This window comes from Cucumis melo, chromosome 9 (genome assembly GCF_025177605.1).
Source record: "Cucumis melo cultivar AY chromosome 9, USDA_Cmelo_AY_1.0, whole genome shotgun sequence".
Lineage (NCBI taxonomy): Eukaryota > Viridiplantae > Streptophyta > Magnoliopsida > Cucurbitales > Cucurbitaceae > Cucumis > Cucumis melo.
Window position 1 is genome coordinate 16,158,721 of NC_066865.1, and position 144,179 is coordinate 16,302,899.

Below are 144,179 nucleotides of genomic sequence, written 5' to 3' on the forward strand. Positions count from 1 at the left end.
ACGGCTATCCTTTGAGCGGATATGATGACGAGTAAAATTAAACGGAAGAATTTGAAGTTTCTAGTTTAGTTAGGTATTACAAATTAAATTAAGATTTTCTGCAAATGAATGCATCCTTTCTTAGCCTCGTATATGATCAAATGATGAGTGCGTCTGAGATATCATTTCTTCTAATTATATGCAGAGCGATGGGAAAGCGGTTAATGGTGGCTTTTCTAACTCACTTACTTCACCGATAAGATGCTTGTTGAAGGACCTTATTGTCAAACCAGATTGGAATCCTAAAGGTGAGAATTAGTTTGTATGTTTCTAATTATATGTTTCTACTGCATTTCTAACAGGTTTTCATTTACTGTTCATAGACCCATAGTTTGCACTTGTATAGGACCGTTATTGGTAGGTATATCCTGCTAGGATGGTTGCAAGGCGGTCTGACAGACTTCAAAATGTCTTTTTTTGTTGCTAGTGGAATTTAGATTTCACCTTGTGCTATGTGAAAAGATGAGGAAGATGCATTCTTGAGTTATTAGTTTATGCTCATAAGATGTTTGATGAAATGTCTCGTAAAAGTCTCTTTTTCTTATGCCTTGAGTGAGCGTTTTGTTTGGTTTTTTAGTATTATTTTTGTGAATGTAGGTTGTTCGAAAGATGCATTGGGCTTTTGTTTGGTTTTGTTTGGTTTTTGAGTATTATTCTTATGCATTGGGCTCTAGCAATCAAGTTCTGCCATATATAATTGGCATTGTGTTTTACTATTATACATTTCATTTGGCAATTCATCCTAGTATCACTTTGTTTTCAATCATCAATGATGGGGAAAGTGTTTCTTGTTTATGAAAAATGGAACCAAGTACATTTGAGGAGACTTCTAGAATTACCGTAGCTCTTCGGAATTTCCTCATTTGTTTTTTGTTCCTTCAATAAAGTGGTATCTCTTATAATATGTATATATACATAAATTTATGTGAACGTCATTGTGTGACCTCTAGGCTTGAAATTTTCTTTTTGAGAGGTAATTTTCATGTGAGTAGACTCATATCTCTATAAAATGTTATGAAGCCTACGAATTGTCAGTGCTAGGATGTGTACTATTCATGGGATCTTGAATTTTTTAAGCTGTGGACAAATTATATTCACAAGTCTTGTTGTAATATGGTGCTGTTCATAGATGGGTATAAGCTCAAGAATTTTTTTTGATTATGTTATTCTAATTAAGTCACCAAAATGAATTTGTAAGTTGAAGCTTTATGGTGATTGTATTCTGTTTCGATTTGTAAGTTTAAGCTCAGGACATTTATTCATTCTTTGTTATATTAATCATCTTGGCAATTTTCTACCCATTAGTTTTGACGTGGGAGTGAGTTTGAGTGTTATTTGACATTTGTTGGATGTAAGAGCTGACATATTTAGTAATTTTGTAAACTGTTTGGTTTATAACGCCCCGTCTGGTTCAAGGTTCCTTATAGTGATCCGTACCTTCTTTGCATCTGTATTTTTAATCTGTATACATGGGTTAGTTCTATAATATCGAGGAAACTCTTCCATGATTATGATGCCTTGCCTTTGGGTAGTGCTAAACTGCTAGTAATGAACTTAAGAACTAAAGTCGTAATCATGCAGGGATCTATGGTGGAACCTACCGATATACCATCAGCAAGTGTGCCCCAGAATTTGTTACATCCTAGTCATTCCCTTCCTATCAAGGTATCTTCAATTTCCCTGGTAAGTTAGGCAACAGAGATACTTCGATCCATGTTAGCTATTTTCCCCGCACTTTGATGTTGGTTTTACATATACAACGAATGCAAGAATCTATTTCAATATTGCACAAAAAGGTGAATAACCTAGTTTTAGAGTAATTAATGTTTTGGCTTCATTAATTATTCATACAGGTCTATAATTTTTTATTTTCCATGGTGTAAAATTTGGTTCATAAAATGATTGTAGGAAAAGGCATTGCAAGAGGCAGCTAGCAAATAAGGTATAAAATTAATTATGTCCTATATATTTTTAGTGCTGCATATAAATTAATTAAAGTAATTTAATATTGTTGAATAGCCTTTAAGAATGTAATATGTTCATATAATTTGAAAATTTTGGGTAAAGGAAAATGAGAAGGCTTTGGTTGAACGTGGATAGGAAAATTTTAGGTAAAGGAATTGTTTATAATTAATATTGACGACAAAAAAAGAAGTTAAGTTTGGGGGCTGTAATTCCATGGCATAAAATGCATGAATGTGAGCTTGTGTTGTGTGTTGATGTTTTGTTTGAAAATTAAAGATAAGTTTCTAAGCATGTTACCCCTTTTTACGTTTTAAGTTAAAGATATTCATATAATTAATTATGAGATAAGGGTTGCTGTTTCAAGAACTAAGTTAGTAGGATCATGTGGTTTCTTGACTATTTTGGAGACTAATGCACCTATAGGATATATGATTATATGATCTACCGCACTACTGAGCGCTAAATTTCCATAATTTCTAATAGTCAATGTTGGTTATGCTTTCCACTTTTTATCTTCTCTGCAATTTTAGTGCTTCAAACAACTTTGCTATTCTAAATAAACGGTTTATTTGGATATTGTTTGTAGATGATTAAAGTCATATCGGGTTGAAAGCTAAGCAAGTGTGCAGATGGCAAGGCGACCGTTGAAAATTGAAGACTGAGAAGGCGTTTAGGATTTCTAATTATTTAATTCTTGTATTAGGATCTTTTTTCATGTACTTTTGTAGAATGTATATATAAACACAATATTAAGATTTTATTTTGTGTATTAAAATGTAAAAGACAAATATTATAGTTTCTAAAATAATATGAATTTCATTGATTTGTTGGCGTGAAAAAAATATTTATCTACATGGACCCAATGTCGATCTATAAAAAATGGACAATAATGCAATAATTAAATAAAAGTAAATTTGTAAAAATGAACCCAAAAACTATGCTTTAATGTCGGTTTTAAACCGACATCAGAGCTCAACCGACATTAAAGGGCTTCAATAACACTATCAAAGATGTCGGTTGAAAACTGACATTAAAGCCAAACCGACATTAAAGGGTTTCAATAATAGTATCAAAGATGTCGGTTGAAAACTGACATTAAAGACTTTTAATGTCGTTTTTAAACCGACATTAAAGAGGCCTTTAATGTCGTTTCTAAACCGACATTAAAGCCCAACCGACATTAAAGGCCTTTAATAACGCTCACAAAGATGTCGGTTGCCAAGTGATATTAAAGCCCTTTAATGTCGATTTTAAACTGACATTAAAGGTCAGATTTCTTCTAGTGCCACGACCTCTAACTGAAACCTCCCTCTGTTTATGAGTCACTAGGGTAAAATCATCACGTTTTCACACAACTCTCTCCACCTGAGTAATAGGCTTATCCAGAGAGCCCTTAATTATTTCACCTTCCTCTGACTGTTTAAGGGATATACAACACCTTTACTGGTTACAAGCTCATTCACAACCTCCTCCTGTTGCACCTAACTCTCCACAATCTTAAGAAACTTTCCAACATAATGCCTAAAAGCATAACAAGAATTACATTTACAAGGCTTCCACTCATAGGTAACAAGTACAATAAAGTCCACTTGCTAAGATTAAATGTAATCTCAGCTGATATATTGGAATTCACATCTAATTAAACACAAGCATGCAGATACAACAACCTACGTCATTCCTTAGAGGCCAAATCCAACGTCAGCGGCTTACCAATAGCACTATCCACCACATCAAGACTCGCTTCAGTCCACAACTTCATAGGGATCTTATCCATTTTAATCTATACAGGCGCAAAATTAAAATAAAACAAAGGTTTTATGGACAATACCGAGGTTCCATTTACGAAGAAGCATGAGCTTGTCTCCAAGATGCCAAAGGTCTCGAGATAGAATTAAGTCCACACATTTCGGACATCTGAATTGAAAACAAATGAGATCATTTTCGAGGATCGTAATTGTAGGCATTTTAATTTTGCCTCAAATTTTTTTAATTAGCCTTTGAATGACTACATAGGACATTTTTGCTTCGACAATATGTCTCACTAGAGAATTCTCCCAAACCTTAACTCCTAGAGCAACAAAGTCCTCGAGCAGAACAACCACAATCTTTGAACCCCCAATAGTAGGGGAGTAAAAGAAAGAGAAGTCCCAAAAACTAAACCAAATATAGAGGCCCATGATGAACAGAAATGAGGAATTATCGTCAACTTCGCACAAGCACCAAGACCCACATGTCCATTTGGATAATTAAGAAAGGGAAAACTGTGGAAATAACAAATTTATGGATAGAAAAAAGAAAAATAACAAATTGCTAAATTATTTTGATTTATGGCAAAACTAACTGCCAAAATAATTTTTTTCCATTTTTTTTTTTTTTTGCTCGAATTTACCCTCCACTGATGACAATTGTCCATAAACAAATACAGTGTATTTGTTGAGATCAAAAAATCAAACAAAATATTACATATCATGAATACAATGTATTTATAAACACTCACTTATAATAATTTTTAACTAAATCAAAAAATATTATATTGTTCCAACGATCCCTAAAAATATGTCATTAGTTTCAATATCCCCTAATTATTAGGATACAAAATCAAGTAATTAACAAATTTGTATATTTCATATTATTTATAAAAGAATGTATTAAATAATACATATTACAAATTAATAATAACAATTTCAATCTACACCATCCCCTAAGATATTCAACTTGAATTCAAATTCCCTTAAATAACTTCAAAGATTGCATTTTTTATTTTTTGAATTATTGATGAAAAATATACATAAAAATACATAATACATATTTGATATTCTAACAATATTTTTAACATTATTTTCCACCCTTAGTTTTAATTCAAAATTATAACACTATTTTAAAATCCAAATTATACACATTAATTTTAGATTATTAAATTGAATTCCTAAAATTATGTCAAGAAAAAACATACATAAATACATTAATTTTAGATTCTTAAATTGAATTTTTAAAATTATGCCAAAGATAATGCACAATCCATTAATTTTACCATTTTTTATTTTTCAAATTATTTACGGAAAAACGACATAAATTAATTGATTTTAGATTCAAAATTGAATACCTAAAATCATGCCAAGATAATGGATAATTTATTAATTTCACCATTTTTTATTTTTTAAATTATTTAAGAAAAAAAACACATATAATACATTAAGTTTAGATTCTTAATTTGAATTCCTAAAATCATGTCAAACATAATGGATAATCCATTAATTCTACCATTTTTTATTTTTAAAATTATTTACGAAAAAACATACATAAATACATTAATTTTAGATTCTTAGTTTAAATTCATAAAATTATGCCAAATATAATGGATAATCTCTTAATTTTAACATTTTTTATTTTCCAAATTATTTATGAAAAAACATACATTAACTTTGTATTCCTAAAAAACATCTTAATTTCCAAATGCATTCCTAAGACAAATACAATGAATAATCTCTAAGACCATGCTAAGAATATGCTAAATACATACATTACTTATTTTGTATCCTAATAATTAGGGGATGTTAAAACGAATGGCATATCTTTAGGGATTATTCAAACAATATAATTTTTTTTATTTAGTTAAGAATTATTGTTTACAAATATACTGTATTCGTGATATATGATATTTTGTTTAATTTTTTTATCTCAACAAATACACCGATATGGCATAATCTTAGGAATTTAATGTTAGGAATGCAAAATTAATTATTTTTCATAAATAATTTAGAAAATAAAAATGTTAAAATTAAGAGAATGTAAACTTATTATGTGTGTGTTTTTGATAAATAATTTAGAAAATAAAAAATGATGTTGTTCTTTCCTCAAATCAATATCCTTTTCTCCATTCTTTTCTCAAATTTCGATTCTTTCCTCAATTCAATATCCTTCAAATTTTTGTTCGTGCGGCCATCTCGGCTTTCTCCGTTTCAGTTGATTCTTAAAATCATTTTCCATCGTTGCTTTAAATTGAATTTTTTTAATTTATTTTTCTTTAATTTTTTAATTTTTATCCTAATAATTAATTATTGCATTGTATATGGCATGATTGTAGGGAGGGGTTGAATTTTGAATTTAAACTTAACTAATTTACCAAAGAAAATTATTTGCATTATATTTGCCATGATTTTAGGAATTTTTTTTTAAATAATGTGATTTTAAAAAATATTGTCCAAAATAGGGTCATCCGGAAACAATTGACAAAAATGGGGTAGTGAAGTCGTGTACTGGGTACACAACTTCCATAAAATCGTGGAACTGGTGTACAATTTCGGACCAGCGTCGTGTACCCAGTCCATGACAAATGAATGGATTTGTAGACCCGGTCCACGACTTCTGCCTGTAGTCGTGTACCAGGTACACGATTTCCTTACAACTGGCAGTCAATAGTAACGTTGACTGCCATTTGTCGGGTAGTGGGGAAATCGTGTACCACGTACATGATTTTCGTACATGACGTCAGAACTGACATATGGCAGTTAACAGTAACGTTGACTGCCATTTTGTCTGTGCGGAAGTCGTGTATCGGGTACACGACTTCCGTCACGTGAACTGCCACCTGTCCTTCATGCAGGAAGTCGTGTAGGTGGTACATGACTTCCCCGCCTATTTAAACCCCCCCTCCCACCCACCCGTTTGCATTTCCTCACCCTACCTTCATTCCTCCAAAGTTTTCCTCTCCCTTATTTTCCCTTATTTCCCTCTCTTCCGGATTTGCTCTTCATATTCCTTTATTTTCCACTTCTCCTTTACTCTTCCACCTATTTCCTCTACCTTTCTCCTCCATCCAACTCCACTTATCAAATTTAGGTAAGTTTATTTTAAGTTTTATTATGTTTTATATATTTATTTATTAGTTATATATTATTTGTAGATATATATTTTGAAAACATTATTGGAATAGTTATTATTAATGATGTATTGTTTTTAGGTTGTTATATATTTGTATTTATTAGTTATATATTGGTTTTAGGTTGTTGTATATTTTTAAAATATTATTGGAATAATTATTATTAGTTATATATTGTTCTTAGGTTGTTATATATATATATATATATTTATTTATTAGTTGTATATTATTTTTAGGTTGTTATATATTTTAGGAATATTATTGAAATAGTTATGTATTGTTTTTAGGTTGTTATATATTTAATAGTTATTATTAGGTTGTTTTTATGTTGTTATAATGACGGTAATGATGATAATAATAATAGTAATATATTAATAATAATAATAATAACAACAATAATTAAAATGATAATAATAATAATAATTCAAATTTGATAATAATAATAACGACAACAACCACATTATTTCCATTTTTTGTCGATTATAATTAAAATAATAATAATAATAATAATAACACAATAATAAATTAAAACCGGTAAAGAAGTTGCACGACTTCTTTACAATCCGTCCACGTTGGACGGTCAACAAGTCCAACCTGACGTGGAAGTCGTGTATCCCGTACACAACTTTCATGCGAGTCGTGTACGAGGTACACGACTTCAATAAAAATTGTGTACCTCGTACACGACTTCCTTCGAAATTTCCAGAATCACGCTATTTTTTACAATAGTTTGCCCCACCACTCTACTTTTGTAATTTCTTTTCAACTCACCCTATTTTTTTCAATAATTTCAAAAATAACTATATTTCCTAAAATAACCCTGATTTTAGGGAAGGATTGGTATGTGATGCGTAAAAAATTGAATCTTTTAAATTCTTTTTCGTTAATTCTTAATGTTTATCCTAATAATTAATTATTGCATTGTATTTGGCATGATTTTAGGGAGGGGTTGAATTTACAAAAAGAAATAATTATTTGCATTATATTTGACATGATTTTAGAGAAGGATTGGTATGTGGTGCGTAAAAAATTGAATCTTTTAAATTCTTTTTCATTAATCTCTTAATGTTTATCCTAATAATTAATTATTGCATTATCTCTTACATGATTTTAGGTAGGGATTCAATTTTGAATCTATAATTTGAAAAATAAAAAATAAAAATTGAACTTTTAAAGTTATTTTTCATTAATTTGTTGATTTTTATCGTGATAATTAGGGGATGTTGAAACTAATTGAATATGTTTAGGGATTTTTGAAAAAATATAATAATTTTTTGATTTAGTTAATAATTATCATAAGTGGGTATGTTTACAGATACATTATATTCGTGATATATGTATTTTGTTTGATTTTTTTATCTCAACAAATACTCTGTATTTATATATGGATAATTGTCATCCATAAAAAGATAATTTCGGGCCAAAAAAATTAAAAAATATTTATGACAATTAGTTTTACAAGAATCATTTTTCTATTATTCTATTTTCTATTCTCGCTATTTCCACGGATTCCCCATTTATCTTCTTTTTGTCAGCCCATTAAGAATTGCATTCACCGGCCCACCATTTTCAAGATTACCAATTGGACTAAACCCATTTAAATTTGTAGGCTTCTCACCACACCCAGAAATTTCCTCAAGCCCAGATGTCTGCCCAACACGCCTAAACCCATTTTAATCTTCTCACAATCAAAGTCACTCTCATACACGAAATGACGGAAATGACGCATTGATTCACTGTATCGTTAATCACTTTCTTTGGATTAAGGGTCCATTTGATTGGTATTAAAGAAAACGTTTATTTAACAATATATTTTTTAAAATACTTTTTTTTTAAAATGAGTTGTCTAAAGAATTATATGTTTGGTTTGACTTTTTTATAAATATTTATATAAAAAATTGTGTTTAATTTATCTTATACTAATAATGTTTATGCTTAGATCAAATTACCATAAAAGACTAATAAACATCATTAATTAATTTTATAAACAAATACACACATTTTGAATCCTTTTTTCAGAAATATATTTTAAAATTAATCACACGTTATCTTGAAATTATTAATCTTTTAGTTAATTGAAACTAAACATTAATTTCATCTTTTTTGTATTAATTTTTTTGGACAATTCAATTTTAAAACACATAAATATCTTGAAAGATAAATACATAACCATAAAGAACAATAATTGATGTCCAACAACAAAATATAAATAAGATAAACAATTTTTCCTAGACAATATAATATCAACTAGACAAGAAGATGTGCAATTCGATCACATTCTTCATTCATCTTCGTTTCATGATCGAACGATCATGTTTTTCATTGACATTCTCATGATTTCTTTCACAAATAATAAGGTGAAGTAGATTTGGCCGAGAGAGAAACATTTGCAAATCTCTATATTTGTATGTATACGAACACACATTAAAAAATATTCAAAATATTAAAAAAAGAAAAACAAAAAGAACGACGAAGTGAAAAATAGATAGTAAAAAGAATAAAAAAATAGAAGAAACACATAGATATTTGGGAGAGATTCATTTATTAAACACCAAATAAACATTTATTCTAAATTTAGGTTAAATGTGTTTTCCCTAAAATGATTTATTTCATAATCTCATTTTTTTCTAAATATTATTTTAAATTAATATCAAACATTAAACACTTCATGAATCAATCCAAACTCATCCTAGATGTCCTAAATCTTTCCCTAAATGCCCCGAAACTTTTGTACTTCTCTCTAAATGTCGATTGCATGAAATTTTATTTTTTTAAGAATATAAAAACTATCATTTTATTTTTCTTTTACACCTACACTCACACATACAAGTGATTTTTTAATGAATATGATTAATAATGATTGGAGTCGAAAATAATAAACCAATCTTATCATAACTTGGCTGGTTTTAGCATATGTCAACTACTAAGAGGATAGGAGTTCAAGTCCCACTAAAAGAAATGTTGCTTAACTATGTAATAATAACAAAACAAGATCATTCTTCATTTCCAATTTTATAACTTCCATTCAAGAATATATAACGTCCCCATCTAAAAATAACACAAAACTGCTTCTGACTTCATTATAAGTTTACAACATCATCAAGTCTGAACTCAGATGGCTAAATTTACAGCAAAAACTTTCTAAAGCTCTATTGACTTCTAACAACTAAGACGAACATCAGAGAGACTAGAGGCTATTTTTAAAATTTAAACAACTTGGGTTTACTGCACAACATCACATGATAGACATGGACAAAGTAATTATAGAAGGAGAAAGGCTGAATAGTGTTCACATGGATTGCTTAGTTTCAAATCTAGACAGATACCATAATATTATTGTCATAAACCGTCGTTATCTTTCTGATTATCTGCTGCGTTCGCCATCAAAGGCAAGGATGGGTGTGATTCCATGCGTGGAAATAACAATTTTAGACGAAATGCATCTACTCCATTCAAGTAATAATGGAAGAGCCGTTTTGCTCTGATAAACCCCAGACGACCATATAGAGCAAGCGCTCCTTTATTAGTAACTTCAGCTTCTAATGTGACCTAAAGACAAAACAACATCAGGTGGTAAGTTAGTATATGTCAACTTTCTCTGAAACAGAACATTCCATTACTAAAAACACAGATCACAAAGGAGAGCACACAAGTAATCCTCTCTCGCAAGGTCAAAGAGATTATAGAAAACAATTCCAAATGGCGAAGCTAATACAAGAAGAGTGATTGCAGACTTGAATAAAATGAGAAAAGTAACATAAAAAGAGTGAGAACATCACTAAATGAGGTTTAAGTTTTAACCGTGTTTGTCCAAAAGATCTTTGATTATCTTTTGGATAGGTGACAGCATAATCATTGTAGTTAGCATCTACTTGAACAACTCAAAACATGATAAGAAAACGATGGCCAAACTATTTTACAGAAATAAACCGAACAAGATACCACTTGGTTCAAATTGTCACGTAAACAAAAAAGAAATGTGCAGCCAAAGAAAGCATTACTGCAGGTAAATATTCAACGGAAGCCGTTAACCGCTCAAAGTCAGATCAAGTTCCACTATTTCCATACCATCAATTCAGCATAAAGATAACTCCCAAAGAAGTTGAGCTACATTGCAAACAATTTAATATTCTGAATTGAGTGCCTTTTCTCCTTTAAACCAAGAGTGTTGAGAACAAGTTATGCACATCTCATCAAATCAACAAATTCTACGTGCTTGTAACCTAGCTCTAATCTACATCATTGTAATGGAGAGACTCATAAACAGGTGAACTTCATTCTTCCACACCTTAAACCTTTTCGTTAAGATTAGAAGTGGAAACAGATTCTCTGCTAGTTTGATCAATTGTGTGTGCACATTAACACCCAAAACGTTTTAACTTCTTTAATTCACCTGTAGGATTTTTTTCATACCTTTGTAATATTATCAATGCTTTAGCTGTTTAAATGTATGCTTAGTATTCATGTCAATATTATTCGTAGCATTTTTTTCCAACTCTTGATATGGTCCCTTTGCAGAAGATTTTATATTTGATTCAATACATAGAAATCTAGATCATAGCAGTTTAACCAAAAATATTTGATAGTTAGGACATTCAAAGAAATGCTCAATAACTCAAAGTAGGCAGCTCCAAGGAGTTTCAAAGGTCTTAATTTAAAGGTCTTTTACCCATAGACTACCCGACCTTTGGGTTTTGTTTAAGTAAATTCATCACTAGTTTAAAGTTTATATAATTACCTTTAAATCCTTTTCATATATTACATTTTCTCCATTGTAAGCAAACGAAGGCCAAATTAATTCTGAAATATACAAGGTTCAATTACTAAATATGTTAACAATTAAAATTTCCATATTAAATGGTACTTGTGGTTGTAGTTATCTTCTATGAATCAATGACTTAATATCATGGTAGGAATAAAGGCAATTTTTTTCCAACTGTCATATGAAAGGTATTTGCTGAGATTGAAACAAGGCTTGATAAAAGTGAGGTCTCCAAATCCAACTTACTAAGCATTGCCAAATACGCACAGTGGATAGAAAGACATCTTATTTTGAAGAGAGCGCTTAGGATTTAAAGGAGATGACATAACAAGTATAATAATGCAGATGATGCAAAGCAAGTGCATGCTCAAGTTTTCTTTTTCTCTAAAACGTGAAATTAGTTGATTATGCAGGCTATACACCCATCCATTACTAACTTACAGTTGAGTGATTTGACTAATAAAGTAAGAAACCAATCACAATAATATAGAGAAGGGAACTCACAAGTTATTTGTTTTGACTCCTTCAACGTAGGAAAATAAATATTGGCTCACACATAAGACAGGAAATACTATAGTTGATGCCAACGTACCTCATCACAGCCTGATTCCATCATGACTTTTATAGACCTCGTGACTAGCTCTGAAGCTACAATACAGGGAAAATAGTTATGAGAATGAAGATCTATGAACTCTAATAGGTTTATAACAAAAAAAAGTGTATAAAAACTAATTTAAAATGGAAAAACATTATGAAGTAATATCAGTGTTTGCGCATACAAATAAATGATGTTCTAGTCAAAACTAAAGAAATATAAATTTGGGATTATCCCCAAGAGTAAATCAGGCATTCTTGACAAAGAGCATTGAATAGAAGTTATTCTAATAATGTAATCCCATTCTAATAACATTGAGATCTAAATATGTAATACAAATGAATCTTCCAAAAAGAAATTACAGCAACAAATAAATGGGGCCATTGATAAATCCATGTTACAAAGAAAAACTAAACCATAAACTTCAATGATAACACATCACAAACAATGAGCCACTCTCAAACACAGGTGAGAAACAATCTCTTCACAGAAATCAGAGAACAAAAAGATTACCAATGCCTTCTCCTCTATAGGGCTTGATGACAACCAACATTGCAATGTACCCTCTGAAAGTCCCCCGATGCTCCCCCATCTTACAAACCACCGTCCCAACACATTTTCCTTTATGAAATGCCTGAGGAAACAGCAAAAACGAAAAAGAATGGAATAAAAATTAAAAGGAATGGCGACGATCATGATCTAATTGGTCAGAGATTTGAGACGAAAGCGAGATTAATACCAGGAATGAAAGTTGAGGCCAGAGGTATACAAAGTAACGATAAGTGAATATGGAGTAGGGTTCGCTGAGTTCTTGATCGACAAGATTCATGATAAGAGGTAAGTGATGCTCACCGCCGTAGCTTACGTACTCTATCTCCGATACATCAAATTCAGCTTTCTTCGTTTCTTCTTCTTCTACCACGCCATCCAATTTCGATTCCATTCTCTGTTCCTTCACGCCGGACGAGTTCGCCGGAGACTGCCGCGTCGCCTGAAGGAGTCCGGCGGAATTTTGGGCTATTAAACTTGAATGGCCTGCGAAATATTGGAGCCTACAATCCCTTAAGATATTTGATTAATTTATTTAAGTTATTCTAATTACAAAATTATTTTACTTTTTAAATATAACAAAATCTATGTCTACTTACTAAATTAAGTTTTCAATTTAATTTCTTTGTTTGATTGTGTTCACGGTTCACTATATCATTTCTATTTAGCTTTAGACTTTTTCTAACAAGTAATCTTAATTATATTTTTACTCTTTAAATAATTTTAAAATATTTATAAATATAATAAAATATTACAATTTGTATTTATGTAGTAGACTGTAATGGATTATAATTTATGTCTACCGTGATATAAATAAATGTATATTATCGTTTAACATTATAATGGAAAATTTCAAGTCTGTCATTCCGTCTTTCTTCTCTAGCTATATCTTTCTATCGGTCTTTCTTTTTTGTTCAAGTCTACTTTTGGAAAAAAATAAACGATCCTCTAAACAAATATAAAGGATTCTGTACCAAAACAATTTAAAAAAAAAAAATCATTTATCCAAATATAAACTACTAAATTTTGAAAAAAAAATATTTAAAATCAAGCCAAATCTAAACGATCAACTGTGTAACCAAATTTAAATAACCAAATTAAATTAAACTATAGAATTAAAAAATAAATCGTTTAGATTTGAAGTCAAATTTAAACATCAAATCTAAACCATGTACCTAACAATAGTCAAATTAAATATTTTTGATAATTTTCATCGTGGGCCGTGGGCTTTTTCCATTTTCGAAATTGTAAATATTTTAACTTTATATTTTTTAAAAGACACCTTATATTATTGACATTTTCTTTTAATTATGTCTGAACTCATTAATATTGTATAAGCAAAGCTTTAAACTACTTAATCATTCATCTATAAGACAAATGGTTCGATCTAGGTCTTTCTAATTATTGAATTAATAAGGTTACTAATTACTATCAAAATGACATATTTAGGTAGACGGAAAAAAAAAACAAAGATATTATTTTTTATTATATTTAAGTTTTATGTAGACATTTGATATCTTCCCTTAGTTCAAGTATGATTAAATAAACTTTGACAATAAATTGTTATAAAAGCATGTATGTAAATCAATATCATCGTCATTTTATATCAGTAATTGAGAAAGCTTGTACTCGTATTTGAGAAAAAAATAGACCTTGCTTTTCTTAGCACGGCCATAACATTTAAGTAATTCAAGCTTTCTATTAGTTAATCTACCTTTTAACTTGCATGGTGATCATTTTATCTCTCAATTTTGAATCTCATAGGCTCTACTCAACTAGAATACATTTTTAAAAGCCACCCAAAACTAACAAATATATGTTTTTATACTTAAGCCTTGCCCATAAAAATGTACTTAAAAGTGATTGTATGAAATATCTACTAATCGAAAACACACGTTTAGTGAGAATATTGAGTTTAGATGAGAAACACACCGATAAAAGAAAACAAAATAAACATTCTTAAAACATAATTTGCAAATTTTTAATATAATTTTAACAATTTTAAAGCTTTTGATATGGTCATCTATTTGATTTTAAAAAGGTTAAAATCGAAATATTTCAGGTTGTGAAGCATGACACAAACACAAATTAATTCATTTAAGGTTTAATTTAATACATTTTTAAAAGAAAATAATGTACTTTTTATTTGACAATGAAGAATTGGTTATTTAATTTATTTATTTTTATAGTTGAAGAGAAGAGATCTGAATTCCAGAAGGATATCCAATAAAATCACACTTCTCAACCTAAAATTTTGTTCCTCTCCACACTTCAAAAACTCACATGATCCATAATTTCATAAACTTCTAACACAATCAACCCCCACTTAAACTTCAAATACATAATAATTTTAAATCTCAAATTTATAAGTTTGTTAGTTTTTTTTTTTTTTCAACGAAACTTTTGTTTTATTTTAATTAATCAATATCTATAATATTGTGAATCAAAAAATATCTTATCTCATACTTTGATTGTTCAATTTGAAAGTCTCTAAATTTTTATAATATATATTTTAGATTGAAAATATTTTTAAAACAATAATTTTAATATTTATTAAGCAAAATTTGAAAATATTGATCTCAATATAAATATCGATGTCTTCCTTTTTAGAAAAACCTAGATGAAAATGTCAATATCTAAAAAATTTATTGAAATAAAAATTAAAAAAGTAGATTTAGATGATTATACAAACATTTTATTGTTGTTTATTTTTAGGCTTATATAATGAAAATTTCAATATACTCATCGTGTCTGCGAATTTATGGAAATCTATAAATGTTGATGGAAATGCTGCAAAAATTTAAAGTCTATGTTATCAAGCTATTTGATATATGCAAGTTTAAGAGAGGTTTTGAAAATTGTTATATAAAATAATTTTGTTGTAGTTAAAATTTTTTCAAAATATGTTGATATGAAATCTCTAGCAATAATTGAAATTACGAAATTTTGAATATGTGAATCTCTAATTCTTAATCACTAACCCACCGATTATCGTAAGCTAAAGTAGCCTTACTTAAATATGATAAAATTGGAAAATAATAATATTACATCAAAATTATTAAATAAAATATAAAATTTCATATACATATCTTTAATCACTTGAAATTAATTTAATATTTAGTTTTACACTCTTAAATTTAGATTTTATGCCATATTTAAAATTAAATTTAAATGAATTAAAAAGCATGTTTTGCAATTATTTTAAAAATGACTAAAAAGTCTTTTTAACTATTTCAAAATCCGTTGTAACTAAGTCGAAGGTAGTCTGAAATATAGCAAAAAATTGAAATTATTTAGATAATGTAACAAACTCCATCCAAATTTTTTTCTACCACTTTTGTAAATGGTTTCCTGCTTTTTTTTTTTTTTTTACCATAATAAATTTTCCTTTTAATTTCAATTTAACAACTTTTACAATATTTTCCAACGCTCTTCTTTTAAGTTATTTTGTTTGAAAATATGCTCATATTTATTAAGGTAAACAGTTCACATATTCAAAGCTACTTCACTAATGTGTTGGAACCATAATAACCAATAGTCAAAATAAATAAGTATTTTAAAATTTTGTGATATATATAAAAAAAAAACATTTTCAAAATATAGCAAACCAATCAAAATATTTATATAATATAACAAATTTTTATAGTCAATTAGTGATAGACACTATTATATCATTTATAGACATTTATAGAAATCTAAATTTTTTTTTGTATATTTTACTGATATTTTCAAGAAATATTTTTTAAAATAGCAAATATTGAAACTATCAACAAAATATAACAAAACTCATTCAATTCTATTTAAATCATTTTTGAGCTTTTTGATGTATTTTATAAATAGTTTTATTTTTTACTATATATTTTTGGGTTATGTCACTTCCGATTATTAATGATATATATGAAAAATAAAATAAAATATAAAAAATTCAAACTCAAAAGATGGAACAGAATATAAAACATCATTAAATAGGGTTTAAACGGCCTATGTATTTGTACCGGAAAGAAAACGGCCGATGTACTTTTGGTAAGAAAGAGAGAAGATTACGTAAAAATTGGGAAATAAAAAGATTATAATATTTAAAAATATAAAATAGGCCAATTTTTTTAATTCTCCAAAATATAAAATACATACAGTTTTGTATTAATAGTTAATTATATTGAGATTTTGTAATTTAGAGTTTGGTAGCTTATCATTTAACTTCTAATATTGCCACTAGTTGAACCATTGAACGGAGTTAATAAATTTGAGGTTAATATACGTGAGAGTTAATAACTTTGTGTTTAGACTAGTAAAATTAATTTCTCGATAATTGTAAAAAAAAATTTAAGAAAGTAAGATAAAGTTACCTGATAAATATAGTAAGCAAAGATAAAAATCCTCAATAAATATGAAAGATGTAAAATAAATGGAGAAGTAGAATTACTCCATAAAGGTACAAATTCAATAGCGTTTACTCAAGTTATTTACAACTTACTTCAGAAATCAGTGGGCCAAAAAGTTTATAAGTGTGCAATTAAAAAAAAAATGGTCCAAAAAGGTCATTCATACAGTATAACAATTGAGAAACTAGTAATCAATTTGCATTTTATTCATTAATAAATATTAAAACATTACTTTTGTCAAATACTTTTAATGTCCTATTTTTTTCTTAAAAGATGATGCTCAATTTAATATTTTTACCTTTAACAAATCTTTGGTATTGTTAGCTCTCTTCTAACAAATTTTAGAAACATATTCACATTATGTTATTGCTTTAACAAAAATTATCATACATCATCATTATTCAACTAATTTTGATAAAAAACTTACATAAAAAAAACTAATCAAAAGATTATTTTATGAGTAGAGACTAAAATAATATTCTAAACTCTAACCGAGTGGGACATTGTTCTTCTACCTTTGTCCACCCTTGTTTGAGTTTTAAAACAAACGTATATGTAAACAAATAATAAAAATTAAATTACAACTTTTTCTACTAACTTTAAAAAACAAAAGTAAAAATTTAAATGTTTACAAACATGCGAAATGAATAGTTTACGGTTTCTATTAAATATAAAACTCAGATTTATATATATAAATGGATCCATTATTATTTTTAAAATAATATTTTGAAGAAAACCTATAATTAGACACAAAATTGAAATATAATAATTAGATCTTTTAAATCAAATTAAGTTGTTGATTTTATATTTTAATATTATTTTCTTTTATTTTGTTATCTATTTTTCTAAGTGTTTTAAAAAAGCAAAGTTAATTTTGAAAAAAAAGTTTTGTTTTTTAAATTTGGTGGATAATTCAAATGTTGTAATTAAGAAAGATAGAAAATTATAGTTATAAAAAGTTCTAACAAAACAAATACAACTTTTTGAGGCGAGAACTTAATTTAGCAGTAAGTGTTTGGTTTTTTGTTTGACTTTTATATTTTAAAAATATATAGTCTACAAATATTACTTCCATCAATTAGTTTTTATGTTTGGTAGTTTACTATAAATTTTTTTCAAAAGAAAATCAAAGCCAAAATTTGAAAACTAATAAATCAAAAGTTTTTATAAATTTAAACGTGTACCCAAGACGGTAAATCATACGAAAGATATAAATAAATAAAACATAATTCTTATGTGTGCATCCCGTCAAATCATCTAAATTTGCTTTAAAAATATTTTATGTGCGTGTGATGAAAGTGAAAGGACACGCCCAAGTAATTCATACTACTTTTATTTTAGAGAAATATCTTTAGTTTCTAAAATTTTGGTATAGTTTATAATAGTCCTTAGATTTCAAAATGTTATATATTATATTTGTTTGATTTTAAATTTAATTCATAAATTTCAAAATATTAAAAATTTTGACATTCACGTTTGAATTTTGTTTCAATTTGATCCTAAATATCAATATTCACATTTTTAACTTTAAACTTTCACTTATTTTCTATCAACCAGGTTAATAAATTTAAAACAACTAAAAATATATAATTAAATTAGTGAATTTAATCTAAAACTTAAACTAAAAAAACTAAATCAAAATATTTAAAGTTAAAAACCAAATAGAAATTAGATGGAAATCAAAATATTTGAGTGTATAGAGGATGACGGAGAGTCCAAAGCGAAAGGCGCCAAAAGGGCATTGATGAAGGGAAGAAGCGAGTAGTAGTAGTAGCAGCAGCAGTAGTGGTATGTTAAGAAGAAAGAAAAATGTAGAGAGTATTATAGTAACTAATAAAGCGTATTAATAAATAAAAAGAAAATAAAAGAAAAGGTGGTGTAAGTGGTAAGTGGTATTTGCATGCAAAGTCAGAAGTTTAGTTCCACATGTAACACTCCTCTTCTTCCCAACTTTCATCCCTCTTCACCGTCCATCCGTCTCTCATTTTCTGGACTAAAACTCTCCCCCTTTTCTCCCTTCTTCCTTCTTCTTCCTTCCCTTCCCTTCCCTTCTCCAAATTCACTTAACCAAACCAAACCAAACCAAACCAAACCATGGTTAACTAAACTACATTCTAAATTTTTTAATTTTAATTCAAATCTCCATCTTTTTCCTTTTTTTCCTCTTCTTCATCCATCAACACTTCCCTTCACATTTGTCACTCGTTATATATATCATCTCTCTTTTTAACCATTCCCCAACTCTCTATATTTCTTCACCCACATCTCCTCTCCTCTCCTCATCATCCTTCACTTCCAAAAATAGCACATTTTATCCTCTCTCTCTCTCATCATGATGCCCATTTTGGATCAACAACCTCTCCTCTTCCCCGTCGTCGATGATCTCTCCTCCGCCGTCCCCGCCTTCGCTTCCACTCCCCTCCTCCGCAAGAAGCGTATGCCCAGAAACCGTCGCCCTTCTTCTTCCTCTTCTTCTTCCTCCTCCTCCAATCTTCCTTCTTTCTCCTTTCCTTCTTCTTCCTCCTCCACTCCCCACCTCCCTACTCCTCGGGTACTTTCTCTCTTCTCGATCTCTTTTTTTTTTTTTTTTTTTCTGTTTTCTAATTTTATTTATAATAACTCTACAAAAAAAAAAAGTTTTTCATACGATTTCACAATTCACTTAGCTCTATACATTTACAACATACCTAACATCGTCGTAGTCGTCATTTAACCTTACAAATTTTAACTCAATATTATTTTTATTAGTACGTACACTAAATTATTTTACTAAAAAATATTGCAAAATTTACGTTGTGTAAAAATTGTTTTACTGATGTCAACTAGGAATTAGTTGGAATACTTCATCCATCAACTTGAGTATAGGAAAAGTAATTAATTAGAAGCAAAAATCAAAGTTTCTCGTTTTATTTATTTATTATTTTCAAGGTGCAAAAAAAAAAAAAAAAAGGTCGTGGCTTAGGTAAGTTGGTAATTTAAGTAGAATATGGAGGTGAATTAATTAAGCCTTGAGATTTTGTATGGCAACCTAAATAAAGTAGTTTTTGAAGACGACGACACCCAACAAACAAAAAGAGACATACCATATATATATATATATATATAAATAATTGTTTGAATTACAATAATCCAAACATCTTTTTTTTTTCCTCACTATTTCTTCCTTTCTTATTACTTTTAAAAATGTTGTTTTTATTTACATTATGTCCCAGACAATCTAGTTTCGAAGAAAGTGAATTTGTTTCCTTAATTAATTAATAATTTAATTCTCTCTTCTTTCTTTTAATTTTTTCTCCTACTTTTTCCTTCTTTTGGTTATGTTTTCGATCCTAATGTTGGATTTTTTGAGATGGTCATGTTGGGGGCAGTGTCATTGCTATTTCAAAACACCATGTTTTTTTTTTAAAAAAAAAAAGGTAATAAATTTGATTTTGATATAGTTTTGAAGTTTTATACTTCATTATTTGATTCGAATTTGTAATTTGTTTTACTTTAAGATCAATCAATCTTCAAATAATTAATTTGAGAAATTTAAAGAAAAAGAATATATAGAAGAATATGTAGAAAAATATGTTTTTGTTTTAAACAGCTACCTATGATGTACATAAATTAAATAATTTGATTGTAATTTTTTTTTAAAAAAAATTGGTGTTTGTAATTTAAATGAACAGGTAATTGATCCAAGGAAGCTGAAGTTTCTTTTTCAAAAGGAGCTTAAGAACAGTGATGTTAGCTCTCTCAGGAGAATGATACTCCCAAAGGTTTTTATTTATTTTTATATTCATTTGATTTAATTTAGATAAGTAAATACATACATAATTAATTAAGACATAAATTATTAATTAGAGTTTTGATTAGTTAATTTAAATTTTCAGAAAGCAGCTGAAACTCACCTTCCAGCTTTGGAGTCCAAAGAAGGAATGATGATCACCATGGATGACTTGGATGGGGTGCATGTTTGGAACTTCAAATACAGGTTTTGTAGTTATTAATAAGATTTTATTTTCAATATTTTGAAATATATTCATCTTCTTAGCTTATAATTTTACTTTTTTCATAACGATAACGATGATTTAATTTATAATGCAATTATTTGGTGATGAATTTTGCAGGTTTTGGCCAAATAACAATAGTAGAATGTACGTACTTGAAAATACTGGTAAGCTTTCTTCAATTTATTACTTTTAATTAACTCTACGCACATTTTGAAAGAAAAAAAAAGATGATTATTGTTTTCTAGTCTTTTTTTTTCATTATTTTTCTCGGAAAAAATAAATTATAAGGCAGTTGACAAAATCCTTATCAAACAAGACTAGCTATTATGTATTTTCTTTTGTTGTGGTATTGGGTTTTCATAGGAGACTTTGTCAATGCTCATGCCTTGCATCTTGGAGATTTCATCATGATTTACCAAGATTGTGAAGAACATAACTATGTAAGTTAATGTCATATTCTTTCTAATAAGTGGTATTGGGTTGGGGAATAGAGAATATTAGGTGACACGGTTATAAATTTTCAGATAATATTGTTCCTTTTTTTCTCTCTTGGCAATGCATTTCCATAGGTGATTCAAGCAAAGAAGGCTTCGGAGCAAGAAATATATTCCGACATAACAACAAATGATGTTGTGATCAACGAAGACATTGTGTTTCAAGACTACGATGCTAGCAAAGCGGCTAGCTCCATCTACGTGCCTAGTCCAACCATGGAACATCCTGTGTCGTCATTCATCTACGACACTAGTTGTGCCTTCGACAATGATTCACCTTTCGACTTTATGACTGGATCAATGACCAACTACTCAAGAATGGGAGGTCTCGAAGGCTTTGGATCGGTCGAGAACTTGTCTCTCGACGATTTCTACTGAGAGAGTACTGCACAGCTACATAGTAAAAGAAGCTTTAAGCATGGGTTTCACAACATAATATATGATCAAATATTTAGCTAGAAAAAAAAAATCCTTTGGAGGTGAAGAAGGGCTTAAACTACTTGATGTTCGTACTGTCTATTTTGGTACAATACACTGTTTTATTTTGGTGCTAAAATGCGGCCCATGCAAGTTTGTATAATAAAAGAATGTCAAGCTCTATGTTGTTGCCTTTGTGTGTTACATATACTTTTATTTTAACTTTCTTTATAATAAAAGCTTCTTTTAGTGTTCAACAATAATATACTGTGTGAGATATTTGAATTTTTAACTTAAATTTGGTCAATGATGTATGTATATTTCAGTTGAGTTATTGATCTATCAACCTCTTCGATTAGACAGAAGGTTATAGAGTATTGATGTTGAGAAGGTGATATTGATCATATATACATCAATGGGCAATTTTGTTCATAGTTTTTATGACACCTTAAATGACTATTTTTATTCCCAAGATTTCAATTCTATTTAAAAAAATGCAATTGAAAAGTCAAAATCAAATTACAAAATGTATCACTTCAAACTTTTGTGTGTTACATCAAGATTAGGACATTAAAGTATAGAGATGAGTGTATCTTGAGATTTTGAGAGGTTTTTGAACTTAATATCGAATGACATTACAAATAATATATTAGATTTTTTTAATAACTTTTGGATTTCATCCAAAACATCATTCATCTTTGTGTGCGTCACTTCTTTCATCACTCAACTTTTTAAATTTTTTTTTTTACAACATGATAAATTATAATTTGGTAATTTGACGGAATGAACAAAAATAAATAATGTTTAGAATACGTTTAAGTATTTAGAATGGATGCCAATCAATTTTGTTTCCTCACAAATAAATTAAATTAGGTTTGAATTAAAAAAGTAAAAAAAAATGGTTAAGATTAATTTGTTATGTGTGAACCACGTGAATGTAGAACACATGAATTTTCATCGGAAAAGAATATTAAATCACAAAACTTCTACCCTAAAATTCATGCTTATATAGATCCCTAAAATTCTTATCCAAACAATTTCAAGAATACTTTTCAAAAGGATTCACAAATCACTAATTTACAAATTTCTTTTTTTTTTCCTTTGTTTTTCTTTTTTATAATTTTTTAAAGTTTAAGGTATTAACCCAATCAAAATTAATTGAAATGAAATACAAATAATTTACAAATACTCTAATTTAATATTTTTTTAATTGAAATATTTGAAATTTAGGAGTTAAAAGAGGGAAAGATGATGTTTTTCTTAATATATATATATATATATTTCAGCCCAACAAAAATCCTTAATTTTCAAAACAAGATGAATTTAAAAGTCAACATTTATCCCAATCATATAATCCTTTTGATTGCCAACAATGAATTTTCAATTTTAACTAAAATAAGTTTATGGAAAACGATAACACTATCAAATCCAATTTCAAAATATAAATTGTTTATCTTTAAACAAATAACAATTTTATCCAAAAGAAAATATTTATCTTTGAAATTTTGTATATATAATATAATTTTTTCGAAGAACAAATCTCATAAAAAAATATAAATTCTTTTTTGGTATTCATGATCACACAACAAGAGTAAATTAAAAAATAATAAAAAAAAATAAATAGGAAAAACAAAAATATTTGTTTTGAAATAACAAAATAGGAAAATTCATACAATTCTTATTTCAAATACCATTTTAATTTATTTTAATAATATGAACTAGGAAGAGAGAAGAAATTGAACCTATAATTTTAAGAATATTTTTGCATTTTGACTGTGTTTGATTTGTGTTATAGGTTACTTTTTACGAACTTACACAACCCTTAAAAATATGTTTAATTAATTGAGATAAAAAAGGATAGCTTATTTTCAAGTATAGTATAATCAACCAAAATATTTACAAATGATTTATCAATGTACCTATCATTAATTAAAGATAGAATATAAAATTAATGATATATTTTGTAAATATTTTCAACATTTTTATTTAAAATAACTTTTCTATTTACATTATTGATTTTTTTTACATAGTTCGATGGGTAAAATATCTTATACTTTCTTTAAGTCATAGGTTCATAAATCTTATATCTTTATATAGCTACATAGTTTTATAAGATACTAATTACTTACCCAACTATCAAAATGAACAAAGTTGATATCAAACATGTCTTAGAAAAAAGTGTAAATTTCAAATTATAATATTAAAATTAAAAAAAATCAAAGAAATTATACTATTACTTAACGATTTTCCATTTTGATATTTATAAAACAAAAAGTAGACTCAAATTTTTAGGTTAAAAATTATTTTACCATTTAAAAAAACATTAAAAAAATATTACAATTGAAAGGTAGAGTTAAGATATTATTTATGTTCACACCTAATTCCACAATCTAAGGCTATGGAAGTTGGACGCTTTGTTATATTAATTAAAAGGAAAAACAAACTTCGAAGAACCTTAGTTTAAGAATTCCATTCAAATCATAAACCAATAAGAAACTTAAAATCGCATTAACATTAGAGCATTAAAAAACTGGGATAGAAATTTGCTCATAAACTAAACAATATATCCATAACTCAACATTCAACTAAAACTTAATTTCTCTTTAACATAATCACATCTTTAGAAGTGAATAATAGACTTTTGCAACAACAAAGTACCACAAATTATGTGGCATTATTCCCTTGTAATTTGAAACCTCTAACAAAATCACAGTTAAAGGTGAATCTCACCAAAATATCAGGATTTTCTCCTGATAGATTCAGATTATCTGACACACCTTCACACACTCTGATTTTTCTCATAAATACAACTTTCACCTTGATTTTAACCGTATCACGTTTTATCTGACAGCACGCTGACACATCACACTAATCTCACCGACGCATCACACATCACACTAATCTCACCTGACGCACTGAAGAACTGTTGCTCCCATTATAGTCTTGGCAGCATGGCTTCCAGGTGGAGATCATTCCCTGTTATTTTGTTTTTTTTTCTTTTGGGGAATCGATTCTTACTATGGATTCTTTCTAAGACTGTAAATTTGATTATGGTCCATTATCATATACCAATAATATCGGTTCGCAAGATCCCAAATTGAGTCGAGAAAACCCTATTCTGCCATTCTATTTTGCTGTTGTTATACACGTCAGTCTAGTTCTTACTTTAACCTGTCATTCTTAGATTATTGTTTCACTCCTAACTCTAATATTTTATGTTGAACTTTTTATACGCCGTAGGAGTTGCATTCATTGAATTCAAGTGGTTTTCGTTTAGTTAGAGGAAGCCAATATGTTTTTTCACATAGTTCTGGAGAGGAATATGCAGCTACACCCTCGCCACTTTGGCCGTAACGAACCCTACGTGAGAACCTGGTGTCCAAACTGATGAAAGATGTTGAGGGCACCTGCAGGTTTGTTAACTGTTTTTCCTACCTTATTGTACACTAGAAAATTCATGTTGCTATTATTTTCTTTTTGTTAATTTTGGAGAAAATATCTTGTGATAAGATGAATTACTAGATTTGATCTTGGATTATGAGTTGTTGGGTGGCATCCCATTAGCTTTATTTCACGGCTGTCCATTATAGGATTTCTTTCATTCTAGTTAACTTTTCTTCGTAGTACTTCTAATTGATGATTCAATAATGTTGAAACATATTGCTAATATGTTTATGGAGAGGCTTTGGACATCTGAGAAACACGTGAGAAAAGATAGTTGTTTTAATAGACATCTCAGGTTTTTACATTAGTTGTTTAAATAGACATTCAGCTCCCACTGAATCAATGAAAGATCCAAGCTTCAATGGGGTGATGAACAGAGTCTGGAGAAGTTAATATTACTAATTGGGCCATTGATGTAATTGGTGGTAAAATATTAGCTGAGGGAAGTTTAAACCTTGTTTCGCTGGATTTTTCTTGTGTTGTATGATACACATAATTCTATTATGATGCATATGCATGTCCCTTCTTCATTATATATTAAAATAGCATGTCAGTTCATGAACATATGAAAGTAGATAAAAATAGTTTGACCGATGATATTTCTTTTGAATGTTTGATACTTTGTTCAGCTAGTGAGTGGTTAGGGGGGTTTCGTTATTGAAAAATGTTTATATGTTGTCGCAGCGGCCGGCATGGGTTTGTAGTTGCAATCACAGGAATTGAGAATATTGGGAAAGGATTGATTCGCGATGGGACTGGCTTTGTCACTTTTCCCGTGAAATACCAATGTGTGGTGTTTCGACCATTCAAGGGAGAAATTTTGGAAGCGGTTGTTACTATGGTAAACAAGGTAAGTATATGTCACTTTTTTGCTATCTAGAAAGTAAAAAAATATTTTAAAAAAATTAAAACATTAATAATGTGCAACTATTGTAGATGGGCTTCTTTGCTGAAGCTGGACCTGTTCAGATTTTTGTTTCAAACCATGTAAGTACATACTTTTAGCTCATTTCAGTTATCGTTTTTCTCCTTTTTGGCTCACTTTGATGTTACAAGCCACCAAGTGTCTTGAAGCTTCATTTATGAAACAATTCCTTACCAAATATAAGTGGGGTGGGACAACATGGTAGTGATGGTTAGCGAGGTTCCTTATGCCAATGAAACTTTTGTCATGTTGTCCACAAAATTGTGCAATGCATATTTAGTGAGAACTAGAGAAGTAATATGAAAAAGTGGATTGTAAAAGTATTAAGAGAGATTCAGAAATTTGTTATGAATGTGTATCTGGTTCATTGTGCGGTTAAATATTTAAGCAAACGAACACTTTCTTAAGTTTCTAGTTTGTTGTTTGATACTTTTCAGCGTTGTTGTGCTATGTTAAATCCGATCAACATGCTGGCCTATCCATGAGATACAATTTTTTTCTTAGCACTACAAACACATGTATATTATGCTCAGCAACCCTATAACAAAATTTTCATTTCCAAGCTTTTCATATGGCAAATTCTATACCTGTCTTGGCTTCAAGCAACCATTATTTTATTTGTAATGAATTTATTTCCTAGCTTTCCAAGATGTTAGGTTGGCGATCAATACCAAAGTACCAAATCTAAATGGTTCAAACACCTACTTGAATTTACTCCCGCCAAACTGAATTTGCAGCACCAACATCTTGGCTTTTATTCCTTTTATATATTATTCTCCCATGAGTGTGCTTAACCTTCACTAAACTCAACTCACATCTTGTGTTTCAGTTGATACCAGATGATATGGAGTTTCAGTCTGGAGATGTGCCAAACTATACCACGTCAGATGGATCGGTATATTTCTATTTTACATGCATTTTCTAGTATAGACTGATAATGCTCTCTTGACGTGTTAAATTTACTGAATTATCTTTGATCTCTTGTAGGTTAAGATTCAGAAGGATAGTGAAGTTCGATTAAAGATAATTGGCACTCGAGTAGATGCAACTGAAATTGTATTTCCTTCTCTTCCTTATTTAGTATTGTTTTTCTAAAATTTATTTGCTCTGTCCTTTGATGGTGCAAGTTAAATTTTCTTTTCTATGAAAATATAATGCTTTGCCTTCATTCTTACCATTTTAAAATCAAAGGATGCCTTTGGTAGCAAAGGGTCTAAAGGCTCCTAAGTTTTTAAGAGTAATTTAAAATGTTTTCCCTTTTATCCCAGTTGTGGAGTAGTAGGGTGTATATGTTGATATTTTAATGACAGAAAAGATATACTATATACATCTATATAAGCCTGACCTGAATGATAGTTATGAGATTCTTTTTAACTTTTTAGGAGAAAGTCGAAAAGTTATAGTCGATTTATTTAGCATATATTCTCCCAAGTGGTGAGAATACTCAAAACTTAGCAACTCCACGTTAGTTGTTTTTGTGACTTTGATAGAATCTTTGTGCCATTATCAAATTCTGGAATCTGGCGTGTCTCATTTAACTATTATTTTGCTTGCAGTTTTGTATTGGAACCATAAAAGATGACTTCTTGGGTGTGATCAATGACCCTTCAGCGGCTTAGGTCTTCATCTTTGATGCAAGTTTGTAGATTGTTATGTATTAACCTTGACATTGATAAAAGAAAATTCTAATTTTGCTGTATAGGCTCTGTTTTTTTCAACCGTTTATCCATTTATTTCTAGGGGGGGTTAAAATGAGAAGTATATTCCTAGGGTTAAATTATAAATTTCGAACCTTACAGTTTCGGGAAAGGCTATAATGTAATCTATTATGTTGTTTTAAAGGTTTTAACCTTCATGGTTAGATATAAACTCTAAATAGTCATTGTTGTTGGATACAACTTTCATGAATAATCTCTACAAATCTATATTTTTAATATATTTAATGAGTTTATTATTTTTTTTCTTTCTTTCTTGTAATGGATTTAGTTCATAGATTTAGAAGTCAAAATGAGGATGTTGCTTAATCTCACTTCTCTAGCCTCTTCGACCTTTAGCACCATCTCATCCAATGCCACTGCAACACCTTTGCCTCCAAGCTCGTTGATGCGTCTTCCTCTATACCATCTCTACAAATCGGGTCTCTCGTGTTGCCAGCCTCGTCCTTCCTTGCACCTTCCCACCCATGGTACCATCAACCAAATTACAAACAAATGATGTTGCTATCTCAACCCTAAATCTTAATTTGTTTTGTGTGGGTTTGATCAATTGTGAATATGCTTAGTTACTCACTCCATTTCAATAGTCTTTTTTATCAAATGACAAACAAGAAAAAGGGAGTAATCTCTTAGCATATATGTAATGTGTATATATATAAGAATCGAAAAGGGGATGTTCATATACTAATGTATTTCATTAACTTCCTATACTATGCTTGTGAATGAAAATAATATTTAAATATTTTATTAGAACAATAATTTCAATAATTTTGACTTTGGTTTTCTAAGATTAGTTAAGTTGATTGGCCTTGATTGTAATAATCATAACTAAATAATTTTTCTCCATTTTAAATTATCTTTCATCCTTCAAACTTAAATCTTCGTTCAATATTTTTCATCAAACATGTATTTGAAGGACAAAAAAAATGATATATTAAGCCAAAGCTAGTATAACTCATCTTTTCACCCATATGTAATAGTGATTAAAAGTTTGTGGTTCAAATCCTCTAACATTATCATACTTAATAAAAAGTTTTAATGTTAATTTATATTGCTTCATTCTTTTGTTAATAAATTTTAATGTTACGACTTTTTCAGGTATAGTTAATAAAGATAAAATAAAACTTTATATTTATGAAAGATCTACCTATATAACTTAAGAGGAATAACTCTAACAAAATATCCATTTGTATACCTATACTTGGTAATGTATTAAATTTATAACTTAAATTTTTATTTTTCTTTGAAATGCATCCTAAACTTAGATGAGTATTCAATTTTTGTTAGTTGCCTGACTAATTTAAATAAAAAGTGTCGTAAAAATCAAATAAAAGGATACTCGTTCATTTTAAACCATGGGCCCATAATTTTGTGAGTTGTGAAATGAAATGAGAGATATTCAGGGTTTGAAGATGAATCGAGGTCTAAACTAATTACTATGCAGTTCAACTGGTTATCAAAGACCTCCAGACATCTCATTCCCTCTAACATTGCTAACTTGTTGGATAACTTTTCAAATAGTGTTAGACAGAACAAATATCAACAAATGACTCCTTCGCCATCCATGACATATTTGTGTATCTTGAGCATGAGAGCACATTGAGGAAAGTAACACTTTGCTGTGAGATCTTTATTTTGGGTCATTTAAGTCGTTTAAAATTAATTAAAACACAACTTATTCATCATGTTCTTATGTATATTTAAGTGTCAGTTCCCTCACGTTGACCATGCCAACAAACTTAAATGAATTCAATATATTCATAAATTTAAGTTCTATCTATATAAAGTCAATTCTCAAACAATTTTTTCAAAACAAATTGTGAAATTGCATGAAAAACTTTTTTTTTTTTGTAGAGTTATTATAAATAAAATTAGAAAAAAGAAAAAAAAAAAGAGATCGAGAAGAGAGAAAGTACCCGAGGAGAAGGGAGGTGGGGAGTGGAGGAGGAAGAAGAAGGAAAGGAGAAAGAAGGAAGATTGGAGGAGGAGGAAGAAGAAGGGCGACCGTTTCTGGGCATACGTTTCTTGCAGAGGAGGGGAGTGGAAGCGAAGGCGGGGACGGCGGAGGAGAGATCATCGACGACGGGTTGCCGGGTTGACCCAACCCAACCCGGTTTAAGGGTATATATATATATACACATATAAAAACCCTAAATTAACATTTTTCATTCTCATTTTGCCCCAAACCTTGCACGCAACTCAACCCCTCAGGCCTTCAGCGCTCGCAATCCCTTCGGCATTCAGACCTTCACATTCCGGCAACGTTCAGAACCACTCGCACGTTTCGGCCTTCACATTCCGGCGAACGTTTCGGCCTTTGCTTTCAATCTCACTCTCTCCTTTGCCCTCTCCCTGCTTGACGCTTTTGCCGCTCCGCCATCTCTCTCCGTTCAGCGCCACCGCCGCCTCCTACCGGTATTCTCTCGTTCTCCATCTATGTCGTTATTCACTACTACTCATGTTAGAACTTGTGTAACGAAAGAAACAGGATGCTTTTGCTTTACCTATCGGAACAATCTCAGCATATAGTTAGGTTTGATGTTAATATCGAATGCTACTCTGATTTTCTTGGTTTCGTCGATTGATTGATTCTCGTACAGTTTCTTCTTCAAAACCCTAATTTTTTGTTTCTTCCATTGATTCAAACAATTAGGTTTCGAAGCTTCTTCAATTGTGTACCGGTTTTGTACCAAATTAAATGGCGGAAATTACCAATAGAGAGGAGGAGGTCGCATTTGATTAAATGGCAGAAATTACCAATAGGAAGGAGGAGGTCGCATTTGATGCGAAGCGGAAACCTGCTGATTCTTGCTTCCAACCGAAAGAGGAGAGTTCGAACAAAATTCAGAAGCTCGAAGTGGTTGAGGGTGAAGAATCCTGTAATTATGTGAAGAACAATGCCGAGAATGGTGACCATAAGGGAAGTGATGAACAGATTGATAATGTTTCTTCTACGGTTCTGGAAGGGAAGGATGACGATGGAGTTGATGGAGCTAGTTTAGATGCGGGAGATGAGGAGGAGGATTATGAGGATGAAGACGATAGTGAGGATGACGAAAAATCGAGTGGGAAAGTGGCTGCGGATCGGAAGGGGAAGGGGATTATGAAGGATGACAAAGGAAAAGGGAAATTGATAGAGGAAGATGACGACGACGACGATGAGGATTCCAGTGATGATGGAAGCGACTTGGATTCTGAAGAGAGCGATTTGTCGGATGATCCACTTGCGGAGGTCGATTTGGACAACATCCTTCCTTCAAGGACGAGGAGGCGAATGGTTCACCCTGGAGTTTATTTCGCTACGGATCTGGCAAACGACGACGATGATAGCAGTGATAGCGATGCTTGAAACGTTCAAGAAGGTCAGTAAAATTCGCAATCGAACCTTGGAGTTAGTACAATTGATATGAGTTGATGTTTCTCAGTTTTATCTTCTTTAGGGATAATGCAGCAATGTAATGAGTTACTCCAACAATTTGATTTTTAAGGTTACATGTTTTCTTGTTTTCCCACTTTGATATCGGTAGCATTGAGGATTGCTTGCATCTATGGCTTTCGTTAATATGCCTTTTTCTTAGAAGTTCTTATTTGTAGGGGGATTGTACTCATCAATCTTAATTGTAAGCCAAAATTAATAGATAGCAATGGAGTTTGTAACATTTGATTCTTCACTTAACGGATATGTTAGTGATGCCAATACTCTTGCACATTGAAAAGCAGTTTCTTGAGATTTAGAACATCACTTCCAAGCACCAACCATTATTGCAGTAAAAATACTTTGAGAACAATAAAATGTGTGTTTGAAGTTCAACGTTTGCCACCATGGAGTGAAAAAATTACTGGAAAAAACCTAACCTGATGACAATAACTTGATAATATGTGAGGGAAAAATCGTGTTCAATGAAAGCATTGAGTTTTACATATACATTTTCACATTCTTCATCTTCAGTTTGACCCTGTTTACATTTTTCTGTTTAGCGAAGAATATGTGTTTATCTGATGGAGAAGGAAGTGTCAGTTATGGAGTTTATGTTGGATGTCGTTATATTCTGCTTATCAGTGCGTTAGACTATATGTTTGTGAACTATGTGAGTCAATCAGTTTAAATGTGATCACCGTTCTTGGTTCTATCGGTTGAGTTTGTTTATTTGAGACAACTTTATCTGTGGTATGTTATGGAGATGTCGGTATGCTAGCATGGTATGCTAACATAGTATGTTTTTTCGTTAACTTATCCTTATGTAATTGCATTTTTTTTTCATTGTTCTAGAGTATATATGCAATTCGGGGAGTAGGGGAGTAGGGGAGTAGGGGAGTAGGGGAATAGGGGAGTAGGGGAGTAGGGGAGTAGGGGAGTAGGGAGTAGGGGAGTAGGGGAGTAGGGAGTAGGGAGTAGGGAGTAGGGAGTAGGGAGTAGGGGAGAGGGGAGATTGCTAAAAGATTCCTACAGTTGGTATGATCAGAAAAGACACAAAATCCTCGACCATATTAAACCACTCCAAAGTTGAATAAAATGTCTTTTCTCTACGAGAGACACTCGTTTCTCTCACAGAAAAAACTTATGCTACCCCCACCCCAAGGAGCGGTGGGGTAAATAAATTTAAAAGAATGCAAGTATAAAACTTCATTTAGGTGTTGGATAATTAGTGATACAAAACTTTTCAAAGTTTCTAAGGTGTCCATTATTCAATGGCCACTCACTCTCCTATGTTTTTCTGCTATTCCTTCCCAAGTAGCGGTGGGTAATTTCAAATAAATATATGCGCAAAACTCCAATTAAATGTTGGGATTCATTAGAGATATGTAACTTTATCATAATGTTAAATGGTTCTCTTTTGACAATTTCTTTAAACGTATCTTTGCTAAATAAACAATACTTCTCAAATACCCAGATTCGTGGATTTTTAGTTTTCATAATTTTCATAGATAAGAAGTTATCTTTCTTAAATGGATTTTACCTGGACACTTGTAAAAATCCCTCAATAACACAAGAAGAAGTTGTCTGAAGATGATGTTCTAGGAAAGTCACAAAGAATAGAACCATGCAGTTGCATTCCATTTTCTTTTTAATAAGCATATGACCTCTTTGATAATTGGTTATTTCATTGCTATAATAAAAAATTTAGATCCTAAGTGCTCTTTTGATTAATATTTGCAAGTTTTGTAGAGATCTTGGAAAAAACAAAAAGCACAGTGCATCTATGATTTTGTGATCAAGAAACTTCTTTGAATCATATGGATCTAGCACTGCCTACATTTTTTTTTTTAAAGAATTTAACATAACTTAGGTGAGAAAATGTTAAGGATATCATAATGGCTTACAAATATTGAATTTAACTAATAGTTTTCTTTTCTTTTTTAGGGATAAACTCTATAATCGATAGACTTCTATTAAAGATATCGTCTATCATTTTAAGAATGAATATATATATATATATATATATATATTTATTGGTGATTCATTGTAAAAATATTTGTCTACAATTTCTTGGAGTTCATTTTATATATGAGTTGTACTTTTTAGTTTATCATACCTTGTCATGATATTATCAGCTCAATTTTATTTTATTCTACTCAATGTTCTTCTGATATGTTTGAAGAATTCAATTTAAAAAAGAAAACGGAAGTAGTAAAAGGTGGGGGAGTCGGGATGTGACAAATTTGAGTTTTGGGGAAAAAAAAAATAAATTTTAGGTTTATTTGATAAATGTGTTGGTTATGTTTTTACGTCGGCGTAGAAGGTTTATAGAATAAATTAGGAAATTTGTTTTTGGATATTTATCAATGTAAGTAATATCATAAATCTAATAATCCAAATAAAGAAGTTACGATTTCTTTTTTAGTTTGGAGACTAAAACAACGTTTCTAAAAGTTTATAAACCAAAATAAAACAAGATATAGGGTAGGATTTAAGTCATTTGTTTTTATGTCCGTAAAAGCATAGCAATGATAGAATTTAAAAATTTGTTGTATTTTATAAATATTTTGGTTCATTGTACTATAGTTAAAAATGTCCCATTTGAGAAAGGTAGATTATTTTTCCATCATTTTATTATATCAACAGAATATATTTAAATTTAATAATATTCTCTAAATTCAAATGTTAATCATAATCTTAAAATTTAATAGTTCCTTGTGTATTTTGTTTATCACCAAATAACATTCAAAATCCTAACGACAATCCCTATAGTAAATAAATTGTAGTGAAATTTGAAAATTTTCATTTTTTTTCCTTATTTAAGGGTAAAACTTCATTTAGTATTGAACTATATAAAACTGATTTTAGAATAAGTTAAAAGTTATATGTTCAATAAAACTTCTATTTATTAATTAATTTAAGGAAGTCACTTTTTCAATTATTTTTTGGTGCTAAAGACTCAACTTCTAAAATTATAAATTTTAAAAAGATATTTCTTAAAAGTAACAATCCCACCAAAATTCACTTCTATCTTCCAAAAAAAAACCCATGGCCCCAATAGCGAGCAATTTGAAATTGAACCCATGGCCCACAAAAGTCCTCTTTGTTGGATACGGTTTCAAATATAATAGATTTATCTCTCAAGCTAAGCTATTTACAATCATGGTTTTAGTATACCTTCTCTTTTCTTCTCTCATGGGCGTTTTTGAATGAATTTTGATTTGGTATACTCATTTGTTCAAATGTTTGGTTTACAAGTGATATGTATTAATTTTTCCATCATAAATCTTTTAGTAAATTTGTTATGATTAAGTGACTTCGTTCTTTTTTTAGGTAGCGAAAAACTCAATCTAGATGTTAGTTAATAAATGATATCTAATTTTGTCATTATTGTAGAAGAATTGTTACATTTCTTATGATAAAGTGACTTTGTTTTTCGAGACACTTGCTCCTTTGTTAGAAATGACTTATGTTATTCAAATCCAAGTAATGGTACAACGGGTAATTTTGAAAGAATTCAAACATATAACTTGATTTGGATGCTAATTAATAAGTGATATCTAGCTTTTTCATCATTATGAAATAACTATATACATTTTCTATACGATGATACATGACTTTATTCTTTAAGAGATACATGCTAATTAGTTAAAAATGATCTATGTTATCCCACACAAGAGGGGAGAGTGAGTGGATAATTTTGAAAGAATTCTACCATCAGACAAGTTCAGTTTTTTTTTTCTAAAACTATTTTTAAATTAATTTAAACAAATCACTTTTTCAACTACTTTTTCTACAAAATTTGGTGAATAAAGTGCTTCTGAAAATATAGTTTTCAAAAATATTTCTTACCCACCCAAAAAAAGTCACAGGGTTGATTATTACAGAGGCCCCTAGCCTAACGGTGTGGAGGTCATGATTCAATTTGGAGATGAAGCCATGACCCACAATTGAGTCCACAAAAAGATTAAAATTCATAACATTAGAACTGTCAAACTCTTAGGATTGTGCTTCTTTGCTATTCCTTATCAAGTGGGGATAATTTTGAAATAGTTTCCCTTCAACATAAAACTCAACTTGGATGCTAAATCATATTATATTTGAATTTCTTCTTACACGATAAATTCTAAATCAGTATTTAAGGTGTGCCACTCTTCAATAGTTACTCACTTTTTCTCTTGAAAGTATATTTTCAAGTAGTTGGAGAGGTAGTTTTGAAAAAATTCGGACACAACTTTTGTATATATTGGTTATCAAGTAATATTTAACTTTTTCTTGTTGGTGTTGTCATCAAACAACCATAGTTTCTTATAACAAAAAGAATAAAAAAAAAAAATAACAAAGCAAACGAACTAGCTTTAAAGGTGGCTTTGCTCTTATCTTTCCTTACTTGTGTTATCCTTTATCAAGTAGTTGTATGTAATTTTGGTTGAATTAGAGCACAATATTGAATATATATATATAAATGCTATAAATGCTACTTAATTAATAAGCGATAACCTTATCATTCTCATTGTAAAACAAGTTTGTAAATTTATTATGACAATTTTAATCTAAGCCCTTAATGTCACTTGACTTTACAATAGTTATTATCTCTTTCTCTCAAACGTTAGGTGTTAAATTTTATTTTATTTTTACTTTTTCTCCTTATTTTCTTAATTTCAATTACTAATATTTGTAGTAGATTTATTGTTTTTTTTTTTAAAAAATAATTTGAAAAAAAGTTATATTAAAATATAATTTCCATAAGAATTGAAAAAGTCTTAATAAAAAATAAAAATCTTTCTATTAGACTTATTTAATAATATGTATAATTAAGGTGTGGGTTATGTATATGGAATAATATTTTATCATGTTGAGTTATTCTATTAGATTTAGCCTCTATTTAATTAAGATTCTAGATTCTTAATTGTGTATAACTAAGTGGGTAGAAATATATTCCTATATTGATTAGAACTTAATGATAACCTAATTAAATTAGTATAGGTCATGGACCCCAATATACAAAAATAATAAGATTTCTTCAATCCCATCACGAAAAAAATTGCACTTAAGGATACAAATTTTGGTTGAGGAAAACAATAGAATTAGGTACATTATTTTTTACAATTTAACATGAATATGATCCTATAATTAATCTATTATATATAGATTTAAAATCTATAATTATGATAACACTTTCATCCATATGAATTAAAAAATTAGTGAAAAAAGTCATTGGATTCCCATTTTTACACAAACCTATCAAAAGTGAGTTAAAAACAAAAACTTATTATAAATTTGTTAATAGATGTCCATTATAGGTCATATGTCACTCCCTCCACATCCATCTACCTTGTCAAATGTCTCGAATATACCCACTCTTAATGGTCATGTAATCTACCTACCAATTTCCAAATTGCCTATAAATAATGAAACTTGATAGATTTGTAAGACACACAATATTAGTTGAAATTTAAGCACATTTTAGATATTGAAAATTTTTAAAGTTTTAATAATATTATTTAGTTATTTTATTTTGTTTTTTATTATTGTATTATTATATTATATTATATTATATTTTCTCCATATCCATACTTCAGTTATATGTCGTTGTGCTCAATTTTATAGCAAAACTAACATAGCTCAGAGAAAGGAAATAATTTAAATTTGGCAATTAAAATTTTTACTTGTAAAAAACAATTAAATCCAATATGCTGAATTTTTTAGACCAATTCAATATTTAAAAAGAATTGAAAGAAAATTTGTTGATTTTAAAAAAAGAAAATGGGGTTTTTAAAAATATAACAAATCGGCAAGATATTTACGTTGTATAAAACAGTTTTAAAAACGACAAAAGCCCACAATGGGAAATATAAAAAATGCTCAAGTTAACACACGATTAATTGACCACATGCGTACATGTAATTCTTTTTTTTAAATGATTATGATATGTGATTGTGTAAATAGTGTTATAAAAATTATCAATACAACAAAACAGGAAAACATATATGTATATAGATCTGAGCCCAACGAATTCACGTTGTTTTCTTAAGACAAATTTACTCACCCTATTGCTTGAGTTTTCAGAGTAATTGTCTCCTAGGATAGAACAGATTACCTTTCTTCTAAGAGTAGCACCCCGTCTAGAAGATCAGCGAACAAAACTTTGTGGATCTACCGAACGTGAAGATTGTGGATAATGGAGAAAATAGTTTTTGGAAGAAGACAAATGATAATGAAAATTTTCTTCTTCTTCAACCAAATAGAAAAGAACCTATTTATAGACTTATTCGTGGCCATTCGAAAAGTTGTGTCTTTTTTCGATAACACTTTTCATGAAGCGATGCATCCACTCATGAAGTGATGCATCCACTCATGATGCATCCATTCATGAAGAAACACGAACAATAACCATTTATTTCAACAATCCCCCATAAATGGTAAGTTGACAAATAGAAGAAAATAAGCGTTCGGTATTTTCTAATAGAGAACTTGCATGAGGATAAGTAGTATAAACTTTAAACTTTCCCTAGTGAACATCAATCGAGTTTACTTGGTTAATCAGTGGACATGATGCCTTGAACTGTCAACCGTTCTAGAGTAAACTAAAGCAATAGATATCACACAACTTCTCATTATAACAAAGTTTGTTCTCATGATTGTGTTCGTTTTGGCCTTGAACACCGTTTGGTCTCATGAGTGTTTTAGAGAATTCGCCTTAAAATTCTCATAGAAGCGGCCCCTTCACACTCACATAGGTGATTCCTGTACAGAACATCGTATATGCTCTTTTTTTTTTATTATTATTATTAATAAATATCACTCGCAGAAATCATTAAAAGCACGATGCTTACCCTAAACTCATACTAGCACTACTTCATCATTCGTAGAATGAGTGAAAGATGTTAATACAATGCTCATTATGTTATCTACAGATCGGTTTTCCCATTGAACCTAGATCTTGGGATCTCTAGTCAACTAGGTTGGGTTGCCTCTCTAGGTAACTTCATATCATAGGCTTTAAACCCATTCTTTTTTATGAACTCTCAACCAACTCCCTAGTTAGGCCTTTAGTAAGTGGATCCGCAATATTATCTTTTGACCTCACAAAGTCAATTGTGATAATTCCACTAGAGAGTAATTGCCTGATTGTATTATGTCTTCGTCGTATATGTCGAGACATACCATTATACATAATATTTCGTGCCCTTCCAATAGCTGCCTGGCTATCACTATGTATACATATTACAGGCACCAGTTTAGACCAATTGGGAATATCTTCTAAAAAATTAAGAAGTCATTCTGCTTCTTCCCCAGCTTTGTCTAGAGCTATAAATTCAGATTCCATTGTAGATCATGTCATACATGTTTGTTTGGAAGATTTCCAAGATACAGCCCCACCGCCAAGGGTAAAAATGTAACCACTTGTGGATTTGGAGTCTTTAGTGCTTGATATCCAGTTGGCATCACTATAACCTTCAAGTACAGCAGGATAGCAAAAGTAGTGTAATCCATAATTTTTAGTATGCTTTAAGTATCCTAAAATTCTCAAGATAGCTTTCCAATGATCTTGACCTGGATTACTTGTATAGCGACTTAACTTGCTCACAACATACGCTATATCAGGACGTGTACAACTCATAATGTACATTAAACTACCAATGATGCGGGAGTATTCTAATTGTGCTATATTATCCCTATTATTTTTACCTAAATAGAGACTAGCATCAATTGGGGTCTTTGCAATCACAATGTCATGTTTTTTATATTACTTCGATATTGTATCAACATAATGTGATTGAGACAGCATTAACCCTTGTGGGATTTTAGAAATTTTAATACCTAGAATAACATCTGCGACACCCATGTCTTTCATCTCAAATTTATTGGCCAACATTTGTTTGGTAGTCTTAATAATGTTGATATTGCTACCTATAATTAGCATATCATCAACATACAGGCACACAATGACATGGTCATTCTGATTGCTTTTGACATATACACATTTGTCACATTCATTGATTTTAAATCCATTGGCCATCATTACACTGTCAAATTTTTCATGCCATTGTTTTGGTGCTTGTTTTAATCCATAAAGAGACCTAATTAATTTACAAACTTTCTTTTCTTGACCGGGGGAAACAAACCCTTTAGGTTGTTGCATGTAGATCTTTTCATCTAACTCACCATTTAAAAATGTCGTTTTGACATTCATATGATGTATCTCAAATCCATGCAAAGCTGATATTGCTATGAGCATGCGAATGGAAGTAATTCTAGTAACTGGTGAGTATGTATCAAAATAGTCATGTCCTTCTTGTTACTTATATCCTTTGGCAACAAGTCTTGCCTTATATTTATCTATTGACCCATCGGTCTTCATCTTTCGTTTGAAAATCCATTTGCAACCAAGTGGTGTACTTCCTAATGGAAGATCAACAAGCTCCCAAGTATGGTTATGCATAATGGACTCAATTTCACTATTCACAGCTTCTTTCCAATATGGAGCTTCAGGAGAGGACATGGCCTCTTTAAATGTTTGAGGTTCGTTTTCTAACAAATATGTTACAAAATCAGACCCAAATGATTTTGAAATCCTCATCCTTTTACTTCGTCTAAGTTCCTCATCCTTGTTTAACTCATCATTTGGTCTATTTTGAGATTCACTCGTTATAGCATCAAAAGAACGTTTTTGTAACCTTGCTTTACGAGTCATTTTGTGTAGAAAAATATTCTCAAAGAATGTTACATTACTTGATTCCATGGTAGTATTAACATATATATCTGAGACATCTGATTGATGAACTAGGAATCGATATGCACAACTGTTGCTAGCATAACCAATAAATATGCAATCAACCGTTTTTGGTCCTATTTTAACCATTTTGGGTTTACGCACTGCAATCTTTGCTAGGCATCCCACACTTTTAAGAATTTGTATGAAGGTTTTCTTCCTTTCCATTTTTCATAAGGAATATTTTGTGACTTCTTATGAGGTATCATGTTTAATAAGTAATTTGCTGTCAACAAAGCTTCTCCCCATAAATTTTGGGGTAAACCTGAATTTATAAGCATAGCGTTCATCATTTCCTTAAGTGTTCGATTTTTTCGTTCAGCAATTCCATTGGATTGAGGTGAGTATGGACTAGTAGTTTGGTGAATAATGCCATGTTCTAAACAAAATTGTTCAAAAGGAGGACTATATTACCATATCGATCACTTCTTATTACCTTAATTTTTATGCTTAGTTGATTTTCAACCTATTTTTTATAAAGCTTAAACACTTCAGCCTTATCTTTTCTTTTCAGCAGATAAACATAACAATATCTTGTGCAATCATCTATAAAAATAATAAAATACTTTTTTCCACCTCTAGTTTGCACAAATTTCAAGTCACAAATATCACTGTGAATTAACTCTAAAGGTTTAGTCATTCTCTCAGTGGAATGAAAAGGTGCTTTGGTCATTTTTGATTCCACACATACTTCACATCTAGGATTTGTATCAAAAGTGAATTTTGGAATCAAGTTCATATTAATCCGCCTACGCAAAGAATTGAAGTTGACATGTTCTAGTCTGCCATGCCAAAAAAAAGACTCAACAATATAAGCAAAAGTGATACTTTATTATTATTAATACTTTTGAGTACAGCTGTGAATACATTTAATTTAAACAGGCCATCACTCAGATAACCTTTTCCAATGTACATCTCATTCTTGGAAAGTACAAATTTATCAGATACAAAGACAACTTAAAGCCATTCTTACTAAGTAATGAACCAGAAATTAAGTTCATGCGAATGTTAGGAACATGAAGCACATTGTTGAGAGTGACTTCCTTTCCAGAGGTCATCTTAAGAATTACTTTCCTTGTCCCTCGACCTTTGACGTAGAGGAGTTACCCATATATAATTATTCTCCATTAGAGACTGACATATATGAAGTGAACATATTCTTGTTGGCACAAATATGACGAGTAGCACCAGTGTCTACCCACCATTCCTTGGAATCGTCCACCATGTTGCACTCTGAAATGACTGCACAAAGGTCAATATCTGCAACATCATCTGATATTCATCAACTTCTGTGATATGAGCTTGAACATGTTTTTTTTTAAAGTTCTTTGGCTTACGACAATCCTTAGATTGATGTCCCATTTTGTTGCAATTTGTCCTTTTTTCGATAACACTTTTCATGATATCTTGGAAAGATATCAATTCTTTAATTGTACATAACTTCATTTGGATGCTAATACAAAATCAAAATGCAGGTATAAAACTTCATTTGAATGTTAGATAAGAGTGATAAAAAATATGTGGATTTCTTCGAACAACACTTTTCAGAGTAGTCTTTAAGGTGTCTTTCACTTTTCAATAGTCATTCACCCCTTATGTGAAAACGACTTCTGCTATCACTTCCTAAGTAACAGTGGGGTACATTCAAATAAATACACGCACAAAACTCTAACATAATGTTAGGTTCATTATATCATAATAGCAAAAGAGTTAATGGTTCCCTTCTGATAATTTCTTTAAATGTGTAACTGCATCTTTGCCACTTAAACAATATTTCTCAAATATTTAGATTTCTCTCTTGAATATCACGAATTCTAATTGCTATAATTGATATAATTTTAAAATTATTACATAAACTAATACTTCTAATTGTTATAATTAAAACTCTCATAAAATTTTAAGAATTTATAAAAATACGCTAGAGTTTACACTGATAATAAAATCATAAAAATCAAAATAAAATTTTAGAAAATAAATTGTTTGGATTAATTGTTATTTATTTAATATAAAATTTTAAAATTATTTATATAAAAACAATAAATATTCAAAAATGTTCAAATACAAAATCTTTGAAAAATATCAATTCGTTAAATCAAAATCTAATATAAAAAACCAAAATTACGTTATATACAGTTTTTGTTTAGATACTATATTAATATTTAATATATAAACGATAATTTAAGATTTACTTAAATGAAAATAAAAATCATTCAACTAATTTTGAGAAAATGATAATCATTCAACCAATTTTAATACATTTTTGTTTGCAAAATCAATTTATAGAAGATTCCAATAAATTTTAGATTAAAAGTAAAAACTAACCTTTTCAAAATTTTAAAATAAATTTATATTTTAAATTTAATACTATTTTATAATTTTAATTGAATACTACTACATAAAATAAGCTAAGGACCGGGTAATTTTAAGTTTCATTTTTTGCTTTAACTTTTATGATAAAGATATTTTTACTAATACATTCACATCCTTCCATACTTTTTAGGTACCTTTCATTTTAATTTAATTAAGACACATCATTTATAAAATAAATAAATTCTAACTAAATCTTTCATTTACAATAAGCAGAAACTAATATGAATAAATATAGATATATAGATTTAATAGAAGATGCATAAACAAATTATAACTTATTTGTTATTTTTATTGTTTTATATTTTTTAATATCGTATTTTGTTTGTTTGTTTTTAGATTTTTGAAGCATTTGATTTCCATTTTTATTTTATGTAGACAAACTCTGACTTGAAAAGTGAAAAACAAAATTCTCAACTACAGTGAATAATCTGTAGTATATATAAAATCTATAGTGTATATAAAAGTATGAAGGGGGACAAACTTTCTCTTCCATATATGCTCCTTTTGTTATAAGGGTTTGCAATATTATTTTAATAGGCAATTTAATCATTTGTTCAAATTTATTCATTCACTTTAAATTAAATCATATTAAAAGCCACAACTTCTAAATATTAAATTCCACTAAAAACCATTAAATTCACGCACTCATAAATATTGTCCGTATAATGCTTTTTTCAAACTTTTGATATTGTTCAAATTCATTATTATATGTCTGACTTTTCATTTTCTATAAACTTTTGATCTTGGTCAAGTTTATAACTAATAGACTTTTTATTTACTCACTCTATATCAGTATAAATATGAATATTTTTAGGTTAGACATTTATCATTTTTTTATTCTTTATTCAAAATACAAATTTTTCTCTCTTATTGTCTTAGCATGGTTATTAGGGGTGTAAGAATAACCCAAGTAATCCGACAACCTAAACTACCTAACATATATTATATGTTTAGTATTAAGTGTTTAGTTTAGTACCCAACTCTTCCTCCATGTTTAGTGTGTCATGGTTAGTCGAAAAAAAGTCAAATGTTGGTGTTGGCATCATAGGAGTATTGGTCAAATGATCAGCCTCGAATGTTGCGTACTGATTTTGAAAATTATGTTGAAATGTAACATTCTCATGTTTAGTCGAATCCCTTTGTTCTTCATAAGGAACATCACTTTCAAAATTTCTTACTCTGTATATGGATGTCAAGTTATGCAGAACAAGTTTTGCCGTTTTAACCACCACATTTGATGGTGTACTAGATATTCCTAACTATGCAAACTTTTCCTACAATTCACATGTTTACCATTAGACTATGCAACTAAAATATAATTAACTGATTCAATTAAATAATAAACCCTTACCAAAAAATGGTATGATGTTCTTGTCTTTGTGATGTATCGCCAGTTAATATTGGCGTACAATTGCATATACCTAGACACAATATTTATGTCATCTCTAATTAGAGACGAACTAACAATAGAGTTATTTCGATCTACCAAAAGTGAAATTTAAGGAGCCAAATATCTAACCCAATCACACTCGTGTCGACCGCGTAAATCATGTGAATGTAATCGAGCTTTTGTGTCACAAGGTTCAAAGATTTGTTGCATCATTCCAAATTGACGCATTACACAATCTGGATAATGCTACTCCACCACGAAAAAGCATATGAACGGACATCTTAATGTTCATAACTCATAACCCGGAATGCAATAAAGTTGTAAGCTTTGTTAGTGGTTATATGGCTTTCAGCAAATCTGCATATGATTTAAATTATTAATAAAACAAAGAAGATAAATATTACATGGATAAAGAAACAAAATAATATCATAAATTAAATCGTACTTGATTATATGCAAGTGTGTCCAATATATACCGATATTGGAGTAGAACATGTTTAGTTGTTCTAATAACGGAGAGAAGTCATCATTCCATTTGTAGTAACAATCATAAGTTCAATTGTCTGTGTTTGTTAATAAACATATTAAATATTATTAACAAATGAAAGGTACTTACCATACTGCTAATCATTTGTCACTAGGTAATCCTTATACCAGTGTTGTCGTCGAGGTACCAAAAGAGGATATCGATCCCATGCCCATATTTGCAGCAATAAAAGAGGACTTGCAATGTCTTTTCCATTAATAATTACTGACTTGCATTCTTGTCTATACAACCATGCAAGACAACCAACTCCCCAACTATATGTCCCAGCTATATTAAAATCTTCCAATGGAGGAAGGTACATCAAGTGCACCCGACTATTTGATTTATTACGAAAAACCAAATTGTCGATAAATCTGAGGATATAGGCTCAAGTATATTGTAGTAATTGGTTTTCAGTAGCATCGTTGGGTAGATGGTTAAAATCGTCAAACTGATGTGCTAACCATGACAAGCTGAGATGACCTCCCTTAAGAATATTGTCGTTTGTTTCTACTCCTAGTAGATCGTAACACAACTAGGCCAAATTATAGTTAAGTGATTCAGTAAGTGCTCGTCCAATAATGGGATGTCCGAACTGGATAGCTATGTCATATAAGGTGATCGTACACTTTCATGCAACATGTGGAAGGTGTGTGTCTCCTAACGCCATCGCTATACTAATGCGATGATGAGGTGCCAATCAAATTACACAAATTTAATACATACAACTCCGTAAAAGTTAGATTCACTTAGATAGTAAAAAATATATGGATATGGATCTTTCTATCATCGAAGAACCGCCTCCCAATGCCTACAGTGCATAGCATCAACGTGCTCATCCTCCAATACAACCTATGATCGATGACTCCCCTAAAGGTGTAGAATAGAATGGTCATATGGTCTTGTACTAGTATCGCCATCCATTTAGTGTCATTGAAATAAAATCAAGAGTAGTTAAATATTACAACAAATAATTATACTTAGAACTCCAAGGGAACAAACCACTAGAGATTAGGAATAAAATTAATTTTTTGCATATGTGGTCATTCAAATAACAATAGAAATTATGTTGAGGTTACATTGAAGGGAAATGCAAAAACACTACAAATAACAATAGAAACTATGCCCTTTGTTTGGGACATTTTTGTTGATTATGTCCCTCTTGTCTACAAACAGTGCAATGCGAGGGAACTCTTGTGTCCCTTCTATCCATCTTATTATGTATCCCCGAAGTGCGTGGTCTGCTTGCACTCTGTATTCTTGCACTTTGTATTTATTGTTTTTATGTAAATGATTTTAAAAAATTGATATTAAATAGATAACAAAATAATCCAAACAATTTAGAGATAAATTAACTTTTGAAACAAATCAAATTGAGAGCATTTTTTATTTTATTTTGACTTTTATGATTTTATTATTGGTGTAGACTCTAGCATATTTCTATAAATTCATAAAATTTGATTAGAGATGTAATTATAGAAATTAGAAGTATTAGCTTATGTAATAATTTTTTTCATAAAAATTATATCAATGATATAAACCTAATCTATTATATTTATGAATTTTTTAAAAAATGTAACTACACACTCTATTATTATTCCTAAAATTGTTAGGCATCATAATTATTCAAATTTTATTGTATCTTAGTTTTTTTTTTATTAATTTTCATAAATGTAACAAAACACTAAAATATTCCTGACCCGTGTAACAAAAACAAAAAACTCATGAAGTCATTAAAGTATTTTCATAAATTTCAGGTTTGGACGATTCGTCACTTCATTTGCGATTTATTCATCTTCTCTTTTAGGTTTCTTCGGGTCTTCTTCCATATTTTATTTCTTATATTTTTATTATTTCTATCTTCTTTTTCTTTCTTTCTTCATCTTCTCTTTCTTTTTTCCAACTCCTCTTCCAAAATATCAAGATCGTATAAATATCACTTTGATATGATCAAAACGATTGCTTATCTAGTCAACACGATCATTTAAATTTGAAATCCTTTTCCCAATGGTTTACAAAGAATTACATGATCGTGTGCATATGATCCAAACGATGGCTTATCATAGTCAACATAGTCGTTTAGCATGGTCAACACGATCGTTCAGATGTGAAGCTTTTTCCTATCGTTTAAAAAGAGCTACATGATCGTGTGGATATGATCGAAATAATTGCTTACCATAGTCAACACGATCGTTGAGATTTGAAGCATTTTTCTATCGTTAAAAAAGAAACTACACGATCGTGTCGATACTACCTACACGATCGCATATCACAATCGTTAGAAAAAGAATTACACGTCGCGTATGGTCGATTAATTGTGTGTTGACTGAGACATTTTTTGTATTTCCCATTGTGGGCTTGTGGGTTTTTTCCGTTTTCAAAATTGTTTTATACAGCGTAAATATTTTGCCAGTTTATTATATTTTTAAAAACCCCATTTTATTTTTTTAAAATCAACAATTTTCCTTTTAATTCTTTTTAAATACTGAATTGGTTCCGAAAAATTCAACTGATTGGGTTTAATTATTTTCTAAAAGTAAAAATTTTAATTGTCAAATTCAAATTATTTAGTTTCACTGAGCTATGTTAGTTTTGCTGTAAAATTGAGAAGCACAACGACATGATACGGAGAAAATATAATATAATATCATAATAAAAAAACAAAACAAAACAACTAAATAATATTTCTTTTTTTTTTTCAAAAACTCAAATCTCCCACATCCTAACTCCCCCACCTTTTACTACTTCCATTTTTTTTTCAAATTGGATTCTCCAAACATAAACATTGAGTATAATAAAATAAAATGGAACTAACAATATCATGACAAAGTAAAATAAACTAAAAAATAAAATAGTTACAACTCATATATAAAATGATCTCTAAGAAATTGCAAACAAATATTTTTACAATGAATCGCCCAAAAAAAAAAAAAAGAATTGAAAGGAAGAGGGAAAAACCGACAAAGTATCACAAAATATTCAAAACTTGAGGCATTAAAAAAATTGTATGTGGATAAAATTGCATTTAACATGAGTTGTCGATGCGTCAAAATGGTAACGATCAAAATCTTGAAAACAAAATGATTTTTCTGAGTTCTATAGAAAATCAATGTAGCATCGAACCTCTAATTAAAAATTAAAACCTTATATAAGAGTGATTCTAATATTTGACAAACTAATTAAAAATTAAAATCTTATGACCTGTTTGGGGGAAGAGTTATCATAGCACTAGTTTTACCCTCTCAACCCTTCTCAACTCTTTCTTAACCATTCCTCAACTCTTCCTTAATTCATTTTTTTCTCATTTATAATTTCTATACTTATGAGTTTTGTTAATTTAAACATTTTTATTTTAAAAACAACTTATTTTTTAAGTTGTGAATTTGGTACAGTTACATTATTAAAATTTCAATTTCTTTCTTTACTCTTGAGTTAGATAGTTTATTGTGATTATATGACAATAAAATTTTTAATTTAATTACTTTGAATCAACTTTATGTTCGAATTCATATAAATATATTTGTGAAATTAAAATTTTGATGTCAATCTCAACCTCATTGTATTTTGTTAATTAGCTTAAATATCTAAAGAATGTCAACTCAATAAAAAAAATAATAAAATTTTAATAAACTACAATAAATTGATTATAACAGTTGTCAAACTATAAGGATTATTTTACTAAATTAAAAATTAGTAGGGCTGTAGTTTCAACAAACCTATTATTTAGGGGTGGTTTATTTATATTTTCCCACTTTCATAATGTTATTTTGATTATTAAATTAAGCTTGATTAAATTAACATAACAAATCTTTTGTTATATATATGGTAGGTTCATGAATTTTTCACTCAATAATTATTGCAGAATGACTAAAATAAATATTTTGAAAGTATATAAATCATTGTTAAAAAATAATAAAAATTAAAGTTAATATTTTAAAAGTAGGCTAAAATAAATTGATGAAAAACCTAAAACTAGATTGATAATTTTCCACTAAAAACAAAACTAGAGTTTGTAAAAGCCTTGATTGCTATTTTTTGCTTTTGATACTTCTCATATTTCTAATTGTTATTTGCACTTATTTACATGTTTATGAGTTGTGTGTCACAATTATAAAAACAAATTTATTGAGACATAACGAATCATTAACAATTGTTGAAAATGAATGTCGTAGTTAAATAAATTAAAACAAATTGTTTTGCAAAAACTAAGACAATTTAGTAAATTAAATATATGAAATTCGTGTATTCAATTTAGAATATGTATTTTTTTTTAAATTATTCGTATGTAACGATTACTTAAAAAATGTTGAAAATAAACATCGTATTTAAAGAAATTAAGGCAAATTATTTTACGAGAACTTTGCCGATCTGATAAATTAAATATATGTGTATTGGATTTATAAAATGAATTAAAAAATATATAAAAATAAATAAATTTCATAACACTACCTATATAACTCTCCCCCAAACACATCTTATCATAACATTTCTTCCATAACAATAAATAAATTTCATAACACTACCTATATAACACTTCTTCCATATTTTATCATAATCGTAGGTTTATAATAATACTAGATTTATCATAACCCTAACCCCTCCCCCAAACGACCCTTTATATTTATAAGAGTGATCCTATTATTTGGCAAGCTAGTCATCCACATATAAATGCTACCTCATTATTTTGTTAGAGAGTTAACGAAATCTCAAATCTCACCAACAAAGACTAAAACAATATATTTTCAAAAAATTAGGGACAAAAACAGAACAAGATTCAAAATCTAAAGACCAAAATAAGATTTGAACCAAACAAGTAACCACAAAGTTCATGCACAAAGTTAGAATATTCTTAAAACTTCAAAATTTTCCAATATCTCAAAGGTGTTTAGAATTTCAACTAATATTGTGTGTCTTACAAATCTATCAAGTTTCACTATTTATAGGCAATTTGGCAACTGATAGGTAAATTATATGGCTATTAAGAATGGGTATGATCGAGACATTTGACAAGGTAGATAGATGTGGAGGGAGTGACATATGACCTATAATGGACATCTATTAACAATATTTATAATAAGTTTTTGTTTTTAAACTTGTTTTTGATAGGTTTGTGTAAAAATTGGGAATCCAATGACTTTTTTCTCTAATTTTTCAATCATTATGAATGAACGTGTTATCATAATTATAGATTTTAAATCTATATAATAGATTAATTCTAGAATCATATTCATGTTAAATTGTCAAAAATAATGTGCCTAATTCTATTGTTTTCCTCAACCAAAATTTGAATCCCTGAGTGCAATTTTTCTCTTGATAGCATTGAAGCTTATTATTTTTGTATATTGGGGTCCATAGCCTATACTAATTCAATTAGGTTCTCATTAAGCTCTAATGGATATAGGAAATCAAATTCTATCCACTTAGTCTATACACAATTAGGAATCTAGAATCTTAATTAAATAGATGCTCAATCTAATAGAATAACTCAACGTGATAAAATATTATTCTATGTATATAACCAACACCTTAATTATACATATTATTATTTAAATTTTTCTAATAGAAAGATTTTAATTTTTTTATAAGACTTTTTCAATTCTTATGGAAATCAAATTCTAATGAAACTTTTTTTCAAATTATTTTTAAAAAAATAATAATAAATCTACTACAAATATTAGTAATTGAATTTTAAAAAATAACGAGAAAAAGTAAAAAAAATAAAATTTAACACCTGACGTTTGAGAAAAAGAGATGAATAACTATTGAAAAGTGAAGTGATATTAAGAACTTAGATTAAAATTGTCATAATAAATTTACAAACTTATTTTACAATGAGAGTGATAAGGTTATCGCTTATTAATTAAGTAGCATTTATAGCATTTGTATATATTCAATATTGTGCTCTAATTCAACCAAAATTCCATACAACTACTTGATAAAGGATAACACAAGTAAGTAAAGATAGGAGCAAAGCCACCTTTAAAGCTAGTTTGTTTGCTTTGTTATTTTTATTTCTATTCTTTTTGTTATTAAGAAACTATGGTTGTATGATGACAACACCAAAAAATAAAAAGTTAAATATTACTTGTTAACCAACATGTAACTAAAGTTGTGTTCGAATATTTTCAAAATTACTTCTCCAACTACTCAAAAATGAATAGTATAATATACTTTCAAGAGAAAAAGTAAGTAACTATTGAAGAGTGACACACCATGAATACTGATTTAGAATTTATCCTGTAAGAAGAAATTCAAATATAATATGATTTAGCATCCAAGTTGAGTTTTATGTCGAAGGGAAACTATTTCAAAATTATCCCACCACTTGAGAAGGGATAGCAAAGAAGCAAAAGTTTGATAGTTATAATGTTATGAATTTTAATCCTTTTGTGGACTCAATCGTGGGTCATGGCTTCTTCTCCAAATTGAATCATGACCTCCATCACCGTTAGGCTAGGGTCCTCTTTAATAATCAACCGTGTGACTTTTTTTGGGGTGGGTAAGAAATATTTTTGAAAATTATATTTTCAGAAGCACTTTATTCACCAAATTTTGTAGAAAAAGTAGTTGAAAAAGTGATTTGTTTAAATTAATTTAAAAATAGTTTTAGAAAGAAAAATTGAACTTGTCTGATGGTAGAATTCTTTCAAAATTACACACTCCCTCTCCCCTCTTGTGTGGGACAACATAGGTCATTTTTAACTAATTAGTATGTATCTCTTAAAGAATAAAGTCATGTATCATCTTATAGAAAATGTATATAGTTATTTCATAATGATGAAAAAGCTAGATATCACTTATAAATTAGCATCCAAATCAAGTTATATGTTTGAATTCTTTCAAAATTACCCGTTGTACCATTACTTGGATTTGAATAACATAAGTCATTTCTAACAAAGGAGCAAGTGTCTCGAAAAGCAAAGTCACTTTATCATAAGAAATGTAACAATTTTTCTACAATAATGACAAAATTAGATATCATTTATTAACTAACATCTAGATTGAGTTTTTTGCTACTTAAAAAAAGAACGAAGTCACTTAATCATAACAAATTTACTAAAAGATTTATGATGGAAAAGTTAATACATATCACTTGTAAACCAAACATTTGAACAAATGAGTATACCAAATCAAAATTCATTCAAAAACACCCATGAGAGAAGAAAAGAGAAGGTATACTAAAACCATGATTGTAAATAGCTTAGCTTGAGAGATAAATCTATTATATTTGAAACCGTATCCAACAAAAAGGACTTTTGTGGGCTCAATTCCAAATTGCTCACTATTTGGGGCCATGGGTTTTTTTGTGGAAGATAGAAGTGAATTTTGGTGGAATTGTTACTTTTAAGAAATATTTTTTAAAATTTATAATTTTAGAAGTGGAGTCTTTAGCACCCAAAATAATTGAAAAAGTGACTTCCTTAAATTAATTAATAAATAGTAGTTTTATTGAACATATAACTTTTAATTTATTCTAAAATCAGTTTTATAGTTCAATACTAAATGAAGTTTTATCCCTAAATAAGGAAGAAAAATGAAAATTTTCAAATTTCACTACAATTTATTTACTATAGGGATTGCCGTTAGGATTTTGAATGTTATTTGGTGATAAACAAAATACACAAGGAACTATTAAATTTTAAGATTATGATTAACATTTGAATTTAGAGAATATTATTAAATTTAAATATATTATGTTGAAATAATAAAATGATGGAAAAATAATCTACCTTTCTCAAATGGGACATTTTTAACTATAGTATAGTGAACCAAAATATTTATAAAATACAACAAATTTTCAAATTCTATCATCGCTATGCTTTTACGGACATAAAAACAAATGACTTAAATCCTACCTTATATCTTGTTTTATTTTGGTTTATAAACTTTTAGAAACATTGTTTTACAAACTAAAAAAGAAATCGTAACTTCTATATTTGGATTATTAGAATCTAGATTTATGATATTACTTACATTGATAAATACCCAAAAACAAATTTCCTAATTTATTCTATAAACCTTTTACGCCGACATAAAAGCATAACCAACACATTTATCAAATAAACCTAAAATCTATTTTTTTTCTTTTTTTCCCCCAAAACTCAAATCTCTCACATCCCGACTCCCCCACCTTTTACTACTTCCGTTTTCTTTTTAAAATTGGATTCTTCGAACATATCAGAAGAACATTGAGTAGAATAAAATAAAATGGAGCTGATAATATCATGACAAGGTATGATAAACTAAAAAAATAAAATAAGTACAACTCATATATAAAATGAACTCCAATAAATTGTAGACAAATATTTTTACAATGAATCACCAATAAATATATATATATATATTCATTCTTAAAATGATAGACGATATCTTTAATAGAAGTCTATCAATTATAGAGTTTATCCCTAAAAAAAGAAAAAAAAACTATTAGTTAAATTCAATATTTGTAATCTTCTAAAAAATTACTATGTACTTAATTATTATCCAAAAAATACTACTCAATACAATTACTTTCAACTATATGGGATATCAATATCAAAAACAGAAGTAAATACCACCAATATATATTAATTAAGTTAAAAACAACTCTACAAATTAACGATTAAAAAAGAAAAGAAAAAGAAACATCTGTTCATACATCTTGATATTAAATAGAACAAACACAAGAGAAGGGAAAGAGGACGAACCATATTCTTGAACTGCACAGAAAAAAAAAGCATCGAAAACTGAATCCAAAGTCTACTCCATTTTGATTTCAAACCATTAAACAAAAAAGAAAAGATTCTCTTAATTTTCTAAACCACAAGATAAAATAAACCTTGGATACATCATAATAATAGGTGGTTCAAATCCCCCAACCAACTCTTAAGCTCTATTGTAAATAGCTAGCATAACTAAGCCATTATGATATCCTTAACATTTTCTCACCTAAGTTATGTTAAATTCTTTAAAAAAAAAAATTGTAGGCATTGCTAGATCCATATGATTCAAAGAAGTTTCTTGATCACAAAATCATAGATGCACTGTGCTTTTTGTTTTTTCCAAGATCTCTACAAAACTTGCAAATATTAATCAAAAGAGCACTTAGGATCTAAATTTTTTATTATAGCAATGAAATAACCAATTATCAAAGAGGTCATATGCTTATTAAAAAGAAAATGGAATGCAACTGCATGGTTCTATTCTTTGTGACTTTCCTAGAACATCATCTTCAGACAACTTCTTCTTGTGTTATTGAGGGATTTTTACAAGTGTCCAGGTAAAATCCATTTAAGAAAGATAACTTCTTATCTATGAAAATTATGAAAACTAAAAATCCACGAATCTGGGTATTTGAGAAGTATTGTTGAGAAGTATTGTTTATTTAGCAAAGATACGTTTAAAGAAATTGTCAAAAGAGAACCATTTAACATTATGATAAAGTTACATATCTCTAATGAATCCCAACATTTAATTGGAGTTTTGTGCATGTATTTATTTGAAATTACCCACCGCTACTTGGGAAGGAATAGCAGAAAAACATAGGAGGGTGAGTGGCCATTGAATAATGGAGACACCTTAGAGACTTTGAAAAGTTTTGTATCACTAATTATCCAACACCTAAATGAAGTTTTATACTTGCATTCTTTCAAATTTATTTACCCCACCGCTCCTTGGGGTGAGGCTTGGGGTGAGGGTAGCATAAGTTTTTTCTGTGAGAGAAACGAGTGTCTCTCGTAGAGAAAAGACATTTTAACAAGTGATAACTTCGAGGACTTAAATATTTCAACTTTGGAGTGGTTTAATATGGTTGAGGATTTTGTGTCTTTTCTGATCATACCAACTGTAGGAATCTTTTAGGGTCCGTTTGGTAACGTTCTTGTTCCCTCATTTTTGTTTCTGTTTTCATTTTTTAAGGAATGGAGTTGTTTGATAACGTTCCTTGTTTCTCGTTCTAAAAAAAAGTAGAAACGTTTCTCATTTTATAAGGAATTATTGGGAACAAAAAAAGTAGTTTCTTCTGTTCCGTTTCTCAATTGCTTCTATTGGTTTTCTTTTTCTCAATTTATTTCTATTTGTTTCGTTTTCCTTTTTCTCAATTATTTTTATTTTTTTCTTTTCATTCTTTTCAATTATTTTTATTGGCTTTTTTTTTTCTTTTTCTCAATTATTTTTATTGGTTTCCTTTTCATTTTTCTCAATTATTTTTATTGGTTTCCTTTTCATTTTTCTCAATTATTTTTATTTCTTTTCTTTTCCTTTTTCTCAATTATTTTTATTGGTTCATTTTTCTTTTTTCAATTATTTTTATTGGTTTCCTTTTCCTCTTCTCCAAATAATCATTCCTCTTCCTCTTTCACTCATCGTTTTTCTCTACACACTGTCTTCCTCTTCATCTCTCATCGTCTTCCTCGACAACCCGAACTCTTCCTCTTCGTCGAATCCATAGTTTTTGCCTGATTGTTCCTCTTCGTCGGATCCATAGTTTTCATCTTTCTCTTTGTGCAAATCTGGGTTTTTCTCTAAAGCATCGTAGGTTAAGAGTTAAAGGTTAAATTTTGTTTTGTTTCTTTCAATTCTGAATATTGAAGACATAATAATTTACTTTAAAATTAATATTAAATTCTAGATGTCACGAAATAACGATGAGATTGTTGAAATTGATGGATTAAAAAGAGAAATTGTCCGAGTAAGAGATGATATTGCCAATCAAATTTGGCAACATTTGAAGGATAAATATAATTTTATGTTTATGTTATTATTTTTATTTGTGCATTGATACTTCTTCGTATTAAATGAATAAACTTTTGATAATTTTATTTGTTATGTTTGATGGATAGACCTATATTTTTGTTTAATGTTTAATTGAAGTAGATGTGAAAAATAAAAAATAAATCTAGAAGAAAATCAATAAACAAGAAACAGTTATCAAACACATTTTTTGTTTCTGTTTTTTTTTTCAAGAAACAAGAAATAGAAACAGTTATCAAACGCATTACTGTTTCTTGTTCTAAAAAAAGAAGAAACAGGAAACAGGGAACAAGGAACAAGAAACAAGAAACAGAGAATAGGAACGTTACCAAACGGGCCCTTAGCAATCTCCCTCCCTCACCTTGGCTTTTGGATTTGTTACAATATCCTTCTCCTCTTATCTTTAACATATTTCCTGCACCCCATCAGTACATTGTTTCTTTTCTTCATATGCAAAATTAGTACATTGTTTCTTAACTTTCAACTCTACATCCCTACATCCTACTCCTTACTCCCTACTTCCTACTCCCTACTCCCTACTTCATACTCCCTACTCCCCTACCCTCTCCCCGAATTGCATATATACTCTAGAACAATGAGAAAAAAAATATCAAAGCAATTACACAAGGATAAGGAAACGAAAAAACATACTATGTTAGCATACTATGCTAGCATAGTATATAGTCGAGGAAACCTTTTTTTTTCTTGGAATCGTATGAAAAACTTCTTTTTCTGTAGAGTTATTATAAATAAAATTAGAAAAAAGCAAAAAAAAGAGATCGAGAAGAGAGAAAGTACCCGAGGAGAAGGGAGGTGGGGAGTGGAGGAGGAAGAAGAAGGAAAGGAGAAAGAAGGAAGATTGGAGGAGGAGGAAGAAGAAGGGCGACCGTTTCTGGGCATACGTTTCTTGCAGAGGAGGGGAGTGGAAGCGAAGGCGGGGACGGCGGAGGAGAGATCATCGACGACGGGTTGCCGGGTTGACCCAACCCAACCCGGTTTAAGGGTATATATATATATACACATATAAAAACCCTAAATTAACATTTTTCATTCTCATTTTGCCCCAAACCTTGCACGCAACTCAACCCCTCAGGCCTTCAGCGCTCGCAATCCCTTCGGCATTCAGACCTTCACATTCCGGCAACGTTCAGAACCACTCGCACGTTTCGGCCTTCACATTCCGGCGAACGTTTCGGCCTTTGCTTTCAATCTCACTCTCTCCTTTGCCCTCTTCCTGCTTGACGCTTTTGCCGCTCCGCCATCTCTCTCCGTTCAGCGCCACCGCCGCCTCCTACCGGTATTCTCTCGTTCTCCATCTATGTCGTTATTCACTACTACTCATGTTAGAACTCGTGTAATGAAAGAAACAGGATGCTTTTGCTTTACCTATCGGAACAATTTTAGCATATAGTTAGGTTTGATGTTAATATCGATTGCTACTCTGATTTTCTTGGTTGAGAATCGATTCTTTCTAAGACTGTAAATTTGATTATGGTCCATTATCATATACCAATAATATCGGTTCGCAAGATCCCAAATTGAGTCGAGAAAACCCTATTCTGCCATTCTATTTTGCTGTTGTTATACACGTCAGTCTGGTTCTTACTTTAACCTGTCATTCTTAGATTATTGTTTCACTCCTAACTCTAATATTTTATGTTGAACTTTTTATACGCCGTAGGAGTTGCATTCATTGAATTCAAGTGGTTTTCGTTTAGTTAGAGGAAGCCAATATGTTTTTTCACATAGTTCTGGAGAGGAATATGCAGCTACACCCTCGCCACTTTGGCCGTAACCTACGTGAGAACCTGGTGTCCAAACTGATGAAAGATGTTGAGGGCACCTGCAGGTTTGTTAACTGTTTTTCCTACCTTATTGTACACTAGAAAATTCATGTTGCTGTTATTTTCTTTTTGTTAATTTTGGAGAAAATATCTTGTGATAAGATGAATTACTAGATTTGATCTTGGATTATGAGTTGTTGGGTGGCATCCCATTAGCTTTATTTCACGGCTGTCCATTATAGGATTTCTTTCATTCTAGTTAACTTTTCTTCGTAGTACTTGTAATTGATGATTCGATAATGTTGAAACATATTGTTAATATGTTTATGGAGAGGCTTTGGACATCTGAGAAACACGTGAGAAAAGATAGTTGTTTTAATAGACATCTCAGGTTTTTACATTAGTTGTTTAAATAGACATTCAGCTCCCACTGAATCAATGAAACATCCAAGCTTCAATGGGGTGATGAACAGAGTCTGAAGAAGTTAATATTACTAATTGGGCCATTGATGTTGGTGGTAAAATATTAGCTGAGGGAAGTTTAAACCTTGTTTCGCTGGATTTTTCTTGTGTTGTATGATACACATAATTCTATTATGATGCATATGCATGTCACTTCTTCATTATATATTAAAATAGCATGTCAGTTCATGAACATATGAAAGTAGATAAAAATAGTTTGACCGATGATATTTCTTTTGAATGTTTGATACTTTGTTCAGCTAGTGAGTGGTTAGAGGGGTTTCGTTATTGAAAAATGTTTATATGTTGTCGCAGCGGCCGGCATGGGTTTGTAGTTGCAATCACAGGAATTGAGAATATTGGGAAAGGATTGATTCGCGATGGGACTGGCTTTGTCACTTTTCCCGTGAAATACCAATGTGTGGTGTTTCGACCATTCAAGGGAGAAATTTTGGAAGCGGTTGTTACTATGGTAAACAAGGTAAGTATATGTCACTTTTTTGCTATCTAGAAAGTAAAAAAATATTTTAAAAAAATTAAAACATTAATAATGTGCAACTATTGTAGATGGGCTTCTTTGCTGAAGCTGGACCTGTTCAGATTTTTGTTTCAAACCATGTAAGTACATACTTTTAGCTCATTTCAGTTATCGTTTTTCTCCTTTTTGGCTCACTTTGATGTTACAAGCCACCAAGTGTCTTGAAGCTTCATTTATGAAACAATTCCTTACCAAATATAAGTGGGGTGGGACAACATGGTAGTGATGGTTAGCGAGGTTCCTTATGCCAATGAAACTTTTGTCATGTTGTCCACAAAATTGTGCAATGCATATTTAGTGAGAACTAGAGAAGTAATATGAAAAAGTGGATTGTAAAAGTATTAAGAGAGATTCAGAAATTTGTTATGAATGTGTATCTGGTTCATTGTGCGGTTAAATATTTAAGCAAACGAACACTTTCTTAAGTTTCTAGTTTGTTGTTTGATACTTTTCAGCGTTGTTGTGCTATGTTAAATCCGATCAACATGCTGGCCTATCCATGAGATACAATTTTTTTCTTAGCACTACAAACACATGTATATTATGCTCAGCAACCCTATAACAAAATTTTCATTTCCAAGCTTTTCATATGGCAAATTCTATACCTGTCTTGGCTTCAAGCAACCATTATTTTATTTGTAATGAATTTATTTCCTAGCTTTCCAAGATGTTAGGTTGGCGATCAATACCAAAGTACCAAATCTAAATGGTTCAAACACCTACTTGAATTTACTCCCGCCAAACTGAATTTGCAGCACCAACATCTTGGCTTTTATTCCTTTTATATATTATTCTCCCATGAGTGTGCTTAACCTTCACTAAACTCAACTCACATCTTGTGTTTCAGTTGATACCAGATGATATGGAGTTTCAGTCTGGAGATGTGCCAAACTATACCACGTCAGATGGATCGGTATATTTCTATTTTACATGCATTTTCTAGTATAGACTGATAATGCTCTCTTGACGTGTTAAATTTACTGAATTATCTTTGATCTCTTGTAGGTTAAGATTCAGAAGGATAGTGAAGTTCGATTAAAGATAATTGGCACTCGAGTAGATGCAACTGAAATTGTATTTCCTTCTCTTCCTTATTTAGTATTGTTTTTCTAAAATTTATTTGCTCTGTCCTTTGATGGTGCAAGTTAAATTTTCTTTTCTATGAAAATATAATGCTTTGCCTTCATTCTTACCATTTTAAAATCAAAGGATGCCTTTGGTAGCAAAGGGTCTAAAGGCTCCTAAGTTTTTAAGAGTAATTTAAAATGTTTTCCCTTTTATCCCAGTTGTGGAGTAGTAGGGTGTATATGTTGATATTTTAATGACAGAAAAGATATACTATATACATCTATATAAGCCTGACCTGAATGATAGTTATGAGATTCTTTTTAACTTTTTAGGAGAAAGTCGAAAAGTTATAGTCGATTTATTTAGCATATATTCTCCCAAGTGGTGAGAATACTCAAAACTTAGCAACTCCACGTTAGTTGTTTTTGTGACTTTGATAGAATCTTTGTGCCATTATCAAATTCTGGAATCTGGCGTGTCTCATTTAACTATTATTTTGCTTGCAGTTTTGTATTGGAACCATAAAAGATGACTTCTTGGGTGTGATCAATGACCCTTCAGCGGCTTAGGTCTTCATCTTTGATGCAAGTTTGTAGATTGTTATGTATTAACCTTGACATTGATAAAAGAAAATTCTAATTTTGCTGTATAGGCTCTGTTTTTTTCAACCGTTTATCCATTTATTTCTAGGGGGGGTTAAAATGAGAAGTATATTCCTAGGGTTAAATTATAAATTTCGAACCTTACAGTTTCGGGAAAGGCTATAATGTAATCTATTATGTTGTTTTAAAGGTTTTAACCTTCATGGTTAGATATAAACTCTAAATAGTCATTGTTGTTGGATACAACTTTCATGAATAATCTCTACAAATCTATATTTTTAATATATTTAATGAGTTTATTATTTTTTTTCTTTCTTTCTTGTAATGGATTTAGTTCATAGATTTAGAAGTCAAAATGAGGATGTTGCTTAATCTCACTTCTCTAGCCTCTTCGACCTTTAGCACCATCTCATCCAATGCCACTGCAACACCTTTGCCTCCAAGCTCGTTGATGCGTCTTCCTCTATACCATCTCTACAAATCGGGTCTCTCGTGTTGCCAGCCTCGTCCTTCCTTGCACCTTCCCACCCATGGTACCATCAACCAAATTACAAACAAATGATGTTGCTATCTCAACCCTAAATCTTAATTTGTTTTGTGTGGGTTTGATCAATTGTGAATATGCTTAGTTACTCACTCCATTTCAATAGTCTTTTTTATCAAATGACAAACAAGAAAAAGGGAGTAATCTCTTAGCATATATGTAATGTGTATATATATAAGAATCGAAAAGGGGATGTTCATATACTAATGTATTTCATTAACTTCCTATACTATGCTTGTGAATGAAAATAATATTTAAATATTTTATTAGAACAATAATTTCAATAATTTTGACTTTGGTTTTCTAAGATTAGTTAAGTTGATTGGCCTTGATTGTAATAATCATAACTAAATAATTTTTCTCCATTTTAAATTATCTTTCATCCTTCAAACTTAAATCTTCGTTCAATATTTTTCATCAAACATGTATTTGAAGGACAAAAAAAATGATATATTAAGCCAAAGCTAGTATAACTCATCTTTTCACCCATATGTAATAGTGATTAAAAGTTTGTGGTTCAAATCCTCTAACATTATCATACTTAATAAAAAGTTTTAATGTTAATTTATATTGCTTCATTCTTTTGTTAATAAATTTTAATGTTACGACTTTTTCAGGTATAGTTAATAAAGATAAAATAAAACTTTATATTTATGAAAGATCTACCTATATAACTTAAGAGGAATAACTCTAACAAAATATCCATTTGTATACCTATACTTGGTAATGTATTAAATTTATAACTTAAATTTTTATTTTTCTTTGAAATGCATCCTAAACTTAGATGAGTATTCAATTTTTGTTAGTTGCCTGACTAATTTAAATAAAAAGTGTCGTAAAAATCAAATAAAAGGATACTCGTTCATTTTAAACCATGGGCCCATAATTTTGTGAGTTGTGAAATGAAATGAGAGATATTCAGGGTTTGAAGATGAATCGAGGTCTAAACTAATTACTATGCAGTTCAACTGGTTATCAAAGACCTCCAGACATCTCATTCCCTCTAACATTGCTAACTTGTTGGATAACTTTTCAAATAGTGTTAGATAGAACAAATATCAACAAATGACTCCTTCGCCATCCATGACATATTTGTGTATCTTGAGCATGAGAGCACATTGAGGAAAGTAACACTTTGCTGTGAGATCTTTATTTTGGGTCATTTAAGTCGTTTAAAATTAATTAAAACACAACTTATTCATCATGTTCTTATGTATATTTAAGTGTCAGTTCCCTCACGTTGACCATGCCAATAAAATTAAATGAATTCAATATATTCATAAATTTAAGTTCTATCTATACACAGTCAATTCTCAAACAATTTTTTCAAAATTCACAAATTTGAAAAAAAAAACTACAATTTCATTTGCTTAGAAATTCTTCAAACAAACAAAGAATACTAAGGTTTTGAATTTTGTATTTCCTAATTTTAATGAAAAAAAGTTGTTATTCTCCCATTGGAAAAATAAAATTAAAGAGAAAAGAAAGAAAAATGTTGAAATCCAAATAAAAAGGAATATATATTGATCATGAATCTAATCTTGTGTCCTTACACGTGCATGATGTAAATGGATCTGAGCCGTTGAAGATCTCAGATCTTGCGAAGATGTTTTAATGTTATTCCTCAATGAAATAAGAAGAGAGAGAAAGAAACTCTTTGATCTTCGTCTTCTTCTTCTTCATCTCTCTCGTTTTCAGTTGATACTTCCCTCAACAGCTTGTAAGCAAAGCTGTAATGGCGAGCCGATACTGGATGGTCTCTTTACCTGTTCAAGGCTCCGCTTCTTCTCTATGGAATCGTCTCCAAGAACAAATCTCTAAGCACTCTTTCGATACTCCTCTTTACAGAGTACCCATTTCACCGCCAAATCTTCAAATCTGCTTGATTTCCATCATTTTTTCAATCTGCTATGTTTATGACTTTCCTGTTTTTTCTTTTTTAGTTCAATATTCCTAATCTCCGTGTTGGAACGCTGGATTCGCTTCTTTCCCTCAGCGATGATCTTCTAAAGGTATTTCTTTCCTGCTTTTTTTGTTGAATTCAGTTTGAAGTCTCTTGAATTTTCCAATGCGATTTGATTGATTTTTGTTTCAGCGCTGTAGTTAGAATTGGGCCAAATTTTTTTGCAGTCTGTATGTTTCCTGTTTCAAATTCCATTTCTTTGTGCAGTCGAATACCTTTGTGGAAGGAGTTTCTCAGAAGATCAGACGGCAGATCGAGGAACTGGAGAAGGTTTCAGGTGTGGAGAGCAATGTTTTGACGGTTGATGGAGTCCCCGTTGATTCGTATCTTACTAGGTAAAATGGGCGTTTTCTAAAGATTTCCGTTCCATTTGGGAAACTAGGTTTGGATTTTGTGGTCGCTTGTCTATATGATTTTCTGAATTGTGTTTGTAAGGTTTGTGTGGGATGAAGCCAAGTACCCAACAATGTCGCCTCTGAGAGACATTGTAGATAGCATTCACAGCCAAGTGGCCAAGATTGAGGATGACCTCAAGGTAACGTTCTTTGCTTGAGGTGCTGCCTAGGTTGATGTTGCTATCTAAGTTGTGTTGAAACTCTTGTTGAAATTGTGGGAAATACTCTCCATAAGATTTTCATAATTCTATTGCAACATAAAGGAAGATTAGAAGAGATCTATTATCCTCCATTTAGGATTTCTCCCTCAGCATTTATTACCATTGTATTATTTTTGTTTTAGTAAGTATTTTCTTTGCCATTGTTCTTCATGCTTGCTGAGAATTTTGATCTTTGTATCCTTTCATTGCTCCGCCACTTCCATTTTTGTCTCTTGAACTAGCCTTAACAGCAAGGCAGTAGCTATTGATGTAGGATGATATATCAATTAAATATATGGCATGAGACTTCAGCAGGCTTACTAGAGTTTGAGACAACGAACAACTGCAGAGACTTCCATGTGCAATTAGTAACGAAAGAGAAGTGTTGGAGCTTTAGTTATGTCCTAAGAAGCATGGACATGGACATGACGTTTATACTTCATATTCTAGAAATTTAAGAAATGAAAATGATGAAGACATTTGTATTGCACTATATATTCTAAATACATTTGAATCTTTTCATTCAGTACATTGATTTTAGTTTTCACATTAGAACTTGTTCATTTAACTGAAGACATGTGCATTGGACGAACCAAAAAAGTAAAATAACTGAAGCCTTTTTTAATTACCCACTTTATGTATTTCATTTAATTTTTGGATCATTGAGGGGTTTGACGTAGAACTTTTCATTAAAAAGCTATTTCTATTGCTAGATTCGTGTTGCTGAGTATAATAATGTGCGGAGTCAACTTAATGCCATTAACAGAAAGCAAAGTGGAAGGTATGAATGCTTGTAATTTTTACATTTGTATTTAGCTAATTTGATATTTCTAATTGATCTTGCTTTCATCAGCTTGGCAGTCCGTGATATTTCCAATCTTGTAAAACCAGATGATATAATTACCTCAGAGCATCTAGCAACCCTTCTCGTGATTGTTCCCAAGTACTCTCAGAAAGAGTGGCTCTCTAGCTATGAGACACTGACTAGCTATGTGGTAAGTTTGTGTTTTTAGCTTCTAACTCCCTCTGGTACAACATTTTAATAGGATTGTGATTTGCACGGTCACTTTTCAATGGCTGACTTGGGTTATGTCAGAGTAGGTGAAATGAACTACTGTAGCTTCACAATGTTGAAAAGGCTGGGGCTGGGACTATAATGCTGCTACTTCTCTTTTCTTGTTCTGTTCTTTTTATGTTCTCATAATTATGCTAAGCTTTTTTAGGTTCCCAGGTCTTCCAAGAAGTTATACGAGGATAATGAATATGCCCTTTACACTGTAACACTCTTTAATCGCGTTGCAGACAATTTCAAAACAAGTGCACGTGAAAAAGGGTTCCAGGTGAATACTTAATGAATCATACTTTAAAACCGAATTATTAACATACAGTAGTTTTTCAGGCCTAATTTCTTTTAATTTTTAATGTGTTGAAGATTCGTGAATTTGAATATAGTCCAGAAGCACAAGAGAGTAGAAAACAGGAGTTAGAAAAGTTGGTGCAGGACCAGGAAAGCTTTAGAAGTTCTTTACTGCAATGGTCCTATGCTAGTTACGCTGAGGTTGCTTCTTCTTCCAGGTGTTACTGTAAAAATGCTTGTTATTTTATTCCTTTCCTCTGAACGAGTTTCTTACAAATCTGCAGGTTTTCATTTCCTGGATGCACTTTTGTGCCGTACGTGTTTTTGCTGAGAGTATCCTGAGATATGGTTTACCACCATCGTTCTTGGTATATATCTTGCATTTGCTCCCTAGTTTCTTCCAAACACTTCCTCTTTCAACAGAGCTGATTCTTTCATTGGTGATTTGCAGGCATTTGTTTTGGCGCCTTCTGTTAAAAGTGAGAAGAAAGTAAGATCAATCCTTGAAGGTTTGTGCGATAGTGCTAACAGGTAAATTATCGAGTATTTTCATGGTCTAATTGCCTTTAATGGATGGATGTTTACAGAATTTGCTCTCATTAAAATTCAACTGCCATGTTATGTTAACTGACAGTAACTGTCTAAAGGTTTGGGGGCCTTTGGCCTCCAACTTGTCTCGGTTGAAGTAGGCTATTATAGTGCACTCAATGTTTGGGGCTCCTAGAGTAATAGTTGAAGTTCCTAATTGTTATAAACCACACTCAGTTACAGTAAAACGATTTAAAAACTCTCATTGTCTATATTGTTTACTATTTAGTAATCATATTTCTTTTCATTTGTAACTCATTCTAAAATAGTTTACACTCCAAATACAAATTATTATAAGTTATAACTTAGAATAAAATAGTTTGTACCCTAAATACAGAGTCTTAAGACCAACATACTATAGTAACTACTGAATATAATAACCATCTAAGTGAACACCGGCATCTCGACCTTTTTAAACTTGTTTTGATTGTTGGCGCTTTGGTCAGCATCATTTTTCCTTTCGTTTCGATCATTCCTGAAATTTCGGTCCGATTCTGCAACTTTACTCGAAGTCGCTTCGTTTTCTCTCCCTTTAGCTTCCTCAGAATCTCTTGCGGCCGATTCAGTCATTCGTTCACTCATCGCGGACCGCTCCTCGCACTCGTCTCCATCATTGTGAATAGCAGTTGTTGCTGTTTTTTCGACTGAAGTCGCATCAGATCGATGCTTTTCGCGATTTCGCTCAGACTTAGTTCTATCGCCAGCATCTTACTCAATTCTTTCTTCATTCCGGCAATCTCCAGGTCGATAAGTTCCAGACGCTCCTCAATACGAGTTTGAACCATTTCTTTCCAATAACTTGGATTGTTGCTCTGATACCAAATGTTAGAACTCAAATTCTCAATCAGAATATTGCTCTTTATTGCTTCAATCAAATATGGAAATGGAAGAATTGAGGATATCTCAATTCTTCTTACAACGCTCTTCTGCACTTCTCTCTCTCAAGAAGTTGCAAGAAACTAACTCTCTAACAGATTTTTCATACCCTTCCCGCCTAAACAGAAAGCTATTTATACTATTCCCTTAGCCGACTTACCTATTTCACACGTGTAAAAAGTATAATAAAAATCTATTTCTTCCTTCTACTGTACACATGTTTAATAGGGGTCCAACATTTTTTTGTTTTAAAATGACATCCTGTTTACCAACATATTTTTGTTTTGTATCCTACTCATTTAGAATATTTGTGAAGCCATAGCCAAAATTCATAAGCGAAAAGTAGGTTTTCTTAAACTATTTTCATAGCATTTTTGTGTTTTCCAAATCAAGTTTTGAGCTCTATGATTAGATGATAACGGTTGCTTATAAAGGTTAAGAGGATTTTACCCCTTCAAAATCACCATTCATAAGTCCCTGAATTTATAAGGAAGAAACAATTTTAGTAGAAAATAGTCATCTATGATATGGTAACAATTTACTAGAAAACGAGAAAAAAACTTCTATTAATCAGTTACTTGAACATGTATTTTTGTCCTGTAAAACACAACTAGTTTAAAAACAATCTTCTAAAAAATACTCTTTCAAAATTTTGAAGTGGTTAGAATTTTCATAATATTTTAAACAGTTGATTATAGAAAGAAGCTTTTAGTAAGCTAATCTTTTTGCCTAGAAAATTTAGAAGAAAATGGTAAAATAATGTTATCAAACAGACCCTATTAAATTAATGCCCTGTCCATTGTAACAATAATGAATAAATGCCTTGTTGGATTTAGAGTTTACCTTCTCTGTGCTTTCTGAGTTAGATAGCAACTATCACTGTTCATTGAACAGTTTTACTCTATACATCATGGATTGGATGATGTGTTTCAATATATGTTGGATACTCTAACGTTCTGGACTACATTATTGATGAATCATTTCGTATTTAAGAGATTATTGGGCCCAGATAAACATTGGATATAAAAGATCAAATTTGAGTGAAAAAAGGGCTTAAACTCAACATAATTTTAGATTTTTTTTAATACAAAATATGGAGTTGCTTAAACAAAGCTATTGTATATTCGGTCTAGTACTGGGTCTGGAAACAAATAGCCTCAGGTTTCTATGTACGAAAAGTTTACCATGGAGTATAGAAATAGATCACTTGAAAGTATGATAAACTATAACAAAAGAAATGTGTAAATTTAGGGACTGCGGTTGGATTTGAGCATATAATCTAATAAGCATATCCTTGTCATTTCTCTGTTCTACCAACTTGTCTTTATCTTGTTAATTCGATTATAACTGAATGGATAGGACACCTATTATTTGGATTTGATCTTGCCCTTACCATTTTTTAACTCAAGAGAGGAAAAAAGAAAGAAGGGGAAACACTTGTCTCTGTTCCATGTTCTATGGACTTCCTTTGGAAGCATCCAGAACACTGATTTGGAACTTAATTTTGAAAGTCATATTTCAACCTGAAAGTTCTCGGGACGCCCTTAATAACTAATGAATTGAAATTTTCCTTATGTGGATGATAGGTACCAATTTCTTGAATATTTCCCCAGAAATTTATTGATAGTATGAATCAGATACAGTAGGGATTGAATTGAGTAAATCTCAATTCAATTACAATATTCCTCTTGTCTTCTCCGCTCAAGAACAGGACACTAATCTTTCTAAAAACTTCACTGCCCAAACTCCCGCCTAAAGAATCTATTTATACCCACTCCCACCGACTTTCTGCTATCATAACAAACTTACTATTAATAGTCATTTATTACAATAATGCCATTCCCACTAATTCTTTCTCTTATTTCTTCTATTGTACTGGAATAATATTGGAGGTCTATCATTACTCCTTCCTTCCAAAATCACCTTGTCCTCAAGGTGAAGGTTAGGATATCTGCCTTGCACATCCTCATACAATTCCCATGTTGCCTCATGAATTGGTAGCCCCTCCCAGCTCACCATAACTTCCCACTCGCCAGCCTTGTTTTTGCGATAATCAATAGCTTCAATAGGGCATGTGTTTCCCACACAAAATTCTCATCCAGCTGCTGTAGAGTTGGTTGCACATCAGTATGCTCTCCCACTAATCTTTTCAATTGGGATACATGAAAAACACGGTGGATTAAAGAACCCACGGGTACCTCAAGCTTATATGCCACCGGCCCGATCCTCTCAAGAATTTTATAAGGACCGAAATACTTCGAAGAGAGCTTTTCATTCCTCTTTCTCCTTAAGGACAGCTGACGATAAGGTCGTATCTTTAAAAAGACAAGATCTCCCACATCATATTCTACATGTCGCCTCCTTTGGTCAACATATTTTTTCATCTGATCTTGTGCCAGCCTTAAATGTTCCCTCAAGGACAATAATATCACATTCCGTTCCTTCAACTGCTCATCTAAGGTAACGTTTGAAGTTGCCTGATCACCATAGTACAATAAAGATGGAGGTTTTCGCCCATAAACCAGTTGAAAAGGTGTCATACCCAAAGCCCTTTGGAAAGTGGTATTATACCAATACTCGGCCCATGGCAACCACTTAATCCATTCCTTAGGCTTTTCATTACAAAAGCATCGCAAATATACCTCAACCCCTCTATTCACCACTTCAGTTTGGCCGTTGGATTGGGGGTGATATGCAGAGCTTCTATTCAGTTTTGTTCCAGCCAAACGAAACATTTCCCTCCAAAAATTGCTAAGAAACATCTTGTCTCTATCCGTCACAATGGAAGTAGGGAAACCATGAAGCCGAACTACCTCTCTGACTAACAGTTCAGCTACTGATTTCGCTGAATATGGGTGTTTGAGTAGCAGAAAATGACCGTACTTACTCAGTCGGTCTACTACTACAAAAATGACTTCAAAACCTGCTGCCTTAGGTAAACCATCTACAAAGTCCATTGATATGTCGCTCCAAATTTGAGTAGGAATGTCCAATGGTAGCAGTAAACCTGCTGGGGATAGACACAGAGTTTTATTACGCTGACACACCAAACATTTGGCACAAGATCTTTTAATGACAGATTTCATTCCCTGCCAATATAACTCCCCTGCTATCCTTTTATAGGAGCGAAGAAAACCAGAATGGCCTCCCACAGCAGAATCATGATAGCTTTGCAATGTGAGTGGTATTAATTTGGACGAATGTGACAATACTAACCAGTCTTTGTATCTCAACATACCACTGTACATCTTAAACTTGCCATCTTGATGTGCCTCTTCTCCACTTATCTCAGCAATAATCTTCTGCAACTTTTCATCTTTCTCCACCTCTTCCTTAATTGTTTCCAAATCAAGAAAAATTGGGGCCGTCATATTACATAGTTGGGTAGTAGGAGGAATTCTTGACAAAGCGTCAACAACTTTATTCTCAATTCCTGGTTTATATTCCACTTCAAAGATGTACCCCAATAATTTGGCAAGCCATCTTTGATATTGTGGCTGTATTACACGCTGCTCTAGCAAAATTTTTAATGACTTTTGATCCGTTATCACAATGAATCGGGTGCCTAAAAGATATGGTCTCCATCTTTGCAATGAATGCTAAAACCACAGCCATTAACTCCCTCTCATACACTGGCCGGCCCCTATCCCTTACAGCTAATGTATGGTTGTAAAAGCAATAGGGCGTTTGTCTTGTATTAATATAGCTCCCACTCCATAATCAGAAGCATCAGTTTCAATTTCAAAAGGTCTATCAAACTTAGGCAAAGCCAAGATCGGAAGAGACATCATTGCTCTTTTTAATTTTTCAAATGCTTCATCTGCTTCCTTAGTCCAGTTGAATCCTCCCTTCTTTAGTAATTGGGTCAATGGAGCCGCAATAGTGCCATATTGGTGCACAAATCTTCGATAATACCCAGTTAACCCAAGAAAACCACGTGTTTCGCGTATATTTGCTGGTTTGGGCCATTCTGCTATGGACCTGATTTTGTCCGAATCCACTTCTACTCCTTTCTCCGATATTAAATGCCCCAGATACTCAACTTTAGCCTTACCAAAACTGCATTTCTTTCGGTTTGCAAACAACTCATGTTTTCTCAAAGCGTAAGGACTATCTCTATATGTTTCAAATGATCGTCAATGTCCCTACTATAGATCAATATATCATCAAAGAAGACTAAGTCAAACCTTTTCAAATAGGGCTTGAATATCAAATTCATCAATGATTGGAAGGTAGCGGAGCATTAGTTAGCCCAAAAGCATTACTAAAAACTCATAATGACCTTCATGTGTTCGAAAGGCAGTCTTTTCCACGTCTTCCTCTGCCATTCTGATCTGGTGATATCCAACCTTCAAATCAATCTTAGTAAATAGTGATGCTCCTCCGAATTCATTAAACAATTCTTCTACTACCAGAATTGGAAATTTATCAGGCACTGTGACATTATTCAAAGCTCGGTAATCTATGCAAAATCTCCAACTTCCATCTTTTTTCTTAACTAATAACATCGGGCTTGAATAAGGACTCACACTTGGTCTTATGACACTCGAGGCTAGCATCTCTCCAACCAGTTTTTCCATTTCTTCTTTTTGGTGATAAGCGTAACGATATGGTTTGACATTAACGGGATTTGTACCATCTTTAAGTTGTATATGATGTTCTATACTCCTTCTAGGTGGTAACTTTTCTGGCCAATTAAAAACGTCACTAAATTGATTCAATACAGGAATTAGTCTCTCTTCCGTTTCTTCAATCTCTATTCCTTCTTCAGCTGTTAATTCATTCAGCTCGATTACTTCAATTGATCTACACTCAATCAGATAGCCACGATCGTGATCTTCCTAAGTCTTCATCAAATTCTTCAGACTAACTCTTGCCTTAGTAAGGCTCGGATCACCCTTGAAACATATTTGTCTCCTATTATCGTGAAAAGTTAATGTTAAGTTCTTTCAGTCACGCACTGTCACCCCTGACGAATACAGCCATTGCATACCGAGGATAATGTCTACCCCTCCTTTAACTATCCATTAATTCACTTTTACTTCTAGGGACTCATAGACTCCCTTATCTTGTATAGCCACGCCTGATCCAAGGATCACTCCATAATGAGCAGTCTCTTTAATTGGTAATTGTATAAAATTTAACAATTTCTCAGACTCAAAATTATGTGTGGCACCCCAGTCAATCAAGATCACTACCTCCTTTTCTTGTAATGATCCCCTAACCTTCATTGTTCCCGGATCATTCAGACGAACCACAGAGTTGATCGACAATTCCACACAAGCTGTAGTATTTTTCTGCACCTCTACCGTTCTCAACTCAGTGCTTTCAGCTTCAGCTTCTTCAACAATTTCGAGTTCTTCGTTATTACTATTCACCACGAACATCCTTAGTTCTCTCTGCTTTTTCATTTTACACTTGTGGTTAGCCGAATATTTCTCATTACACTTGAAACAGAGTCCCTTCTCTCTTCTTAATTGAAACTCTGCATCAGGTAATCTCTTAGAAGTTCCTTCTTTCCGCACTTCTCCAGCATTCAGACTCTTTAAGGTAATGGTTCTTATTGGAAACGAAGTATTTCCTTTGTTATCATTGTAATGCTGATAGTTAAAAGATTTCATATTTGTCGCGGCTTGTGGAGGATATTTCCCGCCAGCGTAACCATTCAAATTGGTTTCGCTTCTAATAATCTCTCTGTTTTCCACCAACTGAGCTATCAACATCATTTCGGCTAGCCCTTTCGGTCTGCAAAAGGCAACTTCTGCCCAGATCCATGGAAACAGTGTTTTTAAAGGCTTAAGACGCACTAAGGCGCAATGGTCCTCTGGGGCCTAGGCGCACAAAAAGGCGCAGACTTTTTTTCATGAGGCGCACTATATAAAAGAAAAAAAAAAGAAAAAAAAAATATATATATACATACAAATTTGAAAGGAACAACAATGTATAAAATATAAGTAAATAACCAATGTGGAAATGAGAATTAACTCTAATATATAAAATATTATAATATTAGTTTTCTACCAAAAAAACAAAACACAATAGAAAACTAGTCAGAATTCAACAACAATCGAAATAAAAGTTCATTCCTAAAGATCAAACTCATCATCACTAAATTGATCCTCATCTTCATTCACTCCTTCGTTGGACTTATAGCCATCGGTATCTTCTTCGTTGGACTTATAGCCATATGTAAAACACGTAATAGGTATAATAGTTTTTTTTTTTTAATTACAGCCTAGCCCAAATAATAAAGCCCGTGCCTTTGGGGCTTTTGCGCCTACTGCACCTGGAGGAAGGTGCGCGCCTCAGCCACGCCTCTTCATCTGCGCCTCGCCTCTCCACAAATAAGCGCAAGGTGTGCGCCTTGCGCCTAGGCGCGCCTTTTAAAACACTGCATGGAAATAGTCCATTCATGAACGTTTCTTCCACAACTCTTTCCTGTAAATCGAATAAAGGAGTGACTAACTTATTGAACAAATTTCGATACTCCTCCACTGTAGTCTCGTGCTGGATTCTCAAAAACCGGCCGCAAATGGTCCCTTCTTTGGTATATCGGAATCGTACCAACAATCTCTCTTTCAAATTAGACCAGCTCACAAATTTTTCCCTCTCCTCTTGTGAACGATACCAATTGAGTGCAAGACCATCAAAACAAATTGTAGAAACTAACATTTTTTCATATTCAGATAATTTATGAATTTGAAAACACCTCTCTGCACGGAATTGCCAGGAATTGAGATCGTCGCCAGTGAAAACCGGCATTTCTACCTTTTTGAACTTGTTTCTATCGCCCGAAATTTCATCCGTATCGATTCTCCTTTCTGGGCTGGTTTCTCCGATTTTGCGGCTGGAAGTCGCTTCATTCTCTTTCGACTTCATCGCCGATGATTCCCGCAAATTCGACTCGGTCATTCCTCACTAATTATCGATTGTTCCTTTGCGTTTGCCTCCATGTACGACAGAATGGCTTGCTGTTGCTTTTTGGCTTGCAAACGCATCATTTCCATACTTTTCGACAGTTCGATCAACGTTGTTTCGATTACCGGCATCTTCATCAACTCTTTTTTAATTCCGGCAATCTCTTGCTCAAATGACTCCATCCTTTCTTCAATTCTTGTCTGCACCATTGTCACTTCCCTTTACGGATCGTCGTGCTCTGATACCAATATGATAGGTACCAATTTCTTGAATATTTCCTCAGAATTTTTTTGATAGTATGACTCAGATACAGTAGGGATTGAATTGAGTAAATCTCAATTCAATTACAATATTCCTCGTCTTCTCCGTTCAAGAAGAACAAGACACTAATCTTTCTAAAAACTTCACTGCCCAAACTCCCGCCTAAAGAATCTATTTATACTCACTCCCACCGACTTTCTACTATCATAACAAACTTACTATTAATAGTCATTTATTGCAATAATGCCATTCCCACTAATTCTTTCTCTTATTTCTTCTACTGTACTGGAATAACAAGTCTATCAGTGGATTGTTGCAATGGGAACTTGACGAGTAGCCAAGCTTACCCTTCTTGCCTTCACTGTTATATCGGGATGTGTTGATTATTGACGTAAAACTGAGTGGATTTTTCTTCTGATTTTGTGTACACGGAATGGCATTTTATGGACATGGTTGTTTATGATGCAAGTATTTTTAATGATATAGAAATTATTTGGTTGTGGCAGTACATATTGGAAAACTGAAGATGAAGTGGGAGGAGGGATGGCTGGTCTTGGAGGAGATTCTGATGCACATCCATATGTCTCATTCACAATCAATCTTGCTTAATTCACCAAATTTCTGAAGGTTTGTTCTCTCTATAGAGCAATAATAGTGGAGTTGACCAGACCCTACATTTAATTATTTCACTCTCATATTCCTTCCTATTTGTGGTTGTTTATGAATAATTGCATCTCAATTTGTTCATGTGAGGGTTTTGTGAAATATATGAAGCTTACATATTTATTGGAGGTTTTGTCAATAATCTTATGTCCGCGAATTACTGTGCGAGGACTTCAGCATTTTTGGAAAGGTACGACAAAATTTACGATGTACAACCTATAAAACAGATCAGATCTTGTTCAAATAAGGTCGTTGCTTGCTTGCTTGATGTTTCAATTTATTGCACTTTGCTTGATATTTCAATTTATTGCACTGTGATTTTGTAGCGAAGTAGGGGTATGCTGTTTTACGTGGGAGTCATTTATTGGAAGAGTTAGAATTGTGGTGAGTGAAAGAATATGAAACATATCTGTGCTTTTGGGTTTGCTTTTACCTGGAATTGGTGTTAAAACTTAAATATGTTCGGCAATAATTGTTAGGTATTTTTTAGAGGTGAACTTAAAAAAATTAGTGTGAAGATCTTTTCAACTTATGACGTTTGCTAGTAATATTGTTTATTCCTAGTAGATTAAACTTTACCTATATCTAAATTTTACTATATTTAAAATTTATTTTGAATCAGGTTATATTTGTCAGCATTTTGAGTTTGATTGTTATATTTGCAATTATCTACGTTACGGTTTTATTTTTTATATATAATATATTATATTAACATAGTTCTATATATGATTTTAATTTTAAGGGCAAGATGTTTAACTTATTTATCAATATAGCAAAATGAGATAAATTTTTTTGGCTATATTTGAAAATATTTTTAGTGGTTTTTCATTTACATGTATCTTAATTTATAACAAATTAACTGATGTAGACAATGATAGGCTTATTTAAAGGGGATGCCAAATTTTTTAAATTGACATAATAAATAAAATGGTATATATTTGATTAAATTCTAAAATGTACTCTTGAACTCATTTGTATGCAAAAAGTATCTTTATTCGCCGAACGTTGTATTATCTTTGCTTTATTAAACATTTTAAAACTACTATCGGTGAACTTTTTTGAAAATCTAGATGAAAATTGAGATCTAATATGATATGGTGAAGCAGAAATTTGAATGATTGGACAGCTTTAGGTTCAAACTTTCATTTGAAATTATAAAGAACTTTTATTTGTTTAAACTATTTATGAATGGTGAAATGACGTTATAACATACAAGTATGTAGGGGTGTTTAAAAAACTGGTAATACGACCAACTCAACTTATCCAATTTAAACCATAAGGGGCCGTTTGGGGGAAGTGTTAGGTTATGGGGGTTAGGGTTATGATAAACCTAGTGTTAAGATAAACCTAGGATTATAATAAGATGTGTTTGGAGGAAGGGTTATGGAGGAAATGTTATAATAAGATGTGTTTGGGGGAAGTGTTATGAAGGAAGTGCTATGATAATGTTGTGAAGAAGGATTGAGGAAAAGTTGAAAAAGGATTAAGAAGTGTTGAAGAAGGGTTAAGGAGTTAAAACTAGGGTTATGTAACCCTTCCCCCAAACGGGGGTTGGATTACATAACCCTAACCCCCATAATCCAACCCTTCCCCCAAACGTCCCCTAAGGGTTGGATTGGGTTAGATTCTTTTGTTGTGTTGGGTTGGATTAAAAAATGATTTTTTCTTTGGTTGGATAGCAGGGTTGGATAGGTAAGATGGCGGGTTGACCACTGACTTGATTATACATAATATATATACACACATACACAATATATATAAAACTTAAAACCTAGACTAAAAGAAAAGCCGTCTTCCTCTTCTACTGTTTCACTCCACTTTGGGCACCGTCGTCTCTTTCAACCTCTTTGTCATTTGCACGCAGTCGTATCCTTTAGCTAGCCTCTCTGTTGTTCAGCTTCGTCTCTGCTTTCACCTTTTTTGTCATTTGCCCCTCTTTGAACATATTTAAAGTTTGATCTTGAATATTCTCTTTTAGTTTTAATTGAAGTCAACTTATGATTTTTTTGGGTTTAGTTTTGATGAGGTATTAATTATACCACAAGATAGTTTAGTGTTTGTTTGGAAGAAATTGAAAATTATTTAAGCTTTAAATAGAGAATAATGGAGGATTAAAAATTTATATATGAAAATGATGCTAGTTTGTTCTCGACATAGAAAGAATGTTATTTATAAAACACATGTTTGTGTGAAAAATCCAATATGTTGCATGTTGGCTCGTATAGTAACTTTTTGATTTTCAATATAGATGTTTCTCATCAAGATCAAGTGCAGTTGCCATTGAAAGATTGGAAAGGGAGAAGTTGGGTACTGCATAGAAGAATGCAAGAAAAACCATTATTTTTTCACAACAATAATGAAGATGAAAAAACAAGACCAATCCGTCGATCCAATCCAACCCAATCAAAAAATTTCGAGTTGGGTCGGGTTGAGTTAACCCTTGCATAGTGAACTAGTAGGGTTCATTTTTTGCCAATCTGGATACTTCGGGTTGATCCATAGTTTTTCACAAACCCGACCCAACCCAATTTATATAGATCTCTACTTGATGGTTTTATTTTTCTCTTCTTAGCTTATATTTTAGTCCGGAGTCAAATTAAATATTACTTGTTATATGATAAACATACCTAAAAGATCATGCCATTACCCATTTTTTGAATTAGATTGAATCACAATAATTGAGAGATGAAAATTCAAATATTTGACTAAAAATTAAAAGGTTACACATGCTCTTTGAACAACGTTGGATTCTTGCATGTTTATCGAGTTTATAATCAAAGCTAGCTTATCCATAACATACATATACGTATATATATACATACATACATATGGATATACATATCTATATGTACATATTCAATATATATGTCTAGACATATGTATATATATATAGGTATATATATGTGTGTACATGTATATAATATACGTAAATATATGAATGTAAGTATGTAAGTATACATTGTATATTCATACATACATATTTATGTATGTACGTACGTATATATGTATATATATACAAATAAACTATATAGTGTTAGGAGAAGGGGTCACTTATTGTAGTATCATCATGCCATAGTAATTTTCACACCATGTCCAATTAATGCTAAACATTTTAGTTTGGCATTCAACCATTTATCCAAAACCTTTTGAGCCTTTATTTATTTATTTATTAATTATAAAACTAAGTTAAGATTGGACTAAAATATGAAGTTTTTTATTTCCTTTTTTGTACCGATGACCTTTCAAAAAGTCTAAATGAAAAATGACGGATTTTTTTCAAGTCAACAAAAAGTTAGCTTCTGATTATGTACACACATACAAGGGCCACTCATCACTTGATACACGTCTACTCACTACTCAATACACGACACACGTTTCCTCACTCCATCTGAAAAATTAATATATTTTAAGTTACTTGATGCACGTTTTACTCGATCCTCAAGGCCTTCTTGCTCACTACTCGATCTTTAATTTCCTCTCATTAAATGCAAGTCACAATTTATGGACAAATTATGCACTACGAGAAATATCAGTTACGATGGCATAAGAAACACATTGTTGATTTTCGATAGGGTTTTCAAAATTCTGTCGTAGCTTATGTTATTGAAAGTCCATGACTTTCCATAGCGTTTTCCCAACGCTGCACAAAATGCTATAAAATGTCTCTAGTGATATCACATTTATGATGCTATAAAAGCTTTTTATAATGTGAAAAAAAAGCGCTATTGAAAATTTAATAGCGTTTTTTATTGAGTTGGAAAAGTGCTATCAAAATGTTTCAATAGCTCTTTTAATAACATTGGAAAAATGCTATAAAAGACTTTTGTAGCGTTGTTTATTGCGTTCGGAAAGCGTTATCAAAACATTTCAATAGCGATTTTAATAACATTGAAAAAACACTATAAACGATTTTTTAGCGTTTTATGAATGCTGTCATAGCAAAAAGTCCTTGACTTTTTATAGCGATTTTTTGTAGAGTTATTAATAACAATATACAAAATTGATATATTATAGCTTCAATTCACTATTATGGAAACGTTTCATGGTATCAAAAAAGTACCATAAAAGAAGTTTTTATAGCAATAAAAAAACGTTATAAAAAACTATATGGTGATTTTAAGTATGTTATTGAAAGTCTCTTATTTTTATTAGCATTATTCATTGTAATGGAAAAGTCATAAAATACCCCATTTTCATGCATGAATTTTAATGTTGATGGACCTTATATAGCATTTTTTTTGTAATAATACAAACCTAACTATAATTGATCTAATAGCACTTACCGATGACATTTTTTTTTATTTTACAATTTTTTTGGCAAATATTATTAGTGTACAATCAAATCATAATCATATAAATAATTCTCACTTCTTTGTTTGCTCTGTATGAATACTTTATAACACAACAATAAAGCACAATTCAATTTAAAATGTTTGAGTACAACATTTAAAGATAGTGTGACGCCCAAAGTTCAACAACGTATTGAAACCTAAATTCTAATATTCTTTCCTTCTGTAGTAGACAAACTAGAACCAATTACATTATCTTAAAAAGAATTAAACAAAAAACTCCACAATCTAGAATGGATGGCTCTTGAATGTTGCTCATGTTACTTCGATAGATAATAACTTGTAGAAATACAAGTTATTGTAGTCTTTTATCTAAAATAATGAAGCTTTATGACATAAGAGTAAAAGAACACATGGGAAAAAGTAAATAATTTGATTAACTGTGTATCGCATCTTACAAAAGAACTTTATCCCTGTTTTATCGCGTTCTGCATGTTTTATCGCAGGATAACGAGCAAAAAGTAGAGATTGGTGATAGAACGTGAGCAAACGCGATGACAAGCAAGCAAGCTAAGCGATCTGATGCACTAGCTGACAAATTTGGTTGGCACGAAACTCATAAGAAGGACGACAAGATGTTTTGTGCGGCGCCGATTTAACTTTATCACAAGCATTTAGGAGGCATGGATGTCACATCACTCATAGCCTAGCACGACGCCAACACAGCTTTATCAGAAAAATTAATGAGATGTGGACGTCCTGTCAACATCATTCCCCGACTATAAATAGAAGCTTCTACTTCAGTACTCGTGTGCAATCTTTGGTCGGAGAGTAAGTTCATATTGTCTTCCATTCTGTCATTTTGAGTTTTAAAATAACAAGAGAACAAGAGCATTTCCCTATCCATCTCCCCATTACAATCATGCAAAAATCAGAGCCAAAGAATTTGAGAAATCATACTCTGCGGCTTGACACACTTCTTTTCATTTCATTTTATGTTTTTGTTGTGTTACTTTGTAATCTGTACTTCATGGTCGATAGGCCTAAAGATATGTTTCTAACGGTAATGCATTTCTTCTATCATCCTCCCATTTCTCTGTTGTTATCCGTGCTCAATCTGTTTAATTAGTTCATGTGCAATGGAAAGTGTTTTCAATACTAGAGAATCCGAATGTATGTTTTATAAGTTTTGGTTAGCTAAACGCGGATGTCAACACACTGTTTATTCGAGAGAAAGACAATGATATCGATAGTAATCACCTAACAAGTGAAAACACGTATTTAACTAAACAAACAACGAGGAGATTGTAGCAATACAATCTAATCGTCGAATTCATCCTTCGCATAAGTTGCAGAAATGTTAACATGTGCGGTGAAAGCACCGAGAGGTTGCCAACCTTAATTAAGGATAAGTTACTTGTAATACAAACAAACTGATTAGATGTCAATCATAACTTAACTTTAAATATTTGGATCTCGAGAGGCAAGCAAGTATGTTGAAGGCGCCGAAAGATCGGTCACCTTAATTCTGAAGTTAGACATGCTTTGTATCGCCTTAAACAATTAATGTAAGCCCTCATTCCATTTTCTTTTATGTATATTAATATTCTTTAAGTTGTGGAAAACAAGTTGGAATACTTTTATGCTCCTTAAGGTTGGTTCGGTTGATAAGAAATTTTAGAACTATTTTAATAAAACTTAAATTGTTAAGTTTAAGTGTTGAAAAGAATGAAGAAGGGTGAAAAGTGATTTCAATTAGAATTGAAGAGCATTTTGGCCATTTTATTATTATTATTATTATTATTATTATGTAAAAAAAAAAGAAAAGGAGAAATATCTCTCCTCTCCCCCTCCTTCTCGATTTTTCTCTTCATCTTTCCCTTCTTCTTCATCATCATCATGATGGTTGCCGACACCACCATCTCTACCTATCTCTCCATCGTCGCACGCCGATAGCTACTATATTTGAGCGTCAACCACATCTTCCCCATTTTTTTTCTTTTTCCTTTGGGTCCTTAAACTTGAGATAGATGTTGAGGTAGAATCTGAGAAAGAAGAAGAAGAGGAAAGGGCTGAGAATTAAGGTGAAGAAATAAAGAAAACCAAAAAGGGATAGATAGCCATGGCAGCAGCTTCGCGTTTACAGACACCTTCTGGTTGTTTGCGTCGATTTGAACACCACAAAAAGAATTAAGAGGTGAGGGTTACATTTACTGAAAGCTACTTCATTTTCAAACAAATTTTATGAAGAAAGTTGGAGCAAATTCTGATATCCATTTGGTGCTTTTTGATGGAGAAAACAGGGCAGTTGGTTTTCAGGCAAAATCAGGAGGCCTCTGGTTTTTCTTGTATTTCATAGTGTACCGGTGGAGCTAGGATCTCTACTTGGTATGGTTGGAAAACTTATTCAATGCACTACAACATTTTTGAAGAAATTGTGAGCTAAATATGATTAGAAGTAAGCTTAATTGCATAAACAAGTTAGGGGATAGCAGAAGACTCAGTTTTTGAATACTCTCTATTTCGGGCCACTTCTGTAGCAATCCATTGGGAATCGAATTTTCATTCTTTCAGTTAAATTATAGAAGACATCCAAATGAAGATTTTGACATAAAGAACACTCATTTTGGTTAAGTATTGGAAGAGTTATGATTATCTGAAGTTCATGTTGTGAATCTGGAAAATTTTGATAAATGTGTTATCGAGGTGATTTTGATATGGTTTTAAATAAACTTTAGTGGGTTCTCTCATGTTTGGGTGCTTGTGTCGTTAAGAGATTAATATGATTCTAAGAGTCCAAAGTTGGAATTTTTAGAATAGATTAAAGCATGAAGGGATAATTCAATTTAAGTCTTGGAAGAGAGAAATTGGAGTCTTTGGAACATAAAATAGTTTGAGTTGGCTTTATGAAGTACGTTGAAGATTGTTGTGTCGTTTTGCTTTGTGAAGTTAATTGACAAACCTTAATCTTTGTTTCAGGCTAAATTGAAGTGGGGAAAGCGTAAAATCCTAGGGGATCGAGTAATTGATTGTGAGTGGCTTAAATTCAAGTATTTTCATTATAAATCTAGTATAATTATTCTAGTATGAAAATTTAGAATATGATTGCCGTATGATTTATGTGTTATAAAGGTTTTCAAATGTGATTTTCGATTTTCCATGAACTCTTGTATTTCGAAACTGTGGTTGAACCCAACCTTATTAAGTAAGTTTAGATGATAACTTGTTTCTAAACATTCATTGATTTATAGTTAGATTTAAATAAGTTCTAAAAGTATGTAATGATGGCAAAAGATCGAAAATGATGTGAAAATGAGTTTCTAACCATGTTGGTTTTAAACTTGAATTATGTGATATTATGGATGTTGGTGATTACCCTTAAGGCTACGTGAATGTGTTTCCGTAGCGCCACCTACGGTTGTCAGGGGATTCCGGGGCTGAAAGAGGTCGTGACCGGAGATTCGAGAACCTGAGCCCAGGTGAGGACGTGGATGGAGGATTGTGATATAGCTTCGAGCCTAGCTTAACCCATGGTTGGTTGGCTCTATGTGCACATAGGAGCGGTATGTTGTTACCGTGGTAGGTGCTAAGTATGCGTGAGCTCTGTTTGGCCGCGTGTTTCCTTGTGGATATGGATCACGTGTGAGCTACTTCGAGCCGTGTATTTAGTATGCTATCATGGTCGGATTGGATGGAGGTTGCTACCGTGGTATGTGCTAAGTATGCGTGAACTCCGTTTGGTCGCATGTTTCTTTGTGGATATGGAGCACATGTGAGCTATCCTTGGGCCGTATGCTTAGTATACTATCATGGTTGGGTTGGATTGGTTGGATCAGATTGGATGGAGGTTGTTATCGTGGTGGGTACTAAATATGCGTGAGCTAGTTTTGGCTGCATGATTTTTTTAGTCATGTGCGAGCTATCTTTGGCCGTATATTTATATGCCTTGCCATGGTTGGTTTGGATACAGGTTTGTTGGCTTTACTTGTGGTTTATGGTAATATACGATTTTAACGTTGTAATTATTATTTCGTTATTGATGTGATATTTAAACGGTTTGTAGATATGTTTTATGAAGTTTTACCTTTTAAAACTTGCCACTCACTGAGTTTCAACTCACGTTTTCAATGTTTTCTCCCCTCCAGGTAGCGGTCAAGGACCAAGCATTGGTTGTGCTTTTCTGTCATTGATTGTAGTTTCTCATTCTTGTTGTATGTATATATTTATGTGTAGTATTGTATTATTGGGTGATTAGAAGAAGCGAGAGTCATGATGAGAATTTGAGTTTGAAAGGTCTTTTATTAGATTGTAAGCCTTCTATAACTAGTTCGTAGTTGAATATAAATTCTGAATGAGATTCTGGGATTGTCTGGATGAGTGTGTGGTGAGACACACTCGATGATATTTGAGTTTTTGAAAAGCATAGAAGTGTGTTTTTCCTTCTATTTTTCAGGTGTGGTTAATCCGTTTTTCAGGAGAGACTCTACCGAAATTATTTTAGAATTTTTGGAAAGCATTTTATAATCTTACGTTTAAAGAGGATTGTTTTAAGGAGTAGATTCACACCGCGATCTAGGTTAGAGGGGAAACTTAGAACGGGGTGTGACAATTAATGCACAATTCATTGCAATTAATTAATTAAACGTTCCTTCCTACCATGCCTGTTATATGAGTTCTTTCTCCATTTCACTTCATCGCCATGTCCACCTTGCACCACCAAGGGCACTTTAGTGTAGATAAATATAAAAAATTATATTGTCCAATATATGTACTGTATAGATTATACCACATTAGTTAGTTGTGCGATAAGCTTATTAAGAGCATTAATTCTCTATGTTCGACTCTAGATTTACTAGAAAACCTCTCTTTGCTTACACTTGGACGATAGAGAGAAAAACTTGTATTACACGTACATCACGAGAAGTTTAACAACGCATGAATAGGAATTGCACCTTTTATCGCATGAGCCTATTCTAGTCACCTGATAAGTATCTTAATTAAAGCTTTGCATGACATATCTACGAACAACTGCATATACACACAAATATACAAGCAAGTTTACGTGTGAACCAAAGTTGCATAGTAAGGCAACATAAAAAAAAACAAGCAATAAACCATCCAATGGGTCAAGTTGGAGATTCAACTTCGTTTCCTGCAAACCACAAAATTCTACTAGTGAAGGGATAGTATGACATGCAGGCACACGGAACTTATTGGGGTCATGCATAAAGATGTATGGGGGATAAAAGTCATATACGAGGATCCGACCTTAGTTGATATCGATTACCAACATCATCTAGTGTTGATGATAGTTGATAGGGGTGTAAGTATAGTCTACATCTGCCCACCCCAGTGTATGATTGTTTTACAAACAATGTATCACATCCATGAATGTTGATTCCCACTACCATACCAATGTTGTTTCCTCTTTTGTTTTGCCATATGTCTTAACGTATATGTTGTCGCACTCACTAAAATTTAGGTGAATGTGCAGTCAGAAATTTACATATCTAAGAATATGAAGTGAACGATGAATGAAATAAATAGAAAGAATGTTGAAATGACATATACCAATAATACGTAAGGGAGAGTCATAAATCTATTAGTACACATCTCCAAGTAAGGAATCAACAGAGAGAATTTGTAAAACCATTATAATTAGCAAATGAGATTTAAACAGATAACACCATATTTAACAAAAAAAACTTACCGTGAGACTATAACTAGAAAAGAAAGGGAATCTCAGGGCAACCTTGAGTAATCTCGGGCAAGATTGATGGCAGAAGGTTTATTTTGGGGGCAATCTTGGTGCTTATTGGACAAAGATTGGACATAGAGAAGAAGTCTAAGAAGATCTCAGGTAATCTCGATCTCGAGTCCGATCGAGATTGAAGGTAAAAGAGGAAATTTAGAGGATCGTAGGACTATTTCGGGGTTGTGTCGCTGAGAGGAGAGACAAAATGCTTTGGATGTAAGGATCTCGGGTAGATATGAGGAAACCTTGGCTAGATTGAGAACAAAAGTATAAGCTTGGGGAAATCTCGGTCCTGGTTTGATCGAATAAAGGACAAAAGCTTAAGAAATTGGGAACTCAGGTAATCTCAAAATCGTGTCTGTCGAGAAAAGTAAAGATCTCGGTGGATCTCGGGATATGTTTAAACCGAGAATCCATGTGTCTTAAGAAAATTTCATGCATTTTGCAGTTAAGTAGAACCTGGTGAGTTTTGGAAGCTCAAAGAACGACTAAGCTATTCTGGAAATTAAAATAAATAAGGGAGGAAGGACGGTAGAAGGAGGATTAAGGAAAAAAAAATCATTAGACTTATTCTTCCGTAAAAGAAAGAAGCTTAGTGAGAAGAAGCATTAGGGTTTCAAGGTATTGTGGGCTAAAAGAAACTTAAATCTATGAGTGATTTTCCAAAGTAAAATTAATTTGAAGCTTTCTTTTAATGTTTTTGATTTTCTATTATGATATGATTCACTTTGTTGTGTATAAAAAATATGATTTATGAAGAAAGTTTATTGCTAGTGATATAAATAATGTAATAAGCCTAATAGCTAATAAGTCTGTTAATAGCTTAGCTAAAAGACTGTTAAAAAACTCAAACTAATCAGCTGTAATTGATTAGTTATCCAACTGCCTAACTACTTGTAACAAACTCCCTTGTAACTGCTCATTAGTAACTACTTGAAATTATCAATAAATACCAAATCTCTCAACCATTATGTGTAGAGAGTTCTTTTGGAAATTCACCAACTTTGAATTACACTAAAATGGTATTAGAGTAGCCCCGATCTTTGGGACAGATGTCTGGTCGGAGAGGAATAATTCCAGCCACGAGGGAAAACCATGAGCATGAAGAAGCGGAAGAGATCGTTGCCTTCTCTCCAAGGATTTCCACGATTTGCTTGCTGGCTATCGAAAACTCTTTGAGAGATCTTCACAACAAGTTCGATCGAATGATGGACAATCTTGAAGCTTTGAATCAAATAGTGGGAGAACCAACAGCGTCGTCGCGTTTAGAAGCAAACATGTTCGACGGAAACGATTTTAGTTATAGAAGAGGACGATGGGGAAAAGGAAATCTTAGAAATTTCAATCAGAGTGATAATCACAGAAACCTGCTACGTTTTTTTCGAAAATAATGATTATGAAGATCAAGAAACGACAGAAGGTATGATACAAGGAGGGAAGCTTATCATGATTACAAAATGAAAATTGACCCCTCAACATACAGTGGCCAGCGAGACATTGAATCTTTCTAGATTGGGTGAAAAACACAAAGAATTTCTTTAAGTATATGGACACTTCGAAAGAAAGAAAGTTCATCTGGTGGCATTAAAGCTTAGAGGCAGCACATCAACATGGTGGGACCAATTAGAAGTTAATAGGTATAATTGTGGGAAGCAGCTTATTCAATCATGGGAGAAGATGAAGAAACTCTTGAAAGCTTAGTTCCTCCCACCGAATTATGAACAAATCCTATATAGCCAATTCCAAAATTACCGCCAGGGGTTACGATCAGTAGCTAACTATAGAGGAGTTTCATCGTTTAAGTGCAAGGACCAATTTGGGTGAAAATGAACAACACCAGATTGCACGATTTGTATGAGGTCTTCCGTTTAACATTAAAGAAAAGGTAGATCTTCAACCCTTTCAATTTCTAACAAAAGTTATTTCTTTTGCTGAAATTGTAGAAGAGATGAATGCCATACGAATCAAGGGTATTAACCGCAAGACTCCATGGGAAACATCCTCAACTAAGGGAGCTAATTACCCTAGCAGAACTACTAACCAACCCTCAACTTCAGAGAAAGGAAAAGAAATAGAAACACAAGAGGGAGTTAAAGAGAAGAAGAAAGAGGTCGTAACAGGAACAAAGTTTAGAATAGTTACAATCGACCATCCTTAGGTAAGTGCTTTAGATGTGGCCAAACCGGTCATCTATCTAACACTTGCCTCCAACGAAAAACAATAGCCTTGGCTGACGAAGAATATGACTCAATAAGTGATGACAACAAAGCATTAGAAGAAGAAGCCAAGTTGATTGAAGCTGCTGATGGTGACAGAATATTTTGTGTTATAGAGAGAGTCCTTATTGCCCTAAAAGGAGAAACTAATCCCTAACGACATTGTTTGTTTAAAAAAGATGCACAATCAACGGAAAGGTATGTGGCGTGATTATTGATAGCGGAAGCAGTGAAAATTTCGTGGCAAAAAGGCTAGTGACCACCCTAAACTTAAAGGCAGAAGCACATCCAAATCCTTACAAGATTGGCTGGATCAAGAAGAGTAGAGAAACTATGGTAAATGAGATTTGCACCATTCCTCTTTCCATTGGAAGTGGATACAAAGACCAGATTATCTGTGATGTAATAAATATTGATGTATGTCACTTGCTTCTAGGAAGGTCATGGCAACATGATACTCAAACCTTACACAATGGGAGAGAAAATACCTATGAATTTTACTGGATGGGGAAGAAGATAGTCTTACTCCCATTATCAAAAAGCAATGAAGGAGCAAAGCACAACAAGTGTAAGGGGCAACTGTTCGCCACTGTCAGTGGCAAGAAACTAATCAAAGAAAGAGCATCCTAGGGCTAATTATTGTTGGCAAGCCCATAGGAGAAAAATATGAAATTCTGGAACTAAACTACAACAATTACTTGACAAATTTTGTCATTTGGAAAAAGAATCGAATGGGCTGTCACCTCTACAAGATATTCAACATCAGATAGAATTGATTCCAGGAGCATCCTTGCTAAATTTAGCACATTATAGAATGAGTTCTCATTAATACCAGATTCTCCATGAGCACATTGAGGATTTGCTAGAGAAAGGGTACGTTAATCTGAGCTTAAGTCCCTGTGTAGTACCAACACTACTTACACCTAAGAAAGACGGAAGTTGGAGAATGCGTAGACAGCAGGGGTATTAATCACATAACTGTGAAGTACAGATTCCCCATCCCACGAATTGGTAATCTCTTAGACCAATTGGACAAAGCTACTATCTTTTTGAAGATTGACTTAAGAAGTGGCTACCATCAAATACGTATCAAACCTGGGGATGAATGGAAGACAACATTTAAAACAAATGAGGGCTTGTTTGAATGGATGGTCATGCCTTTTGAACTTTCTAACGCCCCTAACACCTTCATGAGATTAATGAATCAAGTGCTTCACCCCTTCCTCAACAAATTCATTGTAGTCTACTTTGATGACATACTTGTATATAGAAGTGGAAGTGATGAACATATGCTCCATCTCAGGAGGTTGTTTCAAGTTCTGACCGAGACATAACTATACATTAATCAGAAAAAGTGTGTATTCTTAAAAGGGAGGATAAGTATGGAACCTAAGAAGATTGAAGTCATTCGAACTTGGCCAACCCCAGCCTCTATCAAAGACCCCAACTTCTATCAAAGAAATACAAGCCTTTCTTGGATGCGCTTCTTTCTACAGGAAGTTTATTAAAAATTTTAGTTCCATTGTTACACCACTTATCGATTCCTTAAAGAATGGGAACTTTAAGTGGACTCTACTACAATAAGAAACCTTTAATGACATCAAGAAAAGGTTGACTTCTAGCCCTGTATTATTGCTTCCAGACTTCACTTCACCTTTTGAAGTAGCAGTCGATGAATGTGGCACATGTATTGGAGCTATCTTATACTAAAAAGGTCACCAAGTTGAATATTTCAGTAAAAAGATAAGTCCACCTAGGCAATCATGGAGCGCATACGAGCAAGAATTATATGCCCTCATTCGAGCATTAAAGCAGTGGGAACACTACCATCTGTAAAGAATTTGTGCTCTTAACCGATCATTTCTCACTAAAATACCTTCATTCATAAAAGAACATCAGCAGCATGCACGCTCGATGGATTTCTTTCATAAAAAGGTTTGATTTTGTCATCAAACGTCAAGTTGGAAAGGAAAATAAAGTGGTCGATGCCCTCAGCAGAAAGAGTTTCCTTTTTACACTCCTCTCTTCAAAAGTCACAACCTTTAAGCACCTCCCCGATCTTTATAAAGAATACACTAACTTTGCACATGCTTGGTACAAAAAAATAACTACTTAAAGGCTAATGATTACCATGTAATGGAAGGATTTTTCTTTAAAAGAGAACAACTATGCATACCACACACCTCCCTACAAGAAGCTTTATTAAAGGAAGCTCATTCGAGTGGACTATCCGAGCATTTTGGCCAGGATAAAACATTTGAGATAATGTCAGAGGGACACTCATGGAGATGGGTCGAAATGAGTGTCAGCCAACTTGAAAAAAAGTGGCCAAAGAGAAGATCGAAACCTTATAGATTGAAATATGGAGAAGAATGAGGAAAAGAAAGAAAACGGTGGCTGATGATGTTAGATGGGTTGAGAGAAAAGGGAGAGAGGAAGAAGGAAATTTGTTTAGGAAAGAGAATGATTAAATAAGGGAAAAACATGGGAGAGAAAGAAAATGAGGGGAAATGGGGGGGGGGGGATATGAAGGGATTGTGGGGGAGAAAAAAAATTCCCATTCTTTTTTAACATCCAAAGTACTCCTTTCCCTCATTATCCTTTTCTTCAAACAAACACACCCTTAGCCTTCATCTCTTTTTTCTAAAAAAAAAAACAAAAAACCTACAACATCTGTTTTGTTTTGTTTTCTAACAAACTCTCAAATTTTCATTTTTTTCCAAAAAGTTCTCTACAATACCAAAATTAATCCAACACATAAGAAAAATTCTAACTTTAGTTAGAGGTGTGTGGTACGACTTGGGTTCCAATGATCTACACTTCAAACAACAAAAGAGTTTAGTGTTTGGATTTCAACATTTTTTTTATATATTTTATTTTTAGCTACTGTTCTTCTTTATTTTCTTTTCTTTTACATTTATTTCTTTATTATCTTGTGAGCTTCTCTTTTATATATAGTTTTTTTTTTTAATTTTTTTAGAATGAAACCAATGGGGGTCAGTAGGTACACCCAAGCATCCCCACTGGGTAGGCACCATTTTAGCACTCTCATCATTTTCAATATTATATTCAATAAAAGCAGGGGAACATCAATCTCAATAAAAAAAAAGAGGCTTAAGATAAGCCAAAGCAATAATCAAAAGAAAGCAAATAGATTCAAAGCAATTGAAGAAGGAGAGTAGTTCTTAAAGAGTTTGTCTTTGGAAAACCATAGACCTGTGAGGTTGCAAATATCTTCCCAGATGTTGTTAGTGAAGGGATGAAAACCCTTTACAGCGGAAGAAATACAGAAACTCAATTTTAATTGGAACCTTAAAATTACCAATACATTGGCAAAAAATACAAAACTATTTTTTATAGTTAAACATGCTTTAAACAAAAAAAATACAAAGAAGAAAACTTACGCTCGTCGACGACTCTGAATCTATCAATCACCAATTTGGGCACCACCACTTGGAAACCTTCCTATTCTCTGATTGAGATGGTTTGTGGGAACCAAAAATTGGAATAAGGGAAGTTTTCTTTTTAGAGAGAAAAAATAAATGTTCAGAGAGAACGAGAGAGCAATTCAAAATAACGCAGAATTCATCCCTGTAATTTTTTGTTATGCAAAAAATTCCCTTTTCTTCAGTCGGAAGAAGAGGAAAGTTAGAGAGAATAAATGGGAAAACCACCCACGTTCCTTATTAATTTAATAAATTATAATAAATTAATATATATTAAATTAATTAATTAATTAAATCATATTTAATTAATATTTCATTTAAATCATATTTAAATGAATATCTCTCACATAACCTATAATTTTAATTTAATTAATTTAATTAAATCAAATTTAATTAAATCAAATTAAATTAAACTATTAATTAATTCTCCAATTAATTAATTTCTAAATTAAATATCTTATATTTAATTTAATCCATAATTTGAATCATATTCAAATATAAATTTCTCTCATAACTTATAGTTTTAACATGTATCATATACACATTAAATTTTAACTTATAGTTTTAATATGAATCTAATTCACATTAAACTAATATTTGAACTTATTCAAATATTTTATTCTCTCATAATTTAATTTTGAATCATATCCAAAATTAAATTTATATAATAAAGTTTAATTAAAATATAAACTTTATATTATAATGTATCAATATACATTATATTAATTCCCAAAATAAATTTGCACATTTCAAATTACAACCAATATAAGTAAATCTCATTACTCTTTATGAGCTAGGAAGGGGACCTAATGGACCTACAAATCAGAAGCTACAACGATATGAAATTAATTGGCTAAACTCATTAACCACATTAATCAATATTCGTTAACTGTGTGTACACTCCACTAAAGACTCACAGCTGAACTCTTCTCACTGTAGATATATTTCTGTGTCCACGGATATAGACCAATACCAGTAAGTTAGTCATTCACAAGTGTTCGTAACTCCAGCTGGGTCAAATTACCGTTTTACCCCTAGGTTACCTCTAGTCCTTAAATACCAGTGCTCCTTTAATGAACAACCTGTTTATGGTCCAACCACTAAACAGAAACCCCTCTCGTGCCATAGAGAGGGTAGGACCCTTTGTTCAAGTCCCGGAGACACCATTTAAGGGAACACTTATCTACTTACCCTAAAGGTGGGAAGGAGTGAATTCCATCTTGTGTGATTATGTTCCCATCTCTCCACTCGGTCTTGTCCCTAAAATGATAAGAATATTGAGTCGGCAATCTGGCCACTCTCACTCATACAAATCAAAGGACAATCCCTCGCAAACAGGAGTTCATAATACACTCAGGATTAAGACTCAGTTACCTAGGTCATCCTAATGAAATAACAATTCAACTAGTTAACGGAGTTACATCTAGTGATTACTATTTCGTGGTCCAGTCTTATGCAAACTCATTGCATAGGATACCCTTACTCGCATGTCACATACATGAATGATTGGATCAATGTGTTTGTATCAAATACAAAAGTGAGCCGTATCCATAGTGTTAACAGGATAAGGTACCCAACCTTAACCCTATACTATAGACCTTTTAAGCTGATCTTGAACATATTAATCCCCGTATGTCTCTACATACTATTCAAGACTCATCAAACAGCTTAGGATGTTAGTTTATTGGATTTAGGTTATTAAGACAAAACTAATAAAATAATCAATAACACTTATTGAAATTATAATAATAAAACACTTTATTAATGACGGTCAATTGATTATATTTACTATCTACGAGTTTTAGGACATAAAACCCAACAGTTAGCACTTGTAATGAAATTTCTGAAGAGATTGTAAGAAATCAACTCTCTTTTGGTCTTGGTTTTGTGATTTAATATGAAATCACCAAGGCTATGAGATTTGCAAAGATATCAGGCCACCCGAGTAGAGAATTTGCTTTATTCCATAGAAACCAGGCAGTGGGGCAGGAGAGGAAAAGATGATCAGAGGTTTCATTATTAGATCTGCACATCATACACTAATTTGGATTTAAGACATGGATTTCAATCTCATTTGAATCAGGTCAGTTGTGAGAATCCCTTGATGTTTCATAGTCCATAGGAAGACTTTGCATTTTTTTAGGGATTTTAGAATTTGAGTGTGAAAAACATGGTAGAGTAGCTTTTGCTACTATCCATCTTCCAAAGAGAAATATCATTAACTCTTTGATTAGAGATGTTAGAGAGATTGGATTTGATTAGCATACATTGGTTAGTTTCCCTTTCATTAAGAGGTCTTTTGGGCTTGATTTTCCAATCATTAATACTGTGATTCCAAACCTCCCTAATCGAGCCATCTTTGATATGGGAGAGAGCAAACAATCTTGGAAAATTAGATCTTAGACTAGAAATTCCACACCAAATGCTATTCCAGAAAGACTGACATCTACTATTGTTTATTTTGCATTCAATGTTTTCATTGAACCACTATATGCCAAAGTAGATGGCTCCAAGGAGCATTTGAGCTACTAAATCTGCTTTTGGGAAGGAATGTTTCCTAGAAAAGACTTCGTGTACTTAGAATCGATAAAAGACCTCTAGAGGGCTTTAGGCTCGTAGTGACATCTCCATAACCATTTAGCTAAAAGAGCAAAATTAGTGTTTGCAATAAGGGTGATACCAAGACCTCCCTTCTCTCTAGGATCAATAGCAATGTTCCAATTCACAGGGTTAAGGCTTTTTTGGCTGCATTCTTGACACATAAGTTGTCATAGTTTCCTTTTCATAAGAAGTCTCTCCAATGCTTTTTAAATTTCTTGCAAGAAGTCTTAGGGGCTTTGAAGACAGATAGTTGATAAGTAGGGAGACTTGCCAAAGATGAGTTGATCAGAGTGAGTCTACCACCTTTTGATATTAAAGCATATTTCCAATTGTTAAACTTCCTATGAATCTTTTCAGTAATATTATCTCAGAAAGAGCAAGTTCTAGGTTTGCCTCCAAGAGGCATTCCCAAGTAGGGTATAGGAAGAAATTGAGTGTTGATACCCCAACTTTTAGCTACTCTCTCAGTCATTTCTTTGTTGACATTGATAGAAGAAATTGATGACTTTGATAAGTTTATGTTCAAACCAGAGGCATCTTTAAAGAGATGAATAGCAAATTAGAGGTTTCTAATGTAGTCATCATTATCCTCAACAAATAACAGAATATCATCTGCAAAAAGAAGATGTGTGAGATTTATGTATTTTATGAAAATCTCTTTTTATTTTGTTGGATATCTCTAGATGTTTAAGAATACAACTAAGATAGTCCATATCAATAACAGAAATAAAAGGGTTATTGGGGTCTCTCTGTTTGTTTCCTCTGTTTGGGTTTATTTTACCACAAAGTTTGCCATTAATCTTGCGTACTGCAATGTAGTGATGCAAGCCTTGATCCAGTCTCTCCATTTCCGAGAAAAGTTTTTCTTCTTGAGCATGAAATTATCAATGAATCTCCAACTGATCAATCTTCCTTAATGTTGATTTAAAGATTTCGACTAATCCTCCACATACCTCTCCTATCTGTTCGAAGGATCCCATATTCCATGCAATTAATGGAATACCTTGGAAGAAGCTGATCCATCCTCCATAGCTGGGGACATGCTTGGGGCAAGCATGTAAGTCCTCTGTCCAGGCTTCAAATTTAATATAGAACTTTCCAATTGTGGTCCAATCTTTGTTGCTACATAATAAGTGAACTTGTTCTTTGTCTTGCAGAAAAAGGATGGCCTTTTCAGCATGGAACGATTGTTAAGAAAACCTTGATTCTATTTGTCTCGTAAGCTTACCAAATATTCTATCCCAATCATTATGAACCTTCTTGTAATTATTACAGTGTTATCCCAATCAATGTATGCTTCTTCATTTTTTCTTTTTAAGCTCTTTCTAATGTCAGCAGACTCACATTCTCTTGTTTTTTCACTCTCTGAAGAGCTTTCATAGTTGGAGCTTTCTGAAGTAAGAACCTTTGCATATGACCTTTTTCGTCTTTTTTTGTCTTTGGTATAGGAATCAGAAGATGATGAAATGTGTTGAGCTTCTTTGTTGGTCTGTCCTTTGAGAGAGTAATACTTTTCCACTTCATCTTTGTAGCTAAGCATGTTGAGAAAAGTTTTTCAACCTTTACGTTCAACACTTTCAGGGATCAAAAGACAACGTTTTCTTCCCTTATCATCCACTTTAAAAATCTCAGCTAAATATCCTTTCTTGTTTTGTGTTTTACTTAGCCACATGCATTGACCATTTTCCCTGTTTTCCATAAAAAACCTATTGTTTTTTGGGGTATTGATCAGTGTGTTAACTGCCTTTTTCAACCAAAAAAGTTCATAAGATGTTATGACAATGACAAAGGTTTTGTAGGCACTGTACTCAGTAATCAAGGAATCTTGCACTTCTTATCTTTTTGTTTAGCTCGAGTAAGAATTCCTTTTTCTTAATTTGGCAGTATCTTGGGAGGATTTTGAAGAGTGACATTTGAGCAGATAAAGGGGAAGAACAGTAAAAAAAGCAGAAAGAACAAAGGTAAGTGAGCAACAGATGGTGAGGGGCGTAGTGGTTTAAAGAAGAAGTGGGTTGAAGGAGTTAATGCTAGGTGAATGTGGTATTGAATGTGGATGAACATGGATTAAAGTCTTGCCGACGACCAATGATTACCCGTAGAGGAGTTGAATCGTTGATCTCTCTCTTCGAAAGTAAATATATAATTCTATAATTTTTTTATTATACATATTTGCTTCACATTTTGTTGTTTATCTTTTTATTATTATTATTATTTCTTTCCTTTGTTAATTTATTCTTTATATACTTAATTTCTTTAAAATTAGCATTTTTTATTTAATTATTTTTTTCTCTTCGTATCATTGATTATTGTTTCTTTAGTATTTTCTCATTTTTTATATACTATTGAATATTATATTTTTTTCCATATCTATTTATTCTTCTTATTCTTATTTTTCCATTTTTCTCCTCTTATATTTATTTCTTTATTATCTTATTTCTACATTTTTCTTTCTCTTATAATAAATTTAGGGAAATTTTCATAAATATAACAAACTATTAAAATACTTACGGCCCGTGTAACAAAGCCTATAAAGTTAGCCATTTTTTTTAAATATTCTAGATTTTCATTCCATCTTTCTTCTCCTCTGCGATTTTTCTCTATCGTTTTCTTCCTTTATTGTTCTTTTTTTTTTCTGCTGCGAATCATCTTTCTTCTTTTCCTCTTCTTTTTTTACGTCGTTTATATTTGGGTAACCAAATCTGATTTCTTTCTATCGTCTTTCTTCTTTTTCTCTCTTTTTCGCTGTGTGCATCATCTTTCTTCTTTTTCTCGTTTAGATTTGGGTAACCAAATCTAATTTCTTTCAATCGCCTTTTTTTTTTCCGCTGCCTGCATTGTCTTTCTTCGTTTAGATATGTGGTAACCAAATCTAAATGATCATGTATAAAAGGAATCTTGAAAAAAATTGTTCCAAAAAAATAAAAAAAAAATCGTTTAGCGAAATCTAAACGATCGTGTACCAAAGAATCTTGAAAAAAGTAAACGATCATGTAAACAAATCTAAACGATCGTGTACCAAACAATAGCCAAATCTAAACGATTGTGTACCAAACAATAGCCAAATCTAAACGATTGTGTACCAAATATATTCCACACGTTGTTGATGGAAAATTTTTGGTCTTTCCACTATGGGGCATTTTTGGTACTTTCCACTGTGGGCCTTTGAGCTTTTTCCATTTTTAGAATTGTTCTATACCGTGTAAATATTTTGCCGCTTTGTTATATTTTTGAAAAGACCCCATAAATTTATTTGTTTATGTGCATTGTTTCATATCTTGTTTATCATTTTTTTACTAATTATTTATTCTTACTTCCTTTTTTAATTTGGTTTTCTATTTTATTTAATTATAGATCATGGTTTATTTTACATTTTTTCCTTGTACATATGTTTATTTATATGTTTGTGTTTGCTTTATGATTCATTTAATATTTTAATTTAGATTTTACCTCCATTTTTATCTCAAATTTATATTGAATGGCTTTATCCCGAGATTAAAATTGTTCATTTTATCCTAAAATTAAAATTGGTCATTCCAAATTCTTGTGCATCCTCAAGACAAATTAGGGTATGGTAGAAACCTCATCTTATCTCCAATTAAAATTTGGTTCTAAATTTTATAAAAAAAAATCATCAAATTTAAATCAAAGTAAGCTGAACATAAAACCTTAAATTTTTCTCAAATCAAGGATGGGCCATATTCCAACCCTTATTTCACATTTAAATCAAGTTCATGTAATAAATTCATAGTTTGATTAATTTGATATGTCAAATTGAGAAAAAAAAATCGTATTTGGACTTCAAATTTATCTTTTTTGAGATTCACTCACTCATACATGTGCATAAATCTCGAAAGGAGGACATTTGTTGAATAAGAAATTTTAGAACCAATCACAAATTACCACATTATTTACTAAAATAATTGCATTTGAGATTAACTAAAAGTTGGCATGAGTCCCAAAATTAAATTTAAAGACAAATTAACTAATTTTAATGACGTTCCATGTCTTTATTATGAAAATTGGATCAAATTAAATATTTTGGTTCAATTAAGTATTATTTGATTGGGCTAAAATTCAATTGAGCCAAAAAATAAGATTAATTTAGTGCAAAGGTTAAATAGGATCAAAATCCATGTGATTGAACCCGTGAGCTAATCCATAGACCAACTAGGCCCAAGCCCATGAAAGTCCATTAGAGAACTCTATAAATAGAAGAGTTCTCTTCATTTGTGGGAGTTGAAAATTTTTTACTCCGAAGATCTCAGAAGACTCCCCAATTCTCGAAGATTGAAGCTCTTTTGAAGAAAATCCAACTGAGAAAGAATCATAAGGTCAAATTCTAGATATCGAACTAACACAAGTTTAATTCCACGAACCAAATTTTTTCGAAAATCTCGTGTGAAAAAATTTGAGAATTCTCCCAAGAACCAGAACTCCCTAACTTCTAAATTGACCGTTCTCGAAGATTGAAGCTCCTTTGAAGATACAAGTTTTCTTCAAGACTCCAACTTCAAGAACATCACGTGCTCCGCTTCCTCAAATCAAGCATAAGCATCCAGTCGAGAGAGAATCAGATGATCAAATTCTAGAGATCGAACCACATTGCATCAAATCAACATAAATACAACATCAACACAAGTTCAACTCCACGAACCAAATTTCTCTTGAAATCTCGTGTGAACAGCGTGTATCGAGTAACTTAAAATATATTAATTTTTTTCAATTAACTTGGTTTGAGTGAGAAAACAGGTGTCTAATATCAAGTAGCGAGTAAATGTATATCGAGTATCAAGTGGCCTCGTACTTGCTTACTAAAACTTGGGGGCAAACATGTAACTTTACAAAGTGTTAGACATAACTTTACTAAAACTTATCATTGAGTTGAAAAAAGTGGGCCATTTTTCGTTTGGCCCCTAAAAGGAGGCTATCCGTTAAATTAAAAAAATTATATTCAATGAACATTGTCATAATTTTACAATAGTAGAACATTGTTTACCTTAAAAGGTTTGTTTGAAAAATTTTGCTTTTAAAACCTTACAAGAACTACCATCAACAGCTAATTTTGTGTATTTAAATACTAGAGGTATTTTCTATTAAATATAGTTAGTCATAGTTTCATTTTACAGTCTAAAAGATCAAGAAAATTAATTAACCGTGATATGTTAGCCTAGTGACGGAAAAAAAGAGACAAAATCTCAATAGATAGCTAAAAGAGATAATGAGTTCAATCTATGGTGATCCGTCACTTAAAAAATTAATTTTTAATTTTATGTGAGTTTCTTCTTTTACACTCAAATGATAAAGAGTCTGACGAGTTATTTCGTTAAATTAGTTGAGTTATGCATAAACTAACCCGACATTCACATATATCAAAGAAAGAATCGACAAAATTATTTGTTTTACCTATACATCTTCATTTTAGGATTTAGAGTTTAGGTTGGAATATGTAATTCATGGATTCGATATGTTATTAGACATCAAAAATTAATCCTATATCAATCTAAAACATTTGGTTGTTTACGATCAATTGTTTTCAATTGTTTTCATTGTATTCCGATCTTATCATCGCATTATTAGTCTGCTAGTTCTAATCCTTTCGTGAAAAGGCATTTGAAGAAGAAGACTCCATGACGAAGATGGCACCTTTCTGAAGAGGATTCATCAACCTCAGGCGGCGCGGTTAGCGTTAAGGATTAACTCTGAATGGGATTATTTCCAGGAGGATTCTTATATCTCACTAGGCTGAAATCATGTGTTGGGGATGGGTGCTTTTGTGGCAACAGGCGGGGTAGCCGAAGTAAGACCACCAGCAAAGCCGTTTAATTCACAATACATGAAGAACGCCTATACGATCGATATACTGAGAATCAATAATCTACGCCAGTCAGAAGATAGCCGAATAACGTCATTATCTTCTCCAATAAATCTTCAAATAAAGGATCACGATTAGCAGACATATCCAATCTATCTTTATTGCTTTCATTTAGTTTAAATTAGTGGGGGTCCTGTCCCACAAATCTTATTGTATATTTTATTTTGCAAAAGAAGATAAGAATTTCAAAAAAAAGCCAAGATAGGGGTCCTGTCCTGTCGGCCATTCTGAAAATCTTTGATCCTGTACTCATTTATTGTTGGAACAACTATAAAGACAATAGTGAAAATTAATAATTGCTAGGCAATTATTAATTATTAATTTTCACTATAAATAGCAGTTGCATCCAACCAGAAATGGTATCAGAGCCAAAGTTGCTCATTTTACTTCTCCCTCTTTTTTCTCTCTCATGGAGTAAACTCCTCTCTAAATCCGGAGGTGGAAGGATGATGTTCTTAGGAAATCTTTAAGGTAATTGTTTTATTTCTTAATTATTAGAATTTTGTTTGGAACATAATAAGATTGGGTATCTCTCCTCGACTTAGTTTATTCAGTGGTCTGAAGCATAAATCTTAAAAGAATAAGTTCGTTATATCTTGATAAAGGAGTGGTGAACCTTCAAGATCAGAATGAATTCTTTTAATATTTATGATAAAACCATGCGGATATTTAAGTTTGGAGTTGATGGATCGATCGAAAATCTTATTATGATTCAGGCAAAAATCTGTTATCAAGAAAGAAAATAATACTTTTTGGAACCCTAGCTCATCATCTGGAAATTAATGGATTCTCTCCCTCTCCCATGATCTCGAAACTTCTCTCTAAGCTCTCTCCTCACTCCCCCAGCATCGTCGACACGACTTCTTCTTCTTCTCCTTCTTCAAAAACCCCAAGATCAAGAGATGATCTTTCAAAGGCCCTAGCCGAACATAATTCAGTCGAAGCCCATGTGGCTCAGGTCGAAAATCGACTAAAAAATTGGTCTATTCCAAAGATAGATCCAAGCCAGGTATACAAGATTAATACCTTCAATTTCTCTCAGCTAAGATGTCATCGTCATCACTGAAGAAAACGTAGCAATGAAGGATGAATTCACTGCAATCAATCTTCTTCCCGAAGAAACCCTCTTTAAGGTCAAGAACAAATTCAAATACCTCCACATTGGATGTGTTCAAGTCGCCTTAAAAGCACTCTTTAGAGAAGGTTTCGACGTACCAGTATACCTTGCTCTAAGAGACAAAAGGCATCTCAGATTTACTCCCTCTCTTTTAGGGATTGTTCAATCCAATTTGGAAAAAGGACCAGTCTATTTTAACTGCAAGCCTGGACTTACAGTCTCTCTTCAAGACAAAAACATCATGGACACCTTAAGCCTTGATGTTCATTCGCAAGGACTTGAACTAAAAGACGGATCACTTCCTTTTGCCGTATCCTACCGCATTTATTTTAAACTGATGCATACAAACATTTCTCCTAAAGCCTTAGGCATCTCTCCCAAAGGCTACACCATGCTCATGGAAGTCAACATGGAAAAATCCTCTATGACTATTCCAAGAACTCTCAAATGGGCAGATCTAACAAAAGATCCCATCTGGAAGCTGTAAGGAGAAACAACCCCTGTCAGAAGAAATAGTACAGAGGCATCAATCGCTGAGTTTCCCAACGGAAACGTTGAAGTTCAATTTAATTCTGAAACTTCATACCCTAGAATTAGTGAGATAATGAGCAGCCGCCCAAGCACATCTTCAATTGCTAGGTCGAAAAGCTCGTTTCCAGATACCCTTAGGAGATCTGAGTCAATCCGAGCATCAATGGACTTCTCCCGTTCTATACCCACTGTTCATTACAAAAAAGAAGATGGATCACTTTCTCCTACCCAATCTGACATGGAAAGGAGGACTGAGCCAGTATACAATCAGATCAACGTCATCTCCAGCAACGAGGACAATGATCGATTTCAAGAATATTACAGCAAATACCTTGACATGTGGCTTGCTGCCCCAGCAGAGACAAGGAAACCTTTTCTTCCCATGCCATACTTCATTGCAGGCCTGAAGCAAAAGGAAAAAGCTAAAAATGAAGCTCTGGTCAAAAGACTCAAAACAGATGGCCAAGTTGCAATGATCAAAGGATCAACGGTTTGGGTCACTGCCAAAGGTAAAGAAATAGCTTCTAACTATCCTCCCGAAGGAGAAGCTTATTTCGCTCATCCTATCATCCCTGCCATCAAGATGGTCTCTTCCCCTTACAAGACCATCGATGAAGATAAGGTTCAAAAGGTTGGAGTTCGCGAAATCAAAAACATCCAACATCAACTTAACTATACCAACAAGGCTCTTTCTACACTATCCAAGGCGGTAAAAAGAATAGAAAAGCCAAGTATTCCGATCAAGAACCCTGAGATTCCTCAGTTGGTCCTAATCAACCAATTTTTCAGCCCAACAGCTTTAATATCGATCGACTCAAAGACGATGCTTTAGACTATCTGGCTGAAATCAATAAGCACCTCGCCGCTATTTTCATCAACAAGGACCCAAAAGTCCCTATAGCGCCGATAGAGAGCAATAAAATCTCGACAAACAGAGTTGAGAATTTAAGAGGAATCAACATGATTAAAAAAGATTCCTTATCTCAAGCTTCTACTTCAAAGGTTCTTCCTGTAGCCCAATGGGTACACATGAAAAACCACTATCCCCAACCTTCGCCTCCTGATCTTGGATGGGATGACCTTCATCATGAGAAACATACCTATGATGGTATGTCTTTAGTCACTTGGAATATTGACGGATATTCTAAAGCTTAAATGATGAACACGTTCCAAGAAATGTTACTGGCAACCTCAGCCTATAGCATCCGGAAATCAACACTCGAAACAGCTCATATTCTCATTTCAGGTTTCACAGGGAACCTAAGGAGCTGGTGGCACAATCAACTGACTGAACAAGATAGATATCGCATCTTGACTGCTACAAGAAGAGTTTCAAAACAGAAAACGCCTCTACCCCTATCCAGGTTGAAGAACCAGATATGGTCAATGAGTTAGTCTACACAATGACAAAACATTTCATTGGTAGCACCCAAATTCATTTCAATCTTGCGACTGAATCCCTCCTTGGATTAAGATGTCACAAGATGAGCCGGTACAAATGGTATAAAGATACTTTCATGGCACGCCTTTATACCCTAACAACTTGCGGAGCTGACATCTGGAAGCAAAAGTGTAACGCGCCGAATTTTTCGAGGTAATTTTCTTATCATTCTATGTAAATTTTCGGAGATTTAAAAATTTTAGGGTAGATTCTTGGTTGGTTTTGAAGAGGGAAGAAAACGAAATTTAGGGATATGAATTTCATTAAATTTAATATTTTGTAAAATGATATAATAATAATATAATACTATTTAATAATATTATTATTATTTAATATTAATATAATAATAATAATAATTATTATTATAATTATATTATTATTAATTAAATTATATATATATATATATTATATTTTTTTAATTAAACCCTAACCGCGCGCGACGCCCTCTCCATCCGATTCTTCTTCTTCTTCTTCATCGTCTCCAACTCCTCACGAAGCCGCCGTCGCCTGTCGCTCCATCTTTCTCCTCCGTTCGCGCACTCATCTGTCTCCGTCTCCGTCTCTGTGGTGGTACCCGTCGTCGTCTCCGTCGTCGGTGGTTTCACAATTCCAACGTTCCGTCGTCGCGGCCGCACCCCCATTTCCGATCTCCTCTCGGGCTCACGCAACCAGTCACCGTCGTGCGTCCCCTCCGTTGGCCGTTCGCCGCATTGAAGCAGAGCCGGTCGTCAAACTCCTCCAAGCCGCGAAACGTCGCTGCCGTCGAGTGCCCAAAGACCCGTCGCTCGTGGTTGCCTCGGCTTCAAGTTGACTCGACCCGAGAACCCTAATCCAATCTGACCCACAATTCAAGCCGCAAATCCAAGTCGAGCCGCGAGCCAGAGACTGAGCCGAGCCGCGAGCCGAGTCGAGCCGAAGACTGAGCCGTGAGCTGCGAGTTGAGCCGCGAGCCGATTCAAGCCGAGTTGAGCCGTGAGCAGTGAGTCGCGAGCCGAGAGTCAAGCTGAGCTGAGCCGCGAGCCGAGGGTTGAGCCGAGCCGAGCCACCTAAGCCATTTTCTCCCTCCACTTCGGGTCACGGTGAGTCTTCAGTAAGGATTATTTTGGTAATTTACCCAATGTTGCTATAACCGATTCGAGTTTGAATATTGGAGTAAGACATGGTCCTACCTTTCGTTCCTTGAAGGTATTAGGGAGTTGACGCACAAATTCTCAGATTTCGTGGCAGGCTTAATTGGAGATAGCTCTCCTTTTCTTGGGTAAGTCATCGGATGTTGCTTAGCATCAATTAAAAATGACTTTTGCTAGTGTCATCGTTTAAACCCTTGTGATTTTGTTTAGGTGGATTCGTTGAGCATGGACTCGATCAAGGGGCATAACCAAGTTTCAGGTAAGGGATTTCCTACTACTGTACCTCGGATCGGGACTGGAAACGTAGTAATCCACAGGGGATTTTACGTTGATAACTGTACTGAATGAATTGACCCATGTTTGACTAATATATATATCGCTTATATGCTCTTGTCTCATTAAAGGTAGCGTGACCGCTAGTTGTAGCTTGTGTGCCATCGTGTGAAATGAGTTGTTTACGGATAGACACCGATGCCCGGATGTTCTGTGTATTGTAGTTATGTTAATGGGCTATGTTGTGAACTGGAATTGTATGTCGATGGACTTTAAAGTATTAAGGTTAAGTATGTAGTAGTCTATTGTCTGGATATTGGTTATAGAGTTATGTCGTGGAAGGACTATGAGTCCGATTCTGATTTGACTAGTTGACTGGATCTAAAGAATATCACAATGATGCGTGAATTGGATACGCATATAGCAACTGAGGATATAGTTGTTTAAACCTATACTGTCTGACTGATGAAGTCTATGACAAAATTGTAATACGAACGTTGTCCGAGTGTGACTGTCGTAGACGGCTTAGTATGGACTAAGGGGTAACGGTTAGCTTCATCTATGGGGTAATGTACCTTACTGATATGTGTATCCTTCGGGATCACTAGACTGATATGTGCATCCTTCGGAATCACTAGACTGATACGTGCATCCTTCGGGATCACTAGACTGATACGTGCATCCTTCGGAATCACTAGACTGATAGGTGCATTCTTCGGGGTCACTAGACTGATATGTGCATCCTTCGGGATCACGAGACTGATGTGTGCGTTCTACGGAATCACTAGACTGTTTATGTAGGGTACCCCTAAATAGGAAGTTAATTATTGTTCCCTAACGGGCCCAGTAGTGGGTCCCTTACTGGGTATATTTTATACTCACCCTTTTTCCTCTTTAACTTTTCAGGTAAGGGTACAGCGAGGGGCAGACCGACGAGGGGCAAGAAGGACGCGTGAATGCCATATGGACGCGTCTGGTTTTTCTTTATGCTTCCGCTGATGTATTTTGTTATTCGTTATTTCCCTTGTTGGATCGAGTCATGTTTAGAATATTTGGTTTTGTGATTTTGTGTTTGATGATTTGAGTACTATATTTTGAAACTCTCATGACTGTGATTTAAAATAGGCCCGAAACTGCTTTTGTAATATTGTAAAACGTTTTTAATGAATCGTAACTGGTCCTTTATGAGTTTGTGTGTTTTGTGGTCGAATCTTAGTGCTGAGTAGTGACCTCAGCTTAATCCGGAAAGTTGGGTCGTTACAAAAAGTTTGTGGAAGGACTACAACATTATATTTCTCAAAAATTCTATCAAACAGTAGCAACCAATTCAGTTACCAAGCAAATAGACTGGGCTGAATTAACCTACAGAGATATATCAGCCACAATTCAAGCGATATGCATTAATCTCTGTACTGAGAATAAGCATACAACGAAGGTGATCAAAGATTTCGACTACCGAAAGGAATTGGGCACCTTTTGCAAGCAATACAGTCTAAGCCAAGGACCTAAAGAAGAAAAGAAGAAAAAGAAAAAATCGTCTTCCAAGCGACTCTTTAGCCGAAGCAAAGCTAAAGATCCTAAATATCCTCGAAGAAAAAGGAAATACTACAATAAAGGCAAAAGGCATTATCCTTCAAAGACCAACAACGCGTACTTTAAATGCAACCGAAAAGGTCATTATGCCAATCGCTGTCCCTTGAAAGACAAAATCAATGCTCTGACTATGGACGAAGAGATGAGACAATCCATCCTCTACGCCATAAGATCATATAATGATACCTCTTCAAAAACTGATTCTTCTACTGAAGAAGAAGGTATCAACATTCTCAACGATGAAGGATCCTCTAGTGAAGATGCCTTCTACTCTCAAAGCGACTCAAGCAATGACGAAGGAGCAATTCCTTGCACAGGAAAATGTGCCAGTAAGTGCTCTGGTCATATTAAATGTCATCACAAAAGATCAAGAAACTATTTTTGATCTTATTGAACAACTTCCTGATGAAGATTCAAAACGAACCTGCCTTCTCAAACTCAGACAAAGTGTAGAAGAGCAGAATTCTCCAAAGGAAATTCAAAGTCCAATTATTTATTCGTTTCAAGATATTCTGAATCGAATCAAAGGAGAAACAAAGAAGCCTATTCAAGTAGAAGATCTTCATCTTGAAGTAAAGGTTCTCAAAAGGGAAGTTGCAGACAACAAGCAACGACTCACGCATCTTGAACAAGCCTTCCAGGCAATCCAAGAGATTCAAATAAAAAAGGAAGCCCCGGAAGCTTCCTCAAAAAATCCCGACAGACATTCAAAGGGAAAGGCTCTGCTGATTGAAGAACCCAGTGAAACAGGCAGTATCAACTATATCAGCAGAATCCAGAATCAAAAATGGATGTCAAAAATAGTCTTTAAAGTTAAAGACTTTCAACTCGAGGCTCTCGCCCTCATTGATTCGAGAGCAGATCAAAATGTCATCCAAGAAGGGCTTGTTCCTTCTCGATATTTTGAAAAAACAAAGGAGTCTTTGAGTGGAGCCAATGGGAATCCTCTCAACATCCAATTCAAGCTCTCGAAGGTGCATATTTGCAAAGGAGACGTGTGCCTCATCAACACATTCATTTTAGTTAAGAACCTTAATGAAGGAATCATTTTAGGAACTCCATTCCTAACCCAGTTATATCCCTTCCATGTCACCGACGAGGAAATAACTTCAAGAAAGTTTGAAAAAGAGATTACTTTCGAGTTTACTCATCTAGTAACTCCTAAGTATATTTCCAACATTGAAGAAGAAATTCATCAATTCATCAACCGCATCACCATGAAAGAAAAGCAAATTGAATTCCTTCAATATGAAGTCAAAACCGAAAGAGTGGCCGTTCAGATCAATCAGCCTGCCACTCAACGACGTATCAAAGATTTCCAATCCACGTTGGAAAAGGAAGTCTGTTCAAGTATCCCAAATGCCTTTTGGGATCGGAAGAGACACATGGTAACCCTACCATATATCAATGGATTTAAAGAGGCCCAGATTCCTACAAAGGCCAGACCCATTCAAATGAATAGAGATCTCATCAGAACATGCACTGCAGAAATCAATGATCTCCTAAAAAAGGGCCTTATCAGCCCATCAAAAAGCCCATGGTCTTGTGCGGCTTTTTACGTCAACAATCAGGTCGAAAAGGAGCGTGGTGTCCCAAGGCTTGTCATCAATTACGAACCTCTCAACAAGGTTCTCAAGTGGATTAGGTATCCAATTCCTAATCGTCAAGACTTGCTAAAGAGAATTACTCTAGCAAAGGTCTTTTCAAAGTTTGACATGAAGTCTGGATTTTGGCAAGTTCAGGTTCATCCAGAAGACCGCTACAAGACGGTCTTCAATGTTCCATTTGGACAATATCAATGGAATGTCATGCCATTCAGATTAAAGAACGCTCCATCCGAGTTCCAGAAGATAATGAATGATATCTTCAACCAATATCAAGATTTCACAATAGTCTATATTGATGATGTCTTGGTATTTTCCAGCACAGTAGATCAGCATTTCAAACATCTACGAGTGTTTCTCAGTATAATCAAATCCAACGGCCTTGTGGTATCCCAACCAAAGATTAAGTTGTTTCAAACAAAGATCAGATTCCTAGGTTACGAAATTAATCAAGGAATTATCAAGCCAATTCAACGATCTCTGGAATTTGTAAACAAATTTCCAGATGTGATACAAGACAAAACGCAGCTACAATGATTTCTTGGTTGCGTCAATTATATCAGCGATTTCATCCGGGATCTCCGCTCAATTTGTCTGCCACTCTATGACAGACTAAAGAAGAACCTAAAGCCATGGACGGACGAGCATACCCGAGCAGTCCAATCAATCAAGTCTCTGGCCAAAAGCATTCCATGCTTATCTCTAGTAGATGAACAGGCCAAACTCGTAATTGATACAGATGCCTCCGAAATCGGTTACGGCGGTATCCTCAAACAGGAGCTTAACGAAAAAATTTCCATTGTTCGTTATCACTCTGGAGTCTGGAATAGTGCACAGAAAAACTATTCCATCGTAAGAAAGGAAGTACTAGCAATAGTACTATGCGTTCAGAAATTCCAAGGAGATCTTATCAACAAGGAGTTTCTAATCCGAACGGACTCAAAAGCAAGCAAGTTCATCTTCGAAAAAAGATGTCAAAAACCTTATCTCAAAGCAGATCTTTGCTAGATGGCAGGCAATCCTATCCTGCTTCGACTTCAAAATAGAGCCTATAAAAGGCAGCGAGAATTCACTAGCTGATTATCTCTCAAGAGAACATCTCTTGAAGAAAACCCCCTCTGCTCTGAATTCTCTCCTAAAGCCTTAAGATGGAACCTCCTCCTGGCCGGCAACGGCCAAAACCACCGCGACCTCCACCGCCCAATCTCAATAAGGACAACCGAAGTCCTCAATAATCAGTAGTTTCCTCTTTCGGAACTACACCTTCTAAGGGAAAACAACCCTTAGCTCAATCATCTGCACCGTCTCCAATGAGTGTAGAACAATATGCCATAGACTTGCAATTTCAGCAAATAACCAGGCACCGTCAAGGTTCAACTCCACGAGCCCTGACCGTTCAACCAGGTCCTGAAACTACCCTTTCAGTACTTTCTTTCAAACTATTGCGTCCCTCTGGACCAACAACCCCAACCAACGTGCTCCTCCTCTGGCATCGGCATGATCTCCAATTCCGAAGAATCCTACTTCGTTCTTCCAAATTGTCAGGCCAAAAACATTCCAGCCTAGACCTCCAATTCAAGGTTATTTTACCAAAACTTCTATGGTAGACATAACCATTGAACCAGAATTCGATGGATCTTCTGTCCAAGAAATCTATGATCAAATATTTCCTCGTGGATTTAATTTTCTGCCAAAGGAAATCTCCAAAACAAGGACCTTTTATGAATTCATTTTAGTAGATTCAAAATATGATGAAATTACTCATGTCAATGACCGAAATGATCCTTCAAAGATCGTTTACTCTTTTTCGAGTTCTTACTCCATCCACCTGGAAGCAAGGAATGTTTGTAGGAAGGAAATTTTCTCAACCCTTCAAACCATCCGCCTACAACTACCGTGACTATGTTAAGGCATGGTACGTAGTTTTCTGGCTCAATCCTTACAACCATTCTTGGTTTGTGACATTCTGTAAGCAAGCTTACAAGATGCACTTTCCTAACTGGTTTCAAAATTGGTGGATGTACTTTGGTCTCTTCGAAGAAATTTTCCCGGTTGAGATTCAACGTTCATTTCACCTATTTCAAAATAGCATCTATCGGTCCCCTCTCTCTAAGACGTTTAGATTCGCTCTTTACTTCCAAATTCCGTGGATCTTCTGCTGGAATTTCCAGATAGGACCTAGCGGAAATTTCAAAACGTTAAGCAAAGCCCTCTGCATCAAATGGTGGGAAAAATTCAATTATTCTCACCTCGACGTCAACATGATGAAGGATTGGTTCAAGGCCAACATTCATCTCCAGGATATGACCAGGAAAGAGGACGAAGCCTTCCTCCTCACAAAAAATGCAGTCATGTCAACCCTTGCGGCAATAAGTTCACAACAGGAGTTCAACACTGTTGTCAACAACGTCGTGGTAAACCTGTCCGACGACGATGACGAAATCCAGGCAGAAGCCTCCTCTCCTGCCTCAGTCAACGATGATGTCGTAAACAGCGATGAGATCGCCGATTATGATCCAATAGTGGATACGACATAAACGACCCATTTTTGGACACGCAACCTTACTAGTCCAAATCTGCGGTTTTTCAAAATTTTATTTTCAAGTGTATTTATTTAAATCTGTAAATTTCATGTAAATTAATTTGTTTAAATTCTCTGCATTTATTTAGATAAGATCATTGTATTCCGATCTTATCATCGCATTATCAGTCTGCTAGTTCTAATCCTTTCGTGAAAAGGCATTTGAAGAAGAAGACTCCATGACGAAGATGACACCTTTCTGAAGAGGATTCACCAACCTCAGGCGGCACGGTTAGCGTTAAGGATTAACTCTGAATGGGATTATTTCTAGGAGGATTCTTATATCTCACTAGGCTGAAATCATGTGTTGGGGATGGGTGCTTTTGTGGCAACAGGCGGGGTAGCCGAAGTAAGACCACCAGCAAAGCCGTTTAATTCACAATACATGAAGAACGCCTATACGATCGATATACTGAGAATCAATAATCTACGCCAGTCAGAAGATAGCCGGATAACGTCATTATCTTCTCCAATAAATCTTCAAATAAAGGATCACGATTAGCAGACATATCCAATCTATCTTTATTGCTTTCATTTTGTTTTAATTAGTGGGGGTCTTGTCCCACAAATCTTATTGTATATTTTATTTTGCAAAAGAAGATAAGAATTTCAGAAAAAGTCAAGATAGGGGTTCTGTCCTGTCGGCCATTCTGAAAATCTTTGATCCTGTACTCATTTATTGTTGGAACAACTGTAAAGACAATAGTGAAAATTAATAATCTTCCATGAACGTAGATATTAAATATAAAATTGAACAATGCCAAATAAGCTTGGCCTAACAACTATTGTTTTTGTGCTAAATATATATACATGAATTTTAAGAATCAACCAAATATCTATTAAACAAAAAATAATTTTTTTTTTACTCTAGTAATTCAATGTTTATACAGGGAATATGAACATGAGCAAAAATTGATTTGCAAGAAAACAATTTTAAAAATTAAAAATCAAAGATAAAAAAAGTTAAAAATAAAAGTTTTAGAGATCAGTTTGACATTTTGTAAATTTTTTAGGAATTTTATTCAAAATTAAAAGTTGGGCCTATTTAATCCTTCTAAACTAAGGACTACACTTGTATTTTTATATGAAGTTTATTATTTAACTAATAATTTCTTTTGTAAAAGTTCAGAAACTAATTCAATAATTTAAAAGCTAAGATGGAATATACTTTAGCAGATAAAAAGGATTGCAAAAGAATCTCGACCATTAAATTATTAATAACATTGACATTACATAATTGAATAATTCAAATTAAATTATATTCCTAGGATAAAATCCCCATCATACTTTATTTATGGTTTTCACCTATAATTGAATGTTATTGAAATTTCAAGCAAAAAAGAATTGAACGAGTATTAAGGTACGATGCAAGATAAATGGAAACATTGGTCATAGTCCAATAGATCTTTTCAAAATATAATAAAACGACAAAATATTTACTATCGTATATATAAAACAATTCTAAAACAAAAAAAGTCCACATGTCTATGGTAGAAAATACCAAAAATACCCCATCAGCTACGCCGTCAACAATAACACGTAATATGTTTGGTACACGATCATTTAAATTTGACTACAATTTTTTTTAATTCTATCGTTTAATTTGACAATGTTTAAATTTGTTACACGATCGTTTAGATTTGATCGTTTAGATTTAGAACGATTTTTTTTTTCAAAATTTGGTAGACGATCGTTTAGATTTGGCTGAACTAATTTTTTCAAGATTCAAGTCATTTAGATTTGGCTAAATGATTTTTTTAATTCTTTCAATACACGATCATTTATTTTTTTTACATGATCGTTTATTTTTTCAAGATTTTTTAGTACACAATCGTTTAGATTTGGTTAAACGAACTTTTTAATTCTTTTAGTACACGATCGTTTGGATTTGTCTTAATTTTTTTTTACACGATCATTTACATTTGATTACTTCAATCTAAATGATTTTCTTCAAGAATCTTTATACACGATCTTTTAAATTTTGTTATTTTTTGTACACGGTCATTGGGATTTTGTTACCCAAATTTAAACATAGTAAAAAAAGAAGAGGAAAAGAAAAAAAAAACGATGGAAAGAAATCACAACGAAAAAAGAAAGAAGAGGAAAAGAAGAAAGACGATAAAAAGATTAAACGAAGTAAATATTTTGGTTCTTCAATTGTCATTTTGATTGTTGCAAACAAATTAAGGCTACATTCTCTCCCATGTTTTAGCGTATGTGTCTATTTAAACCATAAAAGCGTTTAATAGGTTGAAATGAGTATGGTTCAACTTACATAATGTTTATATTATCGATCATGAAGTCGGAAAGAAGTTTGATTGCCTCACTTATTCTTCAATTTACTACACTAATAAAGAAATATCTAATACTTAATAGATCATGCAGTGGTAATTTTGTGTTCTAGTAGATATCTGAACTTTTAAAAACATCCAAGTATGTCTTTTAACTCTTAGACATGTTCAAATTAGAAACAAATTAATCCAATAAATAGAAATTGAATCTAAAATTTTGGTTTTTTTTTTTTCCTTTCTCTTTGTATAGGGCACTTAGACATTTAATCACTTGCCAAGTAGAAAGGGTAAATCTTCACCCTTATTTTAAAATGTTAAAAAAAAATAAATTATTGTAAATATACTATTAATATAGATAGATGTTCATTAAGATGTTTAGTATCATAGCCACGTGTAAACTCAGTCCAACATTCATGTCATGTCAACGCATTTATTATCCAATATTCACGTTATGTCAATGCATTTATTATCCAACATTCACGTGTTTATCATCTTAAGGACCAGGTAACCTACTTCATATTTGCAAAATTACCTATAAATAATTTTTCATATTTGCAAAATTACCTATAAATAATTGTTTTTAGTAGAGTTGTAATACACACCCAAATTGGAGAGAATTCCACGAAACAGGTAGAAAGCGGAGAAATTTTAAGATTTTAATTTTCTTTAATTTCTTATTTATTTATTTATATTCTTTATATTATATATTATATATTATATATTATTATTTTAATATTATAATTTTTTGGTTTTTGATATTTCGGTGGTTGCTCGTTTTCACACTATAAATATCATTTGAGATATTGTTATACAAGAAGAAGAAAGAGAAACTAAAAGTAGAATAAAGACAAGGGAGAGGGGGCTATTTAAATAAATACATACCCAAATATGAACAGGTAATGTGTGTATATATTGAAAAGCAAAGGACATAAGAGACATTTCAGATACGAAATCGCACGCATAAAGCAAATGAAAAAGTGAAGTGTTAAAAAAGAAGGAAGATAATATTAAAGAAGGGAGGAGGAAAATAAATGATTTGGGAAGAAGAAACGACTAACCTGAAACTTTGAAATGGAATAAGCAATTTGATGAATTAATTAAGCCAAGTCAGGACCAGTAGGGAGAGGCTCATAACCATCATGGAAGTGGGAAGATGTTTTGGTGTTTGAAACAGGAATGCATTTCAAGACCATTGCGATTGGCAAACTCAAAGCTCCAATTACAATGCTGGCTATCCATAAATTCAAGCTTAATCCCACTGTTTCTGCAAATGTCCCAAGAAATTCCACTATTATGATTTGGAATCCTACCGTCGAGGCCATCACTCCAATGAATACCCAGCTGTCAAATATCCCTTTCAACACGTTTATCTTTTCCATGTCACGGCTGTTTACTTCATTGAACACCTGTCAATTTTCGCACCCAAAGTCAGTGCCCCTCTTCCTACAACTTTTAAATTTAAAATCCCATACCATTTAAGCTACCTATTTAAGTTCCTAATCTCTTCGTTTCTAACTATTTAATTTTCATGTATTTTAAAATTTATACACTCATTCCTTCAACTTTATTATATAACAATTGGTGTGGTTTAAAATTTGTAACAATAGTCTCTATCATAAAATTTAGTGTAAAAAATTAATAAGATTTTTTCTTGACAAACTAATTAGAATCTCGTTAATATTATAAAATACAAAATCTACCCCATAAAATAATAAAATTTATTAATAATTTTTTTTACTTTAACGACCAAATCATTAACAGATTAAAAGTAGAAAATTAGATTGTTGCACGTTAAAATATAGAGACTAAAATTATGTAAAATTAAAATTACATGAACGAATTGCTACTAAAATTTGGAGGCTAAATAATTTTTTTTTAGTTTTGGGGTGGAGTATTTTTTTTTAAAAGTAGGTAGTTAAAGTATGAATTTTGGTAGATTTAGAAAGTGACATGCCTGGCAAAACACGAAGGAGTTGAAAATGAAGGTGTCGAGAATGATGCTTGAATCAGGACCGGTGAGATTCAGCAAGCGCTTTCCTTCAAATCTGAGGATTAATAACACTGTGATTTGATAGATGCTCTGACCAATGATGTTCCTCCACATAATCCCAGTGATGATATTAACGTTTCTCCCAATCGGTTTTCTTTGCATCAGCCCCTCGTTGGGAGGCTCTGTGGCCAAAGCTAGAGCTCCAAGCGTGTCCATTATCAAGTTCACCCATAGCATTTGAACAGCCGTCAGTGGAGCAGACCCTGAAATACTCCATTACTCTCAATAGTTCAGATTCCCTTTTAAACACTCCGTTAGTGTACTATATAAACTCTTTATCTATAATATAATATTTTGTTTTAAGAATAAACTGCTCTTTTTTTGTCTCTGAATATATAGCTAATAAACTATGTAAATATCTAGGTCAATCCTTTGTTGATTTCCAAGTTCCTTGACAAAATGTTTAAAAAATCCAAGTCAAGTTTTATAAACTTTTGAATATGATAAAAAAGGTAGCGATGAACTGATTTACATACCTGAAGCGCATGCAGATATAAAATTGAGCATGAGAGCGACTACGTTGACCGTAAGCTGAAACTGAACGAACTTTTGAATGTTGATGTAGACTGCACGTCCCCATCTCGCAACATTAACAATGGTCGTGAAATTATCGTCCATTATGACTACGTCCGCATTTTCTTTTGCAACCTGCATCCATTTTGCAGACAAACGGAAGTGTCAATAATGCTTGGAGTTTCTAAAAAGAGAAGTACAAAGCTTCCAGTTTCCAGGGCCCAATGATTTAGATGACTTAATTCTTAAAATAATATGAAAGCAATCAAGAATTTCCACCTTCTTTGTCATTTACTAAGGTCTAAGATGTAATTTTATACATTGAATTCCTCATCTAGTAGGCCTTTGTCCCCTTTATTTTTTTCTCCTAGACTGACTTAATCTTGCGGAACCAATCTCCGATTTCCATAAATTTTGAAGGTTTATATAAGAGAGGAATATTGTTTTTCCATAAAGATGTTCAAAGGAAAATAATATAATGAATTTCTCTCGTCAATTCTATGAATTTAATGGGCATTTAATTCTCCCAACTATAATAAATGGAAACAAATAAGTATATGGAGGTTTGAATCACTAACGTCAAGAAAACTACGTTCAGATTTTACTAAGGTCTACGTAGTCCAAAGCTTGCAAGTGTATAATTTGTCAACAAACCTCTGTTCCCGCAATACCCATGGCCAATCCAATGTCTGCCTCATGCAAAGCAGGGGCATCATTAGTACCATCACCTGTGACAGCCACCACTTCTTTGAACGTTTTCCTTAATTGACCAACCAACGTGTGCTTGTCAAGAGGAGATGATCGAGCCATCACCTACGGATACAAACAAACAAATAAAAACCAAAGACAAGGTGGCAACATGTCTTTTTTTAATTTCTTTTCTTTTCTTTTCTAGTTATGAATATCAGGTTTTTTTGTTTATAATATGTAAAACCTGGAGTTTTGGTATTAACTTCTCCATTTCATCTTGGCTCTTATTGCGAAACTCTGGCCCTTCTATTGCTAAACCATCTTCTGTCAAAATGCCACACTCTTTGGCTATGGCTCTAGCCGTATTGATGTTATCCCCAGTCACCATCCTTACAGTTATTCCAGCAGCCAAACAAGCCTGAACTGCCTCCTTTACACCCGGACGTACAGGATCTTTAATCCCAACAACTGCTATTAAAGTAAAATCATTATCGGGAATTTTGTCTGGTGCTGAAGAAACTTCTATATCCTTGTAAGCGATGCATAAAGTTCTAAGAGCACCGTTGGCAAAGCTATAAATGATATTCGAGATGTTTATTCTTTTTTCATCTGAAAGAGGCAATGCTTCTCCATTAGGACTGAGAACCTTGTCACACATGGATGAAATGATTTCGGATGCTCCCTTGCAAAATGCGCGAAAGCCACCACTTGGAAGAGCCACAAGAACAGACATTTTCTTTCTATTTGAATTGAATGGCTCCACTTTGACGATCTTATACTCATCATTCAATTTACCAAAAGCACCACCCATAAGCAAGCCAAATTCTAGCAATGCAGTCTCAGTTGGAGAGCCTAATATGGTGTTTCTGCCGTCTTTGCCTTTGACCACCTCTGAGCTGGTATTTTGAAATATAGATTGTATAAGGAGATTGTATACCGTTTCATTTACAGAGCTTTTTAAAGCAGTTTCGTCGTCCAAATTTTTTGTTGTCCTCGTTTCTTCACAGATCCACATCTTGTCCACGACCATATGGTTTGTTGTCAATGTACCTGTTTTATCAGTGCAAATGCAGGTCGCAGAACCCATAGTCTCACAAGCAGAGAGATGCCTCACAAGTGCCTTATCCTTCATTAACCTTTTCATGGCAAAGGCAAGACTTAGTGTTACGGCCAGAGGTAATCCTTCTGGAACTGCAACAACAATTATAATTACTGCAATGGCAAAGTAATTCAGAAGCGTTGATGCATCTTTGGAGGACCAATGCTCAATTTGATTGTGTAATGCTTTGAACACAAAATACCTTGAGATCAGAACTATGAATGTTAACACCGCGAATACCAAGCCGATCTTTCCAATGATTGTTGCAACCCCATTAAGCTTTACCTGAAGTGGTGTTTCATCATCTCCTCCTTCACTCAAAGTGACCATCAATCTTCCCCATTCAGTTCTCATGCCAACCGAGGTAACTAGCATTTTACCAGATCCATCCTGCACTTTGGTCCCTGCTAGAAGAAAAGGCCTATTATCATCTACGTTTACAGGTTCACTTTCACCTGATAAGCTTGATTCGTCAATTGATAAGCTGTAGCCTGACACCAAAATACCATCAGCAGGGACTTGATCTCCAATAGACAAATGAACAATATCTCCAACCACCAAGTCGTAAATAGAAACCTTCTGTCTGCATCCATCTCGAGTAACTTGAATGATAATGTTTTTCTTCTGCTTTTCCAAGTCCTTAAATTGCAAAGACTGATTATAGTCACTGATTGCCGTTACTATCACAACCAGAAAAATACTCATTATTATTCCAAGTCCATCGTACATGCCTTTAGGCCAACCTTCAGTTGCATTTCCAACGCCAATGGAAATCACAGCAGAAACCAAGAGAATGACAAGAGTCAAATCATGCAGGGCTTCCCATACAAACATCCAAAAGCCTCTTGAAGGCTTCTCAACATAACGGTTGATGCCGTATATGTTCTGCCTTGAAGGTATTTCACTTGTAACAATTCCATCTTTCAGAGAAACGTTTAATTCTCTTGCCAATCCCCTAACGCCCCCATAATGTTCCAAACTCTTGGTGTTGTGGGTTTGAACCATGGATGCTAATGCATCAGGTTCAACTCCATAACCAGCTTCCCTAACTTCTGTGGAGAGCTTGTAGTCACCTCGCTTCCCGGCTGGTACATAGTGATAAAGAAGTGCATGTGTGTATTAGTATATAATTTTGAAACTGCGAGTAAATATGCAGTGAATATAAGATACTGCAATAGAGAATCAGAAGACATACCATCAATGAAATGCAATGCTGCTTTTTGTACGTAAAGAGCTACTCGTATCTTTTCCTGTACAGCATACAGGGAAAAGCAGGAAAAGCAAGAAGTCTTAACTAACTGTTTTTTGGCAATTGGTTGAACTAAAAAGTAGTCTTAATCAGATGCCTTTATGTTCCTTGTTCTCCAATATTTTCATTTATTCACACTGATAGACAATGGTCATGATCGTATAGATGTGCAGAGAACTAGTAATGGTTCTCCGATTAAATCTCCACTGATTATGTAACCCGAATAACAAGTTAAGCTAAAATACATGCAATCTACATTTATTTGCAAAAGAACGAAAAAGAAAACATTGTTTTCACTTGGCCATAATAAATAGAATAATATAGTTAATCAAAAGTTTTATTTATTTATTTATTTTTATTTTTATTTATTACTATTATTATTAATAAGCATGGAATGCTTAAGACCACTTGTTTACTATTCTTTTAAATTCTCATAAAAAAGGGTATTTTAAAGCGTATTTCACTTAAGAATACCACTTAATAACTCTAAGCCCACTACCATAGTCAAAACCACTTGCCAAAGCCATCAATCAATTCAGTTCCCTAAGCAAGAATACGTACTTTAATGAGAGTGAAATTACATCAAAAGCTATCTCAAGTCGCTACTTCCCTGATCTAGATCCATTTTTAGTTACTGAAATGGTGCCGTTATGAGCCCCGACGCATTGGAGAGAAGAATAGATATGTATATCTTTCAGATACAACAATGGGAGAAGAAGGAAAAGTAATCCGATTATCATATCTGAAGCTTCTAAATCACTACTAGGACCTGCTTCTAGCTTTTAGTATACAGAGACTATATTGACCATGTAATAGAAATGTAATCATGCCGCATTACGTGAAAATAGTCAGCGATACAAGTCAATTAGTACACAGTGAGCCTAGAGAAGCAAATGTGCGCACGTAGGGAGTGGGGGGAAACATAAGCTTGACACAGACAGGGACATGCTGCACGATATAATAAAAGAGAAAAATGATGTTGACAGGACATTTCGTCTTGGTCCTATTGGTAATGAGATGACGAGAAACTAATGCAAGGAAATTGCGAAGAAACTTCCTAAATCCCAAAGTCTTGGAGCTTCAAGATGATGCTATGTTCTTTTTTTATTCCCCACTTCAATTTTTCAACAATGTTTTATTCCACAAGTCTTCTTAATTTGGTTATAACTACGACAGTGTTTCCACTAGCTCCAATTTATTAAATAAATGGAAGAATCCGAAAGGAGTCAGTTCTCCCATTTGACTTTTATTATTCATTCACCATTGGCTGCCAATCCCGTGTGGAGAAAGAAATCCGTCCTTTTAATTCCACAGAAACAACTCGTGCATTTCCTTCAACGACTTCTCATTCAAAGACCATAGCCAAATTCTTCGTGTACGATTAATTACAATCGTTTAATCAATTTCAAAATCGAAAAAAAGCAAACTAATATCAATCTTTTATGCACTACAATGAAATCAATCATGTAAACTAGTTAACAAAACCTTCTTGAACTAAAAACACAGAGAGAAAATAACAACAACAACAAAAATGCAAGATCTGACAAAGCAAAACGAAAATGAAAAAAACAAGACTGTACGTAAATAGGAATAAGTTAGATCCGAAACGAGAAAACGTAAACGGAAATGATAACCTGGAGTTTCTTGCGTTTCTCCTCAGCCTTAGCTCGCTTTTCGAGATCAGCAACCATACGAAACCTCCGACGGCGATTCTTGACAATAGAAACGGCAGATCGCCATCGCATTTGAGCCTCTTCAGACGGACTCTTGGACTCGAGGTCGAAGTTCTTTCTCAAGTAATTTTCGATGGTTTCACTCATAGTTTGGGATTAAATTTTTATCCTCGCCAATGCAATGACCTGAATGATCAATTGGAAGAATTGAAGAAGAAGAAGAAGAAGAAGAAGAAGAAGAAGAAGAAGAGTTTGATAATGATGACAATGATGTTGATGATGAGGAAGAAGAATTCAAACAGCTCCGTGGAAGGCGGGAAAGAAAGAGAGAAAATGAGATACAGGAAGAACAAGACTTGATCGTGAAGGCGGGGAGTACATGAGGACAATGCAAAATGGAACCAAATTTGCATTATATTATTATTTCCTACTCCCTTATTTATAGTCTTTATGACATTTTCGCCATCGTGGCGTGACTCGATCATTATATCATCATATAATCATTTTAACATAACACATATACATACTCTCCAATACTATATAATAACCACTTTTTTAAAAAAACTTTCATGCATGTAATTGCATAATGCTACATAATTCGTACCTGGGGAATATTTGGATGCTCCCTCCGTTACACTTGTGTCCATGCTGCTTAAGCAAACTGTTAAATAAAAATTGATCATGTGTTTCTTTTTTAAAAAATTATTTTAAGTAACAACCTTTTCTAATATATTTATAAATATAATAAATATCACAATTTATTTGTGATATGCAACGATAGATCAAGATAAACTGTATACACTAATAGTAGTTTATCTTGATTTATAGGCAGTTATAGATAAACTATGATATTTTGCTCTATTTTATAAATATTTTTTTGTTCATTTTGTTATATTTGAAAGGGATCTTTTAAAAAATATAAAAAAACGGCAAAGTATCTACATTGTATAGAACAATTCCGAAAATGGAAAAAACTCAGAGGTTCACCGTGTAAAATACCAAAAATGCACCGTCAACAATGCGCCTAATATATTTGGTAACGCGACTTGCTACACAATTGTTTTGATTTGGCTACGATTGTTTAGCTTTAGTTGCACGATCGTTTAGATTTGGGGTTCCAAATCTAAAAAAAAATTTAAAATTTGGTATATTGGAAATGACTTATTGGGCTTGGCCCAAATAGCAAAGTAACATAATTTTGTCCCACATTGATAAATCTTGAAGTAGGAAGATGACATATAAACTCAAGTATTGGAAGGGGATTACAAACTGAGTAAGTGGTGATAGAAAATAAGACGGACTAGATTCTCGATACTGGAGCCTCGAGACACTTCTACACCAATCGACATCTTCTTCATGACTACGAAGCGTGTTCATGGGGAAGGGAAGGTTATTTTAAAGTTAACTTTTGGCAAAACTTTATGTTTAAGTAATGTTATATATGTCCGTAGGAAGTCTCTTGAATCGGAAAGTTGTTCTCACCAAAAATGGAGATTTTGTCGAGAATTAATCCACTCGAATCTAGCCGATTTTAGAACCACTACTAGTAGAGGTGGTAAAAACTACTATGTATCTTTTGTTGATGATTACTTTAGATTTACTAAGATATACTTGATAAAAACAAAAGATGAAGTTGGTAGTATGTTTTTAAAATTTAAGGCAGAATCTGAAAATCAGTTAGGAAAAAATATAAAAAGATTAAGATCAGATAGAGGTGGTGAGTATTCTGATAAAACTCTTAAATACTTTTGTGAGTCAAATGGTATTATCCATTAATTTACTGCTCCTTACTCACCACAACAAAATGGCATAGCAGAACGAAAAAATAGAACTCTTAAAGAAATGATGAATGCCATGTTATTAAGCTCCAGTCTATCTAATAATATGTGGAAAGAAGTTGTGTTGTCTGCATGTTTTGTTCTTAATAGGATTCCCTACAAAAGGCTAGACAAAACTTCCTACGAACTCTGGAAAGAACATACACCAAATCTTTCCTATTTGAAGGTCTGAGGATGCTTGGCTAAGGTACCATTTCCTCCATTAAAGAAATCTACGGTAGGGTCTAAAACCTTTGACTGTATATTTACGGGTATGCTCAAAATAGTGCTGCATATAGGTTTATGTGTTTAAATTATAAAACTATAAACGAATCTAGAGATGCAGAATTTTTTGAGCATGCATTTTTGTTAAAGCAATCATTGTCTGCTCCTAGCCTATCTAAAAGAATGCATGATCCTGAAAACCTCTCAATCGTTAGTGAAACACCTGTTGCTGAAACTGTTGATACTTCAAACCTAAGATGTGAATTAGAACTTAGGAGAAGTAAAAGACAGAGAACTGAGAAAAGTTTCGGTCCAGATTTCCTAAGCACTTTTATAGTGAAAAGGCGTGATGAAATTGACTGTAACTTCACAAACTTGTTCTTAATAGATGAGGATCCTAAAACTTACCAAGAAGCGCTGAACTCTGTAGAGTCAAGTATGTGGAAAGAAGCCATTAAAAGTGAACTGGATTCACTGGTCATGAATCATACATGGGACCTAGTGAACCTTCCTATGGGAAACAAGCCAATTAGGTGTAAGTGGATTTTCAAAAGAAAAAAAAAACCAAATGGATCAATAGAAAGATACAAGGCTAGATTAATGGTAGTAGGGTATACCCAGAAACAAGACATTGATTATTTTGACACATATTCCCCTATAACTAAGATAACCACAATTAGGGCCTTGATTGCATTGGCCGCAATACATAGCCTTCTTATTCACCAAATGGACGTAAAAACTGCTTTTTTAAATGGTGACTTAGAAGAAGAAATTTATATGACACAACCAGAAGGCTTTAAAATTTCTGGGCAAGAAAACAAAGTGTGTAAACTGAGAAAATCCCTGTACGGTCTCAAGTAAGCTCCCAAGTAGTGGTATGAAAAATTTAATAATACGTTGATAAACAATGGATTTAAAATAAATTTCTCAGACACGTGTGTTTATTCAAAGGTGTTTGGAGCTGATTGCATATTAATATGTCTATATGTTGATGACATGTTAATCTTTGGAACAAACATGGAGTTAATAACTGATACTAAGTTATTTCTCTCATCACACTTTGAAATGAAAGACCTAGGAGAAGCAGACGTAATCCTAGGTGTTAAAATCAAGAAAAACAAAACTAGTCTGTCTCTATGTCAATCTCACTACATGGAGAAAATACTAAAGAAGTTTGATTCCTTTGATGTTTCTCTAGTGAGAACTCCCTTTGACGCTAGTAAACATCTTAAGAAGAATAAAGGAGATAGTGTGTCTCAACCTGAATATGCAAAGATCATAGGTAGTGTGATGTATTTAATGAATTACACTAGACCTGATATTGCATATGCTATCAGTAGATTAAGTAGATATACACATAATCCTGATAGATACCACTGGGATGCCTTACGCCATCTATTGAGATATCTTAAAGGGACGATTGATTACTGTTTACACTTCAACAAATTTTCTGTCATATTAGAAGGATATTGTGATGCAAACTGGGTCATAGATAATGATGAGGTTAGCTCCACTAGTGGGTATGTATTTTTGCTCGGAGGTGGAGCAATATCTTGGAAGTCTTCAAAACAGACTTGTATAGCTAGATCCACAATGGAATTCGAGTTTATAGCATTAGAGTTGGCAGGACATAAGGCTGAGTAGATAAAAAATCTACTAGGAGATGTACCATTGTGGGGGACATCTGTACCTATGTCCATACAGTGTGATTCACAAGCTGCGATATGTACTGCCAAGAAAAGTGTTTATAATGGTAAAAGTAGACACATACGTCTTAGGCATGCAGTAGTAAAACAACTGCTAAAGGAAGGAACCATTTCTTGGAATTTGTTCGATTTGAGAAGAACTTGGTTGATCCTTTAACCAAAGGACTAACAAGGAAAGTGATCCTAGATTCCTCTGTGAACATGGGCCTAAAGCCCTTCGGAGATCCATAGCACTTGATAATTAGGTGGTCTATTGCGATAGACTTGATGGTCCATAGCCTCTTATTGGGTGGTCTGTTGCAATAGACTTGATGGTCCATAGCCCATTGTGTGGACAATCCTTAAATGGACTAGATGGATGATCTAAAACATTTTCTGAGTCCATAGTCAGTATGGATAATATTAAAGTCTCCATAGCTCTTTTTGAGTGGTTTGACTTGGCAAACTTGATGAAGCATATAATGTGACAGTGAAGATGGGGCCGCCTTCTATGAAAGAGTTTAAAGGTCTCTTTCTAGAGCTCTCACGACGACCCGAGGTTCGGTCTATATGCATGGCCAGAAAGACACAATTTTACATTGCAGAAACAAAGGTCTTTTCTAGAGATAGAGCGTGTCGTTAGGGTCTCAACCAAGTGTTACAAGGAGTTCAAGATATAATTCACTCCCTCTAAACAAGGTTGTTGCCTTACTTCATTATGCATCAATTGAAATCTTCGGATATTGGTACCTAAGCTTAATATATCTTCTATGCTCAGAACAAATCTCATTCTTCTTCGCCTACCCTGAAACTTTGCTGCTACAGTCATTTGTGAGGGATTATTGGAAATGACTTATTGGGCTTGGCCCAAATAACAAAGTAACAAAATTTTGTCCCACATTGATAAATCTTGAAGTGGGAAGAGAACATATAAACTCAAGTCTTGAAAGGGGACTACAAACTGAGTAAGTGGTGATAGTATAACCCTATCCCACACGTGCGTCGCCGTCGCCGTCCGTCCGATCGGACGAGCGGGCTTGGGCAACCGCACTGCGCAAAAAATAGGAATATAATTTTATTTCTATTTTTCTTTTATTTTTTGCGTTGGCAGCTAGGACACGTGTAATTTATTTACACAGTTAAGGTGTCTGACGTTCACTCTCTGCCATATTTTTATGATCTTCGCTCGCGTCCTCTCATTGTCGATAATCATTCTCCTCCACGCACTGCCTTCATCGCCCCTCTATCATTCACACAACAAAAACATATTCACTTCAACCTTCTCCTCTCTTCCTCTCGTTTTCATACTTTGCGTTCTGAGAATTTACATAAGGCCTTTGTTTCTATTCCCTGTGCTTATGAATGCACGTTAGTACTGGGAAGCTGTGTTAACCTTGGGGAGCAACCGACATAACGATTAGCACCACAATCAGTCGAACTTGCTTTTAGGGCAGTGGTTCGTCACGACACAACAATTAATCTGATCGACCTTATTTTCTAACATGGTATACGATCGTTTAGGTTTGCATCGTTTAGATTTGGTTACACGATCATTTAGATTTGGATTTCAAATCTAATTAGTTTTTTCAAAATTTGGTATACGATCGTTTAGATTTGTCTACACGATCGTTTAGATTTGGTTATCGATTTTTTTTTTTTCAAAATTTGGTATAAACGATTTTTTCAATATTCTTTATACACAATCTTTTAATTTTGGTTACTCTAATTTAAACGCCTAACCAATTTTTTCAAGATTTTTTATATACCATCTGCCTAAAAAAGAAAAGAAGAAAGACGATTTTTTTTTAATATTCTTTATACACAATCTATTAGTTTTGGTTACTCTAATTTAAATGCCTAAAAAGAAGAAGAAAGACAATCAATGCAAATTAAAAAAAACAATAATAAAAAGAAATAGATTGGTTACCCATGAAAAGTATAGAAGAAGACGATAAAAAATTGCAGAGAGGAGAAAATGATGGAATGACGAATCTGGAATATTTAAAAAATGTTACACGGGTCGTAAATATTAAAGTTTTCCTATTTGAAAATAATCATTTTTTTAATGATCTTTTTATTGTGTTTCTTTGCGGGTAAGGAAATGGGGAATATTGTTTCACCTAGCTCATTTTTGTTTTATTCTCTCGTATCACAACTTTGCTTATAAATACAATGATATATCATTGATAGACATGCTTCTTCACAGGGTTGCTTGGTTTTTTTTATTTTTTTCTAAATGAAAATTACAAAAATATTTGTTTGCTGAAAGTTATAATACTCCGACTTATTTAAATAACCATGTTTGTTTTATAGGAATGGTTTTGGAGGTTATTAGTCAATATTGGGATGATTGTGTTCATTTTTGTGAGATTTCTAAAAGTTGCACAATGTTGCAAGAATACTCTTCTAACTATTCATTTATTTGTAACTAATTCAATATGAGTTGAATTTATATAACACATTTGTTTTTCTTAACTTGAATTTATTTTTTAAATTATTAAAATATGGTTTGTACTATTTTTATATGTTATTTCATCTACCTCAATTTAAGATTTTAATCAATATTAATTTTAGTTTTGATATGTTCCTAAAGAACTATGATATGGCGAAAAAGAATAACGTATAGTACAGTCGACAATATTTATCTTTATTAATTATACAACACAAATACTGAAGAGTGATGCACGTACGTATATGTGCTTATATATATATATATATGGAGCTCTTGTAGATACAGTAAAATTAGTTTGATAGATTAGGTCCAAAATACAAAATTACAAACCTACTCTCTAAAATTATATAATTATAATAAGCTAAAAGATTTTTGGAAAATGAAAACGGATAGAAATTATATCTATTCGACTAATATACATTTAATATAAGTACATTATAACATTGGTATACAAAGTAAAATAAAAACAAAATCAACATATAAAAGTAAAATAAAATAATTTGAAATCAGATTCAACTCCAAAATACACCTCGAGAATAATCACCAACAAAATTAAATTACTTTGATCAATAAATATTATATTTCAGATTAAAATACCTCTTACTTCTCATTGTTTTAATACATGCCCCAAGTACTTAGTAGACCATTAATATTATATCCCACTCAGCTTAAATCATCCCAAGTGGAGCTCCAAACACCCCCTTCAATGGATGAATGAGAGAAATTAGTAATATAATATCATATTAACATTTATGAGAACTAGTATTTCATGGCACGTGTTTAATAATTTTAAATAATTTGAGTAAAATTGATTAATATAATTGTTTGTTGATAGGGGCACAAAAGTTTTCTACAATTGTTTGTTAATAAGTTGATAGATGTACAAAATTAATAACTTCAATAAATTATTATTTTCTTTAGAAAAGTAAGAAAAAAAACTTGTTTTTTTTCTGATTAGGTTCATTAAAAATTTCATTTCTATTTTCGATTTATTCTATAAAAGAAAAGTCGGACAAATGATGTTTTTAATTTTTTTTTTTTTTTTGTGTGTTTAATACTTAACAAATATTCATGAATTTTTAAATAAAATTCCAAGGTAATACTTCCATGCTTAAAATATATTAACATTTAATTATAAACTGTAAGACTTTACAATATTCAAAATGTAGTGCTACCAAAAATGAGATGCAATTTTCTAAATCCAAGAACTTAGAAACTAATAGATGAAGAAAAACAAATTAGAAGAGAAAACAAATTTGTTGTAAGAAAAATGCAAGAATGAACGTTTATATATTTTGTAAGAGAAATTTAAATAAGTTACAAAAAATTTTGGGGTTTGGAAACCTTTTAAATTATATTATTAAATTTAATTAAATATAAAATCACTAAAGTTATTATAAATTACAAAGAAATGTCATTATTAATCATTAAATATATAAAGCAACTTATTTGTCACAAAAACGTACAATTACTTGTCGCTATTATATTAGGTTGTATTTTTGAAACGTTTTATTTAAATTTAAAATAAAAAAACAGTTTATTATTTAGAGAAATAAGATTGAATGATTAAATAAAAATGATATATTTTAATTACTACAAAACACAAAGAACTGTATGGTCTCGAAGAAAGTGACATTTCCTATAATTAATTAAAAATAAAAAAAATGATAAGATTGTAAAAGAAAAAAAAGAAAAACAAACAAACATCCTAGAAATAGTAAGAAGATATATTTAGTTCTGTAGTTTTAAAGGTTTTTTATTCTAAGTATCTCTTGTAATGATCGGTAAAAATGATCCATATTAAATTTACATGATATATTATTTAATATATGAATGGTAGAACATTATCATTTTCTTATTAGTATCGCAAAAATGCTAATAGAAGAAAACTTAAAAATTCTACAAATTTCAAATTTCTTATCAAATAAGAAGGTAAATGTACAATAATATTTTTTTTTTCTGTCAGAATTGTATTTTTTAATTATCAATGCATAATATTTTATATTTAAAAAGCTTTATTTTAAAATGTTTTGTGTGATTACTAAAAAGAAAAAAAAAGTTGTGTAAAATGTTATTTATCACATTGATTTGTTTATTAACAAAATTTATTTTTATAAAAATAAATATTATTTAACATATAGTAGAATGAAATGATAAAATTTGTTTTATTTTAATTCTTTATAATCTAGTTAAATTATTTTGTTGATGAATAGATATTTTAAATTTGGTGAGATAATATGTTATACAAGTACGCAATGAACAGAAGTTTGCAATAAATCACTAAATTTTTGTTTATTAAACCAAATAAAAGTCATAATACATTGGTTACAAAAGTGAAAGAAAGAAAACCTAGCATACAGACATATATATTTTCTGAAATAGATTTGCTACAACATTTAGTAAGCAAAAATTCCTATTCAACTTTATCAAAATTAAAATTGAGATATATTACATACAATGTTATGCACATCTTTTGAAACTTGAGTGTACCATTATTAATTTGATGTAGTAGTAGTAGGTAAATGTACAATAATACATTTTTGTAGTAGTAGTAGCAGTAGTAGTATATATTCATCAGCCTAACGAGTTTAAAATGATATTGGCCATGCAACTGGATAAGAGTCTCGTCCAAGAGGAACCAACATCTGTAGCCATCCTGCTTGAGGCGTTGGAAAAATCGGGGGAGACAATCCCCAAAGACACTCTGTGTGTCCCAGAGAAGTGCCATGGTGTGATGCCAAATAGTTGGCCTAAATCCTTGTTGATATGAAGGATTATTGACCATGGGATAAAATCGTTGCTAGAGGAAAAAGTGCCTACGAAGAATGCTTATCGTATGGCACCATCCGAGGTAGTCGAACTTTGGAAATAGTTGAAGGAATTGTTGAATACAGGATTTAGTAGACCTGTACAGGTATGGAGCCCTAGTCCTTTCCCTGAAGAAGAAGGACAGAAGCATACGACGGTGTATTGACTGTCGTACCCTGAATAAGCTCATAGTTCGCCGCCAATACCCATTTCCTATACTCACTAACCTGGTTGACCGCTCACGTGGGGAGAAGTATTTCTCGAAGTCAGACGTCCAACCAAGGTATTAGTGAGTAAGAATAACGGAGGCAGAGGGACCCGAGACGACTTGTGTCACAGGACATATAGCGTATGAGTTCCCTATAGCGCCATCTAGTCCCACCGATGCCAAGAGAGGAAGGTGCTACTATGTGCAAAGACAGATAAACTCGTTGGGTCGTGTAATGGAGTTTTACCAATGTGCATGGGAAAAAGGAAGATTGCAGCAACATGTGATTTTAGAATATTGGAATTAGTCGTGGAGTTACGCACTTACCCTAGATTAGCTAATCACAACAGGCAATATGGGGAAGGGTTCTCAAAAAGAGCAAGCTCGCAGACTGAGTTGTTGAAAAAGGACATTTAGTGGGATGGGAACCCCGAGTGTCAGGTCGCCTTCCATGGTTTGAAGCAAACTACGACTAAGGGGCCAAGTCTTGGGGTCACTAATGCGACCAAGCCTTTCAAAGTTGAGGTCGGACGATTCAACTGTATGTTCGGAGAATATCTGCATCATGTTGTTGATGGCGGACCAGAAGAAATCAATTTGAGATTGATGGTAGTGGGCATTCTATATTGCCGCTGCTTGGTGATGGTCCTTATGTAGGGAACAACCTTGAAGTTCACAGATTTGAAGAGGAATAGGAACAGGTGGCTGACATCGCTCAAGCATGCCTAGAAAAAGCTTTGAGGCAGATGAAGAAGAGGGTGGATCAAAAGCGATGCCGCCTTGAGTTTAAAGCAGATGATCAAATTTCCAATCAACTGTGCAACAACGTTGTACGGTTATCTGTCGACCTAAAATAGGAAGAAGATAGAGAAGTCAAAGAAATCCTTGCTGACAGAGTAAGGAAAGGTAGAAGACCCACAAGGGAGATACATAAATTCCTAGTGGAGTGGAAGAACCTTCCCGTGGAGGTAACAACCTGAGAACGTGTCGAAGATCTTGAAACATGGAAGCAGAAGATCATAGAGTTCTAGCTTCGCCAGTTGACAGGGACGTCAACTGTTTAGGTGGGGGAGAATGTAACGGGCATACTTGTCCAAGACGTTGTTTGCCTATGGTCGTAGGCCTGAATACCCCAAAATCGCTTTATCTTTATGTCTTGTAAGTAGTTTACTGTATTGCTTTCATTTTCGTGTCGCCAAGCTAGAGTGTGAAATTTCGGCATTTTCATATGCAAGTTTGCCAAGACCAAAAATCTAAATATGTACTATAGGGGAGGCATAGTAGTTGTGAATTCCCGCTCAGGCCTTGTCGCACTCTTTGCAAACTAAGCTTTTTCTTTGCAATTGAAAGTCTTCAATACTTTCATTTATGATGTTTTCAATTATTTATTTTCTCTCTCATGTTTTATAAAACAATTTTCTCATGTTTCGTCATTGAATTTTTTGGCATGTGAAAGTTTTAAATGGTTAGAGTAACAAGTTGTTCGACATGTTGTTAGAACTCTTAAGAGCAGCATTTCCAATGTGTAGTAGTACTATTCCTAGTTCATTTTATGAAGCAAAACGAAAACTTTGTGACTTTGGCTTGTGATACGAGACTATTCACGTGTGCAAGTATGACTGTGTATTGTATTGGAAAGAGTTTACTAATTTGCAACATTGTCCTACATGTGGCGAGGCTAGGTACAAGGTTAATCATAATAGATGGGAAAAATTCTGCATAAGGTATTGCGCCACTTTCCTTTGGTACCTAGATTACAGCGCTTGTTTGTATCGCAAGAAGGATCTACTGACATGAGATGACATAGGGATAAACGTGTTGAAACAGATGATGCCTTGAGACATCCAGCTAATGCAGAGGGGTGGAAGCACTTTGATTCTGAATTTCCTGATTTTGCTTCTGATCCACGGAACGTGTTGGGCTTGGCTTTAGATGGGCTTAACTCATTTGGTCAAATGAGTACCTCGTACAGTATGTGGCCTGTTGTGTTACTTCCTTACAATTTGCCACCATAGAAATGCATGAAAGAGACAAATTTCTTTATGTCACTGCTCGACAAATTTCTTTATGTCACTGCTCATACCCGGTCCTAAATCTTCTGGTAGGAAAATTGATGTGTATCTCCAACCAATGACATGGGACGTGCCAGAAGTGGAGGATATTCAGAATGACCATATTAATATACTAGAAGTTGTTGTAAGCCATCAAGTGGATGACCACATCGAGGATGACACTCTATGCAGAAATGACGTTGATCCCACAATCGTTGAAAGACTGATTATGCGTCATGTCACTGATGACTTCATCGACGATGTGGATGAACACTTGTCAAATGAAAGCGATGACGAATTATAGTGACATACCACGTACCCACATATTTATCTAGTTTATATATTTTGATTCTAGCTATGTGTTCGTATTTACTTATTGAATGTTTGTTTTCTATGTCCACAGCCATTATGTCATATCGACGTAATAATTTTATGGAGACGGACGATATGTTCCTCGAGTTTGAGGACGATTTAGATAACATTGTGGGAGGGTCGTCGTCTGTGGGCGACAATACGGGTGAGTCTAAGAATTTTCTTCATTTTAACTTACGATTATTTCATGTTCTTTTTTCTATCATTATATGTTATTATCGATTTATTGAGTAGGGTCTTCTTCTCAACAACATGCGACTCCGACTCCTAGCAGACGTGCGCAGTCTCGACTCTTGGAGTTAGAGCGCCACGTTGCAATGAATGGGCGCATTCCGATGATGATCGCCCTTGGAGCAGAGAAGCCTATTTTCTCACACGTCGTTCGCTTTAGCCAGGCGATAGGCGTGTGCATGCGAAAGACATTTCCCGCACGCTGTCTTAAGTGGGCGGACGTTAGGAGAGAATACATTGAGGTCGTCAAGGGCGAGCTCCAGGTAATTAAGTGCACTACACATTTATAATTTCATTTGAAACATATCTAAATTTAACCAATCTAATGTGTTATGTTTGTAATGTGTAGCGATTGTTTGTGCTTGATTTCAATGATCAATCAATGAATAGGTTTGTTGAGCATCAATGCTCATGACCTTTAAAGAGTTCCGGGCCGACTGTCACAGATATTTCAAAAAGTACAACGACCCGGAGGAGTCTCGTGCCAACCCACCAAACGCATTGGTTGGACGTCATGAGGATTGGCACTTCCTCTGCAACCACTATATCAGTCGTGCATTCCAGGTATTTGTCATGATTAATTATGATAACAAGTTTTAATATGTATAAGAAATAAACAATATAATTGTTTTAATGCAGGAGCAATCATGGACGAACAAGGCTGCTAAACAGAAGCAGCCTTACAATCATAGTACCGGGTCCAAGTCGTTTCTACAACGACAGTACGAGCTCGCTGAGAGAAAAGGGGAGTGGGTCGATCGTGTGGACTTGTTCCGAAAAACACACGTTTGAGCTGGGACGTTCGTGTCGCAAGCTGCCGAGGATGCGCATGTAAGTTATGCCCTTATTAATTATCCACTTTCATTATATATTTTTGCGCGTTACCTAACATAGTTTTTAAATTTGTTGCATAATCAAATGCTGGAACTCCAATCCTAGCCTACCCCAGAGGGTAGTCAGCCACTCTCTGAGGATGAGATATGCGATCAGGTGTTAGGTAGACGACCAGGCTACTCTAAAGGCCTTGGTTGGGGACCCAAGCCAAAGCCCGCAAAACGGCGAGTGCAAGCAGTTCGTTGACATCTCGTTCGCAGTCCACAGAAAAAGATATTGAATTACAAGCTAAACTTCATGAAGCTTTGAAACGGATTGAAGTACAAGATAGAAATCACCAAGCGTTAGCTTCACAAGGGGAAACAATGAAAAAGATGATAGAAGAATTAACTCGTGCACAACAGGGACCACTACATGATCCCTAGCTCTGTGGTACGTATATATGTCTCTATTATTCTTAAGTTTTTGCAATATATGATTATGTACAAAATTTAGTTACTTTTATATCATTTTTGGGACCGAAGGTGTAGAATGACGCATATGCACCTCGTTGGGAGACTTTTTGTTATGTTTGTGTTTTCTTGTATTATAAGAGCTATATTTTTTGTATTAAGCTTACTAATATTTTGTGAATTTATTCGTATTATTAATTTTAAATCTTTTTTTTAATTTGTGTGTATATTTCTTAATTTATTTTGATTTATATTTAATTTTTTTTAATTTAATCCAAAACGTCGGAAAAAATATTTGAACAATCCGAACATCGTTGTGAATGTTTGAGTAAAATATTTTAAGGAAAGAAAATAGAAATGAAATATTAAAATATATATATATATAAAAAGGAATTCCCGACGCAATGAAACGTCGGGAAAAAAACATCGGAAAAGAGGCATTCCCGACGCCGCGAGGTGCGTCGACATAAGGTCCGTCGGGAAAGAGGTATTCTCGACCCGATTCTCTCGATATCGTGATGTACGTCGGTATATCCTTTCCCAACGTAGTTTTTATTTTTGCAGACGTTTTTTAGCATCGGCAGTACCCCCTTCTTTTGTAGTGAGTTAGTCATTCACAAGTGTTTGTAACACCAACTAAGTCAAATTACCGTTTTACCCCTAGGTTACTTTTAGTCCTTAAATACCAGTGCTCCTCTAATGAACAACTTGTTTATGGTCTAACCACTAAACAGAAATCCCTCTCGTGCCATAGAGAGGGCATGACCCTTTGTTTAAGTCCTGGAGACACCATTTAAGAGAACACTTATCTATTTACCCTAAAGGTGAGAATGAGTGAATTCCATCTTGTGTGATTATGTTTCCAGCTCCCCACTCAGTCTTGTCCCTAAAATGATAAGCATATTGAGTCGACAATCTAGCAACTCTCACCCGTACAAATCAAAGGACAATCCCTCTCAAACAGGAGTTCATAATACACTCAGGATTAAGATTAAGTTACCTAGGTCATCTTAATGAAATAGAAACTCAACTAGTTAACGGAGTTACATCTAGTGATTACTATTTCGTGGTCCGGTCTTATGCAAACTCATTGCATAAGATACCTTCACTTGCATGTCGCATACATGAACGCATTGGATTAATATGTTTGTATCAAATCCAAAGTGAGCCGTATCCATAGTATTAACAAGATAAGGAACCCAACCTTAACCCTATACTATAGACCCTTTAAGCTGATCTTGAACATTTATCCCCGTATGTCTCTACATATTGTTCAAGACTCATCAAAAAACTTAGGATCTTAGTTTATTGGATTTAGGTTATTAAGACAAAACTAATAATATAATCAATGACACTTATTGAAATTATAATAATAAAACACTTTATTAATAACGGTCAATTGATTATATTTACTATCTACGAGTTTTAGGACATAAAACCCACAAAATCCCACTTGGACTAAAACTCTAGTCCTTATGGGATGTACATAATAAAGTAATCCTCAAACATTGGAAATGGTAAAATGTACAAGTATATTACATAAAATGTATATATACAAATACAATAAACTAGGGCATCATCATACCCATTACACATCTCCCACTTGCCCTAGGTTACCTAATATACATATCTCGTAGACCTAAACTTTCTAGATGACCCTCAAACACTTTAGCCGTGAGAGTCTTCGTAAATGGATCAGCAATGTTGTGCTTCGAAGCGATCTTGGTCACGATCATATCCCCTCATTGCACAATCTCCCGTATCAGGTGGTACTTCCTCTCTATGTATTTCCCTCGTTTGTGGCTGCGAGGTTCTTTAGAATTGGCTACTGCCCCATTGTTATCATAATATAGAGTGATGGACAAGTTCATGTTTGGAACAACTTCCGAATCATGTAGAAACTTCCTAAGCCAAACTGCTTCTTTTGCTGCTTCACAAGCAGCTACGTACTTAGCCTCCATTGTAGAGTCTGCAATGCATCCTTGCTTGATGCTACGCCATACTACAGCTCCCTCATTTAGGGTGAACACTGATCCTAATATGGATTTCCTAGAATCCTTATCGGTTTGGAAATCAGAATCAGTGTATCCTATAAGGATAAAATCCTTAGCTTCTTACACAAGCATGTAGTCTCTCGTTCTCATAAGATACTTGAGAATAATTTTAACCACCATCTAGTGGTCTAACCCTGGATTGGACTAATACCTACTGACTATTCTCACTGCATAACAAATGCCTGGCCTAGTGCAGAGCATAGCATACATTAAGCTGCCCACAACTGAGGCATAGGGAATACGTCTCATATCCTCAACTTCTTGAGGTGTCTTAGGACATTGTTCCTTAGACAAGTGAACCCCATGCCTAAAAGGTAATAAATCCTTCTTAGAGTTCTGCATCGAATATCAAACCAACATTTTTTCGATATAAGTTGCTTGAGACAATGCTAGCGTTTTGTTCTTATGATTTGGATTCCAAGAACATATTGTGCCTCTCCTAAATATTTCATTTGGAATTGGGCTGCTAGCCAAGTTTTAACGTCAGTAAGGTATCCCACATCATTCCCAATGAGGAGGATATCGTCCACATAAAGTACTAAGAAAACTACTTTTCCTTTGTTGATTTTCTTATATACTCAAGGTTCATCAACATTTTGGTCAAAACCGTAGGATTTGATCGCAGTATCAAATCTAATGTTCCAAGATCTAGATGCTTGTTTCAACCCATAAATGGATCGATTCAACTTGCAAACTTTTTGCTCTTGACCTTGGGTTATGAACCCCTCGGGCTGAGACATAAAGATACTCTGTTCAAGATTGCCATTTAGAAAAGCAGTCTTGACATCCATTTGCCATATTTCATAATCATAAACTGTGGCGATGGACAAAGGAATCCTTATAGACTTTAACGTAGCAACATGAGAAAAAGTTTCTTCATAGTTAACCCCTTCCCTTTGGGTATATCCTTTTGCTACAAGTCTAGCTTTGAAGGTCTGTACCTTCCCAGCTGAATCTCTTTTTCTCTTATAGATCCATTTACATCCTATAGGTTTTACCCCTTCGGGTAGATCTACAAGCTCCCACACTGAATTGAAGTATATAGACTCCATTTCAAGGTCCATGGCTTTAATCCATTGGTCCTTATCTACATCATTCTTTGCCTGTTTATAGGACAATGGATCCTCAACACCATCATCTGGTATGAAAACCTGAGTTTCAGTTAAACCCAAGTAACGGTTAGGTTGTGATACAATCCTCCCACTACGTCGAGGCATTCTCAACGATTGAGATGGATGAGACTGACCTGATGTGGTGGTTTCATCAACTCTTGATGAAGGACCAACTTCATTAACAACCTTTGTCGATTCATCATTAGCTTTATTTAATACTAATTTGCTTTGTGGTTTGTGATCTGTCATGTGGTTTTCATCTAAGAAAGTAGCATTTGTTGATACAAACACTTTATTTTCTTGTGGATCGAAGAATAGACCATCTCTTGTCTCTTTAGGCTAACCAACAAATTGGCATAACCTTGAACGAGGTTCCAACTTCTTGGGATTTGTCACTAACACGTTTGTTGGACAACCCCAGATTTTGAAGTGACTTAAACTAGGTTTACGTCCTCTCCATAACTAAAAAGGTGTTTCAGAAACACTCTTGGAGGGAACATTGTTCAAGATATGAACTGCAGTCTCTACTGCATACCTCCAAAACGAGCTAGGCAATTGAGCATAACTCATCATTGAACGAACCATGTCTAACAAGGTTCTATTTCTCCTTTATGATACACCATTTTGTTGAGGTGTACTAGGTGCTGAGAGTTGGAATTGGATTTCATGTTCTATCATATAGTCTTGGAACCTCAAATCCATGTACTATCCACCTTGATCAGATCGAAGTATTTTAATCTTTTTACTTAATAGATTTTCAATTTCAGCCTTATTCTCCTTAAACTTTTTAGGAGCTTCAGACTTATGCTCCATTAAGTATAAATTACCATACCTCAAATAATCACCTATAAAAGAGATGAAGTATTCAAAACCCCCTTTAGCTTTTACATTCATTGGACCACAGAGGTCTGAATGTATAAGTTCTAAAGGCGCTTTGGCTCTATAACCTTTTCTAGTAAAAGGTCTCTTTGTCATTTTTTCTTCAAGACAAAATTCACATGGAGGTAATGAATGATCTTTTAACTCGTTTAGAAGTCCATTCTTTACCAATCTCCCGATCCGATCGAGATTTATGTGACCTAATCTTAAATGCCAAAGATAGGTATTGTTTTTTTTTTTTGGAGAAATTCTTTGCTTTTTATTTTGAGTGTTAGCAGTTCTAAACATCTCATGATTTAAAACTGTTTTGGCTTCATTAGGTCTTAATATATACAAGTTGTTTTCGAGCTTAGCCGCACAAATATATACACCATTCTTAGAAATGAACGCTTCATTCATAGAAAAATTAATTGAGTACATATGTTCAATAAGACAAGAAACGGAAACTAAGTTCCTTTTAATTTTAGGAACTATGTACAAGTTTTCCAAAAACATGAATCTATTTCCAAAAAACAACTTAGCATCTCCTACTGCGTGAGCTGCAATGACATCTCCCGTTCCAACCTTGAGTGTCATCTCACCCTCCTCAAGCTGCTTGAAGTAATTAGTTTTCTGTAAAGAATAACAAACATGGTTAGTGGCCCCTGAATCAAGTATCTAGGCATTTTGGTCATTTTCCACTAAGCCTGTTTCTAAGACAAGTAAATCATATTTACCTTCCTTTTCTTTCTTCTTAGTAAGGTACTTGGGGCAGTTTCTTTTCCAATGTCCATCAACATTGCAGTGGAAACATTTCCCCTTGATGGCTACCTTCGCCTTTCCTTTGCCCTCAGCAGCAACAGTAGGACCTTTTCTCTTCCCTCCTTTCCTATTCTGAATTTTCTTAGATCCAAAAGATGAAGGTGCAAACCTCCTAGAATGGGCAAAATTTGCCTCTCCTTCTTTCTGTCCCTTAAAAGAAAAATTTTACAACTCTTTTAGGAGGGTAGCAATGTTGTACTCTATCTTATTTATTTTCACATTGCTACGAAATTGAAGAAAGCTCTTCGAAAGAGATTTCAAGATATAGGACACTTGACTCTTCTCATCAAAAACCACTCTATTCATTTATGCTACATTGAAGTTGACTATCATGTCAAGAACATGTTCTCTAACAGCTTGGTCCTCTTTCATATGTACATTATAAACGTATTTAATAGCCTCTTGTTTAATCTGAATGGACGATTGCCCAAACATCTCTCTAAGGAAGTCCATGATCTGACGTGCAGTGACCATGATCTCATGTTTCTTGCTCAATATGTCAGACATACTAGCCAAGATGTAGAGGCTGGCCTTGTCATTGGCCTTTGTTCAACGGTCATATGCATCCTTAACACTTTGGGATGCATTTTGAGAGGGGAAATGAGGACATTCCTCCATTAAGATGAAGCGTAGATCAGCGATAACTAGAATCATATTCAGTTTTGATTTCCACGTCACATAATTTTCACCGGTTAATTGATCTTTTTTAAGCAATGCAATAATTGAGGAAGACATGCTGAAATAGCAAACAATTGACCGTATTAGTTATCTTTGTCTTAACCCATTACATAAAATAATCAAATTAATTCAGCAAAAACAAATAATCAAAGAACCCTAATAAAACTAATGATTTAGTTTTTGCAACGATACTTCAAAAGTTTAGAGCAACAGTCACCGAAGGGTAATCAACTACTCCTCTTCTGAATTGAGACAATCTCAGCTAATTACTAATACCAGAATAACTCTTATTCCAATAGTTCTTAGCTATCGTTGTTCGGTCAAGGATTCATTAACTAACTTAATTCATCCCGTAAATGTGACCCTACGATTTTTAGATCCCAGAGGTACGCTTCAACAGGCTACCGTTAAGAAAGACAACTGTTGAAGATTAACCTAAGAAGTCCTATCCATTTCTGGAGTTTGCGATGTTTTGACTTAAATGATCAGGCCCTCCAAAAGGATGGTCGCTCCAGGACGACACGCAGGTGGATCATAGAAATCTCACGGTGTAACCTAATGGAGGAGACGGTAGGATACGTTGACACGCATACTTCTCCCACTTACTATGAACATTTCCCCTATTCACCTTATTATTGATCCATACAAACACTTTTCGAAGGGAGGCTGCGCCAGGGCGACACGAAGCCGAGTATGGATCTCACGTGTGAACTCTTAGGGACGTAAGAGTTAAAAATTGATATATCATATATACCATTTTTCTCCCACTAAAATGTTCTATTAATTTAGGATTTAGTTGTACTTAGCTAAATTCCGGCTAAATGAATCTAACTAAGTCTATTCCTATTATAACACTTATAATAAAACTTTACTCTAAAGTTTCTAGGTGTATTAAACCATTTAATTTACCTAATCACATCTTATGCTAATAGGAATAAGGTTAATTCAACGCATGTTCTAAGTCAGTTCCCAGGTAGGAGGTGTTTCGTCAACTTAAGTACCCCCAGCATTAGACAGAACTTTACCGGTGGAGTTCCCATATAACCTAAAATCCTATTTGTCCTATTTAGTTTCATTAAACTAAAATAAAACTTAATTCTAATCCTATTAGAATTAATGTGATCTTAGGTCTATTTAATTTTAAACAATTTAAAATTAAATCAAATTAATCCTAAGATCCTATGTTTGCATGGAACTCTTTATTATAGGTTGACGGTTTCTAATTATTAAATTTTATAACTATTATAAAATTAGTTAATTAGCCATATACTCATGCATATTATGGTTTAAATAATTAAAATCAAATTATAATTAAATAAAATCATATTACATGGATACATTACATTAATATAACAATTATATTAAACTATGGATGTAATATGCACAATGCAAATTAATTTTCTGTAACGACCCAACTCCTTATACTAAGTCGAAGTCATTACTATTTAAATGAACATATGAGTATGTAATTTTTTTCGAAATTAGAGTAAGTCAAATCCTCCAGTTTTCAAATAACAAAAAAATGTTTAACAAAGAAAATGTGAAATAAGTGTAAAACAAAGTTCTAACTCGGGCCCTATCTACTTTTAACAAAATAAAATAACCAATAAAATAAACGAAAAAACTGAAATGCAATACTAAAATCCAACTTTGACACAAGCGGAAGCAAACGTGTCCCTATGGCCCACCACGATCACTTCTGGTCACTCGCCAGCTTGCCTTATTTCCTACCTCTGCCTCTGCCTGAAAAATGGAAATGGAAAGAGTGAGCATAAAAATACTCAGTAAGGGACCCCCTACTAGTCCCACTAGGTGCCTGTTAACTCCCTATTAGAGCCCTGAAAGTGGTACCCCTGAACTGACACGTCCCCAAACACGTGCAACATGTGCCCCCGTAGGGATAAGCTAGTCCTTGGTAATTCCCAAGAGAATACCTAAGACGCTCGGGCTACGAGCGGTCCCGTCGGACTACACACGTCATGTCTATGTCAATGTCAATGTCAGACTGGTAATCCCGTCGGACTACGCAGTCATAAGTGAGAGCGACCCCGTCGGGTCTCTCCATCATGTCTGTGTCATAAAAGTGGCGATCCCGAAGGACACCCATATGTGTACGACTCTAATAAGAAGCTAACATACACCCTACACATCACATATACACGACATCTCATCAATCACATCATAACTTGTCATGCATATCATAATTCCATCAATACATGCTATAACATATCAACCATAACGTAGCAACCCTAACACATCATATCTCTAGAACGAAGGCAGTAGCATTGACATACTATTTACGTTAACCATGAAGTAAATCAGCAGGCGAAACGACCAACCTATCTTTCTCTCCCTCTCTACAAACCCAAGACGGGTACTTCGCCATCATCAATACGTAACCATAAATTCAAACATGCAGTTCCTTTGATGTAAAACGAAGGTCTAGTAGGAGAATCTCTTACCTGGAGATTACTCAACAAGTCTTAGCAGTAACAACACGCTCCCCCAAGCGGCGAAAGTCCTAAAGGATCAAAAGTCCACAATTTAGTAATTTACCCTCAAGGGAAACTGGTCCAAAACTTACTTGAGGTGACTTACCCAAGATCAAGGTCGGACTTAGTTTGGAATTAGTTGGACAAATCCCCAGCTCGACTTCCAATTAGTTGAGTTAGTTTAATTCAACGACAAATTTAGTTAGGGTCAAACTACCTTAATTGAATAGGTTAAAATCAAACTCAACCTACCGAGGCTTACCGAAAAAATGTGAGTCAAAACGGGCTAAAAGGGAGCTTGGCGGCTCAACTGGCTCGGCTGGAGAGGAAATCGGCTCACAGATGCGGTGCGGGCGCAGCTGGTGGCGCGGAGCGAGCGGCGCGCGGAGCGGGGCGAACGGCGTGCAAGCAGCGCGGGGGCGGGCGACTTTACGCGGTGAAGCGACACGGCGTGCGGGTCGGATCCGGGTTCGGGCGACGGGTGAGATGCTGGACACAGACCTTCGACGATGCAGCGTTGGCTAGTGGTCGACGGTAGAATGGGCGGACTACGGCGGAGAAGACGCAAGCGCGTGACGCTTGCGGTTGACGCTCGACATACGGCGGCTCGACTTGGATGGCTCTCCGATGCGGCTGGGAGAGTGGCTATCGGCGTTGGGTTGGCCTGCGATGATCGTTCGACGGCGACGGTTGGAGTAGGGCGGCGACGGCGGCTAGGATGGAGGGATTTAGGATTAGTGTTTACTTGGGGGAGATGATGAATAGTCTCCCACGCTTTCCAATGCCCCTTTTTAATAAAAAATAATAATATAATAATTATCATTTTTTTTTTATCTTTTTCCCTATTTTACTCCAAATAACAACCACCCATCCTCTCTCTTCATTTAATCCATCAAATCTCCCTCTCTCCATATCACATCACTTTTACCCTTTCAACAAAAATAAATAATTATATTACCTTCACAAATAATTATTTTATTTTATCCTTAAACCTCATTAATTAAGTATCCAATACATAAAAATCTAAGGCCAACCAAAACAATCATTACTTCCAACATTTAGACAAATAGATATATATATATATATATATATTTCTTTTTTTTTTTTTTTTTTTTTTTGGCAAACATCCAATGCGATCAAATCTCCATAAGGTAAGGTACTTCCTCATTAAATAACACCCAAAATTCTAAATTTACCCTTAAGCTAATAAAGTTTAAATTTCTTGGATTTTGGGGCGTTACATTTTCATCTTAACAATTACATAAAAAAAAAATATGAAAATCAATCAAGCATACACAAGACATTAATTTTAATATAACAAATTATATTTAACTAAGTAATGTCATGCATCATGCTTATCCAATTTCATATATTTAAAATATCAACATATTTTAAATTATTCACGAAATTCACAATCATGCATTAAAACCATACATTATAACATAACATTTATAATATATAAAAATGCATGAACATGCTTAACCTAATGTAGGATTTATCTAAATGACATACATAAAGCATTTAAATAACAATTGAACCTGTAAAATTGGCCCCTATGATAAAATAAAGCAAAAATTAAAATAATAAAGCCTTAAATTTATCCTAAAAGTGCTTTCAAAGCTCCAAAACCGGTCTCAAAACCTTCAAAAAGCTTCATACCGGACCCAAAAATCTTGAACCAATCAAAAACCGCTCCAAATCGGTCAAAAAATGCTTAAACCGGCCCAAAATATGAAAAACTGGCTCAAAAAAGCCTAAACCGGCGTTAGATGAAGAACCGGCACCGACCGAGCTGAACTGAGCCGACCGGAGCCGACCGCCACTAAACCGAGCCGCACCTATCCTAGCTGCTGCTGACGTCATCCCTTCTTCTACCTCCAATCGTGGATTTTTTTTTCTCGCTTCAGTTTCCGTACAGAATCGAAAAAAACCCGTTCATGGCCTTCTGACTGTCTATTTTGGGCAAATTTGGTGTCGAAAAACTCAAAAAAACACCCCGAATCTAAAAATTGGACTCTAAATAACAGATTTACAAATTAAAATGCCCAAAAGCACAGGGGCCTTTACATTTTGATCTTATCAAAACAGTAAATCTATGGCCGAAACTACAGAAACATTCAATTGCAAAAACCACATTCATAATGCAGAGATCCCACCTAACCAATGCAATTTTTTTAAAATTCTCAATTAAAACTGAGATGGCTCTGGTATCAATTGAAGGGATAAAAAGCCCTTTACAGTGGAGGAATTACAGAGACTCAATTATAATTTGAACCTTAAAAAATACCAATACATTGGCAAAATTACAAAAATAATTTCTATGGTTAAACATGCTTTGAAGAAAATACATAAAAGAAGAACTTACTCTCATTGACGACTATGAATCTACCAAACACCAACTTAGGGCACCACCACTTAGAAACCTTCCTATTCTTTGATTGAGATGGTTTGTGAGAACCAAATTGGATTGAAGGAATTTTTGTTTACAGAGAAAAAATTTTCAAAGAGAATGAGAGAGTCTCGTTGTTCGCAGAACTCACCTTCAATTTTTGTTATGCAAAAATTTCCTCTTCTTCACACGGAATAAGTAGGAAGTTGAGAGAATAAATGGGAACATGAGAAAACCACCCACGTTCCTTATTAATTTAATAAATAAATATTAAATTAATATATATTAAAATAATTAATTAATTAAATCATATTTAATTAATATTTCATTTAAATCATATTTAAATGAATATCTCTCCCGTAACCTATAGTTTTAATTTAATTAATTTAATTTAATCAAATTAAACTAAACTATTAATTAATTCTCCAATTAATTAATTTCTAATTGGAGGGTCGTGAAGGTATGTGAATATCTATGTTGGTATGGGTTGTAAACTAATTTCTATTTCTAACATAGGTCAAATCATTTGTATGTATATCCCCAGTGTCCCAAGCAATCAGGAGTAGTAGAATGTGGATATTATGTGATGTGGTTCATGCGTGGCATCATATTGTCAAAGAGTACTTCTATCATAGACATAGTAAGCATAACGGTTATAAAACTATCGTGCGTGTATACTTTTTTATGAATGAAACTCATTTAGAACCACTTTATTGTCTACAGATGAAAGATTTGCCCCGTACTTACATACAGGATGACATTGATTGTATAAGGTCTGAGTGGGTTGAGTTTGTAAGGAAGCACGTATATTGTGCTTAGGATAAGATATTTTGTCACACGTTTTGTCACATATTTTGTTATATATTTTGTCACGTATTTTTGTGTTCAAGCTACCATGAAAAATATAATGCTGGAGGAAAATACAGCTGCTATGTTCAATATCAATGAGGTAAGGTTATCTTAAAGCTTAGTAAAATGCAATTTTTTAAGTTGATCTAATTATATACTTGCATATGTCGTTGATTAAAATCTCCATTGATTTAGTATCTGCACCTTGAACACACTTTTTGCTGAGATGAGACACTCTGTTTTACTTGCCAGGCACTAAAAGTTCTTCTCAACCTTCTACTTCAAATCCTAGCACTTCAAAATCCATTTTCATTCAAAATGTTGTTTTTTTCTCCTCTTTTGTACTTTGTGCTAGTGCATCGTTTGATCAATTTTTTTTGCTCTTAGCCATTGATATGCTTGTAGGTGTTTTAGCTTTGAGTTTTGTTATTCGCGGTTGGTTTTGGACTTTCTATGAAGTTCTGCAATGAATTTAGCTGAGTTTGTGGTCTGAATTTGGTGTTTGCGATTCTATTTTTCTTCTTTTTTCATATGGATGAATTTTGTGCATTGTATACTTAAATAGTAGCATAATTTTGTGACCCATATATGTAAGGCTTTCCATTTGAATACCCTTTGCAATTCCAATACCAAGCTTAGAAGTTATAGAAAAGAATAATTCACTGCCAAGCTTAGAAGTTACTATTGTTGAAGTGTGTATGTGTTGTATTATTGAAGTGAATGTGCTGTCTTGTTGAATCAATTTTTTTTTCTTTTCTTACTAAGTTTTGCCTGAATCCATTGGAGCTTGTATAGGCATTTTTGTAGGTTTTGTAGTTTATTCGTACCAAAACATATATGTACCAACAATTAAAGCGATATATTAGAAAGGGTATGTTTCTTCCTATTAAAGCGTTCACCGTTTCTTTCCATATGTGATTGTATTGGTCTGTGTAATAATATGTGTAATGGCAGAGCGACAAGAAAAATAGGATTCAATAAAAAAAAAATAGGGCAAGAAAAACAGTGACTAAAACACAATTATGACATTTAAATGTAAAAAAACTGTCATCGAAAAAGTTTTCTTGACAGTTAATTAAAGTCATGATAAAGGAAATGATGACAGTTAATAAGTGTCATAAATGATAAATAATGACATTTAATACCTGTCATACAATATTAACAATGACAGTTATTCGCTATCATAAAATGTAAACAATGACAGTTATTCATGTCATAAAATATAAACAATGATATTTATTAACTGTCGTCAAAAATAAATAATGACAGTTATAATCTATCATAAAATATTGAATTCATGACATTTATTATATGTCAAGAAAACCACATTTCGTGACAGTTTTATAGAACTGTCATAAAATACTTTCCATGACTGCGCTACATCAATAACTGCAAATAACTATCACGAAAGTTTTTAATGATAACTTTTAATTGTCATCATAGATCCTTTTTCTACTAGTAGCCATTAAGTTGAGAGACATTTTTTATAATCTAGGTGGTTTACATTTGAGGTATATGCTTGCACAGAAATCGTGGACCATGCATATAATACCGTAGCACACACATATAAGAAAAATTCTACAAAAATAAGTTAGTAAACCCTTTAAAAATAGTCGGTCTTAAACTCATTTTAATTTTTAGTTGTTATTTAAAAAGAAAAAAAAAATCCTAAACCAAATTTGTTACAAAAAAAAAAAAAAATTAGAAACTAATTAAACATTATGCTCATTTAATAACCATAGGATTTCTAGTTTTTGAAAATTTAAAACTGACGAGCACTACTATGAATTTTTCGAATTTGCAATTTATCTTTTATAGATATTTTAAATGAATACTTTAAAAATAAAAATATTTAAACTATTTATAAAATATAGGAAAATCTATCCAATTTTTTATAATTTATTTAAGCTTTTTTAGTATATTTCGTAATTAGTTTTAATATTTTATTACTCATAACAATTTTTTATTTCTTTCAACATTAAAATTAAATTTTAAAAACATATTTTTATAAAAAAATATATACTTGACTACAAAATTCATTTTTTTTTAATATAAAAACTATGGTCAACCATACTTTTTCTAATCAACAAATCTTTTAATTATTTCAAATTTAATGGATTTATAGAATTTAAAAAATAAAAAATAATTGAGTGTAGCTGAGCTACTATTATCTTTTTGAAAACCA

At 32.9% G+C, this 144,179-nt stretch overlaps 6 protein-coding genes, 1 long non-coding RNA gene and 1 pseudogene across 9 annotated transcripts; 6 read left to right on the forward strand and 2 right to left on the reverse strand.

Moving 5' to 3' along the window:
* Nucleotides 1-9,932: 9,932 nt before the first annotated feature.
* LOC103501348 (N-alpha-acetyltransferase MAK3) lies at nt 9,933-13,316 on the reverse strand. Its single transcript, XM_008464901.3, has 4 exons — nt 12,980-13,316; nt 12,754-12,874; nt 12,238-12,293; nt 9,933-10,432 (listed from the first exon to the last, which is right to left on the reverse strand). The coding sequence occupies exons 1-4, from the start codon at nt 13,181-13,183 to the stop codon at nt 10,223-10,225; spliced, it is 591 nt and encodes a 196-aa protein (XP_008463123.1). The 5' UTR covers nt 13,184-13,316; the 3' UTR covers nt 9,933-10,222.
* Nucleotides 13,317-20,157: 6,841 nt separating this feature from the next.
* Nucleotides 20,158-22,064, forward strand: LOC103504182 (B3 domain-containing transcription factor FUS3). The gene is made up of 6 exons (XM_017048163.2): nt 20,158-20,163; nt 20,843-20,932; nt 21,047-21,147; nt 21,284-21,330; nt 21,530-21,606; nt 21,736-22,064. The coding sequence occupies exons 1-6, from the start codon at nt 20,158-20,160 to the stop codon at nt 22,036-22,038; spliced, it is 624 nt and encodes a 207-aa protein (XP_016903652.2). The 3' UTR covers nt 22,039-22,064.
* A 3,280-nt stretch (nt 22,065-25,344) lies between these two features.
* LOC127151034 (DNA-directed RNA polymerase II subunit RPB7-like) lies at nt 25,345-28,382 on the forward strand (annotated as a pseudogene).
* A 2,044-nt stretch (nt 28,383-30,426) lies between these two features.
* Nucleotides 30,427-31,858, forward strand: LOC103501347 (histone H2A.Z-specific chaperone CHZ1). The gene is made up of 2 exons (XM_051090273.1): nt 30,427-30,576; nt 30,815-31,858. Exon 2 carries the CDS (start codon nt 30,905-30,907, stop codon nt 31,508-31,510), a length of 606 nt encoding a protein of 201 aa, XP_050946230.1. The 5' UTR covers nt 30,427-30,576; nt 30,815-30,904; the 3' UTR covers nt 31,511-31,858.
* On the forward strand, nt 30,490-60,110 carry LOC103504157 (DNA-directed RNA polymerase II subunit RPB7). Of its 2 annotated transcripts, none has more exons than XM_051090274.1 (7): nt 30,490-30,576; nt 57,054-57,221; nt 57,934-58,099; nt 58,186-58,236; nt 59,004-59,069; nt 59,162-59,230; nt 59,731-60,110. In XM_051090274.1, exons 2-7 carry the CDS (start codon nt 57,106-57,108, stop codon nt 59,791-59,793), a joined length of 531 nt encoding a protein of 176 aa, XP_050946231.1. In that variant the 5' UTR covers nt 30,490-30,576; nt 57,054-57,105; the 3' UTR covers nt 59,794-60,110. The 2 variants fall into 2 exon arrangements, with proteins under 2 accessions (XP_050946231.1, XP_050946232.1); XM_051090275.1 differs by lacking the exon at nt 30,490-30,576 and adding an exon at nt 55,917-56,669.
* Nucleotides 60,111-61,979: 1,869 nt separating this feature from the next.
* LOC103501345 (V-type proton ATPase subunit C) lies at nt 61,980-73,867 on the forward strand. The gene is made up of 11 exons (XM_008464898.3): nt 61,980-62,219; nt 62,314-62,382; nt 62,541-62,668; nt 62,769-62,868; nt 63,642-63,709; nt 63,782-63,923; nt 64,152-64,268; nt 64,361-64,486; nt 64,570-64,653; nt 64,737-64,816; nt 73,435-73,867. Exons 1-11 carry the CDS (start codon nt 62,106-62,108, stop codon nt 73,535-73,537), a joined length of 1,131 nt encoding a protein of 376 aa, XP_008463120.1. The 5' UTR covers nt 61,980-62,105; the 3' UTR covers nt 73,538-73,867.
* Nucleotides 73,868-79,722: 5,855 nt separating this feature from the next.
* Nucleotides 79,723-82,323, forward strand: LOC103501346 (uncharacterized). The gene is made up of 5 exons (XR_001764332.2): nt 79,723-80,077; nt 80,184-80,268; nt 80,860-80,911; nt 81,287-81,850; nt 82,026-82,323. It is a non-coding gene; the product is annotated as an uncharacterized LOC103501346 (long non-coding RNA).
* Nucleotides 82,324-111,222: 28,899 nt separating this feature from the next.
* Nucleotides 111,223-118,019, reverse strand: LOC103501344 (calcium-transporting ATPase 4, plasma membrane-type-like). Of its 2 annotated transcripts, XM_008464896.3 has the most exons (7): nt 117,567-118,019; nt 115,879-115,933; nt 113,829-115,768; nt 113,549-113,707; nt 112,858-113,029; nt 112,286-112,584; nt 111,223-111,737 (listed from the first exon to the last, which is right to left on the reverse strand). In XM_008464896.3, exons 1-7 carry the CDS (start codon nt 117,750-117,752, stop codon nt 111,429-111,431), a joined length of 3,120 nt encoding a protein of 1,039 aa, XP_008463118.2. In that variant the 5' UTR covers nt 117,753-118,019; the 3' UTR covers nt 111,223-111,428. The 2 variants fall into 2 exon arrangements, with proteins under 2 accessions (XP_008463118.2, XP_050946233.1); XM_051090276.1 differs by lacking the exon at nt 115,879-115,933 and having other exon boundaries at nt 117,567-117,697.
* Nucleotides 118,020-144,179: the final 26,160 nt, after the last annotated feature.

Bases quoted from the DNA above. Each gene is read 5' to 3' on its own strand.
- LOC103501348 (XM_008464901.3), bottom strand. From the start codon at position 13,183: ATGGAATCGAAATTGGATGGCGTGGTAGAAGAAGAAGAAACGAAGAAA. The intron at 12,875-12,979 runs GTATTAATCTCG...CTGTTTCCTCAG, and splicing joins GGCCTCAACTTTCATTCCTG to GCATTTCATAAAGGAAAATG. The intron at 10,433-12,237 runs GTACGTTGGCAT...TTTTGTCTTTAG, and splicing joins TGGAATCAGGCTGTGATGAG to GTCACATTAGAAGCTGAAGT.
- LOC103504182 (XM_017048163.2), top strand. The intron at 21,148-21,283 runs GTTTTGTAGTTA...TGAATTTTGCAG, and splicing joins GTTTGGAACTTCAAATACAG to GTTTTGGCCAAATAACAATA. The intron at 21,331-21,529 runs GTAAGCTTTCTT...GGGTTTTCATAG, and splicing joins GTACGTACTTGAAAATACTG to GAGACTTTGTCAATGCTCAT.
- LOC103501347 (XM_051090273.1), top strand. From the start codon at position 30,905: ATGGCAGAAATTACCAATAGGAAGGAGGAGGTCGCATTTGATGCGAAG.
- LOC103504157 (XM_051090274.1), top strand. From the start codon at position 57,106: ATGTTTTTTCACATAGTTCTGGAGAGGAATATGCAGCTACACCCTCGC. The intron at 58,100-58,185 runs GTAAGTATATGT...CAACTATTGTAG, and splicing joins TTGTTACTATGGTAAACAAG to ATGGGCTTCTTTGCTGAAGC. The intron at 59,231-59,730 runs GTATTTCCTTCT...TTTTGCTTGCAG, and splicing joins GAGTAGATGCAACTGAAATT to TTTTGTATTGGAACCATAAA.
- LOC103501345 (XM_008464898.3), top strand. From the start codon at position 62,106: ATGGCGAGCCGATACTGGATGGTCTCTTTACCTGTTCAAGGCTCCGCT. The intron at 62,220-62,313 runs GTACCCATTTCA...TTTCTTTTTTAG, and splicing joins TCGATACTCCTCTTTACAGA to TTCAATATTCCTAATCTCCG. The intron at 64,817-73,434 runs GTAAATTATCGA...TGGTTGTGGCAG, and splicing joins TTGTGCGATAGTGCTAACAG to TACATATTGGAAAACTGAAG.
- LOC103501344 (XM_008464896.3), bottom strand. From the start codon at position 117,752: ATGAGTGAAACCATCGAAAATTACTTGAGAAAGAACTTCGACCTCGAG. The intron at 113,030-113,548 runs GTTTGTTGACAA...AAATGGATGCAG, and splicing joins TGGGTATTGCGGGAACAGAG to GTTGCAAAAGAAAATGCGGA. The intron at 112,585-112,857 runs GTATGTAAATCA...GGAGTATTTCAG, and splicing joins TATATCTGCATGCGCTTCAG to GGTCTGCTCCACTGACGGCT.